This window comes from Mustela erminea, chromosome 10 (assembly GCF_009829155.1).
Source record: "Mustela erminea isolate mMusErm1 chromosome 10, mMusErm1.Pri, whole genome shotgun sequence".
Taxonomy (NCBI): domain Eukaryota; kingdom Metazoa; phylum Chordata; class Mammalia; order Carnivora; family Mustelidae; genus Mustela; species Mustela erminea.
The window spans coordinates 53,837,558-53,981,736 of NC_045623.1; the positions used below are offsets into that span (position 1 = coordinate 53,837,558).

The 144,179-nt window shown below is 43.0% G+C and overlaps 1 protein-coding gene across 1 annotated transcript; it reads left to right on the forward strand.

Annotated features, from left to right (window-relative positions):
- The first annotated feature begins 8,413 nt into the window (after window positions 1–8,413).
- WLS (Wnt ligand secretion mediator) lies at window positions 8,414–110,141 on the forward strand. The gene is made up of 12 exons (XM_032361507.1): window positions 8,414–8,822; window positions 52,232–52,504; window positions 76,684–76,808; window positions 82,338–82,499; window positions 83,501–83,637; window positions 86,128–86,296; window positions 87,651–87,748; window positions 88,072–88,135; window positions 90,080–90,223; window positions 91,442–91,525; window positions 98,755–98,908; window positions 109,184–110,141. The coding sequence occupies exons 1-12, from the start codon at window positions 8,717–8,719 to the stop codon at window positions 109,291–109,293; spliced, it is 1,626 nt and encodes a 541-aa protein (XP_032217398.1). The 5' UTR covers window positions 8,414–8,716; the 3' UTR covers window positions 109,294–110,141.
- The last annotated feature ends 34,038 nt before the right edge of the window (window positions 110,142–144,179 follow it).

A 144,179-nucleotide genomic window follows, 5' to 3' on the forward strand; every position in this document is an offset into this window, starting at 1 on the left:
GAGTGGCAGAAGAGGGGAAAACATACTTTTTTTTATAAAGCAAACACATTGCATTTATGTTTCAGGCCCTGCTTTAAATACTTGACACAAATGATTCCATTTAATCTTTATAGCAATCATATATGGGGAGAGTATTTAATTTTATTTTTTTCTATTTATTTTTACATTTTTCAAATAAGCTCCACACCCAGTATGGGGCTTGAACTCATGACCCTGAGATCAAGAGTTGCATGCTCTACCAACTGAATCAGCCAGTTGCCCTGGGGGAGGTGATTATTATTATTCTTCCCATTTTACAGATGAGGCCACAGAATGACAAAAATTACCCTAACTAGCCTAGGCACACACCTGGTAAGTGCCAAAGCCAGGACTCAGAACCCAGGTTGTATGGCTCCCGAACCCATGCTCCTCCCTGCCGCATGGTGCTGACTCCAGAATGGGGAGAACCTTGCTCTTCAAGCCAGAGAGAGCACCTCCTGTCCTTTCCTTTTCTCCCTCTGAGGGCTCTCCCATGCCTCTCACACCAGTGACTCTTCAGGACTTACTGTCTTGACCAATAGAGCTACTGCATCACGCTTTTACAGACACAAGATGATAAATTTTGTAAGAACAAGAGCATATCTCTCTTTTTTGGTATTTGTATCCTAGCACTTGCCACATACCTGGCATATGGGAAACATGTAATAAATATTTATGAAAGAAAACATCGTCAAGTCATTCAGGCTTCAGGTTTCTTAGCTAGGTAAGGACATATTTCAGAAATTGGGAATTTTTACCCTCATAAATTTTTACACGAAGATGAGTAACATTGATTAAGTGACTTGAAATCTTTGGTAAAGAGGGTCTTTATTAGGGATTCACAGCATGACAACAAAATAAAGAACCAAATAAAAGTACGTTAGGAATCAATTTGCAGGTTAGCAAGGCCACAACTAATTTGTACACTGAATCTTCTGCTAACATGAATGTCTTTTGCTCGCATGTATTCTTGAAGAATGTCCTCAAAACACTGAAATTATGCTTAATTACTTTCATGAGTCATTTGACTTGAAAATTGATCTTCAGCTTGGAAAAGCCTTAATGGCAAATACTACCAAAGAATGAATTGCAAAGATTTAAGGGCTTAATTGGAGGGAGTTTGATCCGAGTGGGAGTGAAGTGATGAGGAAGAAAACAGAGCTGAATGTATGAACAAAGGAACAGTAAAAAACTGTCTCAGAACTGGCAGGAAAGGGGGTTTTCGAATGAATAGTCTCCTGAGGGAAACATGGAGTGGGGCGCATCTGCACACCAAGGACTCGATTTCTCCTCACTTCCACCCCTCTGTAGGTTTCTTTCTGTTGGTGAGTTGAAAGGGCATAGCTGATATAAGGGAAATAAGAAGCAAAGTTCTGAAGTGGGCTTTCTCATTAGACTGCATGAGGGCAGGGCCTCTGTCGGGCCCACTGCTCTTCCCCAGCATCTAGATCACTCTCTGGCATTCATGGAGCTCAACACCTATCTAGTGATTGTAAGAACGTATGGTGTGTTGCAGCTACCCCAGAATCTCAGCTTCCCAGTGTAGTAGCAGTGTGGTCAAGGGAATATTCTCTGAACCAGCTTTCCTCTTTTAAAAATGATAAAAATAGGGGTCCCTGGGTAATGCAGTCAGTTAGCACTGGACTCTTGGTTTCTGCTGGAGTCATCAACTCAGGGTTGTGGGATAGAGCCCTGTGTGGGGCTCTGCACTTAGTGTGGTGTTGGCTCGGGATTCGCTTTCCTCATCCCTCTGCTTCTTCCCCCTATGCGCTTGCTCTCTCTCTCTCTCTCTCTCACAAATAAATCTTAAAAAAAAACCCAATAAAATAAAATGATAAAAGTAGTACCTACCTCAAAGGATTGTTGTATGGATTAATGGTGATAACATATACATTTAACAGAGTGCGTGGGCTGAGGTTAAGTCTGAGTCCTCCTTCCTGCCATTGGCCATCTGTGGGGGGGCCTTCCTGGACCTTTAGATAGCCAGGGACCATAACCATCCATTCATTTAAGAAAATTTGCATCCAACTCTGTGCCATTGCGCTGCATGCCGTCTACGCATCACCGGGTCATTGCCCAAAGAGGTGTGTCTTGGCCTGTTCAGACTCTCCTCCCACTGCCACTCTCCAGGGGAAAAAGCAGATGGAGAGGCGCTGGTGAGCATGACTAAGTCCATGGTGAAATGGGGAGGGAGCACAGTCATGAAGGCAAGGGGTGGGAGCAGAAGCAGTCAGCACAGACCCCATAAAGCTTACGCTGAGGAGACTGGCAAAGGGAAAAAAAAACTTTCCCTGCCTCAGCTGCAGGAATCGCTTGATTCATGTGATCTTGGAGGTTGAAACACTGGAGCATCCAGCCCTCTGCAGCAGCCTCTTTCAAGCCTGGGAAACACCAGGGGCCTGGCTGGCTACTTTAGGTTGTCAGCTGCCTCCCACCAGAGGCCTCTGGAAACCTATAAAGTTTTTTATCTGCCCCTTCCAAGTTGTCTGGGTTCAAAAAGCAATTTCATGAGAGACAATAATTAGGGGTTTTATAGTTCTTTTCTCTCTCTCTCTCTCTCTCTCTCTCTCTCTATTTGGGAACAGAAACCTCCTCCTTTATAACATGTAAAATATTCGTTCAGTGCCCACTCTGTGTCAGGTTCTGTGCTAGGTGCTTTGTAACATTTGTTTAGGGCTCGCCACAACCTATGAAGTTCCTATTAGCATCTTTTAAAAAGATGTTTTTAAATTTTAAAAACTTTTTTTAAAAGATTTTATTTATTCGAGAGAGAGAGCACAAGTGAGGGGAGGGGCAGAAGGAGAGGAAGAGGCAGACTCCCCGCTGAGCAGGGAGGGCAATGTGGGGTTCCAACCCAGGACCCTGAGTTCATGATCTGAGCCGAAGGCAGACACTTAAGCAACTGAGTCACCCAGGCGCCCCAGCATCTTTTTTTCTTTTTTTTAAATAAGTGAGAAAAGTAAGCCAGGTGCTTTGTAATATTTGTTTAATGCTTGCCATGATCTATGAAACTGCTATTGTAATCTTTTTTTTTTAAGAATTAGTAAAGTAAGCCTCAACATGTAATTGTCTTGTTTATTTACATGAGTAGTAAGATTTAAAGCTGTGACTGAATAAGCCTCATGTCTGAAATATATGTGGAGTGTCAAAGAAAAGGGGTAAAGGAGACCCACACGTGGATGCTGATGTATAGAAAGGGAGGGAGTGGTGGGGTATTCATTAAACAATGTCATCAAAAAAGATCAGGTTAAAGTACTGATATATATATATTTTTTATAAACATATATTTTTATCCCCAGGGGTACAGGTCTGTGAATCACCAGGTTTACACACTTCACAGCACTCACCAAACCACATACCCTCCCCAATGTCCATAATCCCACCCCCTTCTCCCAAACCCCCTCTCCCCAGCAACCCTCAGTTTGTTTTGTGAGATAAAGTACTGATATTTTAAGCAGTGGGTTCTGAATAGTTCCTACCTAAGGGTAGTGTGTGAAAGGAGGTGCTAGAAAAGCTCTTGTATTTACATACAAAATGAGACAATGGGGCTCAGAGAGAAAGAAGGGAAGGATGTTTATGAAAAAAGGAAAAGAAAAGGATTTTAAAGGAAGCTGTGAATTTCTATATTCATGTATGTCTACTGAGTGAAAAGTGCCACTGAATAATAGAGTATGAACCCAAAGTGCCTGCTCACATTCACAGGCAATGACTATAAGAAAATATCAACAACAGAAGAGCCCCAGGATGCCATTTATGGGTAAAAGCTACTTAGGAGAATGAGAAAACTGAGAGTGGGATTATTACTCCTGTTAGGTCCCTCTAGGAAGTAAATTAGGTGTTTGAGGAGGTATATGCAATTCTTTTAGATCTCTGCATTACATTTATTTCAGTGACAATAATGGAATGCTGCCCTTGGCTTCCAGGGTAGGCTTTCTCAACTCTAGAAACTGAGCCCCCCTCTGTGCAAGGTACGGTGCTGGGGTTCTGAGAGAGAAAGAGGCTTAGGTCATACTTTCCTTGTTTTTAAGTAGCTTGCAAACCAGGGTGACAATATAGCACATCTATAGATATATGTGCACACAACAGCCCAGCGTATATATACCAGATAGGCATTTAGTCAGTATATGCTATATAGAAATTGGGTTGGCAGGGGGAGCTGGTTGCAGTTAATTTACCTTTACTTATTCATTTATCCATCCATCTATGCATTCACCCATTCCATAAATACGCATTGAATATCAATATGATCTTCCATAAGACAAACCCTTTAAATAAAATGAGGGCTAAATCAGGCTCTCCAACTTGAAGTCTAAAGAAATGCAGTTGGAATGATCAAATGCTCTTGGAAGAGTTGGATTACACTCTTGGATTATCTAGTCTCTGGGACAATCTAAGGACCTGTGACAAGTGCTCTATTGACAGAAGCATTTTTTAGAAGAGAATGTTGCTAGGTTTCAAGTTCACTGAGTGTTGCTCAGAGTCCCATAACAGATGTTGGCCTTACTAGCACCCTTGCAAATAGTTAATCACAAAGACTGCTCCTAAAATATACTTCAAAAAATAATTATAACATGATAGAATTTTAGAGCTGAGGAAGAACAAATTAATTATCAGTTTTATTAGTTTTTAATGCAAGGTTATTGATTTCCCTTAAGGATTCTTAAATATAATTATCATTATCATCATCTCTTGTGAGATTACCATGAAGCAAGTACTATCATTACCTCCATTTCACAGATGAGAAAGCTGAGCTTCAGAATGCTGGGTGCCTGGAGTGGCTCACAATGACACATACCAAGCAAGGGGCAGAGCTGGGGTCCAGGCTCCATGCCAAACCTGGACAACCAACTCACGCTCTTTTCTACTTGTCTGTGTTATTCCCTTGGGAACTAAGGATCTGCCATTCACTTTTAATTTTTAAAAAGAGAGAATAGAAATTAAAATTTTTCTTAAAGCATTTCATAGTGATGAATATTGAAAGGGTCGCACATGTGGTTTGGCAGTATTGATAATTGCATACAAGTTAGGAATTAGAAATGTCTCTTTTTGAGGGCCTCCTGAGTGGTTCAGTTGGTTAAGCGCCTGACTCTTGATTTCGGCTCAGGTCATGATCTCAGGGTTGTGAGGTAGGGCCCTGCGTGGAGTCCCGTGGTGAGTCACACCTTGAGCCACATGGGAAGCCCCACAAGGAGTCCTGTGTTGAGCCCCGTGGAGCTGCTTGGGATTCTCTCTTTCTTCTCTGCCCTTTCCCCATGCACTAGTTCTTTCTCTTCCTCTTTCTCTCTCACAGAAGTTATATATATCTCCTTTAAATTAAGTGCCCTTTTAAAAAAATGGGGGGGAACCACCTTGGTAGATAACCAGTATTTTATTCCAAGCCTTTCATTTCCAGAGGGGGAAACTGGAACCAAATAAGTGAGGCGAGTTACTCTGAAGAGAAGCATTTGGAAGCTGAGGGAGTACAAGGATGTTCTAACAGTTGACAGAAAAATGAGTTGAGGAGCTAGCTCACTAATGTTCAATAAATACAGTAGTCCTCCTTATCCGTGAGATGTATGTTCTAAGACCCACAGTGGATGCCTGAAATCTCAGATAATACCAAACCCTATACACACGGTGTTTTTTCCATATGTATACCTATGATAAAGTTAGGTACGGTAAGAGATTAACAATAATAACTAATAAGAGAACAATTATAACAATATAGTGCAATTAAAGCTATGAGAATGTTCTCTCTCTCTCAAAATATCTTATTGTACTGTTCTCTGGCTTCTTGTGATAATGTGAGAAGATAAAATGCCTACATGATGAAATGAAGTGAGGTGAATGGCAAAGGCATTGTGTCTTGGCATTAGGCTACTCATTGACCTTCTGGCAATAGGTCAGGAGAATCCCCTGCTATCAGACTGTCGGATCTCAGTTGACTGGAGTTTAAGTGAAACCACAGAAAACTAAACCATGGATGGGGGTGGCGGGGACTACTTAACACATTTTTGTGGATCCAATTCACATTTGAAGTGCATAGAACTACCATTTCTTTCTTTCTTTCTTTTAAAGATTTTATTCATTATTTATTTGAGAGTGAGAGAGAGCATACATGAGCAGTGGGGAGGGAGATGCAGACTCCTGGCTGAGCCCTACTTGGCCTATCTGATCCCAAGAACCTGAAATCATGCCCTGAGCTGAAGGCAGATGCTTAACTGACTGAGCCATCCAGGGGCCGCCCATTTCTTTCTTCTGAAATAGTGAACCATAGTACGAAATGGGCAGTAAATCTTGATATTGAATCTTATCAACCTTAATTTTAAAAAATTCCTTGGTAGTAAAAAGGAATTCTAACCGAAAGGCATCATTATTATTCAAATGTGTGGAAGTTGGCAGCTTGCTGAGATGAGAACTCAGAATGTGGAGCTAACTAGTAACAGACGTAAGAAGGGCATTCCTACATCTTTTTTGATGCCCTGGAACCTACTCCTCTCAAGGGAAGCAAAAATGATGTAGGCTTCTGAAAATGTAAAGAAGGAAGGCAAATAACCCACACTGGCCTATCTGTGTTTGGGTACCAAACACTTCTGACCACTAGTGTTGACAGCAATTCCGTCTGCTTCTTCCATCTGATCTGGTGTTCTTCAAATAAAGGTTGTTAATCACTATTCTGTGAATAGCAGCCAGACTGGGGCTCCTCCAGGATGGTCAGCTGTCTTCACATCCTGGTCTCCTCAAGGACTTAGAACAAAAAGCCTGGAACAGGTTAAGGGCTCCATATGTGAGCCCTGCTGGTTAAAGTGTTGAAGGAAATAATGAATAAATATCAACTATATCCCTAGAACACTTAAGATGGATTTTATGGAGATGAATTTTCATATATATATATATATATATATATATATATATATATATATATATATATATATGAAGTTTGGCACTGGCCCTGAAGAGTGTCTAGTTGGAGACTAGAAATGAATACTTTCGTTAAGGGTAATCTGCATGGCATCTTCCATAGGGGCAATATGTTCAGCAATATAGCAGAGGATAGGGGACTTGTGGTATTCTCTTGGCATGAAGAGGGTATAGATAGAGGAGAGGGGCAAGAAACCAGGTGTGTAAAGGGTGGCAAACCTTGTTTGGGGTGTGTGTGTGTGTGTGTGTGTGTGTGTGTGTGACCAAACCAAGGGTCTATTTGGGCAACTAGAGTTGTGCTGGTCAAATGACCAGTTTATGAAACATGGAAAAACCAGGCCCAGGAACTTAGGCTTGATAGAGCAGGACTCTCTTAAAAGTCCCACCCTCCTTTTCTCCTAGAAAAGTTTAAATAGAAACGTACCCTCACAAAGAGACAACAAACACTGCGACTGAATATGTGTACCATCTAAATCAAATAAGGTCTCTTTCAGGCTTTTGAAATGCAAAATGCGGGCTTGCTTTCACATTTATTTATTTATTTATTTATTCCACAAAAGTTTAGGAAGGACCCACTAGAGCTAGAATTTTGTTAGGAACCAGGGGGGGGTTGGGGAGGATGGGTACAGAGATGAATAAAACTGGGTCCCTATCCCCCAGGAGTTTACAGCTTTGTGGTGGAGACAAACGTGTATACACAAGTCCTCACAATAGGAGCTAAGAATGTAAACACCGGAGTTGGAGGGGTTGGGTTCAAGGAAATATTGCATGGGGGCGATTTGGAAAATTAGAAAGGTTCTTTAGACAACGTGGTTTTTAAATGAAGTTTAAAACTCCGATGGAGTTATATATATGTGTGTGTGTATGTGAAAATATATATATATATATATATATATATATATATATATATATATATATATATATTTTTTTTTTTTTTTTTTTTAAAGAGCCAGGGTCAAGGCTCTGGAAACCCATGCGATGGGGGATAATGTGGTAATGAACAGTGGTCTGATTTGGCTGGAGCACAGGGCTCCTTCTCGGGTGCAGTTGAGGGATTTAGCTGGGTGTATGCTAAATAACTGAGGTTGGGATCAAGTCAAAAGAAGCGGAAGACTTCAGTCTGCATCTCTGTGCTTTGACTTAAGCATCTTTGGGTCCCTTTAAAAAATTCTCCTCCTCTTTCCTAAAGAGAGTTCTAGCAGTTTCGGGTGGGGCCCATTTCCTAAAGTCAACGCAGAAGTTAAAGGTCTGCAAAGCTGTCCGTGGGTGATTTAAATCTCGCACCAGAAAAGGAAACGTGTGAGAGGCGGGGTGGGAGGAACGCACTTAACAACAACATCAACCCCCACACGACACCAGCCCCGGGCGGGACAGACCGCCAGCCAGACCCTAGAGCGGGACGCCAGCACCCTCCGGAGCTCGAAGCCCAGCACTGGCGGGCAACGGGGAGAGGAAGAGAGGGAGGGAGGGAGGGAGGGAGGAAGCGCGAGAGGGAGGGAGGAAGAAAGGGAGGGAGGGAGGCGGCGTCATGTGATCCGCTTCCCTGCTCCTTTAAGCGTCCACAGGCGGCGGAGCGGCCACAATCACAGCTCCGGGCATTGGGGGAGCCCGAGCCGGCTGCGCCTGGGGAATCCGTGCGGGCGCCTTGCGTCCCGGTCCCATCCTCGCCGCGCTCCCACACCCCTGAAGTTTTGCAGCGCCCAGAAAGGAGGCGAGGAAGGGGGGAGCGTGAGAGGAGAGAGGGCAAAAAGCACACCCTAAAACATTTCAAGGAGGAAAGAAAAAAGGGGGCGCAAAAATGGCTGGGGCAATTATAGAAAACATGAGCACCAAGAAGCTGTGCATTGTTGGTGGGATTCTGCTCGTGTTCCAAATCATCGCCTTTCTGGTGGGAGGCTTGATTGGTAAGTGCGAGAGCTGCAAACTTTTCCCCCTTTCTGTCTTTTCGGGCCCCTTCCCTCTTTGCCTCTCGGGCTACTTGTTACAGTATCACTGCCTTGCTTCTATGATCTAATTAGTCCGGCTATTGTGCTTAAGAAAGCAGAGCTCCATGGGGCTCCGTGGGGCACAATCCAGTCTAGTGGCTAAGAGAAAAGGAGGGGAAAAAGTTTTGGCCTAGTTTCAGTATCCACTTGAAAGGAAGGAGGGGGGTGGCGGGGGTGGGAATCTTAAGCATGGCGACGGATCGCGCGAGGAAGCGCTGGGTTGCAAAGTTGATTGCTGCTCCCCCCGCATTTTCCCGCGTTCCCCCCTTTTCCTCTCCGTTCCCTCCCAATCAGCTCCCGGAGGGCAACGTAATCGACTTTATTGGGAACAACAGAAGAGTCAGGGAATTGCGCCCGGCGCTAACCCGGGAGCCCGGCTACGGGGCTGTGATCATTGCGGGTATAAAAGCATTTGGTCGTCTCGGCTAGGGGGTGAGAGTTTGCGTTTAGGGTCCCGACCTTCCCGCCGGCTGCTTCCTTGCCTTGCCGCACCCCCCACCCGCCCGTCGCGGCCGCGGACGGGTCTGAGAGGTGGGCCCGGAGGCGGGATGCGGTAGCGTGCGGTGGGAGAAAGTCCTTGGCTGGCGCTGCGGGTAGTTGGAGAGGCAGGAGGGGAAAAGCGTATGCGAAAGGTGTTGCTCTTGGCCCCCTGCCCTCTCGCGAGTCTCCCCTCCCCCACCTCTCAGAACCCCGGGAGTCGGTGATTCTGAAGCGCCCCCCTCCCCGGGTCGTCCCCGGGCGCCTAGCAGAGCGGCTCCCCGCAGGTGACAGCTCCCCGGCCCCCGGCGGCGACGGCGCCTCTCCCGGCGAGCACCTCCGGGACCTCTGGGAGCCAAACAGGCTTCCGGGTGAAAAAGATGGTCTCACGGATCTTCCACTCGTAAAAACTCCTGCTTGCTGTCTCTCCATCTCTATCCATCCTCTAGCCTGGCCGCACACTCGCGTTCCCTTACCCCTCGAGATTTAGGACATCCCGGCACAAACTTCAGCGCCAACTTCGCGACGGGCGCGGATGGGTGCTTTTGCTTTCTTCGCGGATCGGTGAAACTTTGCGGAGTGGAGAGTCCACGGAGGGGTTTTCTCTGCCTGTCCCTTTGCGAGAGTCCGCGCGGCGCGGGCGTGAGAGCTGCACAGGCTTGGGCACCTCGAGCCCTGTGTGTGGCGTTTCGTCTCCAGACTTGGGTTTGATGGGAACAAATTAAAGGGAGTCTGGTTCTGTAAATCACTGTTAACATCCAAGCTAATTGTTTTAAACAAAGGAGAGTGGGTGAAGCTTCACCGAGGCAGAAATTTCTGAAGGAGATCATGCCTTTCTCTCTGTGTATGTATCTACAAAGTAGAAAGGGGTTCAGAGTTTTCCATGCTCATATTCTCAATTTGGGCCACACAGCTTAATCTTTTATTCCTGGAACGCTCACCACTCAAACACATAAGCACGCGCGCGAGCGCGCGCGCGCACACACACACACACACACACACACACACACAACGGGGTTTGGCTTTCCTGTTAGGAGCTCCTGTTTGGCTACGTGCAATCTCCATGTTTCCCTGTATTGGATTTTTCTAGGCTTCTAATACATTCTGTGCTGAGACCTGAAGGCAGCCTTCCCTGTGCCCTCACAGTGATTATGCAGCGGTTACAATTACACCTCTTGTCTCCCTCGATGAGCAGTTGCAGTTAGATGCCATTGGATCTTGTGTGATTTCAGTGGCAGACCATAATTAAAATTTCTTGCACCTTGTGCTTTCAGAATTAAATTGGCCTATTATCCCTGTCTGACCTTCATCCTCTTTGAGGTTTTGCACAAGCAGCGAACCATTACACATAGTTCCCTGGTGTTTGTTGGTGTGTGTTTCTTTTTCTTTTCCTAAGAAGCTGATCTCCTAGCCTTGAAGAGCCCATTATCCACTGTTGTAGGTTTCTTAGGGCACTTCTTGAACTAATATAATTTCTAGCATCTTGGTACTGTGGAGAAAGGTGCAAGAGCGCTGGTGTGTAGCTGCTGGATATTAGAGTTGCCGTAGGATCACAGCAGTTGTATGTTCAAAGGGGGTTGTCTGGAGCAAGTGGTGCCAAAGGTTGTTTTTCCCAGAGATTTTTGTCTGGTGACGGTACGTGATAACCATCTCAAAAAGTTTGTGATATTTCCTATAACTAGATTCTTCTCAGTAGGTAAACTGCTTTAGTTCCAACTTCCTTGAAAAAAAAAAATCTACATGTAACACTTCTTGGGGGAAATTGTGTAAGTTGACTGCTTAGCTCCCTTCCTTCCCCAATTGCCAAGGCTGTGTCCCCACTCTGGCCACTTGCCAGAAGACTATAAAGATCAGATCTAGTTCACTTTAAATACTGAATAGTGACTTAGCCTTTATCTCAACCATTTAGAGGTGTTTTGTTTTTTGTTTGTTGTTTGTTTGATTTTTCTGTTAAATCTACGGTACAAGACCCAAATACGGGGGGGGGGGGGGGGGGGGGGGGGGGAATACCAACAAAAGGTAAGTGGGATGTTTTTCCACCAGACTTCCCTAAAATGAAAAGTAGGTGAAACTGAGCAAAGAGTGAAACTTCACGAAAGTATAGGAGTGGAATCAATAGTTGAAGAAGCAGTTTGTAGGCTGGAAAGTTGAAGTCAAGTTCAGAAACGTCCTCGTCCACTCTTTCCAATGAGAAGAGAACACCTTTACTGCTCAATTCCCCTGATAAGTGTGAAGTCAGGTGTGGGGTTGGGGGCAGTCAGGTGTCTTTTCAGTGCACCTGCAGAGGCTGAGTGAGAAAATGAAATCTTCACTTTGAATTGGCCATAGTATGTTACTTTTTTTTTTTTTTTTTGGGACGCTTCTTTTTGATCTCTGTTATCCCCCACCCATTGAAGAAAACATGGCAACCTAGGAAGAGGAGAACCTGTAATGGCAAAGCTCCTGATTGTAAGAGTATAAGTAGCCCATACACATATATACAAAACACAGCTACCAACCACCCCTCCCAAACAATCATGACAAACCACGCATTCCAAATTGACCAGGCAATCAGTTAACCAACAAGTTTCATTTTCCTCATTGTAGAGTTTTAGATGATGATTAGACTGGTATTTGGTTGGAGCCTTCTAGAATTGATGGGGAAAATTTAAACATTAGATAAAAAGCAAATAGGAGGGATTGGTTTTTCATGTAGCCAGCTTAAATATTTCCCTATCCTAGTGGCCTTCTTAGAACCAAGTTTTTTTTTTCTTGTTTTCTGCTTGTTTTGGTTGTTAGTTTTTCTTGTGCCGATGTCTCTAGTCTGCAGACCTTTAATGATATTTTGTAAAAAGACTCTAGAAAGCAGTATCTTATATGGTAGAATTTGGGGTATTCAAAAATTCACTGAACTATGCCATGCCTCTGTAAAAACTTTGAGCCATTATAAAATCATGCATCTGATTGTTTTCTTATGTGTTGAGAAGGGTTCTTAAGTGGCTGGCTTCTTTAGTATTTAGAATATATTTAAACATTCAAGAACCCTTAAAGGAAGAGAAAATATTTTAAAGATGTAGCCTAATCTTTATCCTCCTTAAAAATAAGCCTGCAGAAAATGTAAAAAAATAATTTCCCTTTGATTTCATGTTTGGTAATTTAATTTAGGGAGCAGCAGCTACAGGGGTGGTAAAAGAGGGGCAGGGAAGGAGATCATGTGCCCTGAAACAAGAGTGCAACCTACTAAGAATCATGAACTTGAATCCCTGGTCCATTATGTGCAATTTGCTCAGCTTCAAATTAGTCATGTCTGGGGGATATAATGGTTGAAAAAGCAGGTCACTGTTCCCACCTGTTCTAAAACTGTGAAAAGTATGAAGATCAGAAGTGAATGAATAAAAAATGATTGCATTGTTTTAAGCATACCGTAAATGAGACTATCCCAAACTTAAAACTCTGAATAAATATCTTGAGAGAGGGTTGTGTTCTTTCAAAAGCTTACCATGAGTAACCTTCTTTGTTTTTTAATGCTGAGAATATTTTATACACACACACACACACACACACACACACATATAGAAACATATAAAATCAGTTTTCTCAATTTTTACATGGACTTATTTACTGCTTTTCAGTTATATAGTCCATATTATTGTGCTGTTATTATTTAAATGGGAACTATTGATAACCTTGATTGTGGTCCATTTATGTGAATTTTTGTTTCTGCTACTGTTGTTTATTTGGAAGCTGCACGATTTTAAGAAATTAAGTAAAATTAGAATTATGCAGAGTATGTAAAGGTTTACTTCTCAGTACGTTAGATTTTAAGCTTATTGTGGTATATATTATATTTCAGCATGTATTGATAATGTAATGCCTGTAATCCTACAGTGTTTGGGTAGCTGGTGAGAATCTCAAAAGAACTAATTAGTTGGCTTTTGGTTGATATTATTCCACTTTTTCCCCCCTGTATTTTATTCTCCTTTTGCAGAATTTCACACCTGACTAAACCATGTCATTTTTTTTCTCTTTGTTAAACAACTGGAGTATCTAACCGGGTTTGTAGGAGTACTGTGCAATCTCAAAAATTCTTCTGTAAAAAGGTGGGAAATTTAGTGGAAATTACGTTATTGACTTAAAAAATTAATTACTTGGTTATTGCAACAAAATTATTCTTGTTGTAATAATTTCTAATCATGCTTTCAGCTAATCTTTCTGTACAGCCTGTCTAGCCTTCTATTGGAACTTTGCCTTTTCCTCATTCAAAGTGAGAATCATTTCCTTGAGATAATCATGTCATGTATGGCTTTGTAAGGTTTTTAGATCTCCTGCCTGGATTCAGATCTAGACTCTAAGCCTTTCCTAGCTAGTTGACATTTTGCAATAACTTGGCCTTTAAATTTTTTAAAAAATTCATACAGACTGAAGAAAGATTCTTACCTTATCTCCCTCGTAAAGGTGTTTCTATGGAGACTTAGAATTTGAGATTGTATGAATGTCCTTGGCTTAGAGCTCATATGTATCACCTACCTAACATTGCGGAATATTGATTAGAGCCTGCTGTGTGCCCAGGATAGGGTTGCAGTGCCAGCTGGGAGTTAGGAAAGAGGGGACTTGAAGCCTGAGTAACCTAGGAGAGCCAGAGGTTGAAAAGAGTGCTTCTTAATCCAAGTTCACCAGTAAAAGATTTCCTATGATGAAGTGTCTAGCATCAAGATAATTCTCACTTATTTACTGAGAACATGTGAAATGAGAAGCCCTGTTAATTATACTGTCAAATTAATTGTATTAATATTTCATTTTGAAATAAATGTACTACTAAAATAATGTAGCAAATGTTTAGCATGTTAGTTAAATATGCCAGACCTTTCCCAATTTAATCCATGCAAAGCCTTACCAGATTGGTAGCACTGTACCTGTTTTGCGTGTAAGTAAACTGAGATTACCCAGTGATTCAAGATTATCCAGCCAGTTAGGGTCAAAGTTCTGAGTGGACTCCAGTCCATCTGACATCAGAGCCACAGTCCTCAACCATCAGGTTATCCTGCCCCCATCTCCCAAAGCCTTGACTTTTAAGATTGAATAAATGTGGTTTAAATCCAGAAGGAGAGGATGAGTAACACTATAAATGGAGCTGCTTTCTCATTTTAATCATTAGGTAACCCATCAAATGGGAGGAAAAAAATCCAGTACGATGATAAATGGAGTTGAACTTTACATAACAGCAGTGCCTGGCCAAGGCACCTTTTGAGGACACCTTTTGAGAAGTCTGCATATGCCCATCTGACCAATTTCTTACAGGTTCAAACTCGTTCCTATAATGGTCTGAATCATCTAGTTGGCTGAGCAGCTAAGTTCATTATCCATAAAAGCATTTGAGTTCTACTTTAAGGAAGATTACTCGATTTTATTTTCTCAAGTTAGTGTTTTAACGTATTTTTGCAGTTACATACATCAGGACTTCTCCAAAGGAAGAAAAGGAATCAACCCCTTGGAGAGGCTTATAGAGGGTGTGGATTGGCAGGTTAGAGCAATGGAAAGAAGAAACTTTTACTTGAAGTTGACAATTCTCTTCTCCAAAGGAAATTTCTGTTTGTATACACACCCATACCTAATAATGAGAGCATCTCAAAGAAGAGACTTTTTTTTTTTTATAAAGATTTTATTTATTTATTTGACAGAGAGAAATCACAAGTAGACGGAGAGGCAGGCAGAGAGAGAGAGGGAAGCAGGCTTTCTGCTGAGCAGAGAGCCCGATGCGGGACTCGATCCCAGGACCCCGAGATCATGACCTGAGCCGAAGGCAGCGGCTTAACCCACTGAGCCACCCAGGCGCCCTCAAAGAAGAGACTTTCATGCTGATTCCACGAATAGGTACATTTTGTTCTGTGGAAAAAATGCTGATAGACTTTGTCTATTCAGGGATTGACAGCTCTCAATTTTGATAGAGACTCTTAAGAAATGATGGGAGACAGGGACCATCAAAACGTGGATTGATATGTCTGTTTCACTTATGTCTTGTGTCTTCTCTGAGGAGTAGTAAGGGTGGCGTAATAGAATAGACAGATGTGCCCAATATGGACATTTCTGAGAGAAGATTCTGAATGGGGAGGAGGATGGGGGTGAAGGGGAGCTTGAGGCATTGTTGATTTCAGACTTGATGATGAAATGTGTTGCAATTCCCATTTTCATCATAGGGCTAACTTAAAAGGATTGCTAAACACCAGAAAAGAGCAACTTGTGTTTTAGAATACAAAAATACTTAGGTTCAACTCTTTGCTTTTTACTACCACCTCTTCTCCCCTGCTTCTACCATGTTCCTCCTCTCATTAAATTTTATAGGGGAGCAAAAGCAATAATCAGATTGTCCTCAGACCAGTAGTGAGGGATTTGGTTAATTATGATTTGTTGCTTCGTGAGGATTTATTGAGTGGCTTTGGAAAGTATTTTACATGTACTGATTCAGAACTGTCTTAATGACCTAGAGAAGCAGGTGCCTTCTCCAGATCTCAGATGCATCAGATGCTTATTTAAGGAACTTTCCAGAGGGGACAGAGACAGTAGATGAGAGGGCAGGTGCTCAAGCCGCATGAACCTTGACCAAATCCTAAGTCATGTTCTTATGTCTAACGCCACTCTCCGGTTGTTCCCTCAGTTTCTATAGGAAACAAGGTGTTGAGTGTGATAAAATTGATTCTACACAGATTCCGTAAAAGATAGAAGCTTAGTCTCCTCCTTTTCTGTTTCTACCTCTTTCCCAAACCACATACTCAGATCACTGCATGGGTACTAATCATTGCCCTATTACTTCCTAAACAGATGATCCCAGTTTTGAATACAGCAGCCATTGTCCATGTTGACCAGTGCTTGCAGACCATGCTGGAGAGGGCCAGACCTGAGAAAATAACTCCCCGCTCCCTCCAAAAAGAAATTCTTGCACACAGCAAAGAGGAACTGAGTTGTCATTGAAAATGTGTCAAAACAACCAAACTTCTGAATGCCCTGAATGATTCCTGGATTTAGCATACAGAATGGATCCTGCATATGCTATTGAATACAGGAGAGGGGAATGTGGGTGTGGGGAAGAAAGCCCCAAGAGAGCCCAAGAAAGCCCTCTATAGACCTAGGAGGCTATCTCTTTGGGACATAGCGTGTACTTGGACTTCTAAAACCTATAACCGATACCATCCACTTCCTCCAAATTGAACTAGTATTTCCATCCCTGTGCTTTTTAAAATTCTGGGCCTTCAAGGGCAATTTTCTGCTCCCTCTTTTTCCTTCCTATTCCATTCTCTTAATATTTCCAGTAAAGAGGTGTTCTTTCTTCACTAGCCCCTAGGAATTATAGGGCCTTCTTAAATTCCTTAATTCCCTGGGTTAACTCAGAGGCTTGATCCACAAATAGACATTTCCAAGAGAGCAGAGGTAATTGAAAGAAGAGGCCAAGTTATGACATTTGTTTTGGCAAGGCGTTATGATTTTTCGTTAGAAAGAAAGTAATGTATCTGTAAATGATTGGCTCAGTTTTTTTGCAAAGCCCAGATTCATAAGGCCAGCTAAGCTCATGAGACCGGGGGTGGGGGGGCCGTTAACTGCTCCCTTAGTCCTGGCTGAGCCCCTGCCAAAGAGAGAGCTCCTGATCTCAAGGCAGCATCACACGGTGGAGGGAGACCAGGCTCGGGCTCTGCAGACTGCCTGTGGTCTCAGTGATCTCAAGTCACAAGAGCTTCTTGGCTTCCCCGTCGACTGTGATGTGGGACAGAGCCTTCCTACATCATGGATGAGGGCAGTGAGGGACCACCCTCTCCAAGACATGGCACTCATTGGGCCGTCTCACTGAACCTGGCCCACCAATGATGAGATTCCCAGAGGACTTTACACTGAAGCCATCTGCTTAACACCATATCCATCTCTCCTACTTTTAAAAATTCTGTTCCTCTGTCTTTCTAGATCTGGGGCGACTTAACTATGACATTGTTTATTTTGGTTTGTTTGTTTTTTTTTAACTTTCTATTTATTTATTTGAGAGAGAGCAAGAGTGAGAATGAGAGAGCACAGAGGGAGAAGCAGACTCCCGACTGAGCAGGGAGCCTGGTATGGGGCTCAATCTCAGGACCCCAAGATAATGACCTGAGCTGGAGGGGGATGCTTAACAGACGGAGTCACCCAGGCATTTTCTATTCTTTGTCTTCCTTGAATTACTACCACTTTGTCAAATACCTCCAGATTCAGGAGGTATGGGAATCATCCAAAATATATCTGATTTTGGTTTGAGAGTGCACAGAGAGATTTATCCTGCTTTCTAACATTAATTGCCATGTTATCGCCAAATGTCTCATAATGAGCCTTCCCCAAATGGTAGATGTTAATATTGTTACCAGTTTTTAGTAAATAAGAATGCAAGTCTAAATCATTGTCCTAAAGCATGCACAGTTCATACCCAGGAGAATTCCTCATGCTTATATTTGACATCTGTTCATTACTTTTGCTTTATGCACAATTAAAAAAATATATTAAGTAATTTCTGTACTCAATATGGGGCTTAAACTCACAACCCTGAGGTCAAGAGTCACATGCTTCCCCCACCCCCAACCACTAAGGGAGCCAGGCACCCCTGCTTTATACACAATTTTAATGGAGCTTGGGTATGCCATTTTCTAAGTCTACAACAGTTGAGATGATCTGTTACCAAAATTCACTGGCAGTAGAGAGATGTTGGAGTATAGTAGGTAACATGAGGACAAAGGAAGAACGCCCAGGATTTTGGAGTCTCCCAGACAGAGGCGAGTCATTTCACATCTCAGTAAGCCCCCCTTGGTGGCCTCCTTACATTATAGGCCAGTATGACAACTGTCTGCTCTAAAGCTATGGGTCTTCTCACTTGCCATGAGTGCCTTTGTATACTTAATATTCTTTAAGATTTTATTTATTGATTTTTGTGAGACAGCACAAGAGTGTGCACAAGTGGGGGAGAGGGGCAGAGGGAGAAGCAGACTCGCCCCTGAGCAGGGAGCCTGATGTGGGGCTCGATCCCAGGACTCTGGGGGCATGACCTGAGCCGAAGGCGGACGCTTAACTGACTGAGCCACCCAGGTGCCCTGTATACTTAATATTTTTAGCAGGGGAATTACATACAGTGTTAAGCTCTTCTGTTTGGATTTCAGAGAACACCACAGCATTTTAAAACAACAACTAAATCCTCCTCGCTTACCTGCTGAGTGTGGTACATGCCCTTCCTCCTGCTTGAGAAGATATAAATTTAAAACTTCAATAAAAACAAACAAACAAACAAACAAAAAACCCCACAACTGTGGTTCTTACTAATCCAACCAAATTACTATCCTTGTGTTTAGTTAGGACTTAATCAGTCTTAGGCTTCCTTGTCTAAAATTCTGTGACTAACTTTTCTGCTTTCAGGGAATGTCTGGTAGCAAGCATAATTCTGAAGTCATAGTGAGTCTGGGGGAAGTGACATGCCCTATATTTTTTTGGCCTGTTTTGCATACAAAAGAGACAACAAAATTGCTCATTCTTTATCTCTGCCACCTCTTTACTCTGAAGGTAATTGCAAGCAGAGAATTCAAATTGCCAAAACAGAGCTTAAAATGTTGAGAGCTCCATGCCATTTTGACTGCCATGCATATTCTTGTAATTCCAGAGGTATAAGCATTATATTGTAAATTCTGCCTCCTCTGCCTTTTTGTTGAAAGTAAGCAGAGTCACAAAGCACTATTTTTTCTGCATCCTCTGATTTAGCGGGAATGAATAAGGACTTTTTTATTGAGGTTTAATTAACATATCACATTAGTTTCAGGTGTATAGCATAGTGATTTGATATTTGTATATCCTGTGAAATGATCACCACAATAGGTCTAGTTACCATCTGTCACCTTACAGAGTTACAAAGTAGTTTTTTCTTATGAGGAGAATATTTAAGATTTAGTCTTTCAACAGCTTTCAACTGTGCAATATAATATTATTGACTATAGTCACCATGCTGTAAACTAATTATATCCCTAGGCATTATTTACTTTATAACTGGAAGTTTGTATGTCTTGACCTCCTTTGCCAATTTTGCCTAACCCCAGACCGTGTTCCCCTCTGTTCACTACCAATCTGTTCTCTGTTTTGTTTCTCTCTCTTAGTTTTGTTTTGTTTGTTCAATTTTTTTTTTTTTAGATTTAGATATAAGTGAAATTGTATGGTATTTGTCTTTGATTTATTTCACTTAGTGTAATATATTCATGGTCCATCTTTGTTGCGAATGGTAAGACCTCACACTCTTACGGCTCAGTAGTATTCCATTGTATATATGCACTGTATACACATATACACCATCTTTTTTATCCACACATCTGTCATTGGACACTTAGGATATTTCCATAGCTTGTCTATTATAAATAATGCTGCAGTGACTATGGGGATGCATATATATATATATATATATTTTTTTTTTTTTGAATTAGCATTTTCATTTTCTTTGGATAAATGCTCAAAAGTGGAATTGCTGAATCATATGGTCATTCTATTTTTAATATTCTGAGGAACGTTCATAGGCCCTGTTTCCATAGTAGTTGCACTAACTTACATTCCAGCTGTACACCAGGGTTCCTTTTACTTCACATTTTTGCCAACACTTGTTATTTCTTGTCTTTTTGATACTAGCCATTCTAACAGGGGTGAGGTGACATCTCACTGTGGTTTTGATTTGCATTTCCATGGTGATTAGTAATGTTGAATATCTTTTCCTGTGTCTGTTAGCCATCTGTAGGTCTTCTTTGGAAAAATGTCTATTCAGATTCTCAGCCCATTTTTAAATTAGATTATTTGTTTTTGTTGTTGTTGTTAATGGGCTATGTGAGGTTTTTGTTTTGTTTGTTTGTTTAGCTTTCTAAAGTAGTCTCTGAACCCAACATGGGCTCAAACTCATGACTTTGAGATCAAGAGTTGCATGCTTTAATGCTCTACTGACTGAGCCAGCCAGGCACGTGAAGTTCTTTATGTATCTTGAATATTAGCCTCTTTTGGGCTATCTGTTTTGCAAATATTTTCTCCACTCAGTAGATTTTCTTTTCATTTTGTTGATGGTTTCATTTGTTGCACAGAAGCTTTTTAGTCTGATGTAGCCCTCCTTATTTATTTTTGCTTTTGTTGCCCTTGCCTTTGAAGTCAGATCCAAAAAATCTTCGCCAAGACCAATGTCAGGGAGCCCATCAACTATGTTTTCTTCTTATGGTTTTAGGTCTTACATTCAAGTCTTTAATCCATTTTGAGTTCACTTTTGTGCATGGTGTAAGGTAGTAATCTAATTTCGTTCTTTTGCATGTAGCTGTCCAGTTTTCCCATTTATTGAAGAGACTGTCCTTTCCCCATCATATATTCTTGTCTCAAACCTCGACTTTCAAGTCTCTGTTTAACATGCTTGTCTTTAGGTGATCACAGCCAAAACCTGGGTTCCAAATTTTATTAAATCCAGCCCTTTCTCAAGGCAAATCAAGTCCTTCTGAGGCCCTGTTCTTTTTATTCTGGGTTTTTATAGATTTTATCTGCTCTCATTTAGGTTGTAACTTGCCCTGAGAATGGAATGCCTTAAATGTGGAAAAGACACGTCCCCTCACATTCTTTCTTTTCTCTGTTCTGTTGAGCCAGTTCTGGCTTGTGTGAAATGGGCTCCAACTTGAGCCCCAGCATGCCTGGGTAAGGGAAGTTGTAGATAAGATTTTTACTGAGGCTGTGAAAAGACTGAACCATGGGGCCTGGCTGTCACATATAGAACACACCTCTATAAGCTTAGAAAGGATCAGCTTCTTCAGAAGTGTAAGTGGGGGATGGGGTGGGGCTCAGCTGAGACAGGAAACCCCGGGACCTTGGGCATCCTTTTAGTCACCCTTCCTCTTTATTTTACAAAGTTTGCAGGTCCCTGAGAGAACTGGTTTAAATCTCCAGCACCGTTCTCTAAACATACCGAAACAGAAAAGAGTTTTTCACTATGAGAACGTGATATTTCTCGGTAACGGTTGATGAAAGAAATAGAGTAATTTGTAGACACAAGATTTTTAAACTAAAAACACTTAAGGTCACCTTCCAATTAGCATGTTTCTTTTTTTATAGGTATCAGAAGAATCTTCCCATTTTCCTCCTCCCTAAGTCAACCACCTGTTAAAAAAAAAAAAAAAGCAGTGTGGGGGTAAAGAAAGAAAATAGAGTTTGGGAGAAGGATGAGCAATGCATTTGGGATTTGAACAAAATCAACATAAGCATATATTTGAGACGATAATGTTTCTTTGTCAGGACTTGGGAGCTCCATCTGGGGAAGTCCTCTGTCTCACGTTAGAGTAAGTCTCCTGGCTGAGCAGAACTGCTGTAGTAATTTTGAAAACTGCCTTTGATGACTTGGGCTTCTTATGGGATTCCTGGGAAATAGTCACTCTATAAGGAAGGTGTTGGTTCAGGGTTTTCCTTATGATGTTTCTGTTTTTGGTGAATGTACTGATCCTTCCCTTTAGAGTGATCAGATTTCTAACTGATGGCACGTCATTTTATGGCTGAGCTATGGGTATGATCTGGTTTGTTAGCAGATTTGCTTTGTCACTTAGACAAGCCATTTCCATGCTGTGAGCCTCAGTTTCCGCATCTAAAAATTTCTCCTGGGGTCCCTGGCTGGCTCCATTGGTAGAGCATGTAACTCTTGCTCTCAGGATTGTGAGTTCAAGCCTGAGACTGGGTGTAAAGTTTCCTTAAAATAAAACTTCCCCGGGACGCCTGGGTGGCTCAGTTGGTTGGACGGCTGCCTTCGGCTCAGGTCATGATCCCGGAGTCCCGGGATCGAGTCCCACATCGGGCTCCCAGCTCCATGGGGAGTCTGCTTCACTCTCTGACCTTCTCCTCGCTCATGCTCTCTCTCACTGTCTCTCTCAAATAAATAAATAAAATCTTTAAAAAAAAAAATAAAACTTCCCCTTCATAGGGAGTTTGTAGGTTTTTTTTTTTTTTTTTTTAAGATTTTATGTATTTATATGGCAGACAGAGATCACAAGTAGGCAGAGAGGCAGGGAGAGAGAGGGAGAGAGAGAGAGAGAAGGAAGCAGGCTCCCTGCTAAGCAGAGAGCACGATGCAGGGCTCGATCCCAGGACTCTGGGATCATGACCCGAGCCGAAGGCAGAGGCTTTAACCCACTGCGCCACCCAGGCACCCCTGTAGGGTTTAATGAACTTAACTTAGCTGTATCTGTGCATTAGATCCATCCATATATGTTAGCTATTTCCCTGGTACAAGTTGTCACTCATTAACTACTCAAGGTTTATTCTTTCGTCCGCCTCTCTTTGTCTCTTTCTTTTCTCTCTCTTTCTCTCTTTTGAGTCATCCTCTGTTTGGTTAGGCTCATGGCAGGATATTTCTGCTTCTTAGTGTATATAAAATTAGAAACCCAGAAGCCCTGCTTGATAGCCTTCCATTAGGCACAATCCATGCTAGCCAGCAATTTAGGAAGCATGTCATTTACCCATTTGGTGAATTAGAGTGATTCACTTTTTGAGGCAGTTAGTGATAGTTTTCACCAAGGTTTAATTTGAATCCTAAATTTTGTCTTTTAAAATGCTGGACCAGTTTTCACAGCTCTTTATAGCATGGATAAGCCCAGGTAGCGAGACTTTTAAATAGATACCACTCAATACGTGCACGAGGTATATTCGTTCCATCAGTGCTTGCTGCAAAATGAATCCCAGTTGTTCTGTTTTAAATTATAAAATTGAAGTCACCCATCCATTGGGAAATTTTTTGCTTCCAGATATAACGTAAATGACAAAGACCTTTGAAAGTCATACTTTTAGGAGAAAAGTGATGATCTTTTTCTTATAAAATATTAACTACTTCTGAGACATTAGCTACAATCATAATGCTATATTATAAGAATTACAAACAAAAAATAAAGATGAAAATACAATCTCTGTAAGACTGTAAGCTACGTGAGAGTAAGGAACGCTCTAATTTGCTTGTCTTTATCTTGAGTGCTTACCACAGTGCAGTGTAGCAGAGCTGCCCAGAAGTACTTAGAGAAGAAAGAATGAGACAGAGAGAGAAAGGAAGGACGAAGAGAGAAAGAAAGAGGAAGGAAGGAAGGAAGGAGCATTTTGCGTTTGGTCTTTTTACGGAGATAGCTAAAATGTTTCAACATTAAGATTTGCCCCAAAACTTGTGACATTGTATTCCAAGCTATTCTTTTATAGTTAAACGAGGAGGGGTTTCTTATTATTTGCTTGAATTTAAAATATTGTGCTACCTTCACTGTTTACATGCTTTGATATAGAGAAGTGTATAATTTTTGGATTTTGGGGAAGGGACTTTCTCCTGTTACATTTGGAGACTAAGGGCTAGAGGAGTCACAGCAAGGCAGTAAGATTGGAAGGAAGTGTCCTGACCACTAGTGGAGTATTTCATTATCCATGCCTATGGTTATGCTGATTACTGTTACGTCTGATCTACATATCTGGTCTTCACTTGGTCATAAGGGCAGAGAACTGACTGACTGCTTGGTTGATAAAGTTTGCTGGGAGGAAGGACCACACTGCTCTCTGTATTTTTCAAACTTTGAATAGTCCAATGAGAACGTTGAATGATAATGGCAATTATGTGCTCTATTGTCTTTAAGAAGTCAATGTGTTTCTTCTGTTCCGTGAAGGCTGGTTTTAGGGGCTTCTTGAAGAAGACCACGGTTTCTTTAATTTTCTATAAGCTCTTGAAGATGGGAAATGCATCTTTCAGAGTTTCCCTCCTAAGAATGTCACTGATGCGTCTGCAGCTCTTCAAAGAGATGGGTGATCTATTTATGATGTCCGATTTCGTAACTGCCCTTGACAAGAAAGCCTAACACATTCAGATAACCGCCTCTACATTCCATTGTGTTCAGCCTGCGGACTGGTGTGTGGGAATGAATTCCTGCACCTAGTCTTCCAGGTTCCTGAAGGGTATGGAAATGTGTGTGCTGTGCTCGGCGTGTGCCTGAGGGAGGAGAAGAGCTTGGGCCTGTGGACTGTGGAGTGGAGCAGGTGGAGATGGGAGGGGAGGTTTAGGAAGCAGAGGTAAACTGGGAGGGAAGGGGGTGAAAGCCAAGGAGAGAGCTACTCGGAAGCTAGACCTGGATGTCTCTTAGCTAGAAGGGGCGGGGGAATGAGGGGAGAGGGACGCAGAGCCGGCCTGAAGTAAGGGGACAAGGACGCTCTGGTGTTGGGAGAATGTAGGGTCTTGAAAGAAAGGCGGCAGGGGTCCCTCCTCAGCTGGGTCGTCATGTCATCCTGTACTCTCTCCCTCTAAAATAATGACACTTTTTTTTGGTGTATGTGTGTGTGTGTATGTGTGTGCTATGGTCCCACCCAGGACTCTAAAGACTGGGTAAAACCACCCTGGCCGTGGGACTTTGCTCTTCTAAATGTAAGCAGGAACTGTAGGGATAGAAGAACTGGAGGCACATCCCGGCCCTACCACTTGCTGGTTTTGTGACCCCAAGTAAATGACCTCATTTTAGGGCCTGAGTTTCCTTTGTCTCTCAAATAGGTAAAATGGGAGCAGTAATGTTCATCTCATGACATTTCTATGAAGATTAAATGACACAAGTGAAGACATTAAATGAGATGAGAATGTGTACAGGGCCTGGCAAATAAATGATAAGCACTTAGAATATGCGAGGTGCTGTTTTTTTGTTCGTGTTATTCTTTTAACCCAGGAGGGAGTTCCTGGGGCTAATTCACTTAGAGTCCTTTGGGAAGCTCACCCAAATTTTTCGCCTGCTGTGAACCTGGCCATACTGGTTCAGAGAGATGTAGATGCTTCTAGAGTCAGGTCGAGGTTGCCTTGTATACATTTAAAATCTAGAGATTAGGATCAGACATTTTCATTCCCTACTAATTTTTATGTTTTTGAACAAAAATACAGTGATGTTAAAGGCATTAAAAACAAGGAAAAATCCTCCTGAGATCTACCATTTTAATACAAATCCATGTTAATTTTTTTCTTTCTCTTTGTGACTGAATATTTCTTTTTTTTTTTTTAAGAAGATTTTATTTATTTATTTGACACAGAGAGAGAGGGGTAAGCAGGCTCCCCGCTGAGCAGAGAGCCTGATGTGGGGCTCGATCCCAGGACCCTAGGATCGTGACCTGAGCCGAAGACAGAAGCTTTACCCCACTGAGCCACCCACGTGCCCTGAATATTTCTAATTTTATATAAAAAAGTGGAAAAGCCTAGTTAGCAGAGGCTGAAAGGTTTATTGTTGATGCCTTCACCAGTTGAATGTTTACTTTGGAAATCCAGCAGTCAGCTCCTCCTCTCCTCCTTCTAAACTTTCCTCAAATACTTAACTCAAGATTGCTTGTTGAACCATTGAACCATGGGAAATTCATTTTCAAAATCTGCTTAATTGCTGTGAGACTTTTAATTTGTTCTGGATGATGGTGCTAATGTCTGGGAACTGGGACGGAAGCCCTCCGAAGTTGTTAATTCAATCAGCCGCTGTGCCCTTGCCATGCCTAATGAAGGAGGGGGGGCATCCAGATCCTTCTCACAAAGAGGCTGGGTCCCTCCTGACCACCGCGTCAAAGATGAATAAGAGAGGCCCCACAGTTAGGTCGAACACTGGGGGCAAATTACCAGGGTGTCGGTCCACATTATCTAAAGCCCTGGGTTGTACTTCTCAAAATAATTATGAAGTAGATTTTACATCGGACCCCAGAGTTCGAAGGCATGGATGGGTTTTGTTCACACCTGCTATTCGGCAAGATTCTTTAATCACGGAGGTTCTGTGTTGGCTCTGTCTATAATCTGTAAGATCATAAACATCACCCCCAGACCATTGATATTCCTGTTAACCACTGAAGTTTTCCATGGCGAGACTGGTGAAAGCTTGCTCTGTCCTCATGATAAATTAGCTTGTTTATTCCTCTTCTGCTTATTTCTATCCTGCTGTTGATTAGTGTAATGAAGCAGAAGTCCATTGTGTATGTTCATTGGGTAGCGATCCTCTGGCACCAAAGGGGGTAATTGAGTAGAAAGGCAGAATGCTGTTGGTGCATGGGAGAAGTTAACACCACATGAGGTCACCAGGCTTCAAGCTTTAATCAATGTGGACACAATGCAATTGAGATTTTGAAAAGGGTTTGTTTATAGTGTGAGAGTAAGGGTCAGTAGTTAATTTGAAATGCTGTAGGTGTGTTTTCCTTGAACCAAGAAGGTACAGAGCATGTGTCATAGAAGATTGTAAATATCCTCAAGGGAGGGATGTAATTGGGGTAGAGGTTTAAAAAGAAGGGCATTTAAGAACTTCAGTGTACTTATTATTGACCCATCCATGCTTTATTTAAACTTTTACCATTCTTTAAAATGGGAAAGAGACTGTAGAAGAAACACTATGTAAGTCTGTAGTATAAAGGCACAGCACTACCAAGACACAACTTTTTTGTTTGTTTGTTTGTTTTTTAAAGGAGTGATTTCCTTTGGGAAGATATTTGGAGTTCTACTAAGATACTGCTCATCCTAGGACTGTGTGCTAATTCTAAAAGAACTCTCAGTCTCGGAAGCTTCTCTCTTTAGAGATTTTTAATTGGCCATGGCTTGAATGAGAGAATATGAAAACCATTAATCCATCTACTTGTTCAGACTGCTTTCCTTTTCCACTTCAGGCTCCCATCTCTACCAGGTGTGACTGTCTGTTTTTTGAAATATCTTTGGCATTTCCCACCATTATTTAATACCTCAGTTTCAACAGCTAGAAGCACTATATTTTTATGATCCTCCTGGTCAGTTTGAAAGTAAAGACAGCCTTGTCCTTTTGTTGCAGGAAGTTTTGCAGGCCAATGTCTGGCTCATAGAAATGACTACGGGAAAAGAATATAGAGATGGTGGGAGAGCCAGAGGCTTGGCATGGACTCCTGGGGGCTTTGTTGAGTCTATGTTAAATTTAGGTGATGAATTCATACTCTTACTACCTCACATTTCTGTAGTGCTTTTATCCTTCAAAGCAATTTCTAGAAACCCTCTCATTTGGTGTTAGTAATAGCACTCTAAGATAGGTTCATCAAAGATACTCACGTTTCAACGTTATGGAAACTGAGAGGGAGAATAGCTGTGTTTGGGGTGAGTTTTGTTTGTGTAAGTTTGACTTGGTGAGATTTGTTTGGGTGGAAATACTCTGGGAATTTGAAGTTTTAATTGCTATATGATACAATGAAGACTGGGGAAAAAAGCTTTTTTTTTTTCTTTTTCTTTTTTTTTTTTAATACAGAGAATGATTTGTTATAGAAGTCACTGTATGTTAACCAAACATTACTTTTTAAGCTGTCTTCAGGAAAAGTCAGTGCCATCAGGGGTCTATTTTCTTCACCTCTACCTGGTGTAACACTCATATATTCCCATAAACAATTGTTGAGTATGTAAGGAATATCTCTTTGAAGGATCAACAAATTTCAGCCTCCTGAGAGTATCCAGATGTTTTGATCTTTTTTTCCTCAGCAGAATCTGGGTCTTTAGAACCCTGTGGTAAATCTAAAGAAAGAGCTAGGGAGCACCTAGTTGAGAGTGAAACTAATTTAGTATGTTTAGCCAGTGAATGGGATTGTGGCTTGGTCACTCGCTGCATTAACACCCTGGTGTGCCTTCCTCTGTTATTTATGTCATGCCAGTATAGAGTCCTCAAAAGGCCATTTTTGATGTTGGTATGATATCCCATAGAATGGATGTACCATAATTAAGTTACCCAATTTCCTATAGCTGGACACTGTTGATATTTCCATTTTGGGAATTGTATTTTCGCAATACTGGGGAAACCTTCCTTGTATTTAAATTCTTGTTCATGCCCTTAATCATTTCCTTAGGAACTTCATTCTGTGAATTTATCTTAGGTCAAAAGTTATGTTCATGAGGCACCTGCGTGGCTGACTGAAGTGTCTTGACTCTTGATTTCAGCCTGGTCATGATCTCAGTGTTGTGAGATGGAACCCTGTGTGATTGGCCTCATGCTCAGCAGGGAGTCACCTTCCCTCTCTCTTTCCCTGTTGCCTGGCGCCTCCCCCTGCTCTCACGTATGGGCACTCTCTCTCTCTAAAATAAATAAATAAAAATAAGAAAAAAAAGGCATGCTCATTTTTAAAGATTTTGATTGAGACTACCAAGTTGCCTTTCAGTTTATTAATAACCACCACAGAACCCATTGGTTAAGTCTGGAGCACCTGGGTGGCTCAGTGGGTTAAACCTCTGCCTTCGGCTCAGGTCATGATCTCAGGGTCCTGGGATCGAGCCCCGCAGCGGGCTCTCTGCTCAGTGGGGAGCCTGCTTCCCCCTCTCTCTGCCTGCCTCTCTGCCTACTTGTGATCTCTCTCTCTCTCTCTGCCAAATAAATAAATAAATAAAATCTTAAAAAAAAAAAAGTCTGGACGTGTTCATCTTCCTGCCTCTCGGCCAGTCCTGGGCATTGTTTTTATTTTTAAAAGTTTTCTCCTGTGCCAAGAATATCTTTTGTTCATTTACATGTCTTTGATTACTAGTGAGGATAAATCTATTTTCCTTTCTGGCTATTTATATTCTTCTGCAACTTACTTGGTTTTTTCATTCCTTTATTTCCATCCCTATAATAGTAGTTCTTAGAGATTAGGGAAAGAGAGAAGACTTATTGGGGAGGATGATTCAGCCTAATTCTATTGATAGCAGGACCCCGAGTTGCCCTGTTGCATTTAGTCCCTCTCCACTGTCCATCTGTGCGGTTGAAGAGAATGTTCTCCTCTATCTCCAGTGATAGGCATGTAACCAAGCCACAATGAACGCATGGCTCAAATTAGTCTACTCAGTGTGAATTCTGAGGCTTGTTGGAGGCCACCAGAAAGAAATGTCTTTTCTTTTTCTTGCTGAACTTGAACCCAGATAATATGAGCCTAGAACTGTGATATGAGCCTAGAACTTGAACCTAGATAATATGAGCCTTGAATTCACCCTCTAATGAAGTCTGAAAATGAAGCTAATAAAATATAAGGTAGAATTCAGTGACTATAGAGAAGTGAGATCTGTTCACATAATGTGATTTCTCAAAACAACTTCTATCTAAAGACTGTTCTGTCTCTGGACATTTTTCAGCTTCACCTTGTTAATTGATTGATTCATTTGATTTTTGCTAAAGCAACTTTAAGGAATATTTTCATTTTTCTTGCAACCAAAAGACCCCAAACTGATTCACTTACTACATCTTGGTTTAAGAATAGGTTGATGGAGATCATTGCTATATTGCAGAAGGTGTGTTCGGAGAGTTTGCTCAGGTTTCATGGAATAAGTCTTCTGTAGCAATAAAAGATAAAATCAGGTATAGACCCAACCTCTGTGAGACGTATCTCCTCCAACTAGAGTAGTGGTTGAAATGATGGGTGTGTGTGTGTGTGTGTGTGTATTGTACCACTGTTGGAGCATCATGTAGCTGGTGAAGATCATTAGTGACAATTCCTGGAGCTTGACCAGGCTGCTGACTTTGAAGTGAAGCTCATTGCAACACATCCTCCTGCTGAGCTGGATGTCTGTGTGAAATGGATGGCAACAGGATGTCCCAGCAGCTAAAATGAGGTTCTTGAAGGCAGAGGAGAAGTTTTAATGACCGCCCAAGCAGAGCAGTATATTTATGGGGATGGTTGGGAAACTTGAGTAGATGTTATAATAACTTGACGTTTCTTTAGGACATCCTAGAGTCTGAAGCAGAACAAAGAATGAGGCAGCACATGTGACTATAATCCCTGAACTGGGTTAGTGATGGGCTACAGACGGAAGTGCACACGTGGTTCTTGCCTTGGACCAACTTAAATTTGATTGGAGAGACAGGATCAATAACATTAGACAGTTTGTCATTAAGGTCAACGTTGGGTGAAATAAAGTGCGTTCTGAGCATTTTTTAGATCAGATAAAAAGGTTTTTTTTTGTTTTTTGTTTTTGAAGAACTAGTTTGACCTGGGCCTTTTTAAAGCATGGAGTGGTCATTTGAAGCACAACTTGGTGTACATAATCTTTGACAAGACTCACCTCATTTAAGGCACTGAATTAAAAATGAGGTTAATAGAAAAAGCCATGAGCAGAATATCAAGAGATCTGACTCTAGCTCCCTTTGCCTCCCTAGACGTATCTTTCAATCCCCGTGTTGCTTCTTGCTTTTATTATTTGCTAAGGGGACCTAGTAATGCTTTTCCTTGGTAAATAAAAACAGAGGCATGTCTTTCTCAAAGCCAAATATGTTGGGCTTTCCATCCATTTCTTTTATTTTTATTAGAAAATCCTTAATAAATTTGTTTAGATGGTGATTAAGGTACATTTATTACTTTACTGAGTTCTGAGTAATGTAAAGAGGCACAAGACTTACTCATCTGCTCGTCTATGGTGTTAGGGAAAGAAAGCACTGGATATGAAATGAATGAATTTGGGAATTGACCACTTGCCGGCTATGAGATTAGGTTTGCTTTTAGTATCCCAATCATAACCTACCATAGAGCAATAGGATCTATGATGATGATGTATAAGAAGATGGAGATAATGGTGTAGATGGCACTTACCTTTTGTAGTACACCGAAGAAAAATCAGCACTGTTTTAGCTGAGTAGATAGGCAGGACATATTCAAGAATATTATTAAAGAAACAAAATATATTATAAAATGTTAGATAATATTAAATGAACATTTACTGTGTGCCTGGCAATATGCTAAGTGTTTTATATGCATTATCTCAACTGCTGAGTTGGTTGAGTTGGTAATGGAAACCTTTGTCTCACTTTTGTTTTTATGTTTAAAGGTCTTAGAGACAGGAGAATCCTTAATAAAGCAGTGATTTGGACTTCCTTAACTAGTTAATTGTATTTTTTTTTTAAACCCTTTATTCTAAAAGCAGTGCGTTTAGGGGACAAAACCTGGAGGTGGTTGTAAATTGACCAGAAGGTTTACAAATACCCATAAGGACGGGCATTATGTTGGACATTGTGGGCAAATCCATTCAGCCCAGGACCTTCGGTCGGTATTTTCCTTTGTGAACTCTTTTGCTGAATGTCCCATCATCCTTTGTTGAGATGAGGTCCTGTTCATCCTGTCTGCTTTCACGACATGAATGTTTTAGGAACTCTCCACAGACTGGCTGGATTGTGTCTCTGGGCTATGAACAGATTGTGTGGGTGATGAGACAAGTAGGAAAAGACTCAGCAGTCAACAAAGCGAGTGGAAAGCTCTTTCTCTGGCTTTCAGAATGGAGCTTAGACACAAAGGAAACTTCGTTAATCATGCCTCCTTTGTAATCAGAATGGAGGAGGCATTTTTTTCAGCCACTATTATTTTGTCCTCTGTCTCGCCTGAGTTAAACCAATTGTTAATAGCTAATTGAGGGGTTAAAAATTTCCCAGACATAGCCAGGCAAAATCAACTTCACTTGATAAAGGAGTGTGTCGGTTCTGATTGGAAAATCAAGTCAGGTGTTCTGTGGTGGTGGCACTGGTCTGGTAGGATATGCTTGTTCTGAGATCTACATGGTGGCAACTTTGTGCTTAGATGATAAAAATTTCAGGTGTGTGTGAGACGTGGGGAAGAATAGGTAAGACATGGGGGCTCAGGTGAGCTTACTTCGATCACTTTATGGTACTAAGTTCCTAAAACTTCAACCTAAAACTAAGTTTCTAAAACAATCACTGAATGGAAAACTTCAAGTATCTCAATTACTGAGCAACCTTGGGCAACTTACTTGTTTAATCTTTCTGTAGTTGCTTTCTTAGAAATCAAAGGAGGATAGTAATCTTTGCTACCCATTTAACCAGCATTGTGTAAAATAATGAGACTGTAAATGCTTTGAGTGCCCTGGAGATGAAGAGATAGGGAAAATTCTCTTACATATTATTCATATTTAATATGGAAAGATGAATCAGTATAGTTTTTTTTTTTTGAAAACCTGTTATGCTTTCAGCACCTCCCTTTTATAAGGGAAGCTGTGTGCCTTTGTAATAATTTAATTTTCCAAGACAAGTCCTGCAAATTTACAATGTGGTTGATTTTCTTAGAGGAAAGTTTGAGGTTAGCCCTGTCCTCTCCATTCCTGACTTCAGTGGTAAGATGTTTTATAACAAATTCTTGGTTGAGGGTGAATCAAGGGTCATGAAACCAAAGGCAGTATTAGTGTTTACAAGAGAGCTAATCAACTACTGCTCTAGCTATGCCCTAGCTGTGTGTTTGTCTATTTTCTTTTAATAGACTTTTGAAGCCAAAATAGTGAGAGGTAGCTATAAATTCCAAGGAAGCGACATCAGTGTTTTAGGGATTGCAAGACAGAGGAAAGAGTGACTTGATTTTTTTTATCTTCTTTCTTAACCCTAGTGCCCTATCTCTGGGTCATCTGTTTAGAGCAGAAGGAAAAAATCCCAGAGCCTTCCCTCTTATATATTGTCTCACCTAAATATTTTCTTCCCAGGCATGACTGGAGTTTACCTCTCCTGTTATGGTGATGAGCTATAGTTGGTGCTTCTGCCCAGTAGAAACATCCACCGCCCCTACCCGCCATTTTCTGTTTTCAACAGGAATTGACTATTTCCCAGTTTTTCAGAGAAGCAGGTTCTTGTTTTGTAAGGTGCCTGAGAGTCTATCTAGTCCAGCCTCACCCACCCTGGGGTCTCCCAAAAGGCACGACCTCCCTGCCATCACCTTCCCATTCCAGTGATGAATTAGTTGTTCTCTGGACAGCTTGTTTAATTTTTCAGTCCAGTTGAAACACTATGATGGTTAAATGTTCTTTCTTATCATTTAGTGGAAAACTGGCTTCCATTATCACATCGTAATTTCCACTTAAAAATCCTGGATTTTCGTTTTGAAATAATCTAGAACATGTGCTTCCCTTCTGTTAGATGGCGGCCTTTCAAATAATTGAAAATGATTATCATTTCTGTCCATTGACTTTCTGTATTCCAGGTGAAAAACACTTCTTGTCTGATTTTGACTTCTTACCATACTTGCTGTCCCTCTCTGGAGATTGTATTCCTAGTCAAGATTAACTTTATCTCGGGGCGCCTGCGTGGGTCAGTGGGTTAAGCCACTGCCTTTGGCTCAGGTCATGATCTTGGGGTCCTGGGATCGAGTCCCGCATCGGGTTCTCTGCTCAGCAGGGATCCTGCTTCCTCCTCTCTCTCTCTCTGCCTCTCTGCCTACTTGTGATTTCTCTCTGTCAAATAAATAAATAAAATCTTAAAAAAAATGATTAACTTAATCTCTGCTACTATGGCAACTAGCTGCTGCTTGTTGTTTCTACTTAGAGGAAACCACCATTTTCCTGTTTGCAGTAGAAAATCCATAATTTGAAAATCAACATGGTAATGCCCTTAGAACAAAAGCATTTATATTGCTGGTGGTCAGCTTATTGCAGAAAACCATGGGTTCTGTGACAGTCTGTGCTCTGGCCTCACCATTTTTAACTCCTGTAACTTACACCAAATGCATTTCCCAAGTATCTCTCTGCATTGGGTTTTCTCATTAGGAGACATTAGTGTAGCATGAGTCAAAGAGAGACTGTAGGCTCAGATGAAGTTATGTTCAAACCCAAGTTCAACCACTTACTGACTATGACCTTGGATGAGTTATTTACATCTCAGAGCCTCATTTTACTCCTCTCTAAGTGGAGACAATATCTACCACTTCTGTATAAGAATAAAAATCAATCAACTTAAATCCCCTAGCCCAGTGCCTGGCACTTATGAAATCTCCAACAAATGGTAGCTGTTACAATCATTTATAATTTGTAGAGGACAGCTTGATATAGGAAGTCCATCAAGTGTAGGCAACTATACAGTCATGGACTGTTGTTGAGAACTTGGAATCCCTATAGTCGTAAACTCTGAAAAGGGAGTTTCACAGAATGGCTTGTGGGGTAGAAGTATATCTTCTAAGCCTGGGTGGTTGGGATAAAACAGGGGTTCTTAACTAGGAGCAGTTTTGCCCACAAGGGGATATTTGGCAATAACTGGAGATATTTTGGGTTTTTACAACTTGCTGGGGGAGGAGAGAAGATGCTACTAACAACTAGTGGGACGAGGTACTAGCATCCTACACTGTACACGATGGCCCCCAGTTATCCAGCCCCAAATGTCAGTAGAGCCTAGGTTGAGAAGCCCTGGGATAAAAGGACCAGGGCAGGTCATCCAGGAATATTAAGAAGGAATTGGCAGGTGTAGCTCTCGGATGGTAAGGAGCCTAGACTTTGGACAAAATATTGACATAAGATGATGACCTGGTATAGCTGTAGCTCTAACCCCATATAGTCTAGCCCCATAATCCTAATGTGCCTGAGATATCAATCCTTTCCAACTTCCCAATGTCATGTGCTAACTAAAGAAATCCTGCCAAAGGTTTATATGAGGTTTTTGTGCCTGTTGGCTTATTTTTTTATGTTGTCCCTACTAAAGACATGACTCATCTAATTGGTCCAGTTTTAAAGAAGTGATTCTGTCACAGAAATGGGCAATCAACCAAAATTGAATTTAAAATAATTTAATAATTTCAGTTCTTTATATATGCAGCCAAAACATGGTGAAGAAGACATAATCTGTAGCAGTATTTCTAGAAATCCCTCTTTCCCTTCCTCTCCATTTGATGCTTCTAACCTCTTCCAGAATCTCTCAGAGACCTCCTCTGATAGAACTGTTCCCCCAACCTAAGCCTATCTTCTCTACTGGCCCCTTTCTCGACTGTGTATCATGAAAACGCAGAGAGTTCATCTGGCAACAGCTGAACTTTCATGGGGGTTGCGTGGGGAGGAGGATAGGTGAGGGCACTCAACAGAACAGACAAAAAGTATTCTTTGTATCTGTTTTTTGGGGTGGGAAGGAGTACAGAAGACCCATGTTATTTCTTTTGGCGATCATCATTTTATCATTTGTGAAAATAATTGTGGAGAAGAGATGTTTTAGTTCCATTTCACTGAGGAGAAAACTAAAGGCTGATTCTGTGTTTCCTCAAATAACAGGCTGCTTAGGATATCCCTGGGATGTGACATCTTAAACATCCAAGTTAAAATTCTTCTAGAATCATGCCTGCTTATTGGGGCTATTCACTGAGAGACACGGAGAACCCCTGTCTTTAATGACTTAACTTCCCAGGATCCAGACCTTCTTGTTCCCTAAATCTTGGTTAACACACCCCTTAGGGGAAGACCGTCTTGACAGCATAGAGAAAAAGGAGTGTGTTGCCGTCTCCCCAGATTATTCATCTCCATCTGTTGACAGCATCATTATCATCAAATTAACATTTAAGGCCTCACTGTGTGCAAGGTGCTGTAAGAGGCTCTTTCTATTCATTATTTTATCTTCACAAGAAACTGATGAGGTGGGAACTTAGTGGAATTTTACTTCCAGGGAAACTGGCATCCGGTAAAGCTATGTAAGTTCCCTGACTAAATTGCTAGTAAGTAACAGAACTGGGATTTGAATCCCAAGTTTGGTTTTTTTGTTTTTTTGTGTTTTTTTTGCCTCTACAGTTTTTGCTTTTAATTTTTTGTCATTCTGATTTTGTAGAATTTTTTTTTTTCTGTAACAGAAAGAACCCTTCCTGTGAAAGCAATTCCCTTGTTGCACTGTAATCATCATTTTTCTCCTATGAAATATGTAAAAGGTAATCTGGGTACATTTTGAAATATATTAAGAATCCAGCAGTTTAAATGAAAATTTGAATGTTATGAATTGATGTCTCATTAGTAAATTTTGTCAATGATCTTTTGGTTTAGGGCAGTGTGTGCCATGACTTCCATATCTTCTGAATAATAGACTCAGCTCTGGTGAGCTTATTTCTATCATCCTGAAAAATAGCGGTTGGACATGCTCCAAATTATTTCATTGTATTGGAATGTCTTTGTGTTGTATTATACTGTGAGTATATGGGCCATTGGCTGGAAGCTGGAATGGAGTTTTGCTTTTTTATGCCTTAAATGATTTCATTATGATTGCATTGGACCCACCTTAGTTTACATTATGGGGATACATTTCATCATGCTGAATACATCAGTATGAAGGTTTACAGTTGGCTCTAGCTTGTCCTTGCTTTCTAAAAGAGCTCGTTGGTCTCACTAGTTGTTGGAAGATAGAAAACACAAGGTCTTTTCCTCTAACAGATGTGAAGATACAGGAATATGAGGGGGAAAAGGGCCTAGATGGACGAGGCTTGGTGGCCTCCACTCTTGGCATATAAATTGACCTTAATTTAAAATGATTATTTTTTAATCTTAAAAGAATGACTTTTACCATAACATAGAGTATATACTTTTCCTTAAGAGTCATGGGCTATCTTTTTTTTTTTTTTTTTAAGATTGTACTTATTTTTTTGAGAGACATAGAGAGAACAAGAGCGGGGGGGGGGAGGGACAGAGGGAGAGGGAGAAGCAGACTCCCTGCTGAGTGGGGAGCCCAGCTCGGAACTCCATCCCAGAATCCTGGGATCATGACCTGAGCCAAAGGCAGACTCTTAACTGACTGAACCACCTAGGCACCCAAGAGTCACAGAATTTCTAAGTTAGAAGTGACCAGCAGTTAAACGACTGCCTTTCACAGTTGAGAGAACTGGGACCCAACTGGGGCCCAATGTTGATGGATTACCTGGTTGGTAGTATATCCAGCACTGGAACTCATCAGTCCTGTTCTTTGGATTAATTCATTCTGTAGTAGTTCTGGAATAGTCTCGAGTCTGTAGTAGTTCTGAAATAGAAGATGGATTCATGGCCCCGAATTGCAACTCTATATGTGTGAAGGGTGGTCATAGAATGTTAATGATGAAGAAAGCTCTAAAGGCTCTTTCCATTCCCATCCAGTACTCAGATGTCCTCTGCCCACTTTGCACTCACCAAGTGATACCAGCAGGAGCTCCTCTATTCACTCAAACATGGGCAGTTCATTGTCTTCAACTGCTTATGTGAACTTGGGATCATCAGATTTTACTGATCTCAGATCTCCTTCCTTAGAGCTTGCAATATTGGGACCTAGAATAAATCTGATTCCTCTTCCACATCTTCATGGTTCATGTATTTGACCTTTTGTCTGTAACCTCTCCCCACCCGCCCCTCCTTCCCCCCTCCAAACGGAGATCCTTTTTTTTTTTTTAAGTGAGTTTTCTTTCCTTCTTTTTTTCTTTCTTTCTTTATTTTTTTAAAGATTTTTTAATTATTTATTTGACAGAGAAAGAGAGGTCACAAGTAGGAGAGAGGCAGACAGAAAGAGAGGAGGAACCAGGCTCCGCTGAGCAGAGACACCCTGAGATCATGACCTGAGCAGGAGGCAGAGGCTCAACCCACTGAGCCACCCAGGCAGCCCCTGAGCTCCTTTCTTTAACAAGCAATACAGTTTCTGCATATCTGGCCTGTGATAGGACTTACTTTCCTTTGACTCCTCTCCCTAGCAGATGACACTGCTGTCCATCTGCTACCCATGCAAGAAACCCGGGAACATCCTTGACTTCTCATTTTTACTTGCATCCCACATGAATCGAATTGAGAAGGTCTGCAAATTTTTCCTCCTAAATAGCACTCCCTTTCTGTCACAATTGCATCTACTTGTCCCCATTCAGAAGTTCTGTCTGTCATCTCAGGACTTCTGGTACCCACCCTGCGCTCCAGTTTCTTCATGCCAGGTCTTCCATTGCTTTTCACTGCAGGTTCTTTGGGAACTTTCATACATAATTCATTAGACCAGAGGGGGAAATGCCTTTAGAGCTGCTGGATAGATAGACCATACATCCAGCTGAAGGTTCCTTTGCCCAAATTTCTGTCTGAGTCTGTTTTGTAGATTTGACCTCAAGAGTAGGATTTGATGTCCTTAGAAGAGAGTATTTGTTTTCTCTGTGGTAGTATTTGTTTGGAGGATATTAATGAAATGACCTGAATTTTCCCTCTCTGTTTTCTTAATAACATAGATTTTGCCATATAATCTTCAAATAGGCAGCTGTGAATTATATGCATTTAAGGCTAAGGTGTGAATATTTTATTTCATTTTCTCTCCTGTTTTCTTTCTTAGCATGCGGGCCTTGATCTCCTTAGGGCAGTGCTCAAATGGGATAAATAGCTATAAGCCCTACTTTTGAGAACCTCAATTTCCAGAAAATATGCTCAAAAGTAGTTTCCTAAACATGCTCCCACAATTTTGATAGTGGCTATAATCCCTTTGGGAGAAATTTTTCAGAAATTACCATGTTTTTGCTTGCCTATTGTCTGCCTCATATACGTTCTTTTGATGTGCAAATTTATTTTCTTTCCGGTGGATTGGGATGATAGTATTTCATAGGAATGTTAGGAAAGGAAATGATAGGAAAAGTTCATTTTGTTTTTATTGTTGTTGTTAGGTTTTTTGTTTTTTGTTTGTTTGTTTAGTAGTATTTATACCCAACAGGACCCTGAGATCAAGACCCTGAGATCCAAAGTCTCATGCCTTTCTGAGTCAGCCAAGGCAACTCCAGGAAAAGTTCATTTTGATCTCCAAAATTCAGTATTTATTTTACATATAGGTTGACACATCTGGAGGAACCACCCTAAGTGGACTTAGCTGGGGAACAGGTGTAGCACTGGGAGGTTCACATCATGGAAGACTGCCATGGCAGCTTCCCAGACTCTCTCTCTGAATGCCAGTCTCAATTGTACTTTCATATAGGCAGGCCATGGATCTAATCCACTGTGACGTTTTTGAAATGATGCCTCTTAGGTGTTTGATAAACACTTGTTAGGTAAGTCAACAAGATTTTTATTTATTTAATTTATTTTTTAAGATTTTATTTATTGATTAGAGAGATGAGAGAGAGCACAAGTAGGCAGAGCAGCAGGCAGAGGGAGAGGGAAAAGCAGGCTCTCCCCCAACCAGGGAGCCCAGTGTGGGGCTCTATCCTAGGACCCCAGGATCATGACCTGAGCTGAAGGCAGCCACTTAACCAACTGAGCCACCCAGGTGCCCCTAAAGATTTTATTTTTAAATAATCTCTACAACCCACTGTGGGGCTCAGACTTGCAACCTGGAGATCGAGAGTCAGACGCTGTACTAACTGAGCCTGTCATGCACCCCTAAATCAGCATAATACAATGTTAATGTGTTTATTAGGACAAAGACTCTTTAATTCAGGTTTGGAGGATGTGCATGTTCAAATCTCTATGCTTGGTGCCATAAGGAAGAATAAGATGTGGCCCCTCCTCTCAGGAGCTTATAATTCTGTAGGGTTCAGAAGCTGTATTTGCAAAGTGGAATGCTCTAATAAAGACGTAGGCCAGGTGATCTTGGTATCAGAGGAGGTAAGGATCATTTGTTAGGGAAGGGGAATTGGTGAAGGGCTCAGATGCTGGCACATTCTAGGCTTTTAACAAATTGAATGAAGGAGGTGGCACTTGAGCTGGAACCTAGACCTGATGAAAACATTAAATTTAACAGCTACATAGTGATTTTACTTAAATTTGTCATTTTAATGTTTTTTTTTTAAACCAACAATTCCTAAGGGTGTGACCTTTAAAATTGCAGTTTGCTCTTTAAATCTACCTCTTTGCCTCCAGTTCTAGGGAATTCAGAAGTTCTAAGGTCTTACATTTTCTTCAAATATTCAGGGAAGGGGATATGATTTTTTGTGGCATTTGTGAAATTCCACACAAAGCTGTTAACAAGTCTTGCTTGACACTTAGACTCAGCTTGTACTGTCCAGCACTGAAGTTTTAATCCTTCGGAATGCCCCATATTCTGTTCCATTAATTGCTTTGTCTGTGTCTCTGAAATGGTCAGAATAGAGAAAAATAAATCAGTAAATTGCATGAAGCTTTTTATTGGTTCCTATAGTCTCCATTCTCTAATATCCCACATGTGTGAATAGGAGACTTTATCATTTTGGTGTCACTGAGAAAACCTAAAATAAAAAACTAAATAAAGTTCAGGCTTTTATCTATTTGGTTACTTCCTGAATGTTTCTGTGAATGGGAACTTGCCCTTCCCTGAGTCAGATTGTGTCCGTTGTTTGCATACCCGAACTGTCAGCGACTTCTGTGTTAGGTTTCTCTGAAGTTAGCCAACGTCTGACTGTATCCTTGGCCCTTTTTTGCCTATAAAATGTGTCATAGACTCATCCACAGCAGCTCTCTCATGTATTCCTGAGTTGGATTTTCCCTAGGCTGACATTCCAGCCCAGAATTTGAACCCCAGTGAATTATGGGAGAGTAGCCATTAGTTTCAAGTGAGCTCAGTGCATTTTTGGCAGCTTGTTATTCTACCATCCCTTTAAGGAACTCCGTGGAGGCAGTCTGTCCCCAGCTGAGTCTCCCAGATAAGCTATCTCGATGGTTCCCTCGGTGGGGGGCCCAGTCCAGCCCTGGGTAGCGTCTTGCCTGTGGAGCTTCAGCGAGTGCCCGATGGCCCCATTCAGTCTTTCTCATCCATCTCATGCCGTACACATTACCTCTCAGGTAATTTTAGAGAGCTGATAAATAGGGTGAGCTAATAATAAACGAGTAGCTGAGAGGCAGTGTGGCATATTGGAAGGAGCACTAGATTTGAAGTCAGATGGTGGTTTTAGTCCTAGCTCTGCCACTTACTGGTGGGATGAAACCCACCAAATTTCTTAATGTGCAGTGGGGCTCATTACCATGACTGACCTGTTTACTGTGAGGGTTAGGTGATCCATGTACGTGAACTATTTTATAATACGTAATGCGCAATCCATATGTTAGTATTTGTGTTTATTAGTAACACTGACAATATTGACAAAAGTAGAATATCTGTAATTTATAAATAATCAATTATAAATGGCAAATATGTGAAATTTTATTGAGTGTTAACAGGTACTTCAGAACAAAGCAGCTGTTTCTCCTACAATGTTTATTGGGGGCTCTCTTAACCTTAAAATTTTAAAACAAAAGTGTGCTGGTGGCAAACTTGCTCATGAAGTAGAGCCAGTTGCTTACCTTTTTGTCACCCCTACCCTACAGCTCTGCCAGAGCGGGTGTGGAAACACACACACACACACACACACACACACACACCCGCCTCCTGAACTCTGAGAGATTTCCCACACAAGAGCTGGTTCACCCTCCATGCTGGGTTTATGAGATCATAGTCAAGGTAGTAAATTATAAGATGCTATAATTCACTTTCCATAGGTGGTCTTGGCTACATTCCACAGCCTTTTGGCTAAAAGGTGGCTGATTTGGAAGCACTGGCACAAACTCAGAAATTCAGCCCAGATGACTGGTTTGCTGAGCGATGAGCAATAGCGTCAACAGATGAGCCATTTGGTTTTTCTGTGGAGGTCTTTTGTGTTTACTTCATGTGCATTTAATCTTTACTGTTTTGAGTATTTCTGGAGTGATGGAGAAACACTAGTTGCAGGCATTTTTCAGAGATAGAGGTTAGACCTAGTAATTTAGTGTAGGTATGTTAGGCTTCATGATTTAGTCTCTCTTTGTTGCTGGATGTTAAAAATGAGGGTCAATTTTTATTTTTTTCCTTTTTTAAATATTTTTTTAAATTTTTTAATAAGCATATAATGTATTTTTATCCCCAGCGGTACAGGTCTGTGAATCACCAGGTTTACACACTTCACAGCACTCACCATAGCACATACCCTCCCCAATGTCCATAACCCCATCCCCCTCTCCCCACCCTCCTCCCCCCCGGCAACCCTCAGTTTGTTTTGTGAGATTAAGAGTCACCGGGGCGCCTGGGTGGCTCAGTGGGTTAAGCCACTGCCTTCGGCTCAGGTCATGATCTCAGGGCCCTGGGATCGAGTCCCGCATCGGGCTCTCTGCTCAGCGGGGAGCCTGCTTCTTCCTTCTCTCTGCCTGCCTCTCTGCCTGCTTGTGATCTCTCTCTGTCAAATAAATAAATAAATAAAATATTTAAAAAAAAAAAAAAAAAGAGTCACTTATGGTTTGTCTCCCTCCTGATCCCATCTTGTTTCATTTATTTTTTTTCCTACCCCCCAAACCCCCCACGTTGCATGTCCACTTCCTCATATCAGGGAGATCATATGATAGTTGTCTTTCTCTGATTGACTTATTTTGCTAAGCATAATAGAGGGTCAGTTTTTAAATCTGAATTCAGGATTTGGGATTTTTCCCCCAAATAGCCCGTCTCATGGTTGGTAGATTTTATGTGCCCTTTTGTAGAGGGCTCTTTTTCTGCATTTTATTGTTTTTTCAAAAAGATTAAAAAAAAAAAACACCAAAATTAGCACTGATCTTGAGCCTAAAGTAATTTAATGTTTACCACAGCATTTCAGATACTATGTAAGAGTTTGGCTTTTTGTCCCAAAGCACTCTAATTTTTTTCCTCTTGATTCCAACGCTCCTCATTTCCACGGGATCCAAGCCAGGCAAGTAATGGAAGCCAAGTTGTGCTGCTTTCTTGCCGCGTAGATTCTGACAAATATAGAGTAATTCTTCTATTCTTCAAAGCTGTTACATCTTTGGCTCCAGAACAATTGAGGTTGCAGGCCAAGCACTTAAAATTCTTGTCAGCCTAAGATGTAGACATATACTATTTTTCAGTATTTTTTATCAGAACAAGTTACGCAAGTGTTTGCTATGATATCTGAAACTTCGCCATCAAAATGTCTGTGTCATTTATCCATGAGTTTGTGTTGTAGGGAATTATTTTTAAATAAGGGCTTGACTTTTGTGTGTATAGTACAAAGTACTTTGCATTCAACGCTGTTATGTGGGGGGTGTGTGTGTGTGTGTGTGTGTGTGTGTGTGTGTATGTGTGTTTTGGTGGTAGTAGTTTAGTGCAGAGGAATGTTCTGCTGTGTTTAAAAATTTAGCTTTCCTAGAACAGATGTTAGCATAATTAACTACTTACTGAAAATTGCTGGCAAGAATGAATTACATTTCACTCAGCATACCCCATTACATGCACCAGGGCATAGCTAGGATAATTCAGAAAATCATTTCTCCAGTCTTGGCCCCGCAGACCCACTTGCAGCCCCCCAGTAATTGAGATTGAATTGTGAAATAATATTTTGCTTAATTATCTAGTGAGATTTAATTGGTATGGTTGCAATATAGGGGAATTTCATCTTCAAAGTCAGTGGCAGAAATGGAGTGAATGTCTGACCATTGTAACTTCGGAGCAATTTCAGTAAAGGAATTAACAGACTGAGTCAGTTAATTCCGAAACACCAAGTCAGTTTCACACAAGTATTTCCACTTTCTTTAGCTAAAAATTTTGAAGCAGTCATCATACTGGGACATTCTACAACTTGGATACCTGCGATAGCAGACATGAAGAAAATCGTTCTAGGAACTGACCTGGATGGGCGTAAGCAGAATTGGCTCAAGGAATTGGCTAGTGGTCTGACCCCTCACAGCTCGGTCAGATAACATGATCTGGCTACTTCATTTGTACAGTGTATCCCACACGTTTCCTTTTAACGTGAAATGAAGAAGGAGGTCTTTAAGCTTGAGAAAGGGATGCAGAATCTTTGAGGGAACTCAACTGAACACATTTAAAAGCTAATTTCTTTCTTTCTTTTTTTTTTTTTTTTTAAAGATTTTATTTATTTACTTGACAGAGAGAGATCACAAGTAGGCAGAGAGGCAGGCAGAGAAGAGAGGAGGAAGCAGGCTCCCTGCCGAGCAGAGAGCCTGATGCGGGACTCGATCCCAGGACCCTGAGATCATGACCTGAGCCGAAGGCAGCTGCTTAACCCACTGAGCCACCCAGGCACCCTAAAAGCTAATTTCTAAATATAGTTGAAGTTTCTTTTATGTTAAGTAAGTGCTCTCCGGGCTAGGGCGGGGAGGGGCTTGGAATGAAAACTATAATTGTATAAATATCAGAAATTTATCTGGTCTCCTAGGTTTCTGCCACCTGTGTTCCTTTTCCCTTCTTTGGCTCCTCCCCTTTCTGAGGCACATCAAAATATCCTGAGCAAAACCCTGGAGTTATGCAAGGGCCTGAATGCCCAATACCTTTCCTGTAAGTTCTCATTAAGACAAACATAGATGTTCAGAAGGAAAAGCTTAGAACTGATTTGAGTATGTAGTCTTTAATGAATTAGAAATCCCCCTCATTGTGAGGCAGTGGAAGTTTTGTCTATGTCCCAAAATGAGAAGTAGCTTTCAGTTACCTTTCGCTTTGTAGCTCATGTGAATGTTGTGGGGGCTCACACTGTCCAGCTAGAGCTTTGTTCTCTCCTTTTGTAGATGTGGGCCTCAGCCAAGTCATTCTGAGTGCCTGCTTGCCACCCCCACCCCAATTACTCTACTCGGTGCCTTGGCTTCTGCTCCCCATAGTAATCCTGTCCTTTTAAATCAGCTCAAATCCTTTTTTTTTTTTTTTTTTTGTTAAATAAAATCCAATATGTACTTTCTAGTAACTCAGAATCTTTTAGGAATGAGGTAGAAAAGGAATAACATTGTGGGAAAAAAAACAACAACAACAGATAAATCAAGCATTGATATTTTTACAGGTATAGAAATCATGACAGGTGATTTTTAACTGATACTAAATTTCAGGAGTTAGAGCAACCTCCTTCTTGAGTCACTAGAGGAAGGACTTCTGTTAGCGATTATCTGTATGTTGTTGGGTCAGGGTGTATAGTTTTGTTTTCGTATCTGTTAGCTAATTGCTATGGTGGAAGTAAAATTCTCTGAAATATTTCTTATTTATTTATTTATTTATTTATTTATTTTCAGCATAACAGTATCATTATTTTTTCACCATACCAAGTGCTCCATGCAATCCATGCCCTCTACAATACCCACCACCTGGTACCCCGACCTCCCACCCCCCCCCCCCGCTACTTCAAACCCCTCAGATTATTTTTCAGAGTCCATAGTCTCTCATGATTCACCTCCCCTTCCAATTTACCCCAACCATTTCTAAAATATTTGACTATTTTTACTTCAAATCATGACTTTTTCAAATTAAGGGTTTCTGATTGTTAGTGTTTTAAACATGACTTACCATTTTAACCGCTCTGTGCTACGCATTCCTTCCCCTTGTAGCCCAAACAAGATTAATCTTTAAATATCTTTGTTGGGGCTCTAGGTGGCTCAGTCGGTTAAGCGTCTGCCTTCGGCTCAGGGCACGATCCCAGGGTCCTTTGGATGGAGCCTGCCACATGGACATAGACACGTGGATATGGACTCAGGGGGGGGAGTCTGCTTCTCCCTCTCCCTCTGCCTGCCGCTCCCCCCGTTTTTGGTCCCTCTCTGTCAAATAAATAATAAAATCTTTAACAAAAATTATCATCCTTGTTTCAGGAAGACATTCCTCCTCTAGTGTTGGTGATCGAGACTTCAAAGGCTCCTGGGAGGCCTGGTTGCCACAACAAGAGGCAGAGCCTCACCATTCCCTCCCCACCACCCTCTGGCTCCTCCTTTCCAGAGAGTTCAGGTCTGGCCTTGTGGCTGCCTCCATGACAGAGACAGGCATTTTGGAAGAAAGAGTATCCCTAAATACAATTTCTTTGTTACTGGTGGATCTCTTTATTATTCTTCCTTCCACTGCTTTGCAGAATGGAGCCGAGGCTATGAGGAGCAGAAACCAAGGCACCGAGTAGAGCGATGGCACTGATTAGGTGGTGCTGCACTTTCAACTCTCAAATGATCTCTTTATAAATTTTAATACTCAAATTCGGACATCTGCAGAATTCACGGTGATGTTCTAGATAGGTTGCGGTCTGGCCCCTGCTCTTCTTTGTGTCGTCCCCACTCAGCGGCCCCCTTTACCCCTGGGCACTTGCTCTCTTTGGAGGCTAAGCCTGGGCCTGCCGAGCAGTAACCCTCCCCACCCCCACCCCAGCCCTCTGTTACAGCCCGTGGGTCCCGCACAAACCTGAGGTACTTCTCTGCCAACTTCTCCGCCTCCCACACTGGACCATGAGCAGCTTGGGGTCTGGGACTGGCATTGGTCTCTATCTTTAGTTAGCACAATGCCCACATAATAGTGATACTCTTAGGTAATTGCCAAAGGAAGCTTCTTTACTTGTAATAAAGCAAAGAAAGAAATAGTCTGCGTTGGCTTAAACGGAGACCGTGTGTCATGTCAGCATGTTGTTTTCATTTTATTTTAACTTTTCTAGGAGGCAACTAAGTCTTGTATCTCTGTCCAAGTCTTTAATTACAGGTTCTGGAGGGAGTAGGGGCTAATGATTTGATGTTGACTCAACTTTGAGCATGATAGCGGTAGTGGTTGGCTAGCTGGTAATTTGTAAACTGGAGAGCCATTTGTGATGCTATAACAGGAAGCTGACTGGAGTCAATATTGTTCCAAAAGGAGTGCCGGTTTAGTCATTGTTCACTTACATTTTTACTCAAGGTTATGTTGTAATGATGACTGGAACTTTTACCTCATTCTAGTGAATTCATGTCTCTTACCTCCCAAATATCTTTCTGTTGCTCTTTCTCAGGTAATGTCAGGATAAATGTAGCATCCATAATTATAATGACCTTTTACTGTAATTATGAATTATTGCCTGTTTCCCCCATTATCTGTACATTCCACCTGGCTGGATGGCTGATGTCTGTTGGATTCACCATAGCACCTAACAGTGCTGAGCGCATAGTGGGTACCCAAGACCTATTTGGGGAGTGTGGTTATGAACCTCTGTAATGTATGTCATTGAGGAGCCACTGAATTTTCAACGAGGCATCGAGATGTGTTTGGGCAGTTTTCCCACAACCTTGAATTAGAAGTCTTATTGATTTCTTATCCCTTTAAAATTAAATGTCCTATAGTATCACATTTCACAATTCGTGTGCTATAGTGGGAGAGGCAGAGGCCAAAAATACTGGCAGTTGAAGTACAGATAAGGAAGGGGGGAAATGGCCCATGTTTGACGTAGTGAAGAGAACAGAACTCAAAACAGGTCTGAGCTTTTAATGAATAGCTCATGGTTTTGTGTCTTCTGTGCATGGTCTTCGTGCTCTATTAACCTACCATAAGTTAACCAATCCGCAGTGCCTGGGTGAATTCATTTTTGGCCAGATTGCTTGGCTACTAAATTGTACTGGTATTGAGTAGCTTTTGCCCCCCCTCCCCCCCATTAAATGCTGTGGATAGGTAGAGGGGACACTTAAAGTGTGTGCCGAGACAGCTGGGTGATATTGCATTACTATCCTAGGAATACTGAGGAGTGGTTATTTTTAGCTTTCACCTGAGCAAACATGACTCAGTTTGTTGACCTGAATCCATCCAGTCCCTTCTTCAATATACAAACTCTATTAATCCCTAGAACCATGCTAGTGACCAAGTAGGGCCTTTGGCACATATACCTATTAGTTAGTTGATTGTGGTGCCTTCAAAGGTTGCAGATAATTTCAATATTTTCCATTTTATTCTTCCCTCTTAGAGTAAAATCCTTCACACTTATTATTTTTTTAAAGATAGAAATCAAACTTTTTTTTTTTTTTAATTTTAGACCGTTTCGTGATCCATGTACTTAAAATTTTGGGTATAGCTAGTGAAAACACTTTCTGCTAGTTATAAGCTTTGTTTTTAGTTTACTTTGATAGGCTTTCTACTTAACAAAACATCTGGAATTCACTTTTAGCTGGTGTCAGAAGTTCTTTAGTTGTAAATATATTATTTGGAGAACATTAACTGTCCGTGTTTGAGTTTCAGAATGTTGATTTACTTTCTCAAAAAATACAAGTGTTTTGCCTTTTGAGTACTACTGGAAAAATTGGAAATGTTGAATTGTCTTCAGGTTTTTAAGTTATGCAAAAGGTTTTTGAGACTAGAGACTAGAGGACTAATTTATTCAAGTGAGGAAAAATATTTGTGATTCCCATAATACAGTTTGAGATGCACTTGAGACTTCTCATAGTTCAGTGCCATGAGATTTATGAAAATATTAGTATTCCTGGGATTTTTTTCTTTATGCAAGATACACTAAGCTAATGAAAGAATGAAAATAATTCAGGCTGCTACAAAGGCAGGCGTTCACTGTGTCCATTAAAAATGCAGCCTTTGTGCCCGTAAAGTGTTCAGCTTCTCTGTTATTAAGTTTGGAATGTGGTTTTGGAGCTTAGCTGAGGAACTCAGCTAGTTATTTTTCATTTTGGTCTAAGGAGGGAGAGACTTGTTTTTCAAAAGTGGGGAGGGGAAGAAAAGACATGAAAAAAGGTTAGGTTCATTTTAGAAGAATCGAAGTTTTAAAATGTAACTATTTTCTGCAGCAAATAGTCAGTTTGAGTATGTTAGCCAAAAATAGAATTCATGAGTTCTGTCTCTCTGTTTATTTCTTCAGCCACATTAAAAAGAGTTCAGTTAAATGTACCATTTGGTTTTTCTAATGTTGGGAGGGCATTATTTGGCCGAGTTAGAATAACCAAAGTTTAATTGATTCTTATTTCTAATAAGCCAGATATTTGATTTTAGGTGGATTAGGTGTAAAATGTCTTTGTGGTACAGTTTTGAGTTTTAAAGAAAAACTTCCCTTGCATGGATTAGTGGTGATTCCGTGGTGCACTGAAGGGCTTCCTGCTAGAGTTTAGTTGTGCTGTGTTTTCTGGTACATTTGTGTCAACACTGCAACAACTTACTGCAAATGTAACATTTTTCTAAAAATTTACCATTAGGACAGATATTAAGGGATAGAAAAAACATGTATTTGAGCATTAGAAGCAGGGCAAAAAACTTTTGCCTTCCCTTTTTTTTTTTTTTAAAAGATTTTATTTTTTTAAGAAAACGCTACACCTGCCACAGGGCTTGAACTCACAACCTTGAGATCAAGAGTTAAAACACCCTCGCTCTACTGACTGAGCCACCCTGGCACCCCACACTCTTGCCTCCTAAGTGATTTTTCTCTTGCTTTGTGTATTTTTCTAGTTGTTACCTGATCTCTATTATGTAAAAATTATTTCTGCTCTTAAAAGGTGGGAAAACACAGTATGCCAGTTAACATATGCACAAAATTAAACAAATTTAAACCACCATAACCTATAATGTTTTCCTTTCTCTGATCATTTTCAGAGATACATCTTATAAATATAAACATATGAATAAAAAAATAGTTTTAAAAGCATATTGTAGTAGCAGGACCCAGATGAAGAAAGCTGCAGAAATTTTCAAAGAGATGTAAAAGTGGGCTCCAGTTAATGGAGAAGCAGTCAGTGTTCTTGGATAGGAAAACTAAATTATTGGAAAAGGATGCCAATTCTGTCTACATTTGTTTGTAGATTTAATGTAATTTCAATAAAATCCCAGCAAAAGGATAAATTTGAAATGGATTGGGGGAGGGGACTTACTGTCAGATCCTGATACAAACCGTCACCTTATAGGATTCAAAACCATGTTGTATCGAGCCATGAAAAGACAGTCCAATACACAAAATAGAGCAGATTGACCAAAGCCATCTGTAGGTATACATAAGATAAAGGTGATGTCATAAGTCAACAAGAAAGGAGAGTCTGTTCAGTAAATAATAATTTAAATAGTTAGAAAAAATAAAACTTGGGACCTCAATTCATCTTTTACTGCATAACAAATTTCAGATGTATCAAATATTTAAATATTTTAAAACATGTAATTGTACAAAAATTACTTGAAATTAATAAAGTGGCTGTTTATTGAATTTGGAGATAAAGAAGGTCTAAGCACAGAAGCATGGAGAAAATATAAAGCTAAAGAGATATTCTTTTTTTTAAAGATGCTCATTTTTTTAATTTAATTATTTTTTTAAGATTTTATTTATTCATTTGAGACAGAGCAATAGAAATGAGCAGGGGGAGAAGGAGAAGCAGACTTCCTGCTGAGCCAGGAGCCTGACATGGGGCTCAATTCCAGGAGGCTGGGATCATGACTGAACTAAAGGCAGAGGCTTAACCATCTAAGTCCCCCACCCCTTTTATTTATTTATTTAAAAGATTTTATTTTTATTTATTTGAGAGAAAGAGTGCATGTACACGAGTTGGGGGGGTGTGCAAAAGGAGAAGCAGACTGCCCCTCAGCAGAGAGCCTGATGCAGGGTTCCATCCCAGGACCCTGAGATCATGATCTGAGCTGAAGGCAGCTGCTTAACCATCTGAGCCACCTAGGCACCCCGGAGATTTTATTTATTTATTTATTTGAGAGAGAGACCGAGAGCACACACACAGGCTGGCGTGAGTCAGGAGGAGTAAAGGGAGAAACGGACTCCCTGCTAAACATGGAGCCAGATCCAGGGCTGATCCCAGGACCCTGAGATCATGACCTGAACCAAAGTCAGACACTTAACTGACTGAGCCACCCAGGCACACCAGGTAAAGAGATATTCTATGAAATCTGGAACTTCTGTACATTTACATATGCTGTAAATAAATTTAGACAACAGATGGAAAAGTTAAGATAAATTACTAGCAAAAAATATTGGGGAAAGAATTATTCTTATTTACAGACAAACTTTACAAGCTAAGGGGGAGATTAGATTAGGTAGATTAAATTTGATACATTATATTGACTGGTTATTTTGCAAACATTAGTTAAATTTTTAATTATACAGAAAATATAATAGCTAATATTTTGCACTTTTTTTAGAGAGAGCACGGGATGTGGTGGGGTACAGGGGAGGAGGGAGAGAGAATTTTAAGCAGGCTCCATGCCTAATGCAAAACCCCACACTGAGCTCGATTTCATGACCCTGAAGTCATAACCTGAGCTGAAATCAAGGGTCAGGTGCTTAACCTACAGAGCCACCCAGGTGCCCCTGTTTTGTGTTTTCTGTGTTCACTTGTTAAAAGTATACAGTGACTCACAAGGGTACATAATGTTATTATTGCCATTTAAGAAATGATAAAATTAATACATAGATAGATTTAATAATTCATGCAAAACCTTCTTAGTGTGGGTTTGTGGCGACAGAAGTAGGAATGAGGGAGCCAGGATGTGATACCAGGCAGGTGGGCTCCAGAGCTGAGGGGCTCACCACTGTGCTACTCTGCTTCTTTACGTGAATGAAAAGAAAAAGCTCTAAAACTCCGTATGGTGTGATCCTATCTTACAGAAATATATATTAATATTAGTATGTATTTTTAAATTCTATAATGTAATTCATTTGTAAATTTTTATCTAATTACATGCTCCTAGAAAAGATAATATTTTGATATTTTTCCAACAGTGGTTACTTCCCTCTAGTGGGATTTTGGGTAAATGTTGTTTTGAACTTGAAAATTTCTGTATTTTGCAGATTTTCTTTTATAGTCCTATAACCGTTTTATAATCACAAAAGTGTGTGTTTTTTAATGTTGTATAGTTCAAATGTGATGATCGCTTTTGAAATACACAGATCAAATGCATGGATTGGATTCCTCTGCGGTGTAGCAGCTTCTGTTCCCACCCCTGACAGTGACCATACTAAGTGAGGGCCCGAGGTCAACGTAGTTCTTTCTCTCCATTAAATGCTGTGTTAGATCTAAGAAGAATCTTAGAAACCAACTGTCTTGGCCAGTCTTAGAGACTAACCATCTTGTTTCTCAGATGAGGGTCCTGAGACGATGAGATCTCACCAGTTGACCCAAGATGAACTGACAGTCTGTTGTTCAACCAGGCTTCAGTCGCAGGTCTTCTGACTTCAGACACTGTGCTCTGTGAAGTCCCAGAGTCCTCAGGCAGGTGGGAACGGAAGCACAGTTGATTTTTGTGACATTTGTTTGGAGTAAGGAAGTAACTGAACCAAAGTGGTTACAAAGGTATTCTTTCAATGAAAATGACAGTGATTGAAAACCTAATGGGGAAACTCTTGGAGATACTTTATGATGCCTGTGGAGGTCACTGAAGGGTCCTCACCTGGATTTGGGGGATCCCCAGCTATTACTGATCCTGATTAGAGAAGGCAGTGTGAACATTGGAGGCAAATGTTAGCCCCAAAATGAGCACTTCGGTGGATGATTTTTCTAAAACAGAAAATCCTTTCCTTTTCAGCCCCCGGCCCCACGACGGCAGTGTCCTACATGTCGGTGAAGTGTGTGGATGTCCGTAAAAACCATCACAAGACAAAATGGCTAATGCCCTGGGGACCCAACCAATGTGACAAGATCCGAGACATCGAGGAAGCAATCCCAAGAGAAATTGAAGCCAATGACATTGTGTTTTCTGTCCACATCCCCCTTCCCTCCATGGAGATGAGTCCTTGGTTCCAGTTCATGCTGTTTATCCTGCAGCTGGACATCGCTTTCAAGCTGAACAATCAAATCAGTAAGTGTTCTCTCTTCTCATTCCTTTCCTTCCTTGGATACTTTTCTCTCTTCTGGTTCTTTGAGAGCCAGTTCCAGTAACAGTACAGAAAATTACTGACTACTTACTACTCGCTAGGCCCTTTTCTGAATATCCTACTTATACTAACCCATTTCCTATTCCTAGCAATTTAGTGAGGTGAGTCTTACTATCTCATCCTAGGGATAGAAGCCCTGGGCCTCTGAAAGGTTGTTCAAGGTCAGAGGTGAGAGAGCGGAAGGGCTGGGATTCAAACCCAGGCAGTCTGGCTTGAGAGCCTTGCCCTAACCACCAAGCTTCATCACCTTTGTAGTGTTAGGACGGAGCTCACCCCAGTGGAGTGATTTGAGGATTTCTGAAGGTCCCATGTTTCAAAATGTCTCTTCCCTCTAGGCTTTAAGAATAGCCATCGTCTTAGTAAAGATCTCTGTCAAAATGGGAATGCCAGCCCATGAGCACTCATTTTTGCATAAAACCAGGGTTGGGTTTTTTTTGTTTGTTTTATTTTGTTTTTGTTTTTTGTGGTTCAAGATTCTGAGGGTATGGGACATAGAAACATTTCACGAGGAGGTGATTATATATGGCATCTGAGAACTGTATAGAGAACCTTAGGTTGAGAAGAAAAACATTTTTTAGTGACACAGGATCAGGGGTGAGATGGAAAGAGAAAAAAGTATGTTGGAGACCTCTCTGCCTGGGGCCTGTCCTTGGATTAAAGCACTTTTTCTAATTCTAATTTTCCTGTATCAGCAATAATCTCCATATATAATCATTAAAATTATTTTGTGTAGGAGTTACCAGTATACATGCTTGATAGACATCTTATTGGGAACCAACAGATAATCTGAGATAATTTCCAGAATGGAGAACTCCCTCCATTCATTCAGTCTCTTACCCATTATTTTAAACTGTTTCGTCATGTCTACTACTGCCTGGCACTGTGCTCTTGGCTAGACATGTGGATACAGGTGAAGACAGTGTCCTTTAAGGGGCTTATCGTCAAGTGCAATGATGGGCAAATAAATGATATGCCAGTATGATGGGCTAGGGGTTGCAATCAAAGTTTGTGCAGGGGGCTGTGGAAATACAAAGAAAAAGCTTTAAACTTTAGAACTTTAGAACACACCAAGGGAAGACCGCCTTGGTGCGTGAGTGAATTTATGAGTGTGTGTGTGTGTGTGTGTGTGTGTGCGCGCGCGTGCATGTGTGTGTATAGAGCTGAGCAAGTAGATATTTAAAGTGAATGTTAAAGAGTGAAAACCTGATGAGAAGTTGGGGGTGAGGGCGGGGATAAATAGAAGAGCATTCTAGACAGAGGGAATGGCTGAGAGGAAGGGCCAGATTTGCCCAACAACAGGAAGCATTCAGTGGTATTTCACATGTCCACATTCTCTTGCCCATTGTCATCTCTGTTGGTTGTGTAACACATTTATTCATTCACTAATTCAAACTTTATTATGTCCCAACCCTACTTGAAATGCTAAATACTGGGGATACAAGACTGAACAAAACATGTCCTTTTAAGGAGTTGGGTAAGACAGTGGTTGGGAAACAGAAAAGAAAGAAAGGTATGTGCTATGATGGGGGGAATAGGCAATGTTTTGAAAATGTGATTTATAAGAAATATATATTTGGTCATCCAGATCACCAGAATATACTTCTCATATATATTTGGTCCCGGCTCTTGGTTCCCAAAACCCTTGGAATTTCCTGAGTGATAAGAACAATGGGAGCATGTTTTGTTATAATATTTGGTCTCGTCCTCAGTTCCTGAAAAAGCATCGGAAGCCATAAAGGTGAGATGGGTGCCTTGTTCATAAGCCCCTTTCCACCACCACTGGGCTTATGTTAATGAGGTAACTTTTGGAAAGCACCTAAGGGTGAGGGAACTGGTCGCCAGGGGGGCCAACCACAAATAAGGGTGGCACTTTCAGTTCCACTCCTGATTGTCAGGGAGGGGAGAGGGGCTGGAGGTCAATTCAGTCACCAGGAGCCAGTGACTTAATCAGTTGTGTGTATGTAATGAAACCTCCATAAAAAGCCCAAAGGAATGGAGTTCAGGGAGCTACCAGGCTGGCAAACCAGAATGTTTCTTCGTGTCGCCCTGCCGGGCCCCAAACTCTGAGGAAAGAAAATTTCATTAGGGACCTTGTCCCATGTAGCTCTTACCGGGCTGTTGGTTCATATCCTTTGTCATCAACTGGTAATTCTTTGAACTGCTCTAGCAGTTTAAACCCGAATGGGGGCCTGTAGAAACCTCTCAGTTTATAGCCAGTTGGTCAGAAATACAGGTAACACCCTGGGCTTGAGATTGGCGTCTGATATGGAGGGTGCTCTGTGGGGAGGCCCTTAACCTGGGGGATTAGATCCATCTCTAGGTAGATAGTGTCAGAATGGAGTTGTGTTGTAGGACACTGTGCTGGTGTCTGAGAATTATTGGATATGGGGGGACTCCCACCTCCAACACACACACAACACATCTTATTTGGTGGTCAGAACCTATTACATATTTTAACAAATAAATTACTTCACAGCAAATATATTTCTTAAAGATTTTATTTATTTATTTGAGAGAGAGCACACCTGTGTACACATGAGGGCAGAGAGGGGCAGAGGGAGAAGTAGAAGCTGGCTCCCCACTGAGCAGGGAGCCCAACGTGGAGCTCAATCCCAGGACCCCAGGATCATGACCTGAGCTGAAGGCAGATGCCCAACCGACTGAGCCACTCAGATGCCTCTACCTCCCAGCAAATATATATTTTTAAGATTTTATTTATTTATTTGACACAGAGAGAGAGAAAACACAAGTAGACAGAGAGGCAGGCAGAGAGAGAGGGGGAAGCAGGCTCTCCGCTGAGCAGAGAGCCCGATGTAAGACTCGATCCCAGGACCCTGAGATCATGACCTGAGCTGAAGGCAGAGGCTTAACCCACTGAGCCACCCAGGTGCCCAAATTGTTAAATTTCTTACCATGTGAAAGCCCATACCTAATAGGGGCACACTGAAAAATTAAGATAGACAACTAACAGTTCCTTCAATGAATGTGTAAAGTAACTGATACCATAGAACCATCAAGAAAACCAAGTCATAAAATACTGTTTAGGGGCAGTAGCCATGGGTGGGAGCTGTCAACTTGAATATGAGAAGGTTATGTGTTGGGTTTGTGGGAATATTTTTTTTTCTTAAATTTGTTCTTTATACCTTTGCTAAAGGACACTGAGGAAGGCCTCCATGAAACTAGTGATGGTATGTCTTTGCTCAAAGAGAGAGAGATTTTTAATTTTATAATATTTATAAGACACTATAGATCTGTTTTCCTCTGATCCTTATGTTAAGAACGTGTGAGACTTTTGTCCACTTCTTATATTTTATAGTTAGTTTGGATGCTTTTCTGGCAGCAATAAGTAGGACAGGAGAAAAGGGATCAGGGATGTAGTGAACAAAATACTATGATATGTGGATGACTTCCTGTTTATCAAAGATTCGGATGTAATAGTGTTACCTTAATTGTAAGGAAAAGTCAGGACCAATTCTATTTTTTCTTTAAACTTTCTCAGGCAGTCTATGAAATGAGTTCCAGTTTTCAAATAATGAGAAGGGATTTTAACAGTTTGGATTATGAAATTAATATTAGATTTCCAAGACAAATATAAATATAAATATGGCCAGAGTGTTCACCTACTTTTGAAGGGTCTTTGAGCAGATAAGGTAACCTAAGGACTATATATTTTAAGTGACTTTTAGTCATTTGGTGTTAAATGTATATATTCTTTTTAAACTTTTCCATGTAAGGTGATACAGGTTTTAGCTAGAATTTTAGATCTTGACAAACCTCAGAAAGTAGAAATCATTGACTCTTTAAAAGCTTATCATTACTTAAGCGGTTCCAAGATTTCATCAGATTAATAGTTTTAGGGGGGGAAATGGTGACATTAGAGGGAACTTTATAAATTAGAGGGAAATTTATAAAACTGGTTAGAGAGTGTATATATTGTATTTAATTATTGACAAGATATTCCATGTGAGTTACGTAAAAAACAAACAAACAAAAAAAAAAACATAGTCCTCATTTGAAAAAGCAATTTTAAATAGAACCTCTACTTTTCACCTTCTAAACTTAAATATTGAAAAACCTACAATTGTCTTTCACTGATAAGTATAGAAAGTAGCCATTTGAACTTTGAAGTGGTGACAGTTTTAAAACGATAGCCTGCAGGAGCTGGGGAGGGAAGCCCACTGAAGGGAATCTAGACTTCGAGATGCTTGGAAGTAATTGACCTATTGGTGAATAGCAATGACAAATTCCTCGCAGACCAGCCTGTCAAAATCTGTGATTGGGTCAACACTAACTTTTAGTTAAAGTTAAATTAAATTATTTGTCAGGAATTAAACTATTTGTCAGGGCACAAACATGGTGCTTCTGTAAAGTTGTAAGGGACCTGGGACTTCAGTTTTTACAACAAAAAGGAAATGGAGGGGAGCATGAGTACCCTGAAAAGGGGTGTCGAGGAAAACTCAACCAAAACATCTGGCATCTGGATGTGTAGGGTTAATCACTGGGAAAAATGAATGCTTATCTATGTGATGGGCTTCGATTTTTCTGTGACACCAAATTCTGTTATTTGAAAATACCCTGTAAAGTGGGTGTACCTCATTCTTTTTAAAGTGCATTATCGGTCACTCAATTTATGTACGTATCTGTGAAAGACAGGCCTGGATTGGCTAAGACTGTGCCTTCTTATGAAAAGGAATGTCAATCTACTGATTACAACTGCAAGTCACATACTTAGCATACCCTCAGACTCTCCATGGGGCTTCTTTTGAGGAACCTGGGTGCAGAGATCAAAGAAAGTTGGTTTTTTTTTTTTTTTTTTGACATGTCTCTATGTCTCTACCCAGCTTTCAAATCTATAGGCTGTTGAAACAGAAGCACTGCGATTAGTTGGCAGAAAGCCTCAAGATGGATTGATCTGTGTTGAGTAGTAAATCTAGAATTTTAAGGAGCTTAAAAATTCCTTAGGCTGAAAAAATACTGGAAAATGCTGTGGGGTAGGAAAAGCTGGCCCATCTATTCTGTTCTTAGGTAATGAAGTCATTATGTTTTGCCTTGAGCCCTGTGCTGTATGCTAGGATCAAGTGTTAAGTCATACTTGCTTGTTTCATTACTACAAATGACTACATGAAATGATGGAATTATTTCTGAAACTGACAACTGATTTTTCTTCTCTCAAACTGAGAACATTTCTGTAAAATGTATTTCTAGTAAAAAAGAAAAAAAAATTAGAATGATATTACCCTGTTCTCAAGTTCCATAGCTGAGCGTCCTGCCTAACTTTTTACCAAGTAATTGTGCTCTTCCATTTTTATATCACATGAAGACAATTAGAATAAAAGAATAGTCTGTTAACTGTAAAAACAAAAACAAAAACAGTCATGTTATCTAAAATGATTAGGGGTGAATTTACCAAAGGAAGAAAGTCTGTGAACGTATTCTTGGCCATTAGCACGAGTCTTGGTTCTTAATTCTATGTTTTCAGATGCCTCTTGGGAAGAGTCCACAAAGAGAGCTTAATGCAGGAGAGGATTCCATATGCCATGAAACTACCGATGGCTAATGATGGAGCTAGGCCGTTGGTAAAATGGTACTCATGTGGCTGGATTTCCATGCCTTATCAGATAGTCCTTTTTAACAAAATACGTTGTAGCAACTACTAAGAAGAAATCTAATTCTTCTCTCCCGTTCCTTTCAAAAAAGAGACCTACTCTGAATCATGACCATGTTACAGTCCCTGTTTGTAGGAAACATTTCTGATTAAATAGTTTGTTTTTTTTTTTCGTTAAGATTCACTTATTTATTTGAGAGAGAGAGAGTGTGAGCGCCAGGGGTGGGGCTGGGGGAGAGGCAGAGGGAGGAGGAGACAGAGTCCTAAGTAGACTCCATGCCCAGTGTGGAGCCCCAAATGGGGCTCGTTGCTGGTCTTGATCTCAAGACGCTGAGATTGCCACCCAAGCCTCCGTCAGAGGCTTAACCGACTGTACTATATGCCCCTGATGGGACAGGGGTTTTGTTTTGTTTTGTTTTAAAGATTTTATTTATTTGACAGAGAGAGAGACACAGAGAAAACAGGAACACAAGGAGGCTAAGTGGGAGAGGGAGAAGCAGGCTCCCTGCTCGGCAGGGAGCTTAATGACTGAGCTACCCAGGAACCCTGGACAGTTTAAATTACAAGCTGGTGTCACCAATATTTTTGAAATTATCTTTTAAATTTCTTTATCTACCTTAATCGGAGTCAATATGAGCAGAAATGACCTCTCATTTTCTCTCTGCCCTCTCCACTCACGTCCCCCAAAATGATAAACTGAAAAAGCTCAAAATACAACAAAAAGATCCAGGAAATTTAAATGTGGTGGGGTTTGCAGAGGTAGGTAAAAGATAGGGAGGTTGTTAATATTTGAGGTAGGCTTGTATGGCCAGTCTGCTTTCTTCTTACGGAGTCATGTGCCCTCTTCAAACCCAGTTGAGAACCTAGAATTTTCTAATATGAATCAGTCTTACCTACTGACCTGGGTTAGAAAAAAAAACTAAAATCACAGGAAAAGACTGTATTTTGTCGATTAACCAGGATAGCAGAGATTAGGGACACCATGTATGTTTGCTTTTGTTTATGGATTACCTTTCCCTTCGAGGGGCTCTTTAGGAACAACCCTGGAATTAACCATTGAGAGCAAGTTTAAACTGGCGGGAAAATGGCAACCTTTGGCTTTGTTTCATTTGGGCGTGATTATTGGTGAACTCATTACTTCGACAGCATCACTATAAAACTCTCTGGATCTTCTTTATCTGGTTCAAAGATTTTGTCATACGTTATGTATATCCAAGTGAAGAAATACAGCCTCGGAACAGAGTTGGGCTCCTCTAAAACCTTGCCATGATTTTTTAAACAGATGTTTATAGTTTAGTATATCCTGTTCTTCCTCCTCCCTTCCAGTCATCCATTGGCTTTCAGGTCGGTTTAACATTGGGAAGGAGATCGTATTGGGTCAGTCTCTAGTCATAACAAACCACTCACTTATGGTTTGAATAATTTGCAGTTGCTGTTATTAAATATCACCTGTGTGATTGCAGACTTTGAGCCCTGGCAGGAAGTTTGGAGTGCTGCTAGTCTAGTAATCTTCAACCAGGAAGCTTACGGGTGGATTTCAAGGGCCAGGCAATCCCCCTGGGATTCTATATAAAATTTCAGTCATATTTATTGTATGTATTTTTAGAGTAAGAGGGTTTGTGGCTTTTGTCAGGTTTTCAAATCGACTGCTTGATCCCAAAATGTTAAAGGGGCTAATCCTTTCATTTCCTGGATGGAGAAACCTTACACCCTGAGATACTGACCCACCTTAGCAGAGCTGGCCGAAGACAAAGCAGGATCTCCTCGTTGTACATTAACCGTGTAGGTAGGTGGGTGGTACGTGGCCACAAGGACACTACCTGCGTGCTGGTCAGTGAGCCTTCTCCCAACCAGCACCCAAGTCTTCTTGGACAGAAGTGGCACTGGTCTTTCTAAAATAGTGTATTTTCTATTTTTCTCTTTTGAATCTCCCAAACTGTAGTTCAGGGAATGTAGTGCAGTCTAGAATCTGTTTATAGTGCCACAGCTGCAGATCACCCACATGTCTGATTTCCTGCTCTGAGTTTGGAATATAAACGAGGAGATTCTCTTTGCATCCATAACAAGTATATCCTGGTTGCTAAAATAAATCCTGGTGACATCAATGAGGAGTGTGAACAGTCAAGCAGCTAGCAGCGGCAGATTCCTTGATGGCACCCTCACTATATACGAGGTGGTTTCAGGGTTGGTTTTTTTTACCTCCTCCTCTTCTAACTTGGGGTATTCCTGTCAGTATTTAAATGCCATTCAGTCATCACATAGCTAAAATGTGGGGTTATTTTACTGAGAATCCTATCTTTATTTTGGTTAACCTAAGAAAATATGAAGAAAAATCCGTTTTCTGGATTATGCTTTCCAAAGCAAAAATAAGTTGGATGGGTGAAGGAAAACCCTCTGTTAAAGCTGAATTCAACTTGCAAAAGTGCCAGGGACTCTACATTCGAAAAAAAATTTTCCCTAATGTCTACCTATTGTAGGCACACGGATGCTAAAAATGGTTCCAGTTCTTCCTTTGCTTTGGTATATTAGTGCTAATTTGGTTGGAGAGGTAGTAGTATTAAAGCGGGAGGAGGTTCTGACTTTTAAATTTTTCTGGTCTAGGTTATTTCCTAAAATAATTGTCCAGTGAATGTCTCTTTCCTGTCTTACCTGTTGTTCATGTTATGGCCATAAGGAAAGCCCAGGCCTAACCTAACAAGCAAGATTGTATCTTCTTTTTTTTTTTTTTAATTTATTTATTTATTTATTTATTTGACATAGAGAGATCACAGTAGGCAGAGAGGCAGGCAGAGAGAGAGAGGAGGAAGCAGGCTCCCCGCTGAGCAGAGAGCCCGATGCGGGACTCGATCCCAGGACCCTGAGATCATGACCCGAGCCGAAGGCAGCGGCTTAACCCACTGAGCCACCCAGGCGCCCCACAAGATTGTATCTTCTAAAGAAGGGGAGGTTTGGGGGAAGATTGAAAATATTTAAATTCAGCTTCTTAAAAAAAAAAAAGTTCCTGTCATATAGTCGGAGTTGTCTTTTTAAGCATGGAGCAGCCTGTCACGGGTAGTTATCAAACAAAAGCTCATTGGGGTGGAGAGATTCACGGTGATAATTTTATGTTGGGTGACCTTTTCTTTACAAAGTACTCTTGTACCAGAGGTGCTGACGGTTGTCTTTGTTGCCAGCCATTTGCTTTGGCTCCATACCATATTCTCACAGAACCAGACTATGTGCCCTCCCTCAGACTGTGGGCTTCCACCATGCCTGCTGAGTGGGCCGCTGGTCACAAGCTCAGCACCCCAGCCACAGCTGATTGGATTAGGATGGGCCCTTCACCCAAGGAGAGCGATCAGATTCTCTCTTGTGCAAAATCGGGATTCAAATCGTCTCCGATTAAGACAACTTTACTTATATTTCATCTGATCATCTTACCAGGTTTTCCTGGTGGAGAGAGGAAATTGAAGACCAGAGAGGTTAAATAACTCGTTTAGAGTCTCACAGCTGAGAAATAGAAGGGTTATGAGCAAAAATGATCTCAGGAGTCCTGTACCTTGACGCTATCCTGAGTCTATCTGTCCTGCAATGTAGCGTCTCTGTCTTATGAGTAGGAAATTAGACCAGATGATCCCTGAGGTCTTGTCTCTCCAACTCTTTTGCTGGGAGTCCATGACTCACTTCAGATTCTTTGGCTTTATAAAAACCATTTGAATATCCATCCCTTCAGCTTTGTAAATAGGTGACGTCACGGACCCTCAAGTGGGAACCATTTTAGAAGATGCCCCGTTGTGCGTGGATGAGCTTAGTGTTGACAGGAGTGAATTTTCTAGTAATTTTCTTTTGTTATGTGTTTACCTTGTGTTCATTTCTAGTCCTTGGGTAGGCAGACAGGGTTGGTGTACTGGAAGTATATTTTTAGGCTGACATTAAAAAATGTATCATAGACACCAACACAGGAAGTAGTTTTTAGGTGAGTCAGTGTATAAATAACCTCAAAGAGTTTTCATAAAGGGAAGGTTGATCTTTTAATTCAACAGGCCAGCTTCTGAGGCCCTCTTCCCAACTTCCTTTATTCATTCAGTGGTCATTTATTGGGCTTCTACTATGTGCTGGCATTTTTGTACTTTAAGTCCTTATCTTTTATACTACAGTTTCAAAAAAACCTCCTGGCCCTTCTTTGTTTACTTCTCTCGATCCTGCAAGACTGCATTTTGAGAGCAGGGACTGTATCTTGTTCATCTTTTTGTCTCCATACTTAACATAGCCCCAGGCTGTATAAATACTCAAGATGTACTCATAATAATTAATTAGGAGCACACAGTCTAGTCCAGAGAGAAATAAACAAAAAAATTACACTAATGTGTTCAGAGAGAAAGAAAAAATTACACCAGTGTGTTCAGTGTTAAGTGCCCAGAGCATTCCATGAACAAAGAAGGGGAAATGATGAACTCACTGAAAGGTAATTTTTTAATTGAGTCTTGAAGGGTGGAATCTTCCAGGAGATGTTGGAATTTGTGACTTTCTAATATATGAGGGCAAAGAAATGTCTAAGAGTAGCTGTATTTTGTTCAAGGAAATGAGAGTGTTTGGGGCTAAATTCCTGATCTGACACTTAAAAATTTCATGACACTTTTGGTTAAATTAATGAAATTCCTTGTACTTCATTTTCTTCATGTATAAAATAGAGGTAATTTGTAGTGCCGTCCTTATATGATTGTTTTAAGGATGAAACTAGAATAATACGTATGTGGCTTTTTCATAGTTAAGTGCTTGGTATGTGGTACATGCTCAGTAAAGGTGAGTTATTGTTATTCTTGGACTTGAGCAGAGAGGAGTGAGTTCTGGAGAGAACACAGAAGACCAGCAAGAAGGACAGCAGGGCTGAGTGTGCAAAATAAGGACCTGCATGGTTGCTGGCCATAGGCCTTTGATTACTGAAGGACAGTAGTTTTTAACTTTGGATCAAGGACCTTGAGCTTGGGAGAGAAATGTGCATAGGTCCCATTCAGACATATTTTATTTGTATTTCTTCAACTGAATCCCCGAAGTTATCTGTGGGATTCAGAGGTTTATGAGTCTCAAGGTAAGAATTTCAACTTCATGATCTAGGGAGACCCCATGTGAGCTTCAAGTCACATATTGATCAGCACTTAAGCAATTGGAGAACACCCTAAAATAGAAGACATGGAAATTTTTCAGCATCCTGAGGAGAATACACCCACAAGGCATGGTTTAATGACATTTGACTATAAACATGTTGACATATAAATTAAAATGTTTTGGAATAAGGTAATAATTTAAGATGAGAATAGAAGAATCTATTGTATCTGGAACACAACCTCTGCAGACTCTGTAGACTGAAATTTACAGAAGTGAAGTGACTTCTCCAGGGTCACCTGGTTTGCCTATGAGAAAGTCAGGACTAAGATCCCTAGTTTCCCACCTTGAAATGCTGTGAAAGAACGTGTGGTGTGTGAAGGATAGTGAGGCCCTTCGTTAGGCTGCAGAAGGATTCTGTATTGGAGAGAAAAGAGAAGCTGAAAGACGAAAGGGGCAGTTGGTGAGTTGCAGTGATGGCCAGGCAAGGGAATTTGGAGTTTGATCCTTAAGAAAAGAAATTGAAAATCACATCTCTAGTGCTGAAATAAAATGTGGAATTGAGGATTCGAGACTCATAGCTTGTTCTTTGTATTATAACAGCAGCTGGAAACTGCATTTCTTTTTTTCCCATTTGGACTTCTCGCATGGTGGTATTCCCGACGGGAGGGCATCTGTGAACTTTTTAATGGGAGAAGTCGTAAAGCTGGGTTAGGGCTGTTCGCGCGAGGCTGCCTTCGGAGGCAGGTAAAAATCTGACTCCCCTTTTGCTTTTCAGCTACAGACACAGCCATCGCTGCCACCACCAGCTGAGTGACTCGGAATCTAGGGGTTGCCAGTAATTGTGGGTTTAAGTCACAGAGGAAAAAGATAAGAGAAGAGCAAGGCTGGTTTTTCCACAATTAAATGTTGCCTCTCGGGCTTCTCTGACGGCAGGAATCCAAGAGGTCAGGAACCACCAGCCGTATTATTTTTCTCCCTGGCTGCCTGCCTTCATTTGTAACCCCTCCTCATTCATGGGAATGAAGAAAAGGTGGGTTGAAAATAAAAAGCTTGTTCTAGCCTACTTTTTCCTTTACGAAACTTGTCAGAAACAAAGCTTTCCCGTGAAAGAGACGGAATCCCTTCTGGTAGCTGGCTTTTCCTGCTGGCAGCACAAAGATATTTTGGGGGGTGAAGGGGGGTGGGAGAGAAACACCATTGTTGAAATGTACTATTGTCTTTTTCCAGTTAGGACAGGGTTTTTCTCAAGTACTGCCCAGTACTCTGGTATTTTTGTATTTGGTATGGTTTAACTTGTGTATTAGTCAGATTCAAGTTTTTATCCCTTGTCACTTAAGGCCATTACAAGTGCCCTGAGGGCAGGGATTGTTTTATTGTTCTTTGTTTTTGCCACGAAGCCTCAAGTGCAGAAGCCAGTTCTGCAGCTGGTCCTTTGTTAAGATTTCTGCATTTGTGGAATGTTAGAACTAGAAGGACTTTAGTGGATCCAACTTCGGTAATTAATGAAAGGATTCATAAAATGACTTACTCAAATTGTACAGCTAATAAGTGGCTTTACCTAGAACAAGAAACTGGTCTCCTAACTCCACCTAACGTATGACATAATGGCAAACAGCTTGAGCTGTGGAATCAGACACCCCTGGGTTCCCGTTTTGCCTCTTTCCTGCACTAGCAGTGTGGGCGAGCGTGGGCCTCAGTTTCCCCATGTTGAGACTGAGGCCGATCATCCATGTCAGGCTGGCACAGATGTATGTGAAAAGGTAGGCACTCACAAATAGGAGCTTTTAAAGATCATTCTTTTATTTCTTTTAAAAGCACAATACCTTCTTTACAAGAAAACTAGACATTTCTAGGATCTCTTCAGAAATTTCAGAAAAGATAGCGTGATCGATTTGGGTGGGGTAATCAGGCCCTTCGGTGCAACCTAAAATGGACTAAAAATGAAAATTGGCACCACCCTCAGGAAATACGGGCCACCCCTCAGCACAGTTAGTAAAGAAGTGCCCACTTCTTTACTTTTTTTTAGCAAAGAACCTAGAGATCGGGGTAGTGAGGGGACAAGTCAGCAGATTCCACTTACCTCCCAGGTGATGGGAACATAAATAAGTGTATGCGATGTGATGAGAGATGGGGAAGCCAGGGTCTGAGGGCCCAGCTGCTGGGACTTCCTGCTCAGGGGCAAGCCTGTGGAGGCAGAGGGGCTGCCAACAACACCTGAAAGGAAAGAGAAGTTTTTTCAAAGGAGAGACTGAGGGAAATGGCAGGAGGAGAACAGCAGGAAAAGCAGCCTGTTAGTGCAGGTGCCTTTTATTGAGGGAGGGGCAGTGGGGGTCTTCTGGGGTTCAGCCAACGGTGGTTTTTGATTTTTGTCTCTCTCTCTCTCTCTGACACATTGCCTTCTCGCTGCTCTTTGTGTTGCTACAAGGCTGTCCGTCACTTGGATAGCTGGGTGGCAGCCCAATGTGGTCCCATGGCTGTCTGGAGCTGGAGTCCGGGGAAGGCCCTTGCCAGTTGATCAAGGGTAGGACCTGAGCTGCAAAGAATGCCCCAGATCCTGAATTCCCCACAGAAGCCTCGAGAAACAAATCCTCTGTGTGAGGAACACTGGCCTGACTCCAGCAATAACACAGCTGTTGAAACAGCTTAGTCACCAGGGCGATGGAGGCAGTGGGGCCCGGGAATGCTGGGGCTCCGATGTTTAGCCCTGAGAGCCAGGGCTCCCCGCCCACAAGCATTCCCTTGTTTCTTTGAAGCCCAACCATAACCCCCTCCCTGGGTAGGACAGCATGAGGAGAGAAGCTAAAACACTTGAGGACTTGGGAGAGGAAAAGAAATGGTCACTCCTTTTAGACACCTGATTTCTCTCTCTTAAGGATCCTGGTTTATTTCCTGGGTTACTTTTTTTTGTTCCCTACCCGGGGCTAGGCAGTGTGATTTCGATATGGTGGTGGGGGCCGGGAATAAATGCACTCATTTATTTTATCTAGAAAATAAGGTGATTTCCTTAGCTTTTGGGTGTCCGTGTGATGCACGAAGAAGTTAAGAGGGCAAGTCGGGGTCCTTCTGCCTGATCTTGCTTGGATTCCTTTAGCAGCTGCATCGGTTAGTGCTGTGGTCAGAGGGACTCTGGGCAGATCTGGGCAAAATACTTAGCTGATTTCATCAGGATTTGGGGAGGACTAATAAACTGCCACAGAGTGACCCCATTCCTCTTCCAGCTCTTTGAAGAACTGACCTTCGTGTTTTCTCTTTATCCTGGACTACTTCTGCACTGTTTGTTTTGGAAGTTGTTAAGTTAAATTAGCCATCCCTTTCCTTTCCTGGTTACTGTATGAGAATGCAGCTGTCAGTCCGTGAACTCTGCCATCATCTATTTTTAGATTCAGTGTGAATGAAGCTCTCTTCTCTAATTGCTTTCAGAGAGAAGGGGGAAGGAGAGAGAGAGAGAGGGGAGGCAGGTAGATTTTTGTAACCATCAAATCAGTTATTCTAAATGCTCTGTGCATTGATGGTGTCCTGGGGAGAAAGCAAAGAAGCTCACTGTGTGTTTCTCCCTTGGCTGTCAAGTATGTTTTCTCTCCGTATTTATGTTGATTTTGGTCAAATGGGAAAGAGCCAGTTGCCATATTTGCTTTCTGTGTTTTAACACTTGCCAGCTTGGATGGTTCTGATTTCTCTGCTTTGTTAGGCAAAGATTGGTTCATTGTTGAGTTTCAAATTACTTGGAAAACAGGGAGGGTCCTTCTGATGATAGTTTCTAGGAGAGTAAGTAATCTTAAGCATGCTGAGAACGTGGAAAGTGCAGTGGGCCTCAGTGATCTCTAGATCTCTCTACCCTACTGTCCCTGCCAAATTCCAGTCTGCCTTTCACACAGCTGCCAGGTCTCGCTGCTTAAACATCTCTCTAAACAAGATGCAACAGCGTTCAGAGCAAGCTTGTTCCCTTTGTCATCACACCCTTCCTGCTCTCCAGCCCTGCCTGTTCGCACATGATTTCTCCTGTTCTCCGCCATATTGAATTAGTTGATTTCTCCATTTCTCCGCTTTCAGGACACTTTTTTTTTTTTTAAAGATTTTATTTATTTATTTGACAGACAGAGATCATGCGTAGGCAGAGAGCAGGTGGTGGGGGGAGGCAGGCTCCCCACTGAGCAGAGAGCCCGATGTGGGGCTCGATCCCAGGACCCTGGCATCATGACCTGAGCCGAAGGCAGAGGCTTTAACCCACTGAGCCACCCAGGCGCCTCCAGGACACTTTTTATGCTTCTGTGACTTTTTATACATCTAGCTCCCTCTGCCTGCAGTTCTTTCTCTTTCTTACCTAATGAACTCTTACTCATCCTGTGAGTCACAGTTAAAACCTCATCTCTTATGGATGAGGCGATCCTAAAGATCATGTATTCTGTGCTGTGTCCTTTGACCGCCCCACCCCCACTGGCTGTCGCTCTTGACAGCTTTGTGCTGACTGTATACTTTACATGTACTCGAATGTAGTACTAACCACATGCGATTATACTTATTTGTGTTCTTGCCTGCCTTCCCTACTTTTCCATGAATAATTAAGGGCAAACTTTGCCTTGTATGTCTGTGTTATCCTCATGGTTGATGGAGACTAGGAGAGGCTTAAAAATATTAGGTGAAAGAAAGAAGGATCTGGACTGGTTGGGCCATAAACATCAGAGGTTTCAGAGGTATATTGATTTCATCTTGGCAACACCAGCTGTTCTGGGTCCTTAGTTCCTCATGGGCTTGCTTTCCAACCTGGCAAAGGAAGCTTGAGTAGATTACCGAAAACATGACATGTTATATTTCAATGAATGCTGTACAATTTTTCTTCTCTGGAATCTCTTGCAAGTAGTCTCATCTATTCTCTTACCCCTACAGACTTGGACAGGCATGATACATACCTCAGACGCCAACTCCTTTATTGCTTTGCTTAATCCTTAAACTGAGAGAATTCTTTGATTTTTAGCCCCTGAGATTACTTCTTGTTTCCTTTGCCCCGGTAAGCCCTCTCAAGCAGAATATTAGTGCAACCCCATATTAGAATATAGAGAGGGGGAAAGGAGACAGGACCTCTCTCAGGATCAAATCCCTTAAAATCTCCCCTTCCATCCAGTCCTGGGGAATAGGCACATTGTTCCCCGATGGGACCATTGGGCCAAATTTGAGGTATGTCGTCTTTCTGAGGGGTGTGTGTGTGCATGTGCACGCATGTATGTACATGTGTGGGGGTAGGGGAAAGGACAGCAGGCATCGGAGAAGGAATGAATGCCACCCAAGCAGAGCAAACTATAGAGCACGCATGAGGGGTATAGAAGGGATGGAGTAACAGAAGAAAATTGGGGTTGTAGAAGGATTTGGAGAAAGAAGGATGAAGTTAATTTGGCAGATGCTTCATGAATATCCATCTTATAAAGACACGGTGATAATAGTTGTGAGTGAGACTGAGATAGTCCCTGGCTTTCGAGAACCTCTCGGTCTAAGTGGGAGGTGGGTAGGGAGAGAAATAGTGAGGTTGTTGTACCATAGTAGGGTAAATGTTACAGAGCTGAATGCGCAGGGTACTGTGGGAGTGAGAGGAGGGGTACTTCATCAAGTTTTAGTGACTAAGGGAAGTCGGGAATGAATCTGTGGAATTCCAGAAGATGAACGGGAGTCTGGTATTAGTGGGGATACAGAGTACTGTCTATAGCTCAAAGGAAAAGGAAACTTTTGCTAATTCATCCTCTCAAAGAGGACACCTTTTTAAAATTTGGGGTGTTAGCAGAGACCTTGAGTGCAGCCACCATAGGTAACCTTGAGTAGCAGCCTTAAAATAGCAGTCAGCAGGGACACCTGGGTGGCTCACTTGGTTAAGCAGCTGCCTTCCGCTCAGGTCATGATCCCAGCATCCTGGGATCGAGTCCCACATCAGGCTCCTTGGCTTGGCAGGGAGCCTGCTTCTCCCTCTGCCTCTGCCTGCCACTCTGCCTGTGCTTGCTCTCACTCCAAATATTTAAAAAAAAAAAAAAAAAAAAAGCAGTCAGCATTTGCTGAGTATTTACTATATGGTGGGTCTGTGGTGAGCAGTTCCCACTTTATCTAATTTAATCCTCACAACCATAGGAGATGGACATTACCCTTACCCTCATCTAGGTAGAAAAGGCACAAAGTGGCCAAGGTAAGCTTCAGTTCCAGGCTGTTTCTCTCCACAGCCCAAGTTCTCACCCATATTCCAAGGCTGGAGGCAGAGTGCTGAGCTACACTCAAAGTGACCTACCACCTAGGTGGCAGGAATAGAGGGGAACTCCTAAGATATGAACCTGGGATGCCAACCAGGGACCAGATATTAGCCTGGTTGCTTGTTTGCTTGCTTGCTTTCCACGGGGGTGGGGGGGCATTTAAGGAGTCTCAACTTTTAAATATTTTAAGGAGGACCAGGTAAAGGCATTGAAAGTATTTTAGAAATCATCTCCCTGGCTGCAGTGTGAGGAACAGACAGGAGAGGGGCATTTGGTTGAGTTATTTAAAGCCTGAGATGATAGTGGCCTTGAGCAAGAGAGGGGACAACAGTGAGGGCAGAGGGGGGAATAAATCTATAAGACCTGATGAGCAGAGAGTTTGCCAGCTTAGGTGGTTTGGCTCTCTGAACCAGGGAGGTAGAGACGTCCAGTGGGGAGTGAGCATGCCGAGCTGAAACCCAGGAGGGAAATCGAAACTTCAGAAGGAGACTGGCATCCCGGCCACAGGTGAGACCTCTCAGGGCAAGCATGGCAAGTGAGAAGAGGCGGGAGCTACTCTACAACCTGGTAACCACCAGTGGCTGTCTTTTTTATATCCTATGGTACTTCAGAGCCATTTGTTTATAAAACAGTTGATGTCCCCAGCTACTTTTCCAATGTACAGCCTTTAAAAGTAATATAATAGGGTACCACAGGGATAAGTGGATATTTTCCAAGAAGGTGTCACTTTGCAAAGGGCCCGGTTTGAGGAACATTTCCCCCATTGCATATCTCAGACTGCTTACTACTTCAACTAGGAGATGGTGTTCCACAACACAGCAAGGGACTGTTTTGATGATGCTTAGAAAAATGTCTTCATACATGTGGAAAATAATTCTCCCAAATGCAAACTCTTGACATGATGAAGAAAAATGAGAGAGGTAATGTGAACTAAACTGTTAGGCTGCTTTGCGAAATAATTGTACTCATTCATTTTTATAACTGTGCACACCCAGGCCTGTGGGGCATCTTAAGAAAACAGCCAGGGCCAAATTTGTAATTAGCTGAGTCCATTTTTGCCAGGCCTAACCATGGATGTAGGACAGAGTTGGTTTTGTTATTTCCTTAATTGAAAGCATCAAGAAAATACAAGCCAGGTCAGAGAGTTTTTGATTGGGGTAGGAACGCTGGCATAAATAACCCCAGATTATATGTCTGCTGGAGGCTGGGAGGAGGCTCGTCTGTGCGGCCTCCTTCTGAGGTTACCCAAACAATATTTGGTGACTAGCAGCTCCCCTATGGAATGTGGGAATGCAAGTGAACGTTTTGAAATTTCTTTAATTTTTTTTTCCCCAGGGCAAGGGCCTAGGAAAACCAAGGTTTTTCAGGGAACCTGAAAGTTTCTGACCATAATTCTTTATTTCTTCGTAATGCAACTGCCCTCCCCTTTCTCCCCTTGGTTTCCAGTTTATCGGTCAACCCAACCACCCTGAACCTGGATGGAAGGTTATGTACCAAATGGTCCTGTCAACAGCCTTGGGAAGTAGGTCCTATTATTTCCATCTTGCCAACATGGAAGCTGAGACTTATTCAAGGTCACTCATTCAGAAAGTTGTAAGGGTAGCATTGCAAAACAGATCTCTTGGGGCTACAAACTGTCCTATCTTCGCTGGCAGATGCCCGTTTCAGAAAGTGAGTGAGAAGCATCCTGATCACTTCCTCAGTGACGCCTCATCTTTCATTGCTTCACCCCACCAGGGTCCATTCTTAACATGAAGCAGCTGCCCTCGATTTCTTGGGGTGCCGAGAGTCTTTCTGTTTGTCTCCCTAACCATTTCTGGCTTACTCAGAGTCCTCTCTGGCTTTCCACTTGTCTTTGGAAAACTGACTGGCAAATGCTTTTCTTATGCAGGGCAGGGCAGTTTAACTGAAAAGCTTCCATGATTCCAAAAGATAGGATTGGTCGCTGCTTTCCAATATGGAAAGGCATGGATCTTTCCACCTGTAGTGACACTCTGCAGTCGAAGTCTGCACGAAGAGAAGCCTGGAGTGCAGATTTCCTCATGTTGGAGCACAGCCTTTGTAACAGGAGGAAAATAAGTGCGAAGAACCACAGTGCCTTTCCATACCTCCTTTCCCAGTATTCTGAGTGAATTTTCCACCAAACTGAAATGTGTCTACAGAGCCATTTGAGAAATGTGAAGCTTAGACAGCCTGTACCATAGGAAAGCTGCTGGTTTGGGATAGGTGTAGAAAATTCATGTGTTCCAAATCCATAAATGCCCTATATTGATAACCTTAAGCACTTTACCTCATGGAACTGGTATAGCCGGTGTCCTTGTTTTATAGGGAGGGTTCTCCAGGTGCCAGAGGTGGCTTTGGCCTTCCTACCATTCTCCCAGGGAGTGCAAATAGGATTCTTCACTGTCATTATTTCTGGGGGCGTATGGGGGGGAGGGCAGTATTGCCCACACAGTATTCTGGGAGTCATAATGTTTTATGACCTGCAACATACTCATTAAACTGAACCTTATTTCCAAGTCCATTGGAGGCAGAAGGGAAAATGATTCAGGTGGCTAACTTCACAGCTTTGCTGGGTTCCTCTGCCCAACACTTTCCTGTTTCTGAGTTTTGTGTTCCAGGGTGGATAGGGGTTCCTAGTGGGAAGTTCCATGTTCCTGAAACCTGGTAATTATTTGGAATTAAAGGTAGGCATAAGACTTTTCACTTCCTAGTAAAATGATAAAAACAATAGCCAGTCCTTCATGCTTTCTGCAGCCTTCTAAGCAGTTTTTCATGAGGTCACTTAAGAGTCACAGAATCCTAGGAGGCAAGTTCTGTTCCAGCAGGGTAAGGAGCCTAAGCATCCATCCTGGTGAGGGGTTGGAGGAGAAGTGGAGTGCGATGATATCACAAAGTCCAGTGAGGGGAGGTGAGAGGGTCACTTGAAACTGTCCTTCTTCCTGAGGTGTCTGTTTTTTAAGTACACCATGAAAGACGGCAAAAAGACATAGGACTGCAGTTCATGAAGCTCTAGAAGCTCGATTCTGATGTTTCTAGAGGTGGGGCTTTCCGAGTCCTGACTTCTCTACCTTAGGAATGACTTCTCTACCTGCCCTAGACTGCACAGGAAGTAATGATGTGTGAGGATTAGGTGGAACATGGGATACAGTTCATGAACAATAATAGATAGCTTAGGAAGAACTTTACTTGGGGGTGAAATGGAAAGAAAAAAGAATGGTGATGTGGAGGCTCTATGAAAAGGGTCCCCTCCACAGGAGGACTCAGGTCATCTGATACTTTATTAGCTGAACTGCACAGAGACTTTGTTTCATTTTTGTTTTAGCTTAGCTTCTGTTTTTAGTGAATTAATTACTGACATTTAGAAATCGAGAGAGATTTCAAGCAGTCTGCATTTCTGCCTTCTATTGACAAGAGCAGAAGGTCTGGTGAGACCGACCTGTACCACCTCATGATGGCTGTGAGCTAGAGCTACAAGCTGCTGCCTCAACAGACAGAGCTTACTGCTCCATCCAGACCCAGCCTGTCCCTGATCACACACACAGGGGTGGACCCTGACATAAACCCAGCTGGCCCTAGGCTTCCAGCTCTGTCACGCCACATCACGCCATACCACGTCACGCTTCTCCAGTCAGTTTTCTGAAATGGTGCTGTGTAGCTCTTCACCTCAAAGCTCAGATGAGAGATTTCCAGATACACAGCAAGCCACATGCATGGCCTCAGAGGAGCGTTGCTTCTCTCTCTCGGGTAGGAAGTTGTGAAGGGTGCTGGGTTGGAATTGAGTGGCCGATTGCACACAATGTGCTTGATTCAACGTGGGGCTCGAGCCTGAGATCAAGAGTCACATGCTCTACCTTCCAAGCCAGCCAGGTGCCCCTGTGAATTTTCTTTTGAAAGTTTGCTGTTTTCTACCAACAAAGGAAGTAGCAGGGAGTGGGGTTCTGGGGTGATGCAGACCCAGATTTTAGTCCCAGGTCTGCCAGTTACTAACCTCTTTCCCACAGGATGGGTGTGAGGCCTGAAGGAGAAGGGGTCTACACAGAGCATACATATTCATCTTTTGGGATTAGTTTCATGGACTGTTTTCATCACAAGGTGGCCAGTCTTCTGTGAGATATGTAAAAAAGATGGTTGTCTTTTAAGGTGATTTCAAGATAGTTGTCTTCCTCCTGTTACCAACAACAATATGACCTCAGGCAAATTACTTAATATCTGAGAACCTCAGCTCGCTCCCTAATCAAAAGGAAATATCCGTGCCCACTTCATAGAGTTTGTTGGGAACATTAAGTGAGGTAATTTAAATAAAAGCACGGAAGTCATACGGGCTAAATACAGAGTAATCATACATGAAAGCAGTGTTTAAGATTTGTTTGCTTTTAGTGGCATATTTTACAACAGTTTTTCCTTTAGGGATTCCCAACAGATGGGAATAACTCTTAAAACTGGGAGCAGGCCAGGAAGTAAGTCTTCCTGACCTTCCCTGTCTGTGAGGCACCTGTTCTGAATGAGGCTCATCCCTAATGTTTGTGGGGCCCAGGGCAAGGGTGCCTGTGAAAGCATAGCTGTTGTATGTCTAAATACTTAAAAGTGATAAATCGGGCCAACAAAAACATTAAGCCAAGTTCTATTATCTGAACATAACAACTTTACCTTCATAATGAACTGGAAAGCCAGGTTTGAATTTAGGATTCTTGGACTCCTTGGAATTCTGAGCCAAGATGGGACTGGCCAAGGAGTGTGGGCCCCTTTTCTCTCTACCCCTGGCTCCATCCCCTACAAAAAGGAGCTTTGAGTGCTATGTGTGTGGACACCCAAACCTCCTTGCTCAGTTGCTGACTGTATCCCACTAACAGTGGCCTTTGACCACTTCTGAGCCCACGGGTGTGTAAATGGTTGTGTAGTTTACCTTGGGAGGCCAGATCTGGGGAAGACCCTCGGCCCTTCAAGGCCATGGAAAATAGGCTGAGGGCTGTTTGGGTAGGGTATTCTGGGATCAGTCCTGAGTTCTTGGAGCATATTCTTAGAGTAGGAGTAAGGGATTAGGCTCTGGGTGGACATGTCCCTTTCACTTGAGGGTTTCTTTTCCTGCAAGGAAGGTAGCTGTAAGAGGGTCAGAGAGCAGAGCCCTTTAAAATGTGGATCCCAGATGAAGGGCCCTTTCTGTCCATGTCCAAGGCCAGTGCTGCTCTGAATTCTGGGGCTCCAAGGACTGATAACTTCTTTTACAGCTTTTCAGATTTGTACTCTTGAGGCCTGTGGTTCTGGAAGAGTTCTTTCAACATAGCCGAAAGTCCCAATATCTCATGCCATTGTTAGAAATGAAAACGATATAGCTTGGTGCCTGATACTAGAACTCTGGCTGGTTCATTCTGTTGACCGCTGAGGCCATCAAGTGGGGAGCAGCTGTAGGCAGCCTAGGCACCACCTAAGTGGACGTACAAACTCAAAGCAAGGCTTCTGTCAAGCTGAGTGTCCCGCCATTTCTTATGTGTAGACTCGTATTTTCCCTGTTTTCCATGCTGAGTCTCTGGACTGCCTGGTGTACTCAAGTCCAGAGTCTCCCCTCAAACTGTGTGGAAGTGGGAAAAGGTAGACAATACCAGGATCCAATGACTTTGTGTACACACTTCGACCCAGTTACCCTGTCACCATCACCACGCCTCACTGGTGTTTTCTGTCTTCTGCAACATGGGTGGTTTCAGATTTTGAGTGCCTTGGATGTCTATTGGACAGAATGGTTCACCTTTCCAGAATATCCCTTCTGTAGTAGTTTAGGCTGTGCCCCTTTCTGTGGCTGTCAGGAAGACCTACTTCATCCATTTTTCATTTTTAAAAAGATGGTTGCATTCTCTGGTCTCCTCATGCTGTTACCATTTTTTTTTTCCCCTTGTGATTTAATATCCTTTGTTTTCCTTTACTGTTTTTTTCTGTGGTATGTCAGGAGGGAGAGGAGGAAAATAGGAATGGCCAATGCAGTGTGTGTGAGGATTTAAATAGTACCAATAAAGTAGCAGGGCACTGATGTTCATTGACGGTTTCATCTCAATCCAGGTGGCCTCAAGTGCCTCCTTTCTTGTATTCTTTCTTTCTCTTTCAGGATTTCAGACAACTTGGGGTTCACATTGTCAAACTGGCTTCAAGTCACACTGGGCCAGTGGTTAGAAAGTCCTATTTTTCCAGACAGCGGCTACTAACTTTTTCCCGTGTAATGTGTTAGATGCTCGGATTCCAGAGCTTAGAATCAAGCCCCATCTCCTAACCTCAGTGAGAGCTAGCTCTCCAGGCATTTTGGAAATGTGATCTGTGCTTCTTTTGCCCCATTAAGAGTCTTCTGTTGTTGAACTTGCTCAGCACAGTATAAAACAGATAAAATGGACAGATGTGATTTTCATTAATCTAATCCCTTAGTGAGTTCCGTGGTGAGTTAAACCCACTTATGGTCCTTACTGATATGGAAGTACATGTGAATATTCAGTTGCATGGGTATGTGCTAATTATTAGATTCTTATCTGTGTGTAAGTCTTTAACTTTGGGAAAGCCCTTCATCTTATACATTAACTTTCCCCACAATTTGCAGAGGGGTCTTGAGTTTTTGAGCAGTAACAGGTCCCATATTCGAGTGCTTCCTGGGGAGAAATTTTAAGAAGGATGTCTTGAGAATAGAGTATGTTCAGAAGACAGGTACTTAAATCATGTCTCTGAGGGGTGATTGGAAAATTGTTATCAGAAAGGAAACAAGACTCAAGCAGATAAAGTATGGGTTTCAAGTACATAAGGCACATTTGTGGAAAAAGGATCTCACATTCCGTGAACTCTTATGGGCAGACCTAGGAGCAGTGTTGCAAGTCTCAGGAAGATAAGTGCTGATCATGAGTCACAGTCTGACCATCTGAGCTGCTACAGAGACAGTGAGACCCCATCTCTGGAGGTGTTTAAATGGAAGCTCTTGGACTCCTTGGCAGAGTGCTAATGGAAGGGACCAAGCATCCAGCTTCAGCATTTATCCAGTGACTTTGAAGTTCTCGGATTTGGAGACTTGGATTTGGAGTCTTGGATTTGGAGTTTGTGAGGAACTAATATGTTCTTTTGTCTTGTTGGTTTCCATGGAAGAGCCTATGAGAATTTTTGAGCTCTTCCCAAAATACCTTCCCAGATGCCGTTTCAGAATTGTGCATCCTTTCTCTTGCAGGAGAAAATGCAGAAGTCTCCATGGATGTTTCCCTGGCTTACCGCGATGATATGTTTGCTGAATGGACTGAAATGGCCCATGAGCGAGTGCCCCGGAAACTGAAATGTACCTTCACATCCCCCAAGGTAGGATGCTTTGATGTCTAAGTTGATAGGGTTTTTATTTGGGTTCCAGGTACATGAGAAGATTTATTTTACAGTTCATAGATACAGTCCTTACTCTTAGTATGCATGACCCACAAAGGTTAGTCATCATCCTTTGTCTTAATAGAGGAAAGGGCAAAGCAGAGATTTTAGGTCCTTGCCCAGGAAGGAAGAATATCTGTTTGAAGTGATATAGTTGTTTCTCTGAAATTCCTCCATAAAAATAAACTCTTGGTTCTCTGCTTAAGGGCTGAGAGTGTCTGAACAACGTTGCTAAGTTATTTTAAGGTGTGAGAATCTGTTCATATTGGATCAATGCTTGTATATTCTCCTCTGTTTCTTAGGCATCTCGTTGTTGCCAGTTAATGTGCAGGTGCAAAGACTAAAAATCCCCGTGAACACCACACACAAAAAGAGGCCCTAAGGGAGGAAATCTAATTTCATTTGAGACCTGGGTCTTCCAACCCATTTTTAAGGCTCTCCTTTCTCTGGTTCTTTTAGAAGGATTCGTTCAACCATCCATGAGAGGGAGGTTGCTCTCCTGCATTGAAAATAGGGAGACATTTTCTTTTTGGCAAAGGTCTTTAGTTTTATGATTTCTCATTAGTGAAAATGCAGAGGTGGACTCAGTGGCCCTCAGAGGATAGTAAGGTTCGATGGTATAAGGACCAGGTCACAATGAGCCAGGGGCCCTTTTCGGGGGCAAGTAGCATCCTCACACACACGCCTTCCCTAGATTCTGACTCCCGTTCCTGTGAAAATATCTGTGAAGATGAAATGGAGCCATAGTTACTGTTACACTTGGCTACCCACAACCCTCAAGGGTGTTGACATGAAGCACCCTGAGCAAGGTGATCACTGATGTCCCTTCAGGTACAGAAATGGTCTCATTTTTTGCACGTGAAGTACACTGAAGCACATTCTTGATTATGTCATTTGTCCCTTGGTATTGTCAAGTCAGTTCCTTTTAAAGGATTTGGACAGCTTTGTAGTACCTGCTCCATTGATCAGGTCAGTTCCTCTTCTCTCCTGGCCTCACTTTTGCATCTCACTGCAAAGTCAGGATTCCCTGTGGGATGGGAGGAGTGGCATGTTGAAGCTGCGGAGTACCGTGCCCTAGTTGTCCATCCTACCCCGAAGAGGAGTAAGGTGGGAAGGGGCAGGTTCACAGTGTTAACATTAAGTAAAAGTATGGATTTGGACCAAAACACACTTAGCTCCAATTTTGGGCTGTATCACTGATTGTATGCGTGGCCTTTGGTAAATGTAGTTAATCTGTCCCAGCTTCATTTGCATATCTGCAAAATGGAATAATAATACCTGCCTTGGGATTCTGCATAAGGATTAGGTGAGATAATAAACATCCGCAGGGTGACCTTATCATTTAATACCCACTCTGGGTTGTGTTTGAGAATGAAAGGGGATGTTAACCAGGTGGGCCACGGGGACTCTTGTGGGCAAGCCATGCACCCTATACATAGGACCTGCTGGGTCACCTGCTATTTACTAACTGTCCCTTCCCCAGGTTTCCTAGTGGTCTGAGGACCAACAGCGCCAGCATCACCTGGGAGCTTGTAGAAATTGCATACTCCCCAGGTCAACCCCCAAACCTTCTGAATCAAAATCTCAAGGCATAGGACCAAGGAATCTGTGGTTTTGTTTGTTTGTTTGTTTTTTGAAGATTATACTTATTTATTTGACAGACAGAGATCACAAGTAGGCAGAGAGGCAGGCAGAGAGAGAGGAGAAAGCAGGCTCCCTGCTGAGCAGAGAGCCCGATGCGGAGCTTGATCCCAGGGCCCTGGGATCATGACCCGAGCCGAAGGCAGAGGCTTTAACCCACTGAGCCACCCAGGCACCCAGGAATCTGTTTTAATAGGATTTCAACTCCTTAAGTTCAATAAAATTTGAAGTTTATTTATTTATTTTAGAGAGAGTGAGTGTGCACATGCATATGCACTTGAGCCGGGGGAGGGACAGAGGGAGAGAGACTCTCCTCCAACAGACTCCCCAGTGAGCATGGAGCCCAATGCAGGCTCCATCTCCCAGCCCAGAGATCATGACCTGACCTGAAATCAAGAGTTGGGTGCTCAACTGACTGAGCCATCCATGCGCCCATGTTTGATAAAATTTAACAATCATTGCCTTAGATCCTCTGCTGGCTGTCAATTATAGCACACACCCCCTGCCAAAAGCTATCTGGAATTGTTTGGGATAGGCGCTTGGGGGTAATCTGCAGGAAAAAATGAATGGTAGAGAGAAACTGAAGGTAGCAGGAGAGGAACAGCTGACGTTTTCAGATCTTTGCATGCAACGGGGGAAATTAATTAAAACCTTTCTGTCACTGCAAGTTGAATGCATCTTTCAGAGGTGAGACTGGTTGGATATCTAAGTTAAAGGATATAAAGCCTTGGGATATGGAATTTCATCTTCGGAAAAGGGAAAAGTCCTATCTCACCTTCCTTAGACACCGGAGGGCGTTGAGAAACAGAGTGAGGGGGAGGTCATTAAGAAGCCTGCAACTGCTTCTTAATGATGGCTGCTTAATTATCTTTAGGATGTGTTGATCCCTTTCAAGAAAGATATTAAACCTTGAAAAGTGTGAAGGAGATGAATCATCAAATCTCTGCTTTTTGATTGCAGTGAAATTTAGTCTTGAGTCTGAAGATTAAATGAGAAATTGCTTTAAAGCTTTTTAGTCCCTGGTGGATTGTGAAGTCGAAAGAAAAAAAAAAAAGTCAAGTTGCCACCTGCTGTAATTTGTCCTAATTAGCCAGTCTCATGCTGGAGTTGGGGGAGTGCTGAGGGGGATGGGGGAAAGGAAGGAGGGGGGGAATGTCTTTCTTCCTAAATGCCCTAAGTGCTGGCAGAACCTCGGTGCATAAGGAAGAGCCCCCAACAGGGTACAGTGAATTTGTCTCCAAGACAGGTAGGCCAGGCCATGATCCCAGAATCTGATATGTCTGATTTGTTCAACTTCAGTAAATTTGTCTCATGGAGTAGTAGTGTAACCCTCTCTGTAAGGACAGGGAAGTAGAGGACACCCAGAGAACCAGGATGGGGGAATTAGAAGGAACCCCAGAGATCTTGTTTTACTTAGGAAGAAGGTGAGGCTGAATGAGGTGAATGACATTCCCCCCAGCAGGGGGCCAGACCTGGGCTAGAATCGAAGTCTCTGAGCATGGAGTACGGTGCCTTCCTTACCACAGCACCGTGCCTGCCATTAGGCATGTCTGAGACAGCAGACATGCTTCTCCCTGCTGTACTCAAGGGTCCTCTTCCCCCTCAGAGTCAGAGACCCATGTCTCCAAGCCACTACTGCTACTACGGTGGGACCTTGGGTGAGAAACACTGTCAAGTCAGTGGCATTAGACTGAGTAAGTTTTGTTCCCTTCCCTCTCAGAAATCTCAGTTTGTAGAAATAAAACAAGACCCTCAATGGAAACATATCAGAAAGTCTTTCATACTGTTACCATAGAGGGTAATCAACTTTCTCAATGCAGCTTAACCTGAAGCCAAATAAGAGCCTCTAATGTGTTGTCAATAGTTCTTGGAGAGCCACAGTACTCATCCTGATCTGTAACTGTAAATGAAAGGAGCAGAGGAAAGAGAAAGAATCTACAGAGGAAGAATCGTCTAGTCCACAGCTGAAGTTTGGGAAAGAAACAGGAAGCTTTCGGGGTGCCTGGGTGGCTCAGTGGGTTAAGCCTCTGCTTTTGGCTCGGGTCATGATCTTGGGGTTCTGGAATCAAGCACCACATCGAGCTGTCTGCTCAGCGGGGCGCCTGCTTCCCCCTTTCTCTGCCTGCCTCTCTGCCTACTTGTGATCTCTGTCTGTAAAACAAACAAAAATTTTTTAAAAATCTTAAAAAAAATAAAAAATAAAAAAATTTAAAAAAAAAGAAGCAGGAAGCTTTCTACAGAAGAATTTTTAAAATCTCATAAGCCAAATGTAGTCTACTAGTAGTTCTGAAAGAGCCCCTCAAATCTTAGATGATGAAAAACTATAATGATTGATTAGTAATGTCTGCTATGATTGAGGAAGGGAAGAATGGAAGCCCAAAATCTAGATGTTAGCCTCCTCTACCTCTACTTTGTCTTTGCCTCTATACAAAATTCTGTTTATTGCACTCTGAGTTCTGACTGTCCAATAAAGAATCCCCAAGATCACAAAAGGGTCAGAGACCGTTCGTACACAAGTGAGGACTCCTTGTTATCTTCCTTCTTATTTCTTCACTGGAATCTTTATTCTGAAAATATAAAAAAAAAAATTTATGTTGTTCCTGAGAACATAAGCTTAGGAACAGCAAATTAGGTCTTTCACTTCTCTGGATCAAGAGGTGCACACCCAGCAAATATTGAAGCTGACGTGTAAACCCTACATTGATGGCAGGCACTCATCTCTTTTATCAGGAAAAAGTCCCAGGCTGCTGAAGCTCAATGCCTGTATGTGCCCATATTTACTCCCCTACTCTGACCCCTTGCCAGAGACATGTAGCCAGGAGTCCTGGTGAGGCAGAGCAGAATTTAGTTTTCAAAAGCAACCTGTACCCCTACTCTTTAAACTCCTACAACCATGCTCTGGGTGGTAGCTTTTCAATCCTTGGCAGGAAGTACAAGAGGTGTTCTAGAAACTGGGCTAAATTTGGTTTAATTAAAATTTCTGCTCCCTTCTGCCATTTTACCTCTTGGGCACTTAGGTAGAAAATCCCAAGTGGGCATCTCTAATAAATTAATTTCATTATTACCTTTTACCCCTTCTGTCTTCCCCAAATTCTGAGTGCTCCTTGGCTTCTTTTTCTATCAAATCAATAAAAAGAAGATACTTTCTACCTTTTTGTAGCTTCTCCTTTAGGCCAAAACCATGAAAATAATTAGCCATTATCTAAGAGTGTGATGAACGTCAGCAAGGGCTTTCTTCTGAACGTTTCAGAAGTTGACCGGTCCATACAGCCTTTGAGGGCTCCAGGCATGTGCTGCAAATAAAAAGCCCTTGCAGTCCTGGGAGGACGCCTTAGTCTGATGTGAGACTTAATGAGGACTGAAGAACTGAGAAGGTGTTAAGAGATAGCCAGGGTTTCTCTTTTTTATCTGAAATTTCTGGTTCTAGGCGCACCTGGGTGACTCAGTTGGTTAAACATCTGCCTTTGGGTCAGGTCAGGATCCCAGGGTGCTGGGATCGAGCCCCCGGATCAGACTCCCTGCTCCCTGGGGAGCTTCTCCCTCCACCCCCCCGCCTGCGGCTCCCCCTGCTTGTGCTCTCTGTGTGTCAAATAAATAAATAAAATCTTAAAAAAATAAAATTTCTGGCTCTGCCTCAAATGTGTTTGGGGTTTTTTTGGGTGGGGCGGTGAGGGGAAGCCGGTGGACACCATGCCTCCATTGTGCCCTATAATCTGTAGCTCTAAGGTATCCGTTTTAGCATTAGTGGTATGAGCCAAAGGTAAGACAATTCAGACATAGTCTATTGGAAATAGCGATTCTGTCACAAACTCTCTGTTCTTCTCCCAGACCCCAGAGTATGAGGGCCGTTACTATGAATGTGATGTCCTTCCTTTCATGGAAATCGGGTCTGTAGCTCATAAGTACTACCTTCTGAACATCCGGCTGCCTGTGAATGAGAAGAAGAAAATCAACGTCGGGATTGGGGAAATAAAGGATATTCAGTTGGTGGTGAGTGAACCTAATGGATCCTGGCAGCATGGAACATTAGAAGACTGGCTCAGAACATTGGTCTGTGGGCATGTGTATTGGAAGGAAGCTCCATCTCACTCTTGGCGTCTCCGTGTGTCATTTGCTTCACCTGAGAAATGGAAAACATACCTATGATGGCTGACAGCTTAAATGGAAAGTAATGCAATTATTATGCCCATTTAAGGTTTTTTTAATAATGGTCATGATGGCATAATAACACCAAGATAGAAGTAATTTTTTTTATATGTCTTTCAAGCACAAATGTTAAAGAGAACAGTGGTGTTTTAGGTTCTTTCCACTTGATTTAACAGGCAAAAAGATAGAATATGGAGCAAGAGGATTTTTGGTTTTTTTTTTTTGATCTCAAGAAAGTCACATATAAAATACATATTTATTGTAGAAAATTAGGAAGCACATGCAAACATATAGAACATAAAAATGACCTGTAATATCTAGAGAAATAGTCATTGTTGAGGTTTTGATATATTTCCTTATTGTTTTTTCCATATAGACAGATACATATATCCTTACCAGAAAAAAGATCCTTACTCAACTGCCTTCTTTATTCCTTGTTTTTCTTTTCATTTAATTGTATATTGCGAGTTTAATATAAATATACTTTGCAATGCTGCTTAGCATTCCACTATATTTACCTTAACACATTTTACCAATACCAACATTTTGAGCATCTTAAAATATCTCAATTTTTCAATAAAAATCCTTAGAGAAGAATCTTTGATCATGTTCTTAATGATTCCTGTTGTATAGAGTCCATTTTTTTGCCTTTTATTTAGATTTCTACAGTGCCTGAGGAGGGGCTAGGGAGGACGTGAAGAGAGTATATGCTATGACTGCTAAACTCTTGATCTTGAAAGTTCGGCAGAAAAGATCTGCTTTCGCCTCTCCCCAAAATGCATTTGCTGATAGAAAATTACAATAAGATATATTCACCTTCAAAATTATGATTGGTCTCTATCTAGGGAATCCATCAAAATGGAGGCTTCACCAAGGTGTGGTTTGCCATGAAGACCTTCCTTACGCCCAGCATCTTCATCATTATGGTGTGGTATTGGAGGAGGATCACTATGATGTCCCGACCCCCAGTGCTTCTAGAAAAGTAAGAGCTGATTTCAGAGCACTCTTAAGGAACACTGGCATCCCTGATCCTGCCTATCATGGTCCTGGTTTTGCCGGGGTCTAGTTCAAGTGGTCAGTGTGTTACTTGGGCTGATGATTAGACTGTGAATCATCCTGGATTCCCCCCCTTCAGCTTTCACATGCAAATTGTTACTCAATCCTAGGGATTAACCACTCTCACATTTTTGGCTCACTCTTCTGTCTTTGCTCTTCATTCCCATGGTCTGGGGCAAATCCTTTCTGTCACAGTGAACAAACTGTCTTGCTCCTAAGCCAACCCTCTCAGCTCCAGAAGGACAACACTCGTAGATACATGCCCTTTCTTTCCCACATTAGTGATTTTTCCTTTCTGCTGGATTTTTCTCATTAATATACAAACACACTATACGTGGTCTTAATCATCTATACCTGATGATTCTTAATTCATAGCCTCAACCTCAGCCTCTCCCAACCCTGAACCCAAGAATTCCAGCTGTTTGTTTGACATCTTCACTTGCACAAAAATGTAACGCATACAAAGGACAGCATTTTATTTCTTCCCTCTTCAGACTTTTTCCTCTCCCCAGCACCCAGCATCCCCATCATAGGAAATAGCTGCTCAGGTTAGAGAGTAGAAAGTAGGAGTCATCCTTTACTTCTCTCTTTTCTTCAGACTCCTCATCCAACCCACTAGGAAATCTTGCCATATCCATCACTACCCCACTAATCTAACTCCCTATCATTTTTCATTTCTTCCTGGAGAATTGCAAATAGCCTGTCAACTTCTTGAGAAGTTGAGCCTCTCAACTTCTTGCTTCCACTGTTTTCCTTCCTACAGTCTATTATCACAGCAGCCAGTGTTCCCGTTCAAGTGTAAATCAGATCTTGTCACTCTTCTGCTCCAAGCGCTCTCCATCGGCTTTTCATTTCCTTTGCCCTGGCCTATAAAGCCCTTGATGATCTGGTCCCTTGTCCCTTCTGATTTCATCTCCTATCCTCTCTACCACTTGATGATGCTCAAAAGTGCCTGGTATGCTCCCACCTCAGGGCCTTTGCACTTGCTGTTCTCTTCATCTGAAATGCTCTTTCCTAGATATCTCTGTGGCTCAATTCCTCATTTCCTTCAGGCCTAGCCATAATGTCTCTTATCTTAGAACCTTCTTCCTCTCCCTTATATAAAATAATACCCCTTCTCTCTCCATTCTCTTACCTTGCTTTATTTTTCTTCATTATATTCTCTGTTTATTTGTTGGCTTTCCTCCCATACCCCCCCTTCCCCCGTTCTGAATGCAAGCATCATTACAGCAGGATCCTTGCCTACTTTTTTTACTGCTATATCCCCAGCATCTAGAATAGTGACTGGCACATAGTAGGAGCCCAATAATTTGTTGAATGAATGAATTTGTTGAATGAATGAATGATGTCACTCCACTGTTTAAACTTCTTATTGGATCCTCAGTCCTTTCAAGATAAGTTCTCTAATGGGGTAGGTGAGTTTCTTTATGAGTTCAGCCTTTTTTACTTCTCTGATGTCATGGCCTGTCATTTCCTCATGTCCTGTCATTTCCTCCATGTGCAGATCCCCAAATGATTCAGGCTTTTCCCTCTGCTTGCAGTACCCTCGACCTCCCCAATCATGACTCATAAGTCCTCTCAATTTCTGTCTCTGTCAAGGTTAGAAGTCCCTAGGGCAGCCTGTGCACACTTCTGTCACATCTCTTGACACACTACATTTGGCTTAGCCACTAATCTGTCTCCATGAGTAGAAGAGTACTACCTCACTTAGTTATCTATGGTCCTAACAAAATGCCTAGCGTGTGATCCTTGCTTAATTAACACTTATATTTCATAGGTATGACAAAGTATGACTAAGTCAGTGAAAAAATTAATGATATTTGATAGAGCAGTGACAATAGGGCAGTAGGGAAAAAGCAAAATGAAAAGTAAACAAGCAGCTTAAAAGGAGTTGTATTTCTTGTTGTTTTGAGTAATTTCTTATGGAAACAAGCATGCTTATCCAAGTCCTAGTTGCTGTGGAGGATATCATCATCACAATAATAAGTATGAGTGTTTTTAATGATCAGGTTAATGATTACCTGAATAGGTAGAAGAGGATAATTATGTTCAGAATAGTCTTCTGTTTAAGAAGGCAAAGGAGAGGAAAACATTGTAGGAAGCTCTTAATCTGATGTACCAAAATAAAGTACAGGGTACTACGGAGGTTAGCTTCAATTCTGTAGAAAAGCTAACATAGCCTTTCTTCATGATGCGGTGGGGCCAACAACAAGATAAGGCATTTTGCATTGGGTGTAGGAACTCATTATGAGAGCTAAGAAACTAATCATACAGCTTCAGTCTCAGTAGGTAGCATCTCAATTCCCCCAAACTAGGTTGGGGTTTTGGTTTTGGTTTTGGTTTCATTTGGTTTGGTTTTTGAAAATCTGTCTCCTAGGTGAATAAAGTGGTTTTCCTGCTGTTTTCTCATGATCAGAGTCATCTTTGCCCTTGGGATTTCCATGACTTTTATCAATATCCCAGTGGAATGGTTTTCCATTGGGTTTGACTGGACCTGGATGCTGCTGTTCGGCGACATCCGACAGGGTATCTTCTACGCGATGCTGCTGTCCTTCTGGATCATCTTCTGTGGCGAGCACATGATGGTAAGAGCTCCTGAGTGGGGAGAGACCGGGGCTGAGACAAGGTAAATCAGTGGTTGCAGGACTGAGCTCCAGAGTCAAAATGCCGGTTCAAATTCTGACTCCACCACTGATTACCTAGCCAAGTGGACTCTGGCAAGTGACTTTCTGACCCAGAATCTCCAGTTTCTCATCTGTAAAGTGGATTTTAAAGGCCCAGTTTATAGGGGTTTTGGAAGATTTAAGCAAAATAATGTGAGTATTTCACAGGAAGTAAACACAGCAATGTCAGTGACTATTACTGTTTCTTCTGCTTTGGCTTCAGCTCTGCTTGTCCCCAGGACCAAGGTAACCCCCAGAGAATGTGGGTCTGGCTTTTTCCAGGGGGCAGTTTGTCCAGGTGGCCTAGTAACCCCTGTTACTCTGAAACACTGACCTCCTTGATCTCAGTTTGCCCAGACAGAGATATCTAAGGTAGTATGGATACCAATAAGAATGGTGGGGTCCTAACATCATGGCTCAGGTGATATGCCAGCTGGAGCTTGGTCCCGTTGGGCAGTCAGCTTCATAGTAGTGGACTGCTTTTAAACTCTCCTAGAGTTTGATCATTGCTTCTGAAAACTTGGAACGCTTCTAGGAGAGCAGTAAGAGGAGAGAGAGTTGTTTGCGATGGCTGGGGTACCTGGGGTAGGCGGGAGGGGTCCTCCAGTGGTGATGCACTGAGAATGAGCCCTTGGTAGCAGGGCTAGGAGTACAGGGGACTTGGGTCCAGCAGTGGCACAGCCAGCCACAGGGGATTTGTGTGGACTGTCGCACCTGGTCTCTAGCCTGGGTGCTAAGATTTGTCTTCTGCCTTTCCCCATGTTTTCACTCTATATTCCTTCATTTTCTGTCTCTTAGCATCTTTGTGTGTCTACCAAGAGGAACCACTCTTGCTTTTAATGGAGATAGGGAGAACATATGTCTATTTTCCCAACCATGAGAGAGATTGATCCATCTCTTGACGTATTTTAATGCCTTGTAGTCTTTACCTTGTCCTCTGGAGATCTACCCGCCTGAACAAACACAAGTGATAAGACATAATTTAATTTGGAATGAGTTATTTTGCAGAGCAGAGAACTTCCACTGCTGAGGGTACAAGGCCTTTTCTTTTGTGCTCCCATAGCATCCTGTTCCAGTGGCTGTGAGAGCCCCTATGGATGGGCTGATAAAAAATGAGGTCCTCTGGAACCGAGATTTTGGTCTTACTCATATGCCTTGAGTCTAGCATGATGCGTGGTATACATCCGGTGGTCAGCAAGGACTGTTGCAATGACTGACTTATCTCCAGGATTGCTTTGGTCTCCCCAGTTTCATTCTTCATTTTGGTTTCCTGCAGGACCAGCACGAGCGGAATCACATAGCTGGATACTGGAAGCAGGTCGGACCAATTGCTGTTGGCTCTTTCTGCCTCTTCATATTCGACATGTGTGAGAGGTGAGCAGGTGGCTGTGGGATCCTGGGCTGAGAGGTGCATCCCTGTGTCCACCCGAGCTCCTCGGGAGGAAAGGTCAAAAAACGGAAGGGTGGCCGGGAGCTTGTGGGACAGAAGCATTGGACATGGTCACATCCTCGGATAAGGATTGGGCTGAAATATTTGTGCTGGTCCTTTCCTTCAAACTGTTTCTCTTTAAGTCTGTGAGCTTTTCTTAATCTCCACACACTCCCCGCCTTCTGGCTGAGAAGTAGAGGATGTGTGAAAAGGAAAATCCCCCTTTGCCTCTGTATTAATTGTCTTTCCATCTCGTTTTTCTTTGCAGAGGGGTACAGCTCACAAATCCCTTCTACAGTATCTGGACTACAGATGTTGGAACTGAGCTGGCCGTATCCTTCCTTGATGGCTTCAGGGTTTCATTTCTTCCCATAGCTGCCTGGTGTCCCCCCCCCCCCCCGCCCCGGATCATGGTCTAAGTCCTGCTGATGTTCTCCATGTGTGCCAGCCAGAGCTTTGATCCTCAGACCAATGAGAATGGCACAATTAAGGCAAATAAGAGGAATTAATGCTTGCTTTTAAGCCCGGTAAGAGCTGGCAGAAAGAGGAAGGTACAGCGTATCCCCAGGGCTAGGGATCACAGTTGCTTGTCTTACCACAGCCTGTCCAGATGATCTCTTAGACACTTGTTTACCGCAGACTCAAGCATGACTGGCGTGAACCACAGAGGGTCATCTCTGAGCTGCTGGGGAGAGTCTATCTCTGAGGTCCTTCCGTGTGTGAGACTTCTTATGGTGACTTTGGTGTGCGGGCATACCACGCTGTGGCTGTTCATTTCTGAGACTGTTGTAGAGATGAGACTAAGGTGATTCGTTCCAGAGCAGCAGCCAAGGTTTTTGGCTGGTTGGTGTACATTCGGTCTGAGTTATCTTCATGAAGCAGAAGCCACAGTCTTCACTTCTCCCCTTTAGGGTGCTAGATGTAAATATTTTATCTTCCTGAATAATATGTTAAGTCCTGTGGGAGAAAAAGACTCTCCGTAGTGGGGAGAGAGGCTGGAGTTGTCTTCTTTCTTGATGGATGCTATCGGGTCATGTGCTGGTAAATGCGCTTTGTCCGGCCATGATGTTTACGTGGGCTTCTTAGTATCACAAGACCTTTGTGAGCCAGTTTGATTCTGTAGTATCGTTACCTTGAAGATGAGAGAGTTGAGCTCTCCCCAGCGCCCATCCTTCCTCCCAAAAATGTGAGCTGCACAGCGCAGGGAGTACTTACAGTGTTAAGTCTGCTTCAGTCATTTCATTGTACACATACGTTGGAGGTCCAGGGAGGCCAATAAAATCTCAGGGCCTGTAGCAAAAACTATATTCCCTTTATTCCAGGGTGCTTTCGGCTTTAGGAAGGAAGGAGAAACTGCATTTAATATGTTATTGAATGAAATATACACGCCGAGTTCACAGTTGTTAAAGCATCTTAAAATACGCAACTTGGGGTGGAGTTGTAGCAGAAGGGACTTAGATTCAGGTCACCTGCCTCCCAAGCCAGCTCAGCATTCTCCAAACCTTGGTGATTTCTCCAGTTGGGCTTTCAAGATAGGTCTCAGAGTTGCCCGGATCAGTTTCAAAGTATATGCTGCTTCTACCCTCATTTCCCACCTTGGCCATCTGTCCTTCTGTTCTCTGTTCCATTTGACAAGATTTTTCTTGTGGTGACAGAAAATTGCAGGCAGAACTTCATCCCTGGTTTTACCGGAAGGCCTTCCATCCCATACCCAGCCTCCCTTGAGCTGCTGCTCCCAACCCCCACATCATCAACCCCCTGACCGGGTGTCTCGGGCTCCTTCTAAAAATCCAAGCACTAGCCCACTGGTTCTCAAACATGGTTTCCTTGCTCTTGGAAAATCGGATTCCATAGACCCGCCATGGAACCTGGGCTGTATTATAAATTCTGGTGATTTTAATGCAGCGTTCTACCTGACCAGTCACTTGCAACCAACACCTGTTATTTGAGTGCTTTTCGAATGTCTCCTGGTACCAGTCTCTTGAGAATCTTGTTAAGAGGCGGCATCTGATCCAGTAGGTCTCTGGTGGGCCCTGGAGTCTGCATTTCTAATAAGCAAGGCACCATTCCTCTTCTCACTCACCTCAGAAAGCAGCTTGGAACATTCTGCTCTTTTGTACTTTTGTGTCCAAAAATCGCTATTGCTGGCATTAGAATGTCAGGTTTTACTATTTTATCCCCCTGTTTGGAGACCGTGGGTGTCGTTGCCAGCAGAACTGAGGGGAGGTGTTTGTGTCATCAGCAAGCCTGCCCTTTCCTTTACTGGAAACCATCAGATGGCCTTCATCATTGTGGCTGGTATCTGCCTCTGCCTCTACTTCCTGTTTCTGTGCTTCATGGTGTTTCAGGTGTTTCAGAACATCAGCGGGAAGCAGTCCAGCCTGCCGGCCATGAGCAAAGTCCGGCGGCTCCACTACGAGGTGAGCAAACTTTCAGGCTCGTGTGGGAACTGGTGACTCGAGACTCGAGAGCTCCCGCTCGGTGTGTAAACGCATACCACACACCTACCTACACCTGGAGAGGAGACACCTTTATTGCAGATACACATGAAGGGAGTCTCCTGTCATGCGGGGTCTCTGGGCAAAATAAGAGTCTAAACCTGATAGCATCTAGCTGGCTTGTGTCTGTCTTGGAGTTTTCTGTGGTCTGTCTTTCTGTCCTCAGAAGGGGTGAACTTGTTCAGCAGGTTCTTCAGCTTTGGGATGGAATGTGGGTGATACCAGATGGGAGATTTGACAAGGTGGAATCAGGGCTTTGGCCGGGGTGAGGCTTTAGGTAAGGTTCCCTTGCCGGAGCCTGGGCTTCAGCCCAGATGATCTGATTTTTAGACTCTTTAAGAGGCCACATCTCCCCAAAAATATCCAGCATGTGATCAGATAGAAATCAGTAATCTCTGTTGAAAGGTTATGTGCCTTGTTCAAGGGAAAACACTCAACATCCTCAGATCTCTAATGTAGGCAACACATTCTTAATTTTTCAAGGATCCCTTGGACTCATGCCTGAGTCCTTGGAGACATGGGCCTATTTCCTCTTGTGAAAAGAAACAGAAACTGCAGAACTCAGGGTTTTTATGTGCCGTGGATCTGCAGCTAAGAGCCCTGGAATAAGAGGTGTGTCTCCCTGAAACACAGGTTCTCTTAAATCCTGCACTCAGAAAACCTTGAGCACTCTCTGAAGCTTTGCCTGCCTCTAGAGCCAGAGTGACACATGAGAAAATTCAACCAAATCCACTTCATGTTGATTAATATGCACATTTCTTTTTGTTCACTGGAGCAGAATTTTATTACAACCGCAGAAAACTTGGATTTGGTGACTTTGAACCCTTGCAGAGAAGCATAACCAGCTTAGCAGGGAAATTAGCAGCCTCACAACGTGCCGTGAATATAATTTCCCCAGGCTCTGGTATCACTGTTTCATGAGAGATAAGAACATAAGAAATATTTGGCCCAGTAAGATTTTCAGCCACCTTCACCTCTGCAGGAGAAATGTTAGTATGTGAAATTATTTTACTCGTCCCTCTTAGGGCTTTTGTTTTATAGATTTTTTTTTTAATTGTTTTTTTACAGATTTATATCTTGGGAAAAGGATTAGTGCTAGCCGGGAGAGTGGTAAACTGCTCTTTCTCTCCTTCCCAATAGGGGCTGATTTTCAGGTTCAAGTTCCTCATGCTGATAACCTTGGCCTGCGCTGCTATGACTGTCATTTTCTTCATCGTGAGTCAGGTAGGTGGCCCCTGAAGGGTCAGGGTGAGAATGTTCCTGGAGGGGTGCCTCTACTCTGCACAGAAAGTTCTAGAGAGCTGCTAAGAAAGGAGCAGAGAGGCTGTAATGCTGGGCAGCTCCTCAAGCCATGTTTTTTAAGGCTGCTCCACTCTGGGACTTAACCACCTGGCTAGAGGCGGATGGAATTTTCCCTTTCGGTACAACCTTGTAGGAGGAAGAAAGTTGCTACATAAATTAAAAGCCTGCAGCCAGATTGAAGGGCACTTATTTCATTTACTTAAGGGAATGCAGTTTTTAAGCCCTATAGCAGAACACCAACAAGCAAGTATTAGTTGGATTCGATCTTTATCTGGCATTAACGTAGATGCTCTTACAGTCCATCAGCCATTCTGATAATTATTTTGCCACTTAAACATGAACTACAACTCAGAAGTCCCCTTGATAGAATCTTATCTTTCTGCGGGGTATTTCTAAAACTCAAAACTTTGCTATACTTGAAAACCTCAGTAGTGGTAATAATTTTAAAATGTTGGTAACTGGCTTTGGAAAGTGGAAAACCTTGTTTAAATCTGACAGACAAACTACCTGCCATTCACTTGAGCATCACAAAAATCCTGTGGGTCAGTATGGTGGTAGGGGTTGTTAGCTCAGTTGCTAGCTATAAAACCAAATGGCCGTAGGGACATTTTCCCATTGGTGCTGTTTTCCAGCTGGGTGGGGTGGTGGATAGATTCCTTAACAGTTCTAAGGTTGAATTTTCTTATCAGTAGAATGCTTGGAATAGTACCACGACAAAAGGTGGCTGGAAGGACCGCGGGAAGTAATGCCTGCAAAGTGATTTTGCAGAGTGCCTGGCACATCGTGGGCCAGAATAGTTGTGTTCTTGGGAATGACAAAAAGGGTGAATGTTGTGCCAAAGGCCATTCAGTAAGTTAGGCACCAGAACCCAGTCCTTTTGACTTTTTCTTTTCTTTTCTTTTCTTTTTTCCAACTGTTCTGTCATCCCTGTTTTTGGCCCAAGCTGAGAATGTTAGTTGCATAGGTGGCCAAACTGAGAATGTTAGTTGCATAGGTGGAGTTGCATAGGACCGACTTGTCTCATTGTGCTGGCTCATTTCCTTCTAGTGGAGGGGCTCCGGTGCTTTTTTGTGCCATAGACCCCAAGGCAACCTGCTGGAGGCTATGGGCCTCTTCTTTGAATGTTTTTAAATGAGTAAAAGATGATACTTTGGATTTCAAAGATATTTGCAATTATGCATGTTGCCGATGTTATAGATATATATATCTGTAATTGTAATTGTTATGAAAATGTCATGATTTCTTTTGGTAACAAAATTACAGGTAATGCTAGTGTTCATATTAACAGGACTTTGTTTTCTACATTCATAATTGCAAGAAATGGTAACTTTCAGTTAGAGAATGGTGAAAATGAAGATACAGTTTTTCTCCTTCCAGTTCATGGACCCCTTGAACTTGTTGCAGGGACACCCCAGGGTGCTTCTGACCATGTTAGGAGCCCCTAGAGCCATGTTGGGCTCTGCCCACTGGGCAGTGTGAGTGTTGCTGTTGAAGGCTGAAATGGGTGTGGAAAACAAATAAAACAAATAGTCCACATCTGTCTTCGATATTTCTGCTTACCACATCTGCTATGACCTACACCAGTGCCGTGTTTGTATCAGACTGTTCATGAAACCGAGGGAACTTCAGTCGCCACTCCAAGTGCAGTAGCATATTTCAGATTCTGAATGAGTTTTTTATTCACCCAGCTGGGGCTCCAACAAGGGTGTCTGAGGGCTGACTTACCCTTTGGCTGATTCCTTCACGTGACCCAAGTGTCCAGTCCTCCAGGGCCTCGGTAACACACAGGGACACTCAGTGAATCTGAGAGAGCAGGACGCACTCCTTGGAGAAACAGAAGCTTCTAGTCAGCTGGGCTGAGGAATGAAGGGCAATCCCGAGGCAGTTTCTTAGGAAGGCAGAAACAAAGGGCACTTTGGGTCTTAACACGTGTCTCTGCCACCTCAGAAAGCTGCCGCCACGCTCCCGCTGCCCCATGCTGCTCACTCACCTGGCTCTGCCAAGAGTCCCCTCCACCTGAAGTCAGGAAGGGACAGCGGGCTGATCTTGAAGGCAGTCCACACATGTTGCTCGAATTTAGCCTTGTCTGTGTTATACAGTGCACCATTTTCAAGCAAGGGAGGCCAGTTCTTCCAAGGAACAGAGTTCGTGGCTTTTCTTTGGAGCAAAAGATTAATATTCCGTTGCCCCAGTATTTTCTAACATGGCTCCAGCCTGTGGCTGGCTTTTTATATCTGCCGGAGCGACAGTCCGCCCGGGGTGGATTTCAACTCCAAGGGGGTAGCAGCGAGCTCTTTTGGATTCCATTAGCTCCTCACATTCCTCCTGCTGCGTTATTTTTTTAAGGTTTATTTATAGATATCTAAGACGTTTTCAAGCATAACTCTCCATGTCCCAGGTACTGTACTAATATAGTCATCAGAGGATTTATTTTTTAATGTCATTTTGGAATGTCTCAGCAATGAGCTCACCTGAAAGAAAACCTATTGGGTAACTTTTTGAAATAGATCCCAGCCTTAGGTAAAAGGAATGTATTAAAACTCCCATTATGCTCTCGGGCTTGCTGAGAGAGCTTGCATTTAAGCCCCATGAAATATAATGCAAGGGGATCTCGCCAGGATATTGAAGCTCTGAGGCCAGGAATGAAGGGCCCACAGGAAGCTGTGGAATGCAGTGACCTTGAGGCTTTGTAGCTGGGTCCTGTGGGGCAGTCTTTTAATGCCTGCCATTTTAATGGCCTCAGTCCTAGCAACCGAGAGATGGTACATCACAGTCTGGTATTTTAGCCCCTTCCCTCTGGAAAAGAAAGAGGCGTTCCGTTTAGAGGTGGCAGGCAGTAGGGAAAAGAAGTGCAATGCAGGGGAGAAGGTCACCAACCTCCACTAAGGGGACCCCCAGGTGCCTGACATTCAGGTCAGGCCCCATGCAGCCAACTCCCAGAGAGCCTGTCCCCAGCTCTTTTTTGTGTGTGTGATCACTTCATTCTGTTACTCACAGAGGAAATGTTTCCAGTAAGAGAGCCTGTGTCTGGGATTTGGAAATCTTGTTGTTAAGTGGAATGTTGGTTGTCAAGACTACTGGGTGTAAAGGGATTTGACCTTCACTTGGCTCCAGGGGTATAATTGGGTGGTTTCGCACAAAAGTAAATTGTTCAAATGTTAAATCAGGAAAAACAGGAACTGTTCGAAATAAGACTTAAGCAGAGGGAAGATGATTTTCTTTTTTTTTTTTCTTTTTTGGTTGGAGCTATCTGTTTTTTTTCTTGGAAGTTAAAATGGGGTGACTGTCACCTCTGTGCTTTGGCATTAATAAGATTTCGGGTTCACAAGGCCTGCTCTGTTGAGACTGCTTACTGTGGTTCCTGTCGGTGGGAACATGCTCAGAACACAGGAGGTCCCAGGCAGGACTAACTGAGAGGAGACGGGCACACACCCACAGTCCAGTGACTCTGTATACAGCTCATTTATGCAGACTCAACTCTTTGCCCTCAGCAGGAAGTAATACATTTAGGGATTACTAATTAAATAGTAATGGTAATTCTGCAACCTTACGCTAAACAAGGTGCAGGTGTCTCAGAGCAAACCTGAGATGGGGGCATGAATCTGCTAGTTTCTCAGGCCATCTTAGCACCTGTGTCCCCCTCATGGTATGAGCATCTTATTTCAACGGTTCTACTGTAAAGTTGTATTTTGCATATAGATCCAGTTTTGAATATCTTATATTACTAGGTCTGTATTACTCTATGGATTTGAAATTGCAAACTGGTATATATATACACTGAATAATAATTTACATTATGGTTAATTAGGTGAATTTTCAAAGGAAGTCTGGTCTTCCACAATAGTTGCTCCATATACTAACTTAACGGACTCACCACTCTTTAGGTTAATATTGCTACTCTTGGGGCGCCTGGGTGGTTCAGTCATTAAGCGTCTGCCTTTGGCTTAGGTCCTGATTCCAGGGTCCTGGGATTGAGCCCTGCGTCAGGCACCCTGTTCTGCAGGAAGCCTGCTTCTCCCTCTCCCTCTCCCACTCCCCCTGCTTGTGGTCCCTCTCTCGCTGTGTCTCTCTCTGTCAAATAAGTAAATAAAATCTTTTTTTTTTTTAAAGTATAATATTCCTACTCTTTTATTACATAATGGTTAAGAATATCTTCCTTCGGAGTCAGAGTCACGACTTTCTGACTGAGCAATCTTGGCAAGATAACGTACCTCACTGTGGCACAGTTTTCCCCTGTGTTGAGTGGAAATGCTACCTGCCAACTAATGACGCTATTAAGACTAAATAATATCCTCCATGTAAAATTCTTACAGTAGTGTCTGACATAGTAGCATTGAATAAATGTTAACTGTCATTACCCTTGTTATTTTAAAAAGTCTTAGGTTTGCTAATATCTGTGTTAGAGAGTAATATTTAAGTGAAATAGTACTTATTACCCATTGACTTACTTATGGGTAATTGACTTTACTGAGGAATGCAGTAGTTTCTCTTTACTTTTCCATCAGATATTTCCTAACAACGACTGTTTCTATCCTCTTTTTCTACTTCCATGTACTGGCATTCCTACACATGCCTGTACTTTTATCCATATTCATTCAACAAACATCCATCTGTCAAATACCATTTTGAACCAGGCGTACAGTGGGTGTTTCCTTAGATCTGTCATGCCAGTCCCAACAAGAATCACTTTGAGCAAAAAGGTACTGAGGATTCCCAGCTTATGTCATAGGAAGTAGGGTCTCTTGCAGGAGAGAGACCTATTGAGGGGCCTGCTGTGTTAACAGAGTAGAAGAAAATTAGAGCTGCCTTACTCCATCATTACCTGTAGTTCACCCAGTCTGGCCTCCCCTCTGTCCTCTCAAACAGAACTGTTCCTTTGTTATGAAAGCACGCACATATGTTTCCAGGAATTATCTTAAGACTCCCTCTTCTCTTCCATTATATGCATTAAAATCATCTTAAGTATGCCCTAAGTACTGTAATTTTTATAAAATTACAGTATTCTCTTCTTTTAAGAAGAGTGACATTTGGAGACGTTTCTGAGAAGTTCGTTCTAAGTAGTTTGAATGCTTATACATTGTTCTAAAATCAGAAGTGGTTATGAAATTCTTCTTTGCCAAAAATATTCCTGAGCACATTGTATCAAGTGAATTATTTCCAGAAATAAGTAAGCATTCGTGATTAGTGGTTTGTGCATCACAAAAATGAAAAATTATGTATCACCAAGGCCAAACTAAAATTGGTAAGTCTACAGTTAGTTAACCTAATTAATGGACACTCCAGGTCTTTCAAAAGGAAACAACTACTCTTATAACTTTATTATGCCTGGGGCCCCAGTGGGTCATGAGGTATAAAGAAGGTGTCAGGTGAATATAGACCCATTGCCTCATGAATAGGAGGTGAAATCCACCCGCTTGTCAAAGTCATTAACATTTAGATACAGCTTACTGCTCACACTGTAGCTCCTAGGAGAGGGGGCTCCTAGAAATGGCTTATATAACCCAGCCTCATTAAGTTCTCACAGGGACATTTGTCCAGTATTCTTCTACTCCATTTATGATTTCCTGTAGCAAACAGAAGTGGTTAGAATCATTTCATTGATCTTAGAACTGGCACAAGTTTTTAGTCACTAGGCTCAGTAGTTCTGTTGACAGTTCTTAGTGTAATCCCTATGTCATCAGACAGCCCTCGAAACAATTACGAGGTCATTAACATAGAGAAAGGCAGCCTCAAAACATTCCTGGAGAATTGTAAAGGCTGTGAAAGATTCATAATTACCTTCATGATTGACTTACATAGAGTGACATTATAGACATAGATTTTTGTTCATTGTCTTGGGAAATTTTTTTTTTTTTTTTGACAGAAAGAGAGAGAGAGAGAGATCACAAGCAGACAGAGAAGCAGACAGAGAGAGAGGGGGAAGCAGGCTCCCCGCCAAGCAGAGAGCCTGATGCGGGGTTCCATCCCATGACCTGAGATCACGACCTGGGCCAAAGGCTTAACCCACTGAGCCACCCAGGTGTCGCTGTCTTAGGAAATTTCTAGAAACATTTTTACTTAATTCTCCTCAGTAACCCTGCAAGTTTGTTTTGTAGGGTTTTCTTTTGTTTTTTCGTTTTTAAGATCTTAGTTATTTAATTGAGAAAGAGCAAGTAAGCAAAAGAGAGAGCACAAGCAAGGGAGAGGGGTAGAGGAGAGAGGGAGAAGCAGACTCCCTGGGTAGCCGGTTGCCTGATGTGGGACTCGATTCCAGGACTCCGGTGTCATGACCTGAGCTGAAGGCAGATGCTTAACCAGCTGCGCCACCCAGGCGCTCCTCTACTTTGTACTTAAAGAAACTGCAGTTCAGAGTCTTAATCTTCTCTTACATTAAACAGAGTAAGTGGTAAAGTCTGCATTTGAATCCTGATCTCTGACTCCAGGCCCATGTCTTTTCTGCTTCCCTGCACTGCCCCACTAAGGAAGGCTACTCACTTATTTAATGAGCCTGTCTTCCCTGAGCCCCTGTGGGGATCAGGCACCAAGGTATGGCAGTAAACAGGTCAGAAGTGGTCTCTGCCTGCAGGGAGTTTACATCGAGCTGGGAAGACAGACCGCAGAGGAAGAGTCAGAGTTGTGGATAAGTGTGAGACTCAAACACTGTTTCCATATATTAGGGATAACCGTGGACTGTTATTTAAGAAAGGGCTACTCCCTGGGTGATTCTGATACGCAGCCAACAGGAGAACCACTGACTTTGTATCTGACATGCAGTAAACCCTCAGTGAATGTAAATTCATACTAGTATGATTTCGATTAAAAAAAGAGGCTTGGGTGCCTGAGTAGTTCAGTCAGTTAAATGTCTGCCTTTGGCTCAGGTCATGATCCCAGGGTTCTGGGATCCAGCCCCGAATCCATTGGGCTCCCTGCTCAGCAGGGAGTCTACTTCTCCTTCTCCCTCTGCCCCTTCTCCCACTCAGGCTCCCTCTCTCTCTCTCTCTCTTTCTTTCAAAAATAAATAAATAAATAACCTAAAAAAGAAAAACAGGAATCCTACAAGGCCCTTTACTTTTACCATATATAGAAGACATTCGGTTTTTGTGTGGGTTGATTCCTGTCTCTGTGTTGTTTCTTCTTGGTTCCAATTAAATGTTACTGTTCTTTTTCCGTAGGTGACGGAAGGCCATTGGAAGTGGGGCGGCGTCACAGTCCAAGTGAACAGTGCCTTTTTCACAGGCATTTATGGGATGTGGAACCTGTATGTCTTTGCTTTGATGTTCTTATATGCACCCTCCCATAAGAACTATGGGGAAGACCAGTCCAATGGTGAGTTTGTCTCTTTAGCAGAGCTTTATTCAGGATAATTAAGCTTCAGTTTCTACAAGATCCAATTAGGAAAGGCTCTGGGTTCCCTGGTCAAACTTGCCCTCCAAATGTCAGTGAGTACCCCTAGGGTACTAGGGAGCCATAAGACAAAAAGCCAGCACAGGGCAGATATTTCTTTAAGTCCTTGTGCCTTTTTTTTAAATCTTCAAACATGGAGAATATTGCAGTCTAGTCTGAAAGAAGTGCCCCTTTTAGTATAAAACTTAAAATTGCTTCCCTCAATTTTCTGAGCAAAATTGACTCTCGGAGATTATGCCGTATTTATTCTTCTGATCTGAGAAGCATGGTCTCAAGCTATCAGGTGGAACGGGACTGGGTTCTGAGAGTTGAAGACGGAGCTGGCTTCGTTTTTTTCCTGCCCAATCTTGTGCAAGGCTGTTGACACGCGTCCACACCAATAGCTATTCACCCGTCCCCATGGCCTTCTTCTCCTTAAATGCTACTGATGCTATGAGGAACCTTAGGGAACCTAGCCATTCTGGTTGTTTTGTAGATGATGAAACGGAGGCCCAGAAAGAGGAAGTGCTTGACTGGGGTGTCTCTACCAGCAGTGGCAGAGGGAAATGACTGTCACTGCTCCAGGCCATGCTCTTAACTTGGAATGGGTGGGGTCGCCTGGTAAACAACATATCTGATAGCTCCTTTTCCTCTGACAGCTCAGTCCTACACTGTTGGGGCCCACCCTTACTTTGCCTTCTCTTTCTCACACCTGCTTTACCCTTGCCGTGTTCTCGCTCTTCCCCAAGTATTAGATGGTCCCTCTCAAATCTGAACCAGTGCCCTTCACTCCCTTGGAGCAAAGTCCAGGGCTTTAGGTCTGCATGTCTGCTATGGGACCACGGCTGGGCCTTGCTCATAGGAAGTACTCAACACAAGTGTGTGTTGAATGAATGGATTCATATCCTGGGTCCATTTGGGTCTAATAAAACCCTCCCCACCTTCTGGGCTCATTCAAAATGCTGCTTCTTTCTTGAAACCTATTCCAGAACACTCCAGTTGGAGCCCAGAGAACTATATCCAATAGAATGTTGTTGCCCTGGGATATTGCTGGGTTTTAGTAGTCAAATTTGAGAACCATTGGGTTTTTAATTGGATTAATGAGGTTTTTACTGCAGGACATCTTAATGCCTTAATGACTTAATTTTTACTATAGGTCCTTTTAAATGGGTGGGAGTAATAGCATTCCCCAAAATTATTGAATTATTTGGCCCTGGACCCCTTTTTTCCAGGCAGTGCTTTTTTTTTTTTTTTTTTTTTTTTTAAATGGTGTTCTAAGAAACAGGCCTGGGGAAACATGATTATCCTTTTCATATGACACTTGCTGTATAAATGCAGTAGATAAATTTGCCTGTGTCTTCTCTCTCCTGTTGGAACACTGACTCCTTAAGAGCAAGGACAAGTTCTTAAGGGTGCTTTGAAAATGTTGTTTGAATTAATGCTTTAGAAATAAGCGTTCTAGATTCGTTTTTATATTTCAGAGGTGGGCCGTTGATCTTGAGAGCTGAGTTAAAAGGAGGGGGTGATGACGGTGATGGTGTGGGAAGTCAAGGGCGTCTCTGTTGGAAGTTGGGGCCGTGGGGGATGGGGCTGTTTCTCAGCCACCATCCGTCTCTAGACCATACTTGCCCCTTCTGTGTAAGAGTGTCCTTCAGGCCTGTCTTCCTTCCTGCTCCTTGGCTGGTCGCACTCCGCACGGGGAATGGTGGCACATAACCTCTCAAATAGTGGACCTCCAGAACGCCAGCAGGAAGGGGTTCTGGGCTTGTGAACAAGAATCTTCATTTCATTTCATGGTCATCCTGTTGGACTTTGACAGAAACCACATGGGCATGACCTCGACTTGAGAGTATTGAGCAGGAATCCAGTAGATGAAATTCCTGCCTTCCAGGGAAATTCCCCATAAAGCAGTCGCTGGACTTCCTGGGAAGTTGGAATGATACTCCTAATGGGTAATAGTTACTGAATACGGACCACATACTAGAGCGCTTTATGTAAACTATTCTGGTGGTTTGGGTTCGGTGACTCTGGCATACTACTTAACCTCTGTGCACCACTTCTCCCAGTTGTGTGATCTCTTAAAGTCTTGGAACCGTGAAGGTCTGTGGTTCTCTTTCTTCCCGTTGGCAAAGAGGAGCATCCCTTAGGATAAAGTGGCAGCTCAGGGGGGTGATTCTGTCCCAGGTAAGGGATTTCCCAACACTGGTTATAATTTGCCCATCCTAGCACTTTTAGGCACGTGGAAGCCAGAGCTGTGGCCAGCCCCTTAGAGGTAGGCTGACTGCCTGTCACCCTGTTGGGCCAAATGCTTGATTTGCAAGCCAGGTATTAGGCAGCTCCCATTGGGACTTCTTACTCTGCACAACAGCCACCCTCTGAGGCTTAAAGAAACTTTGCAATTGAGAATAGCCCTCCCCACAGATTTGGGCTGGGGGCAGGGAGAGGCTGAAGGCGGCTTGACCTATAACTTCACAGAAGGCTCAAAAGCTAGCTCTCGCCAGGAGGTCCTATCCCCCAAATCCCTTGCCAAAAGTATTTGTGTTTATTTGTTTTGGGATTGTCAGGGTGCCACTAGCATCTAGGGGACAGATTCTAAGGATGCTAAGTGTCCTGCCAAGAGCAAAATAGTCCCCTGGAGTAGGGAATTGTCCAGCCTAAAATGCCAATAGGGCCTTTGTTGAAAAAAAAAAATTTTCAAGCAGTTAAGTGGGCAGGCTCTTTTGGGACCCTGTTCCGATCATAAACACGAGCCACACAACTTAACAGTTCTGTGACGGTAACATGATCAGCTGTGATTTCACAGCAGCCCGAGAGCCCCCGGGCAGCTTGTTGTGTCCTTCCGTTCCCGCGTGGTGCTGTGACCTCGTGCCTTTGGAAGGGGCTTTTCCACATCGGGTTCTCAAATCATGTTCCTTCTCTGCCCTACTTCACTTCTCGTCTCTTCCGTCCACCACCGGCCCACACAGTGTCCCCCAGGAGTTACAGGATTTTGAAGCTCCTTGGAAAGAGCTAGTTCAGAGTATTATGGAAACCTCGAAAATGAACTCCTCGGGAGTTACACTGTGTTTTTAAATTCTCTGGATCTCTGGATGACATCCCTTCTCCTCCCCCAGCCTTCCCATGCTCCTTTCCCTTTCTTGTGGAAAGTTTTTATTTTTAAGTTGGCTGGGGCTCCCCCGCTCCTTGGCTTTTAAGGTCCAGAGCCAAGAATTCAGATCTCTGGCTATGGAGAATGAATCCCAGGTGTGTGGTGCTTCTTGCCTTGGTGAGATGGACCTCTGGAAAAAGCTCCTTTCCAGGAACTTGGCAGGTGGTTTCTGATGCAGCCAAAGGGGATAAAGAAAGAGAAGGAACATTGAGAGGGATTGGTTTCTTTGGACGTGGAGAGGAGATGCCGAGAACTATCAGGAGGGAATGGGTAGGAAGGAAAGGAAAGCAGAGAGCATAGACTTTAGCCTCTCCCTTTTGGCCAAGGAATGGACGGAGAGAAACAAAGCCGATGGCAGGTTCTAGAAAGGTTGGCTTTCTAAAGAGCATTTTTTTTTTCTTATACATTTGTTTCTCTTTTACTGTGTGGATCGGAAAATGACCCTTAGGAATGAACCCCTGAGTACCTCAGTACTTAGCACTGCATCAGGTTTGATCAGATGGAGTGACCTGAAGCCCAAAGGAGGGACCAAGACACAGTCCCTGTTCTCATGGAGCTAGTAGCCCAGTCTGAGAGGCAAGGCTTCCTTGGCTGCCTCTTGAAACTTGGGACATGGCAGAACAGCTCTAGGCCGGAACACTTTCGTGTTTTTAGCAGCTGATGGGTGCTGCAAAGGTATGGAGCTCTGGGTTCCAACTTGTAGTTGGTTGATTCATCATAGCTGGTGACAGAAATGTTCTCACATCAGTTATTTCACATATATATACACACACACACACACACATATATCTTTAAGTATAATCATTTTATTTGTGTATGTGTGTGTACATATTGTTGTGTGTTTGTGTACACACATATACAAACAGACATACAACTTCTTAAAAAAGATTTTATTTATTTATTTGAGAGAGAGAGAATGAGTATGAGAGGGGAGAGGTCAGAGGGAGAAGCAGACTCTCCGCTGAGCGGGGGGCCCCGATGTGGGTCTCAATCCCGGGACTCCAGGGTCACGACCCAAGCTGAAGGCAGTCTCTCAACCAATGGAGCCACCCAGACGCCCCGACTTGTTTTAATTTAGCAAAGATATTTTAGACCTCATTCTTTTAAGGACCTTCACATTTTCTGCCCGGCTCCTGCTACCTTCTCATTAAAGTTGTTCTTTTTACCTGTTCCCATGAACAATTTGTGAATCATTCTAGTTGTCTTCCCAGGCAGACACGAATTGCAGCAGGCTGATGTTAACCTTAGTTCGGAGCGAAGACGGCATCTCCCAGGGGCTCAGCATCGATACTGTCCACACTCAACAAACTGTCCAATCGCCCTCAGCCACCAATTCATGTGGAAAAAAAGTTGGAGCTGCTTATGAAGTCAGACAATTCTTAATAATAGCTTTCATTTCTGTGTTCTTTCGTCTATAGAATTCTTGTCAGAAGGTTTTAGAAAAAAAACTGAGAAACGGAATTCCTGACTGGATGACTGTGACGAAGGGTACAGGAGACGCTCTAATTGCCAACTGGTTGCTTTCTATTTCTATTCGCACTGAATGTCTTCTGTCTGACACACTCATTCTGCTGGAAGCCACAGCAGCAACCCCGGGTCCTATGTCTTGGTAGCTCGCTACCACGCTGTGTCAGTTTTCCTGCCAGAGGCTTCTAAGGTCTCCTGCTGCTTGTTTCACAGGAAAGGTGGCTTTGGCTTTTGTTGCCTCAATAAATGTTTGGTTTGAGTCATGAGGCTTTGACAGTGGCTGCCTTTTATTGAGGCCTTTCCCCTGGTTGCGTGTTAGATGACCCACCCATGGCTGGCCTGGCTTCTTGATGTCTGTGAGCATTGATGGAAGTGGTCTTACCACCAGGGCCGGACTCAGACTCTGAAGTGGGTCTCGATATCCTTTTCCTAATGAAGACGGGAAGCCTGTAACAAGCCATCACCAGCCGAGCACCTCCGCTCTGCTGAATGGAGCTGGGCACTTCCCGTCTCGCGCCTCTCCCAGGGCTGCTGTCCTTACAGTGACCTGATCTTTCCTTCCCCTGGCAAAGTAAATAATTTTTTCCAGCTCTTTGGATGACTATTACCCTACCCTCAATCACCTTCTTGGGAGGAACTTTCTGCTTCCTAAATTTATCAGTTTGGGAAGCCTGCTATTGCAGATACCACAGAATGAAAGACTTAAAGCAGAAATCTATGTGTTTTTTCACAGTTCTAGATTGGAAGTCCAAGATCAAAGTTTCGGCAGGACTGGTTTCTTCTGATGGTTCTTTTCTTGGCTTGTAGATGGTCATCTTCTCTCTGTGTCCTCACATGGTCTTTCGTCTGTGTGTCTCTGTACCCTAATCTTTTCACATAAAGACATAGATAGGTCTTACTGGATTAGGGACCTCCCTATGACCTCATGTTTATTCCATACCTCTTTAAAGGCCCTGTCTCCACATATAGTCACATTCTGAGGTACTAGGAATTAGGAGTTCAACAAATGAATTTTGGAAGGATATAATTCAGTCCATAACATTAAGATTTCACTCCAAATGCCTAGGTTTTATCGTGTCCACCCTCTGGCAGTTGCCTGGTACTTGGTATCTAGAGGTACTTTGGAGGTAGGTGGGGAATGGCTCACCCCATGCCTGGTATAAACCACGTAAATGCCTGAAAGTGACTAAGAAGTGGCTGGATCCGGGCCACTATGCCCCAACCCCTGGAAGGGGTCACAAAAACCAAGCCATCCTGAGGCACACCTATTTTCCAGCTGAGGGTTCCATGGGGAACACAAGGGCTGCTGTACTGGGCTAAACCACCCACACACAGTGGAGCAGGGAGGACCTGGATTGGTGTGTACCAGGAGAGTCTTTGTGGATGCTATAATGAGCACTTAGTACCTATCAGAAGCTGCAGTGGTTATTTATATTCTTTGAAAAAAGTTTTTTGAAGATTTTTAAGAACCTGCTCTCCACTTTAAAAAATGGTATATATATTTTTGTGTGTGAGAGAGAGAGCCGGAGCAGGGTGGGAGGGGTAAAGGGAGAGGAAGAAGCAGACTTCCCACTGAGCAAGGCGCCCAATGAGGGAACTCCATCCTGCCACCCTGGGATCATGACCTGAGCCCCAGGCAGAGCCTGAGCCACCCAGGCGCCCCCTATTGTCCAATTTATTTTCAACACCCAAAGTGTAGGAGGGACATAACCTTAGAGTCAACCGTAGTCCTGTCCATGGAAATAGTTTAGCTTTACAAATACTCTACTCTCCTTGTATTTTTTAATTCTGCCACGAACCAGGCTGGACTCTATTCCAGAGAGTTACCGTTTGAACTTAGTTTTGAAGGTGAATAGGAGGGAGGTCAGTATGGGACTAGAGAAAATTCCACAGGAAAGAATGAAGTCAAGGGTGTTATAAAAAGAACATCAGCTTTGGAGGTAGACGTAGATGGTTGGGAATCCTGGCTCCAGTGTGCACTGAGTCTGACCTAAAGAAATATGAACTCGTGGTGCCGGAGCTTTCTGGCTCCCAGGTCTGGGTAATACGGTGTTCATTCGCCTTGGTGGTTGTGAAGACAGAATTAGTAAGCCCCATAACGTTCTAAGACTGCTGGTCTCCAGATTCTGTGAAACAATCTTGGAGTTAACCGTAGCACATTTTCTTTCCTTTACTCCAGTAGCCACAGACACACAAGGGATCATCATTAAAATGTGGCCAGTCTTAGGGAGCTGTGGTAATTGCTGTCTCATTATAGCATAGTTTATAAAGCTTTCCGTGTCTCCGGGACGTGTTCCAGCCAGTTAGAATCAAGCAGCAAGCAGCTACCTACCTATAGATGCCATATCATAAATAGGGATCCACTGATAGTCCTCGGTGAGTCAATCCAATGCCAGAGATTAGTCCCATTTCACAACTGTTAGACAGAAACAAGCCCTCGTCTCCTTGTTAATTAGCTGAGAGCAGCTGACACCATAAGCAGGGAAAGAGACTGATTGCAAACCGAAGAATTCTTGTCTTTACCTTTCTTAATTTTTTCCCCATTTATTCTTCCCTTCTTCCCTAAACAAGAAACATAATGCATTTTTGGAAAGGGTTTTGTGGATTTTTGGTTTTTGGTTTTGTTTTGTTTTGTTTCTTTTTTCTTTTTCTTTTTTTCTTTTGTCTTAGAAAAGACTTGGAGCATGTTTGTGCACTGAGTAGCAGGAGCCAAGAGTGAGGGAGAGTCACAGATGGAGCAAGACCTTGGCAGAAGTAGGGGTTGATGGAATTGGGAAAGAAATGGAGGGATTCCCACTCCTGCCATGTTACTGCCGTATTCCCACATTCACTCCCTAAGGGGGATGCGGGTGGGGGGAGCTGGCCTTCAAGGTACAATCAAACCACACATGAATGAATCATAGATTTGTCCAGCCAGGGTCCCATTGGTCTGGGTCCTCATCCCAGCTCTGCTGGGAGCAACCCGGTTCACATCAGAGAACTTAATTGCCTATTTGAGCCTCAGTGTCTTCCTGTCTTACAAAGAAACACAAGGCTTGCTGACCTGCTCCTAGTGCATAGGGTAAATACTCATAAGTAACAGCTCTCTTTACTACCCAGACGCTGATATTGTGTGCGTTAAATTCTCTTTCATCAAACACGGAAGCAGAGTTAACATGCTGCACATCTCATCCAGATCATGCATGTATATGTTTGTGACCGGACACATTGTATGTGGACTCCTCTTCTGCGGGCAGTCTTGCTGGCTGGTAGGAACTGGATTGTTTACAAAGAGTCAGCGTAGCCTAAAGGTTCGACAGCCTGGGTTCCTGAGCCTATTGGTCTGGTTTGAATCCCACCTCAGTTTCCCAGCCTGGCCTTGGGCAAGTTACTTAACCTCTCTGTGCCTCATCTGTTTTCTCATCACTAGAATGGAAATGATGAGGGTAGCAATTCTGTCAAAGCACTAGTATGAGGATTAAATATGTTAGTATTTGTAGAGTGTTTAGAACAGTGTCAGCACACGAGAAAGACCTCTCTGTGTGCTTATTAAAGTAATTTGGTTCAAGTGGTATGTAGGATCATACACATTTTTTAGGACATGCCAATGAGAATCGCATTTTAAGCTTAAAGAATTAGCATCTTGGGTTCAAAACTTGAGTAGAATTACATTCTAGTGTCTATTTTTAAATAGTCCTCAGTGAAAGAGATTCTTTAGGTAAACTCTTGGAGGTGCTAATGGCTTTATTGGGGTGGTCAGGACTGTCTTTGGAATTTTAATGACTCATGCAGACATCCTCTTCCTGACTGTGGCTTTGAAGTTTTGATGGCTCACCCAGATATGCAAATCCAGAACTAGCTTTGACCCAGAAATTTGAGTCCTAGGCATTGTGCTTAGACTGAGGAGTGGGCTAGAAGTTGCAACCCTGAGAATGCAAGCTGGTGGCCTGGGAAGACTTGCTTGTTGTACAAGTAATGGTTCAGTGTGGCCTCTGGGGGCTCTGCGGAAGGCTTCTGCAGGCTCTGCACCCCATTGGTCTCTGTGCTGGCCCAAGGGAAGATAAAGCTGGATGTGCTGGAGGCTGGCCTGAGAGCCCCTTTATTACTTGCTCTGCCCCCAGTTCTGTGGATCAGACCCTTGGGCAAATGGCCCTAAACACCATTAGCAGTCCTTTGCATCAGCTCATGACCCAGCTGCTGAAAGAGGGGAGTCTCTCAGGTAGAAAGCCGCAGACCAGCATTTACTAAGACTGATGCTGCCGCACAGCTGCCGAGAAACAGGTCTAAGTGAAAAACTAATACCACGTGGCACATGTGAGGAGCACCAGCCTCGCAGCCTGCGGGACCAGGGTGTGGGGTGACTCCTGGGTTCTGAGGCCTGCAGATGTGTTGAGGCCCAGCAGTTCTTAGACTAGTGACAAGACATTAGCTGTACGCATAGGACTGAAGCTTTCTTCTAAGTTTCAACCCCAATTGAAAAGTGCACTTATTTATTTAATTCTGTGCTTTGAACTGGGACAAATTTTAGTCCTAGAAAATATGTGTACACAGTAGAAACATAAAGCTATAAATATATAAAAAGCATATATCGTAATAAAATAAAATATAACATATAATAAAAATAGACATAGAACATATACAAATCACAGACCTAACCCTGACCTTTCATTCTCCAGCACCTCTTTCTGCAAATCTGCATGTCCGTGCGCATCCCACCCAGACGCGGTCTGAGAACAGTTAGGTCCTGATGTTTCCCATTTTTCCTTTGCCAGTTACATGTTCATTTAGTTTGCCTCATGGCCGGTAGGGGGCTTTAATTTACAGAAACATATTTTTTCTTGCTAGTGGAGAAAAGACTACATCATTCTGTTTTAGCAGAGGAATATGTCTGTCCCTGATGAGGAGTCGAAGACCACAGGTGTTGTGTACAGAATTCCAGGGGCAGCAGAAAATTTTGAGCACATTTCTAGGACTTTTTTTTTCCAGGAGGAGAAAACCCCTAAACGTTTCTAAACCCAGTCTGTTAGTAAATATAGGCAGGTCTTGTTTGCGGGTGGCGTAGCTGCTTTGTAAATTCCTCACAGCAAGTGTGTCCGTGCCTCACTCCCCATCCCTGGGGAGGCGTGTTGTGCTGGTTTAGCCTGCGGCGGCCTTGGAGTCAGACTTTCCTTCCCTGGCCTAGTTCCCCGGCTCTGTTGTGTGTCTGCCTCTCCACCTGGGGCAGTGTCCTTACTTCCCTCCCTGTTTCCTCATCTCTAAAGCTGCTGGGATCCCAGCGCCCACCTGGGGTGGCTCTTGGGAGGATTAACTACGATTACATATAAAGCCTGGAGAATGGCGTCTGGTACAAAGTAAGCTCTCATTAAATGTTAATAATGACTACACATGATAGAAGCAGTATGCTGACTCATCTATCATTAATATCTCCTCCCTGAGAGACAGGAATGCTCCCAAAGTACCTCAGAGCCCGAGTGAAGGGGGTGCACGTTGGCCCAGGTGTTTGTGCCCTGGGGGTCTCTGGAAGCTCGGGATGTGGAAGAGGGCTGGAGTTGGGGCAGCTGTTACGGCGGCGAATGCCAGCTTCTTCCTCCTCACACACATCTCACACCAAAAACCTCTTTCAGGTGATCTGGGCGTCCACAGTGGGGAGGAACTACAGCTCACCACCACCATCACTCATGTGGACGGACCCACCGAGATCTACAAGCTGACCCGCAAGGAGGCCCAGGAGTAAGAGGCTACAGCATCCGGCTGGGACGGTCCCGCATCTGGGCCCCTCTAGCTAGAGCAGGGAGCGTGCCCCAGAGAGCTCAGGCGCAGAGGAAAGCTCCAGGCTTCTGGCTGTGGTTTCCCGGACCAGCGGCAGAGACGTTCGTCCGTTCGCCTTCCTACTGTAGCTCTCGGAGGACAGTTCCCGCGGCCACTAATGCGTTGTGTATGATAACAAAGCCTCTGATATGACACATTTTCTGTGATCATTGTTAATTAGTGACATAGTAACATCTGTAGCAGGTGGTTAGTAAACCTCATGTGTTGGGGGTGTTCTCCTTGGGGGATGGTTTGGGCCAGATGGGGTCTATATGGAGTGGAATATTTGACTCTCTTTCCTGTTTTAGATTCTAAGATAGATTTTAACATCTTTGCAGGCCAGGATAGGCTGGTGTCATAGTCTTCTCAAACCTAATCTGTGACCACTTGTTGTCTGTTGGGGTTTTTTTTTTTCTATTTATATCACCAACTAGCCTATTGAGTTAATATTTAAGTTGTCAATAGATGTGTGTCCCTATTTTTTATGGCATAATATAAAATAACTGAATTTCATGAGACGGTCTATTACGCCAGGGGCATTTCAGCTTTGAAACCAAATCTGTATATCCAGTACTAACCAGTCTGTTGGATGTGGGTTTTAAAAAATGTTTGCTAAACTACCCGAGTAGGATTTATTGTATTAAATGGCCTTTGGGTCTGAAAAGCTTTTTTAACCTCTTGCTTAAAATGTGTTTTCTTTTGATAAGATGCTTCCAACAGCCTCCAAAAGTGTAGATCTGATCATTTAAATAAACCTGTATGTATGTGCCCTCACGGATACGCACACGTCGTCCTCGGCCTCCACCACCGCTCATGCCCGCGGGATCTTTTCCCTGCTGAGTCTGGGGGTGGGGGAGAACCGGCTGGGAAAGCAGCTTTATGAAAAGTTAAAATATTTTGCCACCAAATCGGAGTGTTTGGGGGGTGGTATCAGTTTCTGGAGATAGGGTCATACTTTCTGTGCTAGGCTGGCAACAAGCGCTCACATGTGTGGCCCCAAGGGTGGGGAAGAAAAGTTAGAGGATGTACAGCCGGACATCTGCACCCCAACCCCCTTATTCCCACTTCCCGAGTAGCCTGTTTCATTGCATTTTAACTCTGTCATCTGAGAGGCCACGTGGCACAGCAGAGAGAGAGGATACCGGATCGGGCGTTCCAAGGCACGGTTTCCTGTCATCATTCACAAGATGACCTTGTTGAAACCCCCTGACCTAGCTGTTCTCTCACCTACAGACTGGCATTCATAACCTTTCATCACTTCACGGGGGTGCCCTGCCAATTAAATGAGTTAGAGTATATGGAAATGTTCTTACGCTCTAAGCCATATAAACGTGCTCTTCCTGGAGTCGAGAAACCATTTTGTGAGTGTTTTTCGCACACACGTGCCTGCAGGTCTGGGGCGCATGCCATGGAATTTACCCACTCCGCAGCCTCCATCCTTTCTCGTCCCCGATTTTGGCTAAAGCCACACTCAGCCGTGACGGAAAGACACACACACTTTGGCTTTGGCGCTTCTCCCGGGCCTTTTCCTATCCTGGTAAACACGTGATGTATGCAATCAGACACATTCGACATCTTTTCTGATCAGCCACTGTGGTGCCAGGAGATCCATGTAGCCTGTGCCTTGCCATCGGGACGGGAGGACGAATGTGAATGTGTCTAGTGAACTCCTGTCCCAAAGGATGGAGGGAGAGTCTCTCCTAAGGAGATAGGAAAGGCTTCAAGTTGGCCTTGAAGAAGTGAGATTTTACCAAGGCCGCGGGGCAGAAAGGAAACACAGTCCAAAAATCATAGGGGAAGTCAAGAGCAGAGAAGGTTTGGGGGAGGCCTGTCCTCAGGCCTGGCTGGCACATGGGAGGAGTGGAAACAGCAGATGAGCCCCGTGTCCCTTGAGCCACAATGAAAAGGGTGTTGAATGCTGTGGTAAGAGCCGTAGGACAGAACCTAAGGTGTTAGGCAGAGAAGCGATACGATCAGAATGACCACCGGGTCAAGGAGAGGCCGGACGGGCTCAGCAAAGAGATTTCCAAGGCTAGAACTAAGAGACAGTAGAGGACATGGAGAGGATGGGAGTTATTTGGAGATAAAACTAACATGGTTTGAGAGTTCTGAACGTGAGCCTCATGAAAATCCAGCGCAGCGTCAAATCACAAGCAAGCCCTTGCTGGGTGAGGGAATGGTAAGGCCCGGGACAGAATTCGCGGTTCCTAGAGATGTATCAGTGCATCTGTTACTTAAAGGTCTGTAAGTAGTAGAAGTCAAGCCTAGCAACCTTAGAGCAAAGAAGAGCTTCACTAGAACTTTCCTAGAGTAGCTCATGGAAGAGTGGAATTAACCAGCAAGATTAGCAACTGGGACAACTCTAAGTGACCCCAGCACCAGGAATTCAGGGACCTTTCCCCTCAAGCTCTACCTATTTATACCTAGTCCACGTCTCTGTCTCATTTCAAACCTAGGAGGGAGTATGTGAGCAGCTCAGCCTCAAGCAGCTACCTGTTCCTTTGCCAATCAACCGTGTTCAGGAAATTGAGTCAAACAGCTACTAGTGGCTCACCCCGTGGATTGGGGTCAGTTTCTGAAGAATCCATTTTGAGTTGGGTAAACACTCAGGAAAGATCTGCCACAATGAGCAAGACAATGAACTTGGATTTGCTGGGCTGAGTTTTCAAAGCCATCTTCTGGAAGAAGCGACAGGGTAACAATTAGAGGTGAGAGGTAAATACACAGACCACTGGGGGTAGGAGGTTTGGCAGTCCTTATCATCCAGAATAAGAAGTACAGCTGGGGCAGAGCATCAAAGCTTCGGGGAAGGTAGCTGGCAAGAGTGAACTGGGCACAGCCTTATGAGAGAGAAAATGAGGTTAGATTACCCAGAAAAATGCAGGTTGTGAAAAAAGCCAAAGAAAGAGCGCAGATTCACGGGGGAAGGAGTTAGAAAGCCTGAGAGATTTGACAGCATTTAAGGAGTAAAACTTGTTAGATTTGGTGGTTTGAAGTCTATGGCCTTCTCAAGTGGCAAGACAGAAGTCAGACTTGGAACAGAATTAATGGGTGGTCTTGTTGGGAAGGGAAGAGGTAGGAACCAGAGTAAAGGGCGGGGGGGGGAGGGGCTTGTGTTTTGTCGTCTGAGGGGAGAACAGGACTGAGTTTGTAAACCTGAAGAGTGAGCGCCAGCCCTGAGGTGAAGATGATGGTGAAGTAACATAAGCCCCAAGGAAATTCAGAGATTAGGGATCAAGAACACAAGTTAATGGGTTAGTTTTGAATGAGTGAAAGGATACTTTCATCCAGAGACGGGAGAGAAATAGTGGATGGATGTTAGAGGAGAAACAAAGTCCAAAGGAGAGAGGTTGCCTCCAGTCCCTCAGGGTGTTCTGTCATCTCCACAAACATGAAATGAGTGCTGGAGTTCTCAGTTTCAAGAGTGCACACTGAACCCAACCATTTTTGATCGATGGAAGGTTCAAGAGACTCTCCAAGAGGTGAGAAGTAGCCTTTATTAAGGACCATTCATCTAGAGAGAAAAAACTACTGGCCATGTAGATCACCAGTTCTACAAGCTGTCCTCAATTGTTCAGGTAGCTTTGAAGAATATGATAGAAAAGAAGTAGAAAGCTTCCCAATTATCTGCTTTTTTAAAAAGAAAAATCAACGTATTCAACAAGCAAATGAAATACACTTTCCATTTCAAAGAGAACAATATCAGTTTTATGTGGTTCAGTTGCATTGGGTATTCACGAGGTGTTCCTACAGCTTCCCCTTCTGGGAAGGAATTGTCCGTAGTCACCATGTAAGTGGTCCCCCTGCGTGATGACTAGGTTGTTTCATCCTTCCTCGGAGCTGAGGTAGATCGTGGCAACAGCCCTCATGCCTGAGTCCTTCAGCATCTCTCAGAGCTGGTGGAGCCCTGAAGTCACATCCTGGCAGTTACTTTTGAGAAGGTCAGAAGAAATTCAGAGTGGAAATTGGTCTTGGGTCTCATTCTCACCTGGACAGTTCTATAAACTATGCTTTATCAGCTCCTTCAAAATGATCCGGATGTGGGAGGCTGGCCGGTCACACTGGGGAACCTCACTAGATGGCCATTTCCACGTCATCTCACAGTGCAGCGGGCACACACTTCCTGCGGCTCCGTCACCCCAGACACGTTCGCCCTTTGCCGTCATTGGGTAATCATGGAGGCTAAAGGAGGAACACAGAAGAAACAGAATGTCTCAACCACAGTGAAGCCTGAGGCTTCCCTGAGCCTCCAAAGAAAATACACATAGCTCCCTCCAGAGTGCCTAGCAGAGTGTGGGGATTCAGTCGGGGAGGGTTGTGAGCCAGTGAACACACATTGGCTAATCCTAATCTCAGTCTGACTGCAATGGAAACATACAGTCTTTGGGACCCTTTTTTTTTTCTTTTTTTCATTCAAGCCAACCTTGCTCCTTTCAGGATATGTTAGTGGCCCCGACTTGACTGAAGTCGCCAGTAAAGTCTGACATTCATGGAACTAGACCTTTGTCCCTGTCTTTCCAGCTCCGTTCATCCTGTGGTGCTACCAGAACCATCCTGACTTCTACAAGCTTGCTCTCACCCATCGCGTTTTGACACGTGACTGCTTTGGCTGGGTAGAGATACTGGTTTCCAAGACTATCTTCAGTGATGCCTTTTCTCTGGACATCAGAAGGGTCTTCTAGGACCGTTTGAACCATCCAGTGTCCTGTTGGGAGCAATGCTCTTGGCTTCGGTTATTGAGACGCTGTTCAGTATTGAGACCAGCCCTTCCTTTGTGGCTTTGACCTTCTTGTTCTTAGGAATTCCCTCCCAGGTCCTCTCCCACTCAGGCCTGCTCCGCTCCAGGTTTGTATCTCAGTTCCCAAACCCCTCCTGCCCACATGGTTTCCAGACCCTTCCCTTGTGACTGCTTCTTGTTAACTGCAATCTGGTTCCTCACTGTTCCAAAATGGGTTACTCAGACTGCAGTGTTGCTCCAGGGAGCACAGATGAGTGTGAAAAGAATACTTCTCCTGGGACTCGACATCCTAAGAAAATGGCACCAGGTTTTTAAAAATACCCACATCTTACTTTTTTGCTTCTTGTGACCATGTAACCACTCAAACAGAGTTTTAAAAATGAGCATCACCATTCATTTACATTCAACAATACTTTTCAACGTAATTATAGGACTTTGCAAGTATCCCAGTGATATTTCACTTTTCTCACACAGATTAAAAGGTAAAACACAGTTTTAAAATAAGCACAGTTTGAAATATAAAGGCAAGGAGCAAAGGCCTTTCCAAGTGCAAAGTGGGTTGGTTTCAATTGCCAGAGGCTGTATAAATCTATTCCTCCAAGACCAGAAAACCCTCCCACAGCTTGGACATCTCTCCTTTGTTCAGTTTTCTTACACACACACACACACACACACACACACACACATATCCCATTACTGTGGACCTCTCTTTCTTTGTGTGTGTTTTATAATAAGGAACTTTATAATTTACCTATTTTCCACCTAAAATCACCTCTTGATAGTCACATAGCGGAGATCCTACTTCACATAATAAAGAATGAGTCTGGGAGAGGTAAAGTGATGAAGCTGAAATAAAGAAGAGGTTTTCAGTCCCTGAACCTCCCTGTCTTTTGAGTAGCATATTTGTAGGAGAAGCATCAGGAATTTGTGTTTTGAGCTGCAACTCTCATTAGAGCAGAATGACCTTATTAGGGAGATGTTATTCTAGCCTCCAAAAGAGCCTCCTGCTCTCCACTTCCATTGATGGCAAGTGTCTGCCCTCTTCTGGCCAAACGGAGGATGACAACGACCGCTGAGCAAATTCTTTTGGGACAAAAGTTAGACCTTGGAATCTGGGAAGTGTGTAGGTGCTCCAGGATAATTAGTGCTTTTTAGTGAATTCTGGTCCTGGCTCTGCATGTAACTTTGCTCTGGGACACTCAGGGCACCCAAACCACCCTCCCACACGCCCCCCCCCAACCCGCTGTCCCTTGAACTAGGTAATCTCTCACCAGCCCTGATTCTAAGAATCATAAAGGTGGCTGTGTGCTAATGATGTCCTATAGTAATAAGGAGCACCTGATTCAGATTCGCTGGGCATTGCTGTCTGGCATTGTGGGGAGGGGGCGCTGGTATAAATAGGTTGCAATTAGTTATTGACTCTGCAGCCCCACACCTCTCCTTGCTCTTCTGAGCTACGTTAGGTAGCTCCTGTACCTAGCAACCCTTTTCCAGAGGGGTGAGCCCCAGTGCAAGGGCCTTCACCCCCAGTTAAGCAGACTGTCTCCAGTTCAGGGACACTGACTGAGCTACAGCCAGGAGCAGCCACCACAGGAAATCTCCCCACCAGATGCCTGGCCGACGTTCCTCGCATGCTGACCCAATGGAAATGCTGCACTAGCTGTGCAAGGTAATGGAGTGGGTTACCTGTGTTTTTTCTAATTTAAAAATTTTCCTCTTTCATCAAGCAAGTGGAGACCTAATGGGGTGGATAGTTTAGAAGACCCTGGCCAGTACTCTTACTCCACAGCTAAGCGCTGTGTGTCCCTGGCCAAGTTACAGTACCTTTCTGGACCTAGCTTGATCTAGTTTGATCAAGTGTTTATTACGCCACATTTAGTAATACTAAATTTTGGGAAGAAGAATACTGCATAAGGATATGCACCCTAGGAGTCACAGTTTGGAAGACAGGCAGCAGCTGCATGGATAAGATTTGGGAGTGTGTACCGTATACTAGCTTGATGTGTGAGAGAAACAGAACAAGGACAAAGAAGAAAAAGAAGAGAGGGAGGGAGTGGGGAGGAAATTGAAAATAAATTGGGGCCCTGAGAAAAAAATTGAAATAAAATTTGTTGTGAGTTGGAATTTCTGCCAATCATTGCAACTGACACAGAGGTGAGTGGGTAGGGGCCACTCATATAGGTGCTATGGTAACTTGTTAACCCACCAGCCACCCAGAAGGGCAGCCCTATTAGCCTTGGAAATTAACATGTAAACCAGCATTGCCCAGAATTAGCAGCGGACATAGCTATTTGCCGCCCTCTGCTGGCCAAAATAAATAATGTTTGCATTACAAAAAACCAGCTTATCTGCTTGGAACAATACTCACCCAAGATTTATTTATGGAACACCTATTAAGTACCAGACACTGTTCTAAAACAGACTAGTGACCAAAATAGACAAGGATTCCTACCTTCATAGTATTTATTTGATAACAATGATGATAATACCTAACATTTATAGAGTCCTTGCTATGTAGGGGACAGGCAGTATTGATATTTGATATTTATCAGTCTGATATTTATCAACTCATTTTAACCCTTAAATTATTTTTTTAAAGATTTTATTTATTTATCAGAGAGAGAGAGCACAATCAGGGGGAGGGACAGGCAGAGGGAAAAGCAGGCTCCCAACTGAACAAGGAGCCCAATGTAGGACTTGATCCCAGGACCCTGGGATCAAGACTGGCTCTGAACACAGATGCTTAACCCACTGAGCCCCCCAGGCATCCCAACCCTGAAATCAGTCCTATGAGTTAGGTATGATTATTACCCATTTTACAGATGAGAAAATTGCTGTACAGAGAGGTTGACTGAACCACCTGAAGTCACACAGCTGGGAAGTAACTGAGCCTTGTTTAAATCAGTCTGGATCCAGAGCCTGTTCTAAACCACTGCGTACATTCCGTTTACTGTCATGTTCTAGTAGATATGCTCTCCTTCCTGCCCCCAATATTATACAGATGGGGAATTAGTAAATGGCAAACACCGGCTCTGCTCATTTGGCTGGGGCTCAGCCACTCATCAATTTCTGCCACCGTAGGGCTCGAGCTAGTCCCTCACCCCGTGTAGGTGTGGGAAGATTAATGCCTAGCAAGTGCCTACTCACAACAGGACCCTGCCAGCTGTATCCCCATCCTCCTCCCTCTCAGACACTGGCCCTCAGATGGGAAGGTCAAGGAAGCCACAGGGGTCTACAATTTTTAGAAGCCCTTGATTTCTATTTGTTAATTTCAAAAACCACGTGTTCTTAATGTCAGACAAAATATTAATTTTATAAGGAAAGAAGAACATATTTTTAAAAGCCAATTTTTAAGAGTTTACTGTTACGGTATATACCCGAGAATCCTCTCTTGTAACCAATGTCCAAATAACCGTGGTTATAGCAACAATGAGAAACCTTAAAGAAACACTGATGTGCCAGCCCCTTCCAGCAGCCCCATGGCATAGGTAGTGGCACTCACGGCACTTACAGATGAGTGCACGGAGCTCAGAGAGGTTAAGTCACTTGCCTGGGCTTACATAGCCAACACAAGGCTCTGCCTGGATGACTCTGTTACCACCACTCTATGCTATGTCCCCAAATGAGGGAAGCATGATAAACTGAGTGACTCACCTCTAGGACCCAGGGATCCCTACGTGTCCTCCCAAGAGGCAGAGAAAATGTCTACCTGGGTTTTGTCTGACCTCGAGGGTTCTGTTGCTGTGATTTGGAGGTGACAGATATGTGTGTCCCTGAGGCGGGGGGGGGGGGGGGGGGGGGGGGGGTATGCCAATTCTCATGGGATGCAGATCACCAGTGTGGAGCAGTCACGAGCCCAGGGGGGCCTGGAAAGGACTTCTTGAGAACAGTGTTCAAACATGAGGTGGCAAGCATTGTCCCCCACACTAGAGGAGAGGTTCTCCACAGCTTATGTGGGGGAGGGGAGGGTGGGCAATATCATTTTTCCACGTATTAAAGAGAAGGGACTGTGGCCCAGGTGAAGAGGCTTGCCAGAAGATACACAGCAGCTGGGGGGTCAGTGCTGAGCCTAGAGCCCAGACCGTGCAAGGCCAAGGTTCCTTCTACCTTCAGCCTAGCACCATGCCGTCTTTCAAGACAGAAGAGCAACATCAGCATCGCCCAGGAGCAGGAGGGAAATGCAGATTCTCTCCCAGCCTCAGGCCCACAATTGGGGCCACACCTGTCTGTACCTGCCCAACTCAGTGCTGCCTCCCCTCCTCTAAACGGAACAGGAGAGACTTTTCCCCAAAGGTGATTCAACTTTGTTGGTTTACACTATTCCAGAAGGAATGCGCCCGTAGCATGATAACTGGCAATTCTGCTGAGGCACAAATTTGAATCACACCTGCCTTGGGCTGGGGCTCTGGGTAAGGCTCTCAGCTCCTGGGGAGCCAGAGGAAAGGATGGGGGGACTCAGGCACCACTTCGTCATCTGGCTGCTTGGGTCTCTCCACCAGTCACTTGGCACTTAGATCTTAGAAGTCACGATTCACATAAAAGGAATTGAAATGAGGACCTGGCCCTGTTGCTCAGTTCCCTCATGCATAAAATGCATATGCTGCTCATCTCCCAGCATTGAGTCCAGAAAACATGAGTACGACAGTGCTTGGCATGTAAGGAACCACCAGGAAGTGTTAGCTATCACCATCGTCACCATGATCATCATCATGGATTCTGGACACTTGTGTACTATGAATGGCTCTGGACCTTCCCAAATTTCCTCAGTGACAAGAAATGCTATCTAGGCTCCCAGGTTTCTCCAAATGGCATGTTCCTTCTAGAATAGAGCATTTCCTGTGTATATTTTCTCATAATAAGTGAGCCAGCAATTTAAATCAGAGTGAAGGCTTCTCTCTCCCGTGGTGGCCGGTATTCATGGAGATTCGGTATCTTTATTTCCCCAAGAGCATTGCCATAGACTCACTCAGTCATGGGCAGGGACCAACTCAGCCATATGAAGGAATAATCTCTGGGTCCCCTCCGTCCCCCTAGCCTGCCCCCCAGAACTGAGACCTTTGTTCGGTGCCCCAACTGGGCAGTGGACATGATTCAGATTTGTGTCTCGGCAAAACTGCCTGTTATCATCCTGTCAGCTCATTCCATCTGGAACTATTTAGACAAAGCAAAGTGAATCTGTGCATGCTAGGGGGCCATACGGTTTTCTCCAAGGTGCGTTTCACAGGACACTAGTTCCATCGAATGTTTACCATTGTTGAGTCATCGTCGGGCTACCAAATAAGTCTGAGGAGCTTTGGTGTTTTAAGCAAGTGTCTTTTCTGAGGACATCCTCATCTTTCACATGCCAGCTTGCTGAGTCTGCAAGGGAGGGACAAGGTACACCTCTTCTCAAACTTGTTTGGCCTTTCGGCTCTCTTCTGTTTGTGGGATGGTTTGGGGGACTTGGGGTTCTATAGTTTGATTTCCAAACCTTCCCCAGCACGTGGTTCACCTGGAGAGCTCATTAAGATGCCGTACTGAAAGGCAGTTTCTGCTTCAGAAGGCCTGGGAGGAGCCTGAGATTCTGCTCACGTATCATGCTCCCAGATGTTCTGACGCTGCTGGTCTGCAGACCGCACTTTGTTGTTGTTGCCATTGTTTCAAGATTTTATTTATTTGACACAGAAAGAGAGAATGAGTGAGAGTACAAGCAGGGAGAGTGGCAGAAGGTGAGGGAGAAGCAGGCTATCACCTGAGCAGGGAGCCTGATGAGGGGCTCCATCCCAGGACCCTGGAATCATGACCTGAACCAAAGGCAGACACTTAACCGACTGAGCCACCCAGGTGCCCCCACAGACAACACTTTGAACAATGACATCTGAGGAGTACTTCTGAAAGGTACATCTGCTGGGTTCCCTTCCCCAGGAGCTCCTGTGACACACCTGTCCCAGTGCAAATGTTCCTGCAGGGCTTGGAGCCCGTGAAAAGTGGGCTGGACATTGAGCTGGAGTGCATGCTTGTGAGGGCAGGGAATTCTGTTTCATTCCAATCAGCAAGTCTAGAATCTAGAACTGCGTCTAGATCACAGAGGCAGTCAGTAAACATCCGTGCAATAATTGCATGGCAAGGGACATTCAGCAAAGATACCCTTTTCCTGGCATTTTCTGAAACATCTGCTCTGCTGAGCTGTGGTAGATTTGAGTCCTTAAGGTCTATGATGGCTGCAAATTCATCAAAGATTTTGAAAACCCAAAGCTCCTTTTTCTTAACCTCGTCAATCTGACTCAGCCAACTTACGTGTGAGGCTTCCACATGAGGACATACTGTTTTTTCTTGTAAGAAGAGCTTCAACCCTGATGGTCTCCAACTCTCATGGGGAAGGTGCTTCCTTGCTTCCTGTGCCAGCATTGAGGGGTGCATGCTAGAGGTGCCCTGGAAGCTCCAGAAGGAAGCACTTTGTTTCAGATGGTGCCAAAGCATCCCAGGCCAAATTCACCGGCAACTTACTAAACCAGGTTCACGGATCTGGCCTCATCCTCCTCCTGATGCCCTCATTGCCAGTCTAGGCAGGGAGCCAATTTTCTTGCTCTTCAACAGTTTATCTGTCTCTCTATTTTGATCAGAGTGAACAGGGAGATAAGCTATTTGTTACCATGGTAACTGCTCATTGAGCTTCTTAAGTAGGTGAGCATGGGGGCCAAGTCTCCCCCAATTCTTTTTTTTTTTTTTTAGTTCAAGTTAATTAGCATATAGTGTATTATTAGTTTTCGAGGTAGACTTTAGTGATTCTTCAGTTGCATGTAACACCCAGTGCTCATTCCATCAAGTGTCCTCCTTAATACCCTTCACCCACGTACCCCATCCCCTCACCCAACTCCCCTTCAGCAACTCTCAGTTCCCTACAGTTAAGACTCTCTCACGGTTTGCCTCTCTGTTTATATCTTATTTTATTTTTCCTTCCCTTCCACTGTTCATCTGTTCTGTTTCTTAAGTTCTACATGAGTGAAATTATTTGGTATTTATCTTTTCCTGACTGACTTATTTTGCTTAGCATAATACTCTCTAGTTTCATCCACGCCATTGCAAATGGCAATATTTCATTCTTCTTGATGGCTGAGTAGTACACACACACACACATACCACACACACATCCCATATCTTCTTGATCCATCCATCTGTCGATGGACATCTGGGCTCTTCCCATATTTTGGCAATTGCAGACATTGCTGCCAGAAACATTAGGATGTGTGTTCCCCTTCTAATCACTATTTTTGTGTCCACTGGATAAATACCTAGTAGTGCAATTGCTGAGTCATTGGGTAGTTAGTTCTTTTCCCCTAAGGTCAAGAACACAACAGGGATGTCCACTCTTACCACTGTTTTTCAACATGGTACTGGAAATCCTAACCTCAGCAATCAGACAACAAAAGGAAATAAAAGGCACCCAAATCAGCAAAGAAGAAGTCAAACTTTCACTCTTTGAAGATGACATGATACTCTATGTAGAAAGCCCTAAAGAAACTACCAAAAAACTGCTAGAACTGATACAAGATTTCAGCAAAGTTGCAGGATATAAAATTCAGTTCTTAACCCAATTCAGTTCTTACCTTCCAGGAAATCATAATCTTCTTGGAGAGCAGGGCTATCAATGTATGAGCTGTATAGCCCAAGCCCAAAAGGAGACACAGTGCATATTTCCCATGATTCTTGTGCTGCGGCCATCCCAGAAATCTTCCCAGAGAAGCAAAAATGAGCCAAGCTTTCAAATAGTTGGGTAACAGGGAAGCACAGAGAATGGGTGTGAGAGCGTGTGAACGTGAAATTTCAGAAGCATTATTTGGGAGGCAAGGACTAAAGTAGACTGCTTAGAAGAAAGTCGGGTGTGGTGAATGGGAGAGCAAACTGGAATCTGCAATGTCAGGTCACCGGGACTGGACACCTGGATCCATTACTTTAGAAGTACAATCTGTAAGGCATGTGCTGTTAGGTTCAGGCAACCACAAGGCGGTCACAGAGAGGTTCCTGAGCGAAGGGTCACCAGACTGGCAGGGAATGAGAGGGTCTGGCCAGTAAATAGAACTGTGCAGCTCAAGCATTGCACAGAATCACCGGGCCAAGGGGGCAGGTGAGCACTGACACCCGCCCCCCTCTTCTTTGTTAACTAAGGCACCCCCCAGGGCTGGCGGTGGTCTGATTGGCTCCTCACAGCCGCGAGCTGTTTTGTCCTCCAGGTAAGGCATTTTCCTGGAGCAGTCACTCCAGTGCATTCCCGGTGTGTCCCAAGGAGGGCGCTGCTGAGCTTTTCACAGGGCAACAGAGCCCCCATGCACAGTTGTTCCGAGATCGCAATGAGAACTGGAGGAAACCGGTTTTCTTCGCCTGTTGGCTGCACGGAGCAAGTGTGGTCTGTATTGCTTGTAATGGTCCTCTTACTTCAAGAATGATTTAGCTTCCAAGCAGGAAAGAGATGAGAACAGAGCGTCTGTGGCACTCAAGATCCTGAAGTTAGGACCAGCAACCAATTTTCCCAAGGGGCTGGGCAGAGATGTGCACATTGACACTGTGCCCACCCCAACACCCCCCCCCCCCCAGTTTCCTGGGTGGCTGGCGGCAGTGAATATCACATTTGCAGGTGACAGAGAGAAATGTGATGGCTTGAAGGGTGATAAGAACGAGTGCTTCTCATTCAGGGCGCCACTGGCATTCTTGTTCCCCCGTCACTGTGACCACCAGAAATTTCCTCTGCTTGTTTCATTTGGTCTCTCCCGAGGGTCGAATCACCCCCAAATGAGAACAACCACTCTCTTGACAGAAGAGAGAACTGGAGCACAGTAACATGTCCAGGCTCTCAGAGCTAGGGAGAGGAGGCTGGGTCTCCCCAGAGACCCAGAGGAGGCTGGGTCTCCCCCCAAGCAGGGTCTGGGGACAGGCGGCTCCACGGGCTCACCACGAGGGTCCTTCCTTCCCTCAGCCTTACTCTTTCTCTGTCTGGGTTTCTTGAGTTCAGACCACAGAACATAGTGGAACCAACTTATCCAAGTTCACCCATGGTTCCCAAGTGTCCATAACAGCTAAACAGAGAAAAGATAAACAGGCATATGATCTCTCTGATATGAGGAATGTGAGAGGCAGGGCAGGGGGCCATGGGGTCGTGGGGGGTAGGGAAGAAAAAAATGAAACAAGATGGTATTGGGAGAGAGACCAACCATAAGAGACTCTTAATCTCAGGAAACAAGCTGAGGGTTGCAGGGGTGGGGGGCGGTGAGGGGATAGGGTCAAGGTTGCAGGATTATGGATATTGGGGAGGGTATGTGCTTTGGTAAGTGCTATGGAATGTGTAAGCCTGATGATTCATAGACCTGTATCCCTGGGACAAATAATACACTATATGTTTAAAAAAAAGATAAACAGAACAGTCAGGCCCCTGGCTTTGGTCTGTAGCCGTTTGTCTTGAACTGGTTCATGTGAGTGCAGATATGTGGGGCTCCTGGCTGGCCCTGACTTCCAAGGTCCCACAGGGTCCTGCTGTGCCCTCACTTACCCCTGGGCTGGACCCACATCCCTCACACAACTTTGGCAGTCTAGGTAGTAATTCACCGCTTTGTTCACCCCACTGACTAGTACTAGCTGAACCCTCTCTGCTCCTTGCCAGGGCTGTGCTTACAATGAGAAGGGGAAACTCCTCTCTCACTCTTGGAGGGGGTCTAGGCAGAGGACCTGGTGGGGAGGCAGCACCAGTGCCCTGCACCCCCAGCGTTTGACTGCATCCCTCATCCCTATGCCTATATCTGGACCCCGTCCCTGACCTTGGGAGGTAACATGGATCCTAACCAGCCATGGCTTCAAACTCATGCACTGTGATCTCTAGAAACAGAGCTCAGAAAGGGCCCTTTGCAGATTCCTGGGTTCCTTGCATTAATACCTAATAATAAATTCCGGCCAATATATGTGTTACTATTATAACTTTGAATATTCCTCTGGTATCTTAAAGTTTTTATTATATAATACTTAATAATACAAAATGTGTATGTACTGTTTATACAAGCGATTAAAGGAAATGATAAAAGCCCACCAACAACTTAGGAATGAGAGTATTACCAGCAGTTTCATTTCTGCCTATGTCCTGGGGCCCTGTGACACACTATTTCTTGGCGTGTTCCAAGTCATCACTTCTCTAAATTGGGTTGTTTACTGTTCCTCTGCCTTATTTTTATATTTTATCACATCCTTATGAATGTTTAAACAATATATTGTTTCATCGTGCTTGTTTTGAACATGAGGGACAGATAATGGTGCTATATGAGCTACTTCTGTCTAAAATTCAAAACTACATTTGGAGTTGGTCATATAGGCAAAGAATCATAATTTCACATTCTTATACGTGTCTCCCAGCACATGTGTGCAAGATTTCCTCTAGCTGCACATTTAGGAATGGAGTTAGTGGGTCATAGAAGATTCAAGTTTTCAACTTTCGTAAATGCTGATCGTTTTGCAAAGTGATTGCAAAAGCAGTAGTCCCTGCTACTAGCTGTGTATAAAGGCTCCTGTTAACCCACATCCTCCATAAACACTTGCTATTGTACTAATTTCCCCCAATCTAGCGGGTAGTTACTAGACAATCTAGTACTATCTAGTATCTAGTACTGTATGTAGTACTAGTACAATCTAGCACTCCGTACTTTAAGCACTGAGATTATTCATATGTGTATTTGTTATTTGCATTGTTTCTTCTGTAAAATGCCTATTTGTATTCTGTTTCCATATCTTATTGTGCTGTCCTAATTGATTTGTAGAATTTTAAAAAATACAAGCTGGACATTCATTCCTTGTTAGTTATAGCTATTCTATATGTTATGAATATCTTTCAGCAAGATATTTGATATTTTGGGCGCCTGGGTGGCTCAGTGGGTTAAGCCGCTGCCTTCGGCTCAGGTCATGATCTCAGAGTACTGGGATCGAGTCCCGCATCGGGCTCTCTGCTCAGCAGGGAGCCTGCTTCCTCCTCTCTCTCTCTCTGCCTGCCTCTCTGCCTACTTGTGATCTCTCTCTGTCTAATAAATAAATAAAATCTTTAAAAAAAAAAAAGATATTTGATATTTTTCACTTTTTTAATAGTGTCTTTTGATGATCAGTGTAGTTGATTCATCAGCTTGGGGGGTGGTACTTTATCTTTTAATAAATCCTAGGGTTATAAAGATATTCAGATTTTCTTCTAAAAGTTTTAAAGCTTCATTTTCCATATTGAATATTTTAATCTATCAGAAATTAATCTTTGGATATGAGGATAAGGATTGCCTTTCATTTTTTTTCCTGTTGGATAACCAGTGGCCTCAGCGCCAGGTATTGAATGGTCCACCTGTGATCTACTATCACGTTCTGCATCTAACAACTTATCATATATATATATATATATATATATATATGCACTAGAGAAATAGAACTACATATATATATATATAAATCACGTTCTGCATCTAACAACTTATCATATATATATATATATGCACTCCTTTGACCAATTTGACTATCCTCACTATCCTGTTTTAATTAGTTTAGCTGTTTAGTAAGTCAGGCAGTCCAGAAAAGCAAGTTCTTTTGTCCTGTTTGTCTTCAAAATGTCTTGGCTCTTCTTGGACATTTGCTTTTCTGTTTAATGATATAATAAGGGGTGCTTGTGTGGCTCAATTGGTTGAGCATCTGCCTTCAACTCAGGTCATGATCCCAGGGTCCCGGGATAGAGCCCCACATTGGGCTTCCTGCTCAGCTGGGAGTCAGTCTGTCTCTTTCACTCTCCCTGCTCATGCGCTCTCTCTTTCTCTCTCTCAAATAAACAAATAAAATATTTTTTAAAACGATATAATCATATGCCAGTAAAACTATCTGAACATTTTCTTTACAGAAGATTTTGGGCTACTGTTTCAATTTGTTTCATAATTATAAGGCTGTTTAGATTTTCTATTTCTTCTTCAGTTACTTTTATAAGTAATATTTTTCCAAGAGTATTTTTTTCATTTCTTTGAAAGTATAGGTGTAAATATTTTAGAGTATTCTATTACCACCTTTGAAAAACTTCTGCCTATCTGTGGATATGCCCCTTTGTTCATATATGTTCATATCTTCTCTCTTTTCTTCTCAATCTTAGCAGAGATTAATCTATTTTTTTAGTCTTCTCAAAGAACTTTTGCTTTGGTAGTTTTTCTCTGTTGTATCTTTACTTCTTATTATACTACTTTCTCTATTATATACTTCTTTCAACTATACTTGTGTTTGTTTTACTAGGAAATCAGGTTGATTCAACGTTTTTCTCACCATCAGTTTAGGATTTGGCTTTCTTAGTTCTAATGTCTATTATCACTTGTTCATCAGCCTTTCATTTTCGAAAAGTTTGTTGGTATTATCTTTTCTCATATTCTGCTCATCCTTGTGTTTATGTCATTTTTTAAAAATCCCTTTACTATAGTTTTATTGGATTTGGGGAAGGGAATAAGTTAGATACATGTGTGCAATCTACTATTTTTATCTGGAACCTATGATCATTATTTATTAATCTTTCTTACCATCTTCTGTTTATCCCTCAGATGTACCCTGTTTAATTTCTTCAACTCTGTTTTTCATTTCACTTAATTCTCTCTTCTTCTGTTTAACCCATTTATTGGGTTTTGTTTAAATAATAATAATTTTACTTTATAAAAGTTATATCTAATTCTCTTTGAAATTTCCCATTTCATTTTTGATGGCATTGGATCCTTATTTCTGTGGGTTTACATTCTATTTAAGGATTTAAAAATCGTTACTTCGCATTGACATGTGATTATTCCACTACTTAAAGTCCTTCAAGCTCCGAACTGGTTGTTTTTTGTTTCTTCTTCCTCTCCCTTACAGTGGTTTGGTTTCTTGTGTGTTTGGTTACATTTTCCTGAGAGCTGATATTTGTATTCCTGATCTTAATCAGTGAAAATCCTAGGAAACCAAAGTGAGGGTGATTTCCTCTAGAGAGGGTTTGCATTTGCCCTTGCTCAGAGCCAGAGGGTGCTACCCACCTATTAAAAACTTTCACCCCCTGCTAGCATCCCAGGCTTAATATGTCTGCCCCCTTACTTAGCTTTTGACTGTGGTTTTTTTTTTTTTTTTTTTTAAGATTTCATTTATTTATTTGTCAGAGAGAGAGAGAGAGAGAGAGAGCACAGGCAGACAGAATGGCAGGCAGAGGCAGAGGTAGAAGCAGGCTCCCCGCCAAGCAAGGAGCCCCTTGTGGGACTCGATCCCATGACGCCGGGACCATGACCTGAGCCGAAGGCAGCTGCTTAACCAACTGAGCCACCCTGACTGTGGTTTTAACATCAGCATTTGCCAGCAGGGCTAACTGCTTTGAAGTGATTTCACCTACAATGACCACTTAGTGCTTAGCTAGGCTGTGAATAGAAGAGTCCTCTATCTTTTCCTGCAAGCCCAGAAATCAAATGAAAAGTATGTTTTATCAGGCTGTACTGGTCATGCAGCAAGCACTGCAACAAACAGTCTTCCATGGTGCCAGAATGCTTTTCATTCTACTGGATTCTACTAACATGAGGATTTTTGTATATATGCTCAAGACAGAAATTATCTGATCTTCACAAGCATCTCTATCTCCCAACTGGTGTCTGAATAACTTCAAACATTCCAGTTTCCTTTCTTTATATTCCTTTGGCTTTTCTCTGAATTCACAGCCTCTTGGATGTGCTTATTTTTTCAATGATATGAAAATCTCTCCCTAATTTTTCAGTTCTTTGGCTTCTGTTTTTACCTTCTCCAGAGACGCCTATAGACCTGAACTGTTCAATATGGTAGCCACTAATTCCATGTGACTCTTTATTTATTATATCATGACCTGAGCTGACATCAAGAGTTGATCATTTAACCAACTGAGCCACCCAGGTGCCCCCCATGTGGCTGGTGGACATTTTTTAATGTCCCCTATGACCTTATCTGGTCTTCAAGACCATCCTGGGACATAAGTGTCACTGTCCCCATTAAAGACTCCTTTTAGAAGACAAAGAATCTGAGAATCTGAGAAGCCAAGTAAGTTAACCAAAGCTGCATAGCTAATAAGTGCAAAAACCAGGATTCAAAACCAGGTCATTTTTACTTTAAAGACTAGCTCCTGGGCACCTGGGTGGATCAGTTGTTAAGCAGCTGCCTTGGGCTTAGGTCACGACCCCAGGGTTCTGGGATAGAGTCCCATGTCAGGCCCCCTGCTTAGTGGGGAGCCTCTTCTCCCTCTCCCACTCCCCCTGCTTGTGTTCCTTCTCCCTCTCTCTCTCAATGTCAAATAAATGAATAAAAAAAATAAAGACCATCTCCTTTTCCAGTAAGCTGGGAACATGCTCCTTTCAAATGATTTGGGAACCAGCCATCAGGAGTTTTCTCTGTCCCAATATAGGATGTGAGGTTTGAGAAGCCACTCTTCCCCTGTAAGAGACCTACCTCACCCATAACACAGAACTATCAGTGGGACCAGGTGAGAGGATGGAAGGCAAACAGCTTGAAAGCAGACAGGTGTTATGTACATATAAGGATTATTACACCCATTTCCAAGATTGATTTTTTTAAAAATCTCTTTGAGGGGCACCTCGGTGGCCCAATGGATTAAGCCTCTGCCTTTGGCTCAGGTCATGATCCCAGGGCCCTGGGATCAAGCCCCGCATTGGGCTCTCTGCTCAGCAAGGGAGTCTGTTTCTCCCCTCTCTCTGCCTGCTTCTCTGCCTACTAGTGATTTCTCTCTCTGTCAAATAAATAAATAAAATCTTTAAAAAACTCCCTTTGAACTTAGGCTATGAGGCTTGTCAGGACCACTTTGGCCTTAGTGCTGTTTCCACCAAAAATTCCATTCATCTCCCAGAGAGCCGGGTGTGGAGGCCAGCGGTGGTCATAGAGCTGGCTTTCTGGAGAAGTGCAGGACGTGCCTTCCTCTGCTTCAGGTTCACCTCGGAGCCTGGGCTTCGAGTCAGGCGGACCTGGGTCTGAGTCCTCGTTCTGCCACATTCAGCACTGTGCTTCTGATTGGGTAGATTGTGCACTTGTCTCATTTCCACCTGTGTAAAACATGGGGAATAGACTAGTACCTGCTTATAGGTTTGCCATGAAGGTTAAATGTTCCCCCTCCCAGAGCATACCAGGACATTTGCAAGGCTTGTTTGTTTTGTCATCATATGTGTGTGTGTGTGTGTGTGCACATGCCTGCGCGTGCATGTGTTTGCATGTGTGTAGAGGCCTCAAGCATTTAATGCCTGAGAAACACGGAACTCTTCTGCCCTAAAATCTGGCATTGTTGAATAGCTGCTGGTGACTTCCTAGATTGACCCAGTTTCTGGAATAGAGTTTGGAATAATTTGCCTCCTGGGTGAAATCAAGTCACAGCCCACTTTCCCGGGTCTGGGGATTGGAGGGGGTCCCAGAGCTGGAGGCCACTGGGAGGGGGTGCTTTACCTCCCACCCTGATAAAGATGCTGTCTTTATCCTTCACACTGGCTCTTGGTGCAGTCAAGATGCAGAGGTCATACCAAGTCTTGGGAACCCTGGGGATGCCAACTTCCGGCACACTTTCAGGGGTCCCTTGGGGTCTCCCCACCAGCCCTGCCTGTGCAGCTTCAACATCTTGCCTGAGCACTCTCTCCTGACTCTTCTCCTGGCCCTTGGGGCATGTTGTCTTACACTAGCTATTGCTCTTTATGAATGGCTCTAAGTGCCTTTTAATAAACCACTCAAGAACCTATATATTATTGATGTATCTATGTTTTAAATACAGAGCATTGCTAGGAGAGTGACCATTTGTTGTTTTTATCTGGGATTCTTCCCAGACACAACTTCGCACCAAGGAATTCTAGAATTTCAGAGACATGCACTTGGTTTCCTTTAACAAAACTTTGACTGTAGTGACCAATGTTAAGCTTAAGGTCATTGATGCAGACTCATAACTCAATCCTGTCTTCCCACTCCTATTTCCTTAGGTCAAACATTTCTGACTCCTTGCTCTAAGGCTGAGGTTACTCACATGCCTACATTCCAAGAAATATGTCCTTTCTGGATTTCTAGTTTTGCATGGCAGCTAGTTTCCTAGTACATCTTGAGTAGAATTCAGAGAGAAAACTAGGATCCCTTTTCCACTGGGATTTGGACTTCCTCATTTGGAATCTGCAAAGTCGCCACTCATGACAATTTAGTTCTTCTTGGAGTCTTTCTCCACAATGAGGCAAATCTTGGTTATTGCTCTGTGGCAGATAAACTAGATTTTCCACAAGAGTAATTGAATTGAATGAAAATTTAGCAAAAGTGTCCATTCTATTAGACCTTAGAAATCTTTGTTAAAACAATTAAGTGCAGGGGTGCCTGGCTGGCTCTGTCGATTACGTGTCTGTCTGGCTTGGGTCATGATCCTAGGGTTCTGGGATCGAGTGCCGCATTGGGCTCTCTGCCTGGTGGGGAGCCTGCTTCTTCCTCTCCCTCTGCCTGCCACTCCCCTGCTTATACTCTTTCTCTTTCTCTCTCCCCCTGTCAAATAAATAAATAAAATCTTTAAAAAAAACAAACAAACAATGAAATACGGAAGTACTAGACAGTGTACAAGCCCTCCGCAAAGGATGGATGCTCAGGTGGGAAGTCTTTTTCCAAATCCTGAGGGCAGTATATTACCAGGTAAATTAACTATGATGTTTCAACAGATTCGAGAAAGAGCAGAGAAGTCCTCAGCTCCTGCCTTTCCTCCAACTTTTCTGTCAAGAAATTAGAAAGAGAAAGGAGAGCCATTGATAAAGGGCAGGTTAGACATTTACCTTCATTAAACATGCTAATTTAGATAAATTCTAGTTGAAAAAAATGGACCATGCAGATAAGATCAATTTTTCATGGGCAGTAACCTCCTGGGGCCTTAAAAACCAGGAGAGGTGCAGGGTAGCTGGGTGGCTCAGTGGGTTAAGCATCTGCCTTCAGCTCAGGTCATGATCCCAGGGTCCTGAGGTCAAGTCCCACATCAGGCTCCTTGCTCAGCAGGGGAGCCTGCTTCTCCACGGCTTGCTTTTCCCCGTTTGTGCTTGCTGTCTCTCTCTCTCTTGCTCACTCTCTTTGTGTCAAATAAATACTAAAATCTTGGGGGGGGGGCGGGAAAAAAGCAGGAGAGGTGCTAAAGAACCAGAGATAGGATTGCACTTTGATTTTGGTTTTGGTTTTCACCACGGTGAAGTAAGCACTCCCTGCAATCGTGAATTTTTAAATGCTGAAGCTGAGCTGAACTTGACAACAGAAGAAGCCAAGGGGCTAGAAGGGGTCCTGGACCCCCACAGACCAATAGAGCCGAGGTGGGGAGCCGTGTGATGTTGCACCAACAAAGGAGAGAGCAACTCAGGGGTTTGCACTGGTTACGCAGGGCCCACCATGAGTCACCAGCAGGAGGCCCCAGCCATAAACTAATGTGAAGTCCAGCCAGATTAATGGAACTGTGGTGTTTCCAAAGGAGGGCACAGTGACCCCCCCCCCCCAGACTTCACACACCCGGCCCTATCTGTAACGCTGAGTCCTCCTGCATTGACCCGGATACCGTGGAAAGAAGAGGTTTTATTTGACATTTACCCCCGGGCAACAGGGTCTGCACTTTGATTTTGGTTTTTATCACACACATGCAGTGAACATCACAGGGTCCTCAGAGATAGAGGTGATTCTCTTTGTTCTTAATCAAACACTGCATCACACTGCATCAAGGAACATTGAATTTTTTTTCCCTACTGTTTCTCCCCTCTGCCTGAAGGTGGACGTGTCCAACTGGCTGGGACATCCTGGGCCCGAAAGCCAGCCTGGCTTGCTCAGTGATGGGCATACAGGACAGAGGGTGACGATGTCTCAGGCTTGTAAACAAGTCTCAGAACTCAGCCAGCCAACTGCATCAAGGAGGGAACCCATTTTAACTCAAGATAAGGCAGATTGGAGGACTGTCTCAGCTATTTTAAAACAGATTTGACTGTCTTGGGAGAGAGTCCTTCATCACTGAAAATGTCCAAGAGCACGGTGTGGGCAACCCTCCCAGTATGGATGCAAATCAAGAAAAGGTTTGGCACAGATGATGCCAGTGTCTCTTCCAAATCTGACACCCTACATGTAGAACACTCTGGGTCTTTTCCTGATGATGAAAATTCCCAAATAATTTGATGATTCTTCTTCTTCTTTTTTTTTTTTAAGTTTTTTTTTCTTTGTTTGTTTTTTTTTTTACTTATTTATTTGACAGAAAGAGAGAGAGAGCACGCGTGCGAGAGAGGGAACACTAGCAGGGGCAGAGGGAGAGGGAAAAGCAAGCTCCCCACCGAGCAGGGAGCTTGAGGTGGGCTCGATCCCAGGGCCCCTTCTGCTGAAGGCAGATGACTAATGACTGAGCCACCCAGGTGCCCCAGCTTGATTCTTCAAATGTGGAGTTAGCAGCCTCTTTTGAATTATGATCTTAGGATTCAGAATTAACTTTATTTACTTACTTATGCTTAATTTTTAAAATTTCACATTTTTATTTAAATTCCAGTTAGTTAATGTGCACTGTAATATTAGTTTCAGGTGTAGAATTTAAGTGATTCCTTCCTTACATACACTATCCAGTGCTCATCACAGGTGCCCTCCTTAATACTCACCCCCCACTCCCTTCGCCTCCAGCAACCTTGTTTGTTCTCTATACCTAATGAGGGAGCAGGAGGCTGGCTGAGGACGAAGCAAAAGCTGGCACCTTGCACCCCCTCTCCACCCACTCCCCTCCCCAGTAATGTGTGTTACATTCCTCAGTCACCCCTGACTGCCACAAACGATAAACAAATAGTTAACTTGCAGAGATCACAATCCTGCAAGACAGGAGTCTCCCTTGGTTTACAAATGTCCTGAAGATCTATAAAGAAGTTACCTTATCAATAGCACAATTTCCAGAGGCAAATATCTCAGTTCCTCAAGCCCTAATGTCTCCCTCCCCACCATAAACAAAACTGAAGGAGGCTGAGGTAGAAGGGAATGTAAATATAGTTAAATCTCTTCCAAACCTAAATTTCACTAACAAAGACGATTGATAGCAGGATTGTGACATCCCACCAAAACTCTCCCAACTATCTTGATGTTAATGGCTGGCCTAAAGACAACATTGATCAAGCCACAGGGCAAGGCCTCTGGTAGGCCTCCGATATCCTGGCACCTTGTAGGCCCTCTTTAGCATATGAAAGTTCCACTGAAACCTCCCTTCCCCCAACTGCAAGGTACAAAACCTGCCATCCCTCACACCCCGGGGCAGCCTCTCTTCCTGCCCATGGGTCCTGTCCCCATGCTTTAATAAACCACCATTTTGCACCAAAGATGTCTCAAGAATTCTTTCTTGGTCATTGGCTCCGGACCTCAGCCCACCGAACCTCACCTAGGTTCTAGAACTTCATCATACCCAAGAGTCTCTTTCTTAGTTTGCCTCTCTCTCTCTCTCTTTTTTTTTCTCCCTATGTTCATGTCTTGTTTCTTAAATTCCACATTAAATGAAATCATATGGTATTTGTCTTTCTCTGACTGACTTATTTCACTTAGCATAACACCCTCTAGCTCTATCCAGGTCATTGCAAAAATGGCAAGGTTTCATTCCAAATCCATTTGAAAACGACAACAAGTCCTTTAATCTCTCCCTTTCGTGAGGGCACTGCCCTCCCTCTCCTGCCCCCAGGCCCATCGAAGGACCACACTATTTTGTTTTTCTAGCTAGAAGCACACCATGGCATTCCCTGTAGTTTCCTCTCTAATCCCTTTGCCTTTTTGGCAAAGCAGTGGAAAAAACCCTTTGTAAGGACTGTGCCCATATTGCAATGGAAGGCAACTCACGATTATTCCCTCCTCCTCACCTGCTTCCAAGTCAGCTCAGCCCCAGTCCTTCTGAAACAAAAGCACAAATGAGTGCTAACTTAGGGCAATTCCAGGATTTACAAATTAAACCTAGTCCCATTGGTTTCCCTAGCAACCATCTCTGAATCACACAATGAGCTAAAATTATTGTTCTGTTTAGTGGAGTCCAATATGAAGAGAAGCCCAAATACATAACTCGTAGTGAGTAGCCACCCAGGTGTGGGCCAAAGAGCACTGTGCATGGGGCAGGAGCCCTATATTCAGCTTCCAGGATCTTATCCCGAGACCCTGGTGGGGGGATGCTCCCAGCAGAGAACAAGGGTTTGAACAGTGCCAAGGTGAGGAAGGCTCGGGTATTTCCCAGAGAGTGAAAGCAACAGACAGAGAACAGTTTGAGGCCAGGGGTCTGCTGGACAGAGCAGAGGTGCAGTGAGGTCTGAGGGCACAGGCTGTGCTGAAAGCAGTGGAACAATGGAACAGTCTCGGGCAATGCGCTTCATTATGTGGCCAGCACCTTGCTGGAGTCTGGGAGGCTAGGCCAGCCAGAGGGCATTAGGGTTCAGCTTTCTATCTACATGGTAAGGGGCTTGAGCTGAATCATTTTTCTGGCTCCTACAGCTCTTGTAAACAGTAGGACTTTTCTGGTTCTGGACCAATTAAAATCTGTCCTATTTACAGTCAAACAAAGATGAGTATAGCAGCTTTATTGGTGGTCATGTTGGAGCCATCAAACTGTACCTGCCACCAGATGACCTTCAAATGGCACTACTCTGGGTCTGGACCCCCACTGGGGCAGACTTGGGGCAATGGCTCAGATGCATGGGGTTGGGAAACCTACCTTGAACCCATGAATTCTAGTGGAAGAGACCTGGCTCTCTGGACCCTAGCCTGGGATTCAGCTGTTTTTCCCATGGGAAAGCAGCAGCAGTGACAAAGGGCTCCAATCCGTGTGCAGCCAGCCTGAAAAGAGAGCCCACCATTCAGGACTCATGCAAGGTCACTGGGAGGAGAGGTCATTGCCACCTATTGGAGGAAGTGAAGGAGAGGTAGAGCCATGGACACAGGCTTCCACCTAATGCCCTCAAGAGGTCAGAAATTCCTGTTTTGTAGACTGGCAAGAATGCAGGAGGGAAGAACATGGTTTCCTAACACAGGGAGGGGGCTGTAGAGTGGAATATGGAATCCACACATCTGGCTCATGGTGAATCCTCTTTGCCTCTTCTTTCTTCCCCGAGAACAGAACAGCCATCCACAGCTCTGCAGCCAAGAGACTGCTGGTCCCAGAAGCCACGAAGAAGGCATTACTGCCATCCCCTCCCTACTGCCCACATACAGGTCCAAGTCCCTTTGAAAATCAGAATCTGCAATAAGACATTTCATATCTTTCCAATGACAAGTTTGAGTTCCTGAATCTTTAAGGGTATAAAAACATTTTAGTAAGTAACTAATATTTCTTGCTATGACTCAATAGAGTTCTATAATTTTCCCGGTAAAAGAGAGAGTGTGTTTATAAGCCTGTACTTTGCAAAGCATTTGTCTGCCAATCATTCCGAACTGTCGCCATTGGAAGATTTCGTTCACTGCCATTCTAGATTTCTTATGCAATATTTCAAATTTTTTTTATTACGTACTTAGAACATTAATAATGGCAAGCCCTGTCATGTATTATGTTCTGGACACTGAATGAATATTTGTCTAAGGGTCAGAGAAGGAAAGCAACACGCTCAAGAACATGCTACAGCAAGTGGTTGGATTGGATTCAATCCCGAGTCCATGCTTTTCTTTGTTCTGCTTCTCAGGGGCCTGGAGCAACTTAGCACTCAGCTTCTTTCTTTCTAGACATCCCCCTTGCCCTCCACTTAGTACTGGGTTTGTGGAGGAGGAAGACACGGAAATAAAACTTTTCTGGGGTGGAATAACATATGGCCTCAATTTTTCAGAGAGTAAAGGAAAGCTCTCTCTTGTGGCAGGTCGCCAATAACCCCAATAATCACAGCAATGGGGATTAACATTTATCAGCCCCTGACTCAGTACCAGGCATGGAGCTGGGTACTTTGTATCATCTCATTTAATCTTTACAGCCACCCCATGTTACAGAGGAGGCAAATAAGGCATGGAGATTCTTAAGGAACTTCGTGTGAAGTTTCAGCTAGCAAGTGGAGAAAGCCAGTCCAGATAGTTAACTTCTAAATTCTTGCCAAAACCTTTGCCTGCTCCTTATCCGTCCCTACTCCTACCCAAAGTTAGAGATTTATTTAAAGGAAGTCCACTTTGAACTTGTCTATTCCTTAAGAGTTTATGGATCACTCACACTTGATTTATTTTGTTCTTTGCTCTCCGTGCTTAGGGAGAGAGGGGAGTTTGAGGAGGAAGAGGGTAGTTGGGAGAAGGCTGGATTGGGGAGCTCTGGCACTTTGGATAAGAGAGATCACAGGCCAATTCTCTACACCCCAGGTCAGCTCTAGCCATGATATATTCGAAGGAACAGCAGCCACAAGCTAGAGACCTGGATCCTCCACTAACTTAGCTACGCGAACTTGGCCATGAGCCTTCGGGTATCCAACTATAGTTTACCTGCTCCATAGCACAGGCAGGTGGGAATAGATGAATGAGGTCAAGTTTCCCCTTAGCACCCAAGCTGGGTCATCCAATCCTACATCATTCAGTGAGAGAAACTTCTAGGAAAAGCTGTGTTTCCTCTGGGCAAATGAGATTTGCTCATTTGTTTGGCAAATGCTTAGATAATATACATAGTTGGCTACCATGTACTGCTTTTTTTTTTTAATTTTATTTATTTATTTGACAGAGAGAGATCACAAGTAAGCAGAGAGGCAGGCAGAGAGGGGAGAAGCAGGCTCGCCGCTGAGCAGAGAGCCCGATGTGGGGCTCGATCCCAGGACACTGGGATCATGACCTGAGCTGAAGGAAGAGGCTTTAATCCACTGAGCCACCCAGACACCCTACCATGTACTGCTTTAAGGCCCTTAGTACATCAACACACCTAGTCCTCTAATAGACCTCTGCGGTAGGTTGTTGTCACAGCTGTTATTATTATCCTGCTTATAGGCAAGGGGATTGAAGCACATGGTGGTTTGCTCAAGGTCCCAAAGCTAGCAAGAATGAAGCCAAGTTGAATCTGTGCAGTCCAGCTCCAGACTCCCATGTTCTTACTTTGTTTTTATTTCAGAGACCATGGAATTCTGTAGCTGATCAGATGTCCCTCATGACAACCAGGCTCCTTCTCACCTTTAGCAAAAGTATGAGCCCCAGGAATATGTGTTTGAGGTACTGGGTTCACATCTAGCTTCACCCTGCCTGCCTGGGTCTCTCTGACTCTTCATCCCACCCAATAGTCCCCCTCTGGAGATGTCTGTTATAATTTACCAAAACAACCTTCTTGGAAGATGATAAGAAAATTTAAAAAACAAAAAACAAAAAACAGAGTGATTCAGTGATACAATGTGGAATCCTCCTTAGTGGCTTGCTGTATCCCCCAGCACCTGCTCTGTGCTCACAAAAGATTTGGAAAAGTGGGAATGAACGAGGCAGCTCTATCTTAACTGGAACTAGGCAGGTTCTCAACAAAGATGGCAGAGCTCCGTGGGGGAGTGTTGGAAAGTTCGTTGGCTGTGGGGTGACTGGTTGTCACCATATTTAGGGAGTGCTATTGGGATTTACTGGACAAGGGACAAATCTGCTGATGTCCTACAAGGAGGGAGACAGCCCCACACAAATTTTATATGCTCCACTGAAATTTTACATAGGTAAAAAAAAATCTCCACAGTTACCAGAACCTAACACCTAACTCCATTTTACCTGCTTTTTAAAAATTTTTATAATTTTTATTTTTTATTAACTTACAATGTATTATTAGCCCCGGGGGTACAAGTCTGTGAATCACCAGGTTTACACACTTCACAGCACTCACCATAGCACATACCTTCCCCAATGTCCATAACCCAACCACCCTCTCCCTACGCTGCTCCCCCCGGCAACCCTCAGTTTGTCATTTTACATATTTTTAAAAGGATGTTGTACATGGTTCTAATACATACTGAACTTTCCAGGAATGTAACTCCCACGTAAATCAAGGGATGATTTTCAGAACTTGATCACGAATTGACTATCCCTGTAAAATATTCCATCATCAGTGACACTGTTTCCGGTGTTTGGGTCAACAGTACAATCCGTCTATATCAGTCTGTATTTGTTCCTGTCACGTTCCTAATGATTCATCCTGTATATGCACACAAACATGCTCATTTAGCTTTTATCTCAAAATATGCAATATAAGGAAAAAGTGTCAGCAGTCAATATTATTTGAGTATTGTCTTACATCTCTTACATCCAAATTTACTTATTGTTAAGTAGGAGCAAGCCATCTGCCAACTTCACTATGCCTCTCGTCTAGTCATGCCTAAACACACATGACCAGGATGAAATACATACTCTTTTTTTTATGGAAGCATAGTTGACGTACAACGTCAGTTTCAGGAGTACAACATAGCGATTCAACAATTCTGTACATTATTCTATGCTCACCGTGATGACTATAGTTACCACTGGCACCATACAATTTTATTACAGTATTATCGACTATAATCCCTGTGCTGAACTTTTCATCCCTGTGACTTATTTATTTTACAACAGTAAGTTTGTGCCTTTTAATCCCCTTCACCTATTTCGCCACCCCCCCAACCCCTGCCCTTCTGACAACTGTGAGTTCTCTGTATTTATGATTCTGTGTCTGTGGGGTTTTTTTCTTTCTAAATTTTTATTTAAATTCTAGTCAGTTAACATACAGTGTAATATTGGTTTCAGGAGTAGAATTCAGTGGTTCATCACTTACATACAACACCCAGTGTTCATCATACCAACTGCCTTCCTGAATGCCCATCACCCATCTAGCCTATCTCGCATCTACCTCCATGAACCCTCTTTAAAGAGCTCTTAGGGTTTGTTTTTCCTCCCTTCTTTCTTCCCCCTATGTTCATCTGTCTTGTTTCTTAAATTCCCCATATGAATGAGATCCTATGGTATTTGTCTTTCTCTGGCTGATTTCTTTCACTTAGCATAATACACTCTAGGTCCATCCACATTATTGTAAATGGCAAGATTTCATTTTTTTTGATGGCTGTGTAATATTTCATTTATATATGTACTGCAACTTCTTTGGGGTACTGGAAATGTCCTGTTGACTATGGTGATGGATTATATTGAGATAAATGCTTATGATTTGCACACTCTTTTTTATGAGAAATACATATCAATAATTTAATTCAATAATCAGCACTGCCTTAATCAGGTCAACCTCAGAGAGTTTTGTTTACATTATCAGTTATAATAATGTTATAGTTGATTGGACAATTTATGAGCAACAGTAATGAAATAAAAGGGGGAAATTATCTAAGATTAATAATTACTAGTAAAGAATTAAGTTGAACTCATGGTATTAAAAAAACCCCAAAACTATGCATCGAATATAGCCTAAAACTTTTGAGGAGGGTAATTGAACAAAGACCAAACACCTTAGAAGAAGGCTTCTTCGGGTGCCTGGATGATTCCATTGGTTAAGCAACCAACTCTGGATTTGGGCTCAGGTCATGATCTTGGGGTGGTGGGATTGAACCTCTCATCAGGCTCTGTACTGGGCGTGGAGCCTGCTTAAGATTCTCTCCCTCTCCCTCTGCTTCCATGTACCCCTGTTCACTCTGTGAGGTTCCTCCTGGTTCATACTCAACCTAAACCTTTTCTGGTCCTGGTGACACTGTCTTAATCAAACTACATGAGGGCAGAACACTTTGAGCACTGACTGGTCAACAGTGGAATGGAAACTTCTCTAACAACACAAAGCTGCAAGTTGCCGTGATTCATCCCAAGTGAATGCAGCCCTCAGAGAGCTTTGTTGTAAGGGGAACACACTTGCCAGAACTCTTCTGTGTGGCCACGAGCTCCCCCATCTACCTGTGGGATACTGAGATTTCAGTTTTAATTTTTAATCTGAGAGCACAGCTTAGTAACTGGGCTGTTCTGCTCTGAAGGGTTTTGTCTTTGCTGTTGCTGTTTTTGTTGTTGTATAAGAGAAAGGCAAGGAGGCAGGGAGAAATCTCATATTCCCTTGCCTGAATTTCAAGACCCTTATAATCTTTCCTTCAGCTAACCTTTCTAACCTCTCTCCCACTGATCCCCTGGATGGTGCCTATTAACCAGACACAAATCACCACCACAAAATACTGTGTGCTTTTTGTGTTTGAGCATTTGTCTGGAACTTGCCCACTTATTTCTACCTGGATGAATCAATTCTGCCTTGAGGGCTGAATTTAATGCAGCTTCCTCTGGAAGGTTCTGCTGACTACTTGAGACCCCTGTGCATGCTCTTCCCTGTGCTCTCCACTGGCTACATAGGTTATCTATTTTCTACACCCTAAATCAGAATGCATGGTCTGCAGAGGAGTTGTCGACCAGTTTTGGGTATGAGTGGCTGTTTACAAGATGTTTTGAAAGTGGAAATGCTGGAATTTCCCGTATCAATCATTTTTCCTACTATGGAAGTGTGTCTTATATAAGATGCGCACTATGTTAAACACTCCTATACATTATTTCCTTGAATCCTCATGAAAATTCTAGTAGGATGATGTTATTATATACTTGCTCAAGGTTATTCTAGAAACAATAAGTTGCAGAACCCGAATTCAAACCCAGCTCTATCTGACTCCAGACGTGCACCCCACACTGCACAGAGCTGCTCACAGATGTGGGGAAGGGCAAGGGTGACAAGTTTAGGTTGGCTGTGGCATCCAATGTGGGGAGAAGTGGTGGGGGAGAGGAGACTGAGCCTGACTGTGGAGTTCTGTCCATGTCAGATCAGGGCATCCTGAGCTGGAGCGCTGTTTCACAGGCAACGGGAAGACCATATGTTTGAGTAAGAAGGCTTCAGGGAGTCATCTGGAAATACAAGGTCCAGTAGGTGCTCAGGAGTTTCAGAGCTGGTATAGCACAGTGGCTGCAAGCAGAGTCTGGAGCCAGAAGGCATGCATTTCAGTCTTGGTTTCATCACTTATGAGATGTGTGACTTCAGACTACTTGTCCTCTTTGAGGTCACTCTCTGTGCCTGTTGTTTTCATCTGCAACATAGAGATGACAATACTTTACCTCACAGTGCTGGTGTGGAAAGCTGTCTATGCTCTTCCTCTCCAAATATGACCCCAGTCTCATTATGAGAAAAACATCAGACATGCCCTGACTGAGGGACATTCTACAGAGTATCTGACCAGGAATCTTCAAAACCCTGAAGGTCACTGAAAACAGGGAAAGTCTGAGAAACTGTCACAACCAAGAGGAAAGTAAGGAGACATGATGACTGAATACAGGTAACCTGGATGGGATCCTGAGACAAAAGTCACTAGAAAAGAAAATGAAGACATCTGAGTAAAGAATGGACTTTGGTTAAAAATAACATACCAGTATTGGTTCATTTATTGTAACAAATGTACCATAATAATGTAAGATATTTATGAGGAGAAACTGTCTATGAGGTAGATAGGAATTCTCTATACTCTCTGTGCTGGTTAATTTTATGTGTCAACTTGGCTAGGCCATGCTACCCAGTTGTTTGGTCAAACACAAGTCTAGATGATTCTATGAAAACACTTTTTAGAAGGGATTGCTGTGAAATCAGTAGACTTTGAGGAAAGCAGATAACCCTTCATAATGTGGATGAGTCTTATGCAATCAGTTGAAGGCCTTAAGAGAAAAACTGAGGTCCTCTCAGCAGAAATCTGAATAAAGGATGGACTTGCATTCATAATTATGTATCAGCGTTGGTTCATTAATTGTGACAAATGTACCATACTAATGTAAGATGTTAATAATAGGGAAACTGGCTGTGGAGTATATGGGTTATATCTCTTTACCATCTTTGCAAATAATTTGGTAAATCTAGAACTGTTAGACATTTTTTTTAAAAAACTTCAAAAAAGATCAGACTTGCAGAATTCAATTTTACTGGCAGAAATAGGATTTTGATTTCAAACAGTGAAATGAGGAGCATATGCCATTATGTCCCACAATAGCATCCAGAGCCTTGCTGTAGTGACACAAAGCAATGAAAATGGATTTCTCTTTATGGATTCACACACAAAAAAACGCTTTTGTTTAGCCAATGAGTGTTTTTCAGTAGAAACACTGGGCATATGGAAACAATCAAAAGGAAATACACTGGAAAGCAGAATTGTTACTCGAAAAGGACATAAAATGTGCTTCTTGTTTTTAATGGGGTAATTATTTTCATTCTTTTTTAAAAAATTATTTTCATTTTTTAATAATTATTCCTCTCTAGGTGGCTTTTCTTTGCCACTTTAATAAACCACCGTGGTGAAAATAAAGAACTGGGAGTGGGGGTAAGGGATGTGTTGGGAAGAAAGGTCTTTGCTCTGTCTGGCAATCATGTTCAGAACATCAGGCAAGCTGAAGATGAAGCCGTTCATTCAGAAATATTCATTGTTCACCTACTATATACCAAGAAGTATGAGGCTTCTAAAATGAATCATTTACAGATGTTACCCTCAAGCATCTTATGATTGTTCAGGGTTGTAACACACACATATGCCTTATATGTGAATATATAAATTACATATCATATATTATATATGATCATATATGTGATCATATATAATATATGATATGATCACATATATGATCATATATAATATATGATATGTAATATCATATATATTATATACATTTGTAATAAGGATATATAAGTTATATCCTTATATATCATGTGTGTTTAATTACTGTTACTATGTAATACAATTATTATGTAACTGTAACAGTAATAACTGTTACTATGTAACAGTTACATATATATTCTGCATAGATCACTCTTTCCTTACCTTCCATAGGCAACTTTTCTATGTGTTCACTATGTATCTTGTATGTGTGTTCCTACAAAAATGTATAATACTGTTTTGTGGGCATATATCTTTAATTTATATAAATGATGAGGTGCCATATATCTCATCCCATTTTCTTTTTTCATCAAGCACTATGTTTTAAACATCCATTCTTAATGTTATATGAATATATGACACATTTATAATTGCTACATAATATTCCAGGGTGAGCATCTTAAGAAGAAAGAAAGAAAACAAAGGAAGAAATAAAGGAAGGAAGGAAGGAGGAGGGTGGGAGGGAGAGAGAGAAGGAAGAAGAGAAAGGGAGAAATAGAGGGAGAAAGGGAGGAAGGAATGAAGGAAAAAAAAAGAAAGACCCACTTTTGCTGATTCCACTGTGGTGTCTAACACTCTCCTCCCAACCGCCCCTTCCTTAAGGAGGCTTCAGTTGGTTGGTGCCTTCCCTTGGGTCTAGAGTGTAAGTATTCACTTACACAGACGTGATTGTCTAGGAAAGTTTCCAAGGAAGGATTCCAGCTATTTCATTAAGAAGACTGTGGGCAGCTTATTCAAAGCTGTAATTAGTGCTACTCTCTAAACCCTCTCTGTCTCCTGAGAATATATCATTTCTGATTCCTATGGAACTTTACCTTCCTTGACTTCAGAAGACTGTATTAACTCCATCTTTAAAATCTCCATAGTGTTTCTAAACATTAATTATGTTTCAGAATGTGCGCCAGTGGGAGAATGAAGGTGAAGTGGCTGAAAGACAGGGACAGGCCTTGTCCTGGCTGTGTCTGATGGCCTGGGCCATCTTGAACATCTTTAACCTCCTCCTGTGGTTAGAAGAGGTGCTGAAGTTATTCTTCCTATGTTTGAGTCTTAGTTCTACAAACTTTTAGCTGTGTAATCTTGGGTAAATTACTCGTCTAGGAAATGAGGTAATTAAACCACAGATGATTTCTAGGATAAATTCCAATTCAATGATTCTTTCATTCATATATACTTTCCTGGCTCCATGCCCTTTTGATATCATTCTTCTCTCTGAAATATCTTTTCCCCAATGTCTTCTTCTCCATTCAAGGTTCTCTCTAGGCAGCATGTTCTCTATAAAGCTTTTCCTAGAATTCAGACTTAAATAAAGAATGAAAGAGCGTTAAAGATGGAATGAATGAAGGTAAGATAAAATCTTTTATTTTTCTTATTAATTGATCTAATAGATAATTGTACAAAGTAGTAATAGTAAATAGTAACAATTTGTTAGGTGATTATCGCACATAAGTGAGTGAAATGAATGACATTAATGGTGTAAGGGATGGGAGTTATGAA

Excerpts from the sequence above, each read along its gene's own strand:
- WLS (XM_032361507.1), top strand. The coding sequence starts at position 8,717 with ATGGCTGGGGCAATTATAGAAAACATGAGCACCAAGAAGCTGTGCATT. Across the intron at positions 83,638-86,127 it reads CCCCCAGTGCTTCTAGAAAA|AGTCATCTTTGCCCTTGGGA; the intron begins GTAAGAGCTGAT and ends TCTCATGATCAG. Across the intron at positions 91,526-98,754 it reads TTTTCTTCATCGTGAGTCAG|GTGACGGAAGGCCATTGGAA; the intron begins GTAGGTGGCCCC and ends CTTTTTCCGTAG.